The sequence below is a fragment of the Apteryx mantelli genome, chromosome Z (assembly GCF_036417845.1).
Source record: "Apteryx mantelli isolate bAptMan1 chromosome Z, bAptMan1.hap1, whole genome shotgun sequence".
NCBI classification, from domain to species: Eukaryota; Metazoa; Chordata; class Aves; order Apterygiformes; family Apterygidae; genus Apteryx; species Apteryx mantelli.
The window spans coordinates 57,376,598-57,520,776 of record NC_090020.1 but is presented as its reverse complement, the minus strand read 5'-3'; the positions used below and the strand labels follow the sequence as shown (position 1 = coordinate 57,520,776).

General features: G+C 38.6%; 3 protein-coding genes and 1 long non-coding RNA gene across 5 annotated transcripts; 2 read left to right on the top strand and 2 right to left on the bottom strand.

Moving 5' to 3' along the window:
- Window positions 1-36,971: 36,971 nt before the first annotated feature.
- Window positions 36,972-125,401, top strand: ATG10 (autophagy related 10). 2 transcript variants are annotated; one of them, XM_067316180.1, is made up of 8 exons: window positions 36,972-37,054; window positions 38,868-38,993; window positions 44,098-44,217; window positions 91,723-91,849; window positions 99,731-99,828; window positions 120,411-120,508; window positions 123,247-123,359; window positions 123,750-125,401. In XM_067316180.1, exons 2-7 carry the CDS (start codon window positions 38,868-38,870, stop codon window positions 123,350-123,352), a joined length of 675 nt encoding a protein of 224 aa, XP_067172281.1. In that variant the 5' UTR covers window positions 36,972-37,054; the 3' UTR covers window positions 123,353-123,359; window positions 123,750-125,401. The 2 variants fall into 2 exon arrangements, with proteins under 2 accessions (XP_067172281.1, XP_067172282.1); XM_067316181.1 differs by lacking the exon at window positions 36,972-37,054 and adding an exon at window positions 41,920-41,967 and having other exon boundaries at window positions 38,913-38,993.
- An 8,975-nt stretch (window positions 125,402-134,376) lies between these two features.
- Window positions 134,377-136,068, bottom strand: LOC106487292 (small ribosomal subunit protein uS12). Its single transcript, XM_067315975.1, has 4 exons — window positions 135,985-136,068; window positions 135,644-135,803; window positions 135,012-135,132; window positions 134,377-134,576 (listed from the first exon to the last, which is right to left on the bottom strand). The coding sequence occupies exons 1-4, from the start codon at window positions 135,986-135,988 to the stop codon at window positions 134,430-134,432; spliced, it is 432 nt and encodes a 143-aa protein (XP_067172076.1). The 5' UTR covers window positions 135,989-136,068; the 3' UTR covers window positions 134,377-134,429.
- Window positions 136,069-136,153: 85 nt separating this feature from the next.
- On the top strand, window positions 136,154-138,481 carry LOC136995357 (uncharacterized). The gene is made up of 2 exons (XR_010886940.1): window positions 136,154-136,307; window positions 138,333-138,481. It is a non-coding gene; the product is annotated as an uncharacterized lncRNA (long non-coding RNA).
- Window positions 138,247-140,939, bottom strand: LOC136995356 (small ribosomal subunit protein uS12). The gene is made up of 4 exons (XM_067315977.1): window positions 140,837-140,939; window positions 140,382-140,541; window positions 138,795-138,915; window positions 138,247-138,442 (listed from the first exon to the last, which is right to left on the bottom strand). Exons 1-4 carry the CDS (start codon window positions 140,838-140,840, stop codon window positions 138,296-138,298), a joined length of 432 nt encoding a protein of 143 aa, XP_067172078.1. The 5' UTR covers window positions 140,841-140,939; the 3' UTR covers window positions 138,247-138,295.
- Window positions 140,940-144,179: the final 3,240 nt, after the last annotated feature.

Genomic DNA, 144,179 nt, shown 5'->3' with positions numbered 1-144,179 from the left:
ACCAAAGGAAAATGACTGAAAAAATAGGCAGCTAAGGATAAATTGGATTAACTAACCCCACCTCTTCTGTAATACTTTAAAGTTGTTAAATCAGACAAATCATGAGAAATATCTGGAATATCTTCTAGTCCATGCCACTGCTTCAGTGCAGATTCAGTTCTAGGGACATCATTCTGCACAGATGTTTGTCTAATCTGATCTCAGAAAACTCCAGTGATGAGGATTTGGTCCTAAGCTATCTATTCCAGTGTTTCACTAGCCTTACTGTTAGAAAGATTTCCTAATATCTAAACAGTCTCTCCCTAACTGCAGTTTAATCTGCTAGTAAACATGGAAGAGAATGCATTGCCTTTCTTTTGCAGCTACTTTTTAAGGCTTTTTAAGCCTCTTATAATGTTTCTCTCCACCTTCTCCTACATAGACTATGCAGCCCCATTTCCTTCACTCTTCCCTCATAGATGATGTTTGCTAGACCTTATTCTTGTTGCTCTTTTCTAATTAGTTCTTGAATTGTGAGTAAACGCCTATATAGAATATACCAGTAGAGGCTCTATCAGCAGAAAAGGTAAAGCAAGATTACTTCTCAAGTCTTATAGATGGTGATCCCAAATAAACGTCTCTGAATAATGTCTATCTTTTTTGTGAGAGCCTGATGCGGACCCTTGTTAAACTTTTAAACTATTTATTATTTACTATTATTATTATTATTATTTACTATTATTTACTATTTATTTACTATTATTTACTATTATTTACTGTTATTATGTTATTTACTATAACTCTGGTATTTCTTTCTGCTGTATAAAGCCTGTCCTTCCTATCCTGTATTTGCACAACTGATTACTACCACCCAAATGTGAAACTTTACAGTTGTCCTTGTTGAGTTTCATCCTGTTTTTCAGATTATTTTTCTAATTTGTCAAAAATGTTTGAATTCTAACCCTGTCCTTGAACATGACTGCCGCCCCCCTATACCTGCTGTTATCTTCAGATTTAAGAAATATTTTCTTTTCTGTTATCTAAGTCATTACTAAAATTGTTAAATAGTATTTGACCAGAACAGACCCATGTTTGAAATCACAGAAACATTTGATATGTACCTCTAATTTGAAAATGAACCTCTGATACCTGTTTTCTCTCAGTTGTTTACCACATAATAGTAGTTTCATGTAACTGTGTTTCTCTACCTTGTGTATGAGTATTACATGATATAGTGCCAAAAACCTACTGAAGTCAAATATGTATGATGCCTATTGCCTTCTCCTATTCTTAATGCCCATTACTCTGTCATAGAAGAAAATTAGATTGGTTTGACATGATTTGCTCTTGACAAATTCATGTTGGCTGCTACTTATCTCGTTGTTGTCTTTTAGAGGCATGTAAATAGTTTAATTAATTGGTCCAGGATTGACATTAAGATGACAGATCTTTTAAGTTTCTCTTCTCTCATTTATAAATATAGGTAATATGTTTGCCCCTTTTCAGTGTTCTGGAACCTCAGCCATCTTTCATGCTCTTTAAGAAATAACCAGTAATAATTCTGCGACTGCCACTGCTGGATCCCAAAATACCCCAGGCTGAATTTCACCAGACTCATTTGGATACATCTAAAGCTATTCAGGTATCCAAGATTTTTTCTCTCCCAATTTTAATCTCAGTTCTTACCCCTTTATCTTTGGTATTGATTATTTTTCTTGTCTGATCATGGGTTTTGGTGTTGTTGGTAAGATGGAAACAAAAAAGCATCGGCCTTTTCAGTATCAGAATCTTTCTCTTCCTTTTGAGAAGTAGACCAACTCTTTCCATGGCTTTCTTCTTCAGGCTAAAACACTTTTAGAATACTTTCCTGTTATCCTTTATATTTATTTTTAGTTGTATTTCATTTTTTGTCTCAACCTTTCGGATTCATCCCCATGTTTTTATACTTATTTTTTGTAATCTGGCCAAGTTTCCAACTTCCTGTACTCTTCCTTTTTGTGTTTTAAGTCATTGAAAAGCTCATGATTTAGCTACATTGGTTTTTTAACATGCTTCTGCATTAGAAGAGTTTACACTTCTGCCTTTAATATAATTTTTATAAGGAACTATCAAATCTACTGAATCTCTTAGATTTATTTCCCAGAAAATTTATCTTTACAATTCTGTGAATTTATTGAATAATTAGTTCTTGAGGTCCACTGTTTTTACTTTTCCTTCCTTGCTTAAGGATTAGGAACTCTGACATTTAATGCCCAAGCTGCTTTACACCTTCTCATTCTCAACTAGTTTCATCTAGTTGGCTTGAATCAAATCTAGAAGAGCCACCTCTTTTTCCAAAATTCTAAGAATTTATTCCCAACACACTCTTAGAATTTGCTGGTTTGTCTCCTATTTCTCTGGTTTCCTAATAGATGTCCTGAGCAGATAAATTCCTGCATTTCACCAAATCTGGAGCTTTCACATGATTCTCTCAGTTTACAAAAACATCATTCTTTTCATCTTCCTGGTTCAGTGGCCTACAAAAACCTATACTGTCATGGCATCCTCATTTTTCTCCTATTACTTTCACCCATGAATTTACAACCCATCTATCTTCTTTAACACCCTGGACATTAGAAAAATTGTATATTCTTGGTATGCAAGAAAACACCACCCTTCCATATTCCTTCCACAAGTTATACCCTTCCATATTAATATTCTTGTCATGTAAATTAGTCAAACAAGTGTCTGTTATGCCAATTAAGTTATAATTTTGATTGTGTACTAAGACTATCAGCTCTTCCTGTTAATCCCCATACTTTTTGCTATACAGAATTGTAAGAAATTGAGTAGATAGATTGCCTCGTACTCCTTCTTGTCCCTCTTATAACCCTATTATGTATATGTCTACCTATCCTACTTTTAGGCTTTTGACCTGATCTGCATTTTTTTCTAACACATGTGGACTCTTGTCACAAATTATCATTGTATCTAATTTAATGTCCTCCTAACCATGGTTGCAAACCTATGCCATCACAATTAACAATGATAAACCAGGACAATGAATTTTAAAGACTGTTCCTTCTCTTCGGCTAACCTATAAGTGGTTTGAAGCAAGAAAGGAAAGTGCTGGCTAAAACAGATCAAATAATAACCTTTGGCAGGCTTAAAAAAGAGCCTTCACATGGAGGAAGGTACTTGTTTGAGGGAACCAGACTGAGACATGGGGGAACATCTGGCTTACAGTCAGAAAGGATAGAGGTTTGGATAAGATAAATACGTATGTAAAATACTTTTTTTGGAGGCCTTTCTTCCCCCAATACTTTATTCCACTGCTAAGTAAGCAATTCTTGACTGACTCATGCATATTATTATGGCAGAAGGAAAAGATTTAAGTACCTGTTTGGTTGAAGTACAAGTACTGACCATGACAGAAAGAAGGAGGTGTGGGATTTCCCTGAAGATGGGTTGAAGCACTAGGCCTGAAATCTGAGGGCTGCACTGTCGGTTACTATCTTGCCTTGCATAGTCATGCTTGACTTTGGGCTTAAGTCTCACAGCCATGCAGTTCATGTCATGCCTCAGCACTCACCGTAGAATCAGAGTTTAAGCGTGAGCCATTTTGCACCTGTACCTGAGTTCCTCAGCATACAGAGCCATCTGGCTTTTTCAAGACTAGAGGCATAGCAGGAAGCTGAAGTTCAGGCTTCAAAAAGGATCAGGACTTAAGAGTATGCTTAAACCCCAGACTAATACAGACCTAGACCAAGTATGGAAAATAGTACAGGTGTAGGCTGAAACCAGGAAGAAGATAAAAATGCACTTGAACTCTGGTATAACTGAAACCTGGGTAACTCTTGGATAACTCATTTAGACCTCTGAAGGCAGTCCACATCATTGACTCAAAACGGCAAGTCAGCGGCTGTATTCTGACCTGACCAAAATTATCATCAAGCATGTAAAAAAACATATATTCCAACACTGAGTTTTCTGTACTTTTTAAAAAGATGGCTAAGGCTTTTTTCTTTCATTTTTCTGATATTTGCAAAGGCAGATAATCAAAAAGACTCCCTTAACATAATGTAATTTTACCAGAAGTCATCAAGAACTCTACTGAAAAAACCTGTAGAACAGGAGGATGACCTTGGTGCTAACTTGAAAGGGGGGTTTTGAAATGCTTGTTAAAATAAGGCCCAGTTTTGAGGAAATAATTAAAAATGTGAAAATTTCTGCAATTTAATAGTATCAAAATTTCCTGAGTTACTGAAGCTCCACAGATACTTACAGAAGCTATTAGAAAGAATTTGGGGGGATTTAAGAAAGCCTTTCAGCATCTTGTGAAAGCAGATTTTCTACCAGATGTTTTTAAAGAAAGAAAAAAAAGCATATTTTGATTCTATTGAATCATCAGCTGCACGAGAATCGTTGTCTTCTGAAAAGCCCCTTAAGCACTTTCTCTGGACCAAATATTAAGAGGAACTTTTATTAATTAATTTATTTTCTTCCTTTAGATGATAGAGACTGGCTTGGAAGCTTCTCAGGAAATTTTCTAACAATTTGGAGGAAAGGGAATTTTTCCAGAACATTACTATCTAGGGTATGACAGTGCTTTTCAGATTAGCAGAAGATGTTTTTAATGCAGAATCCTCACTGTCACAGAATTATGTGAAAAATACCAAAATAATATATTTTAATGCCACTGATAATTGCCATCATTTAGTAAAGTAAACCAAATTCATGTAGAAGAATTTGCTTTCTCTCCGCTCAGGCTTTATTGAGGCAAAATTTTGAAACTCTCTGTGATGATCACATGCATAATTGCTGCTGTTGCTGTTTTTCTATGCTTCCAGTTTATGTTACATTTCTAATGAAAACTGATACAGAACAGTCACCATGAATAAGACAACATTTACCAACAATTAGCATACAATGGCGTCTGAAATACTACAGTTACTGCCTACCTAATGTACAAAAAAATACTGGAGTAATTCAGCTGAGATCTGAAAACTGAATGGCCTAGCCTTCTAAGCAACTTCAGGGGATCTTAGGCCATGGTTACACATTTGACGCCAGAGCTGCTTAAGCCGGTGTAAGCAGCTCTCCCACCCCTCCAGCTGCTTCTTCCCACCCCTGGGCCGCCCACAGCCAAACAGCTGTGCCAGCACAATGCAGTGGGTGGTACAGGAACAAGGGCTGGGAATGAGGAGGGCTGCTTAAATCACTGAAGAAATACATGTGATAGTGTCACAAAGTGCTTAAGTTCCTTAGGTGCTTTTTAAAAATTTTCATCTCCATTCAATCAGTGGACACAATTAATCTGCATCACTTAAATATCAGTTATGCCTATCTTTACTTGGGGGCAACCCTAGGATAATGGAGGGAATAAATATCGTATGTCAGCTGTGACTTCCTTGCTGTATCAGTCAATGCTGAAGACTGAGTCCACTAATTTGTGTCCTAATACACTAATGAAACTTCAGATCACTGGATGAAACTGCAGAACCAAAGCTAGTGGGAGACAAATCTCCTATGAGTATTAGAGTAAGTTTTGATTTGGTGAAGATTTACTGCAGCATTTGGCACACAGCATTAGTTTAGCATACTGATAAAAGGTGTAACCCCAACTTTCATAATCACAGCAAAAATCTCAGTAATGACTAAATGGATATGATAACAACCTTGTGCCCTGTAACAGTCATCTACACAGGCTGAATTTGGAAGTGTCCTAAAATGCGTATTTCTGCTGCCTACATTGGGGCAAATCTGAGCAGCACAGTGAGATATACTGAAAAATGCATTGTCAAGTTTAGTGATTATCATTTCTCTATTTTTGTTTTTTTGCTTGGTAAAAACATGGATAGAAATTAGAAAGATACTCTCACCTGTTCCATAACAGCAGTTCAGGCTACCACAGCTTTGTTTGCCCAGTTCAATGGGTTGACTTCCCTGGCTACCTACTTTGTCCTTCAGCAGGAGGAATCAATGCAGGTCATTCATAGCCTGTTCTCTCCAGCAGCCTTAAGCAAAGTGTGGTAGGTGTCTGCATCTACAACACCTCAGTAGGGTGGAAGAACCTTGTCCTGACCCTGAACACAGGGTAAAGTGAAACTGTGAATTTAGTGGATTACCTGCTCCACGGTAACAGCCTGTGTGCACACCTTCACTCAGGGATAACAGTGAAGAAATCTAAGGTAGTTTACCCCTCATATTATGCACACACAGAGGCAGTTCCACCACAGGAGTTGTAAATTCACACCCTAACTTACCGTGCGGTAACTTCTTCATGTGCCTACATCCTAAGGTAATCATGCTTAACCAAGTGTCACAGGGGAAGTGAGAATGTTATACACTGGCCACATGGCCACACATTGCTTGAAACAACTCATTAATCTGCAATCTCTTCTTAGTTCAGAACAAACATAGGTGTATCATTTAGTGAGAAGATCTATTCTCTTCAGCTCTTTAATCTGTCTCAGTAGGAGCTAGAATCAGATGTTTCAAGTAAAAGTTCAAGGAATCCTCAGTAAAGATGTGTCATAATCTGCCTAGTATCTATCTTTATCTCATGTGCTTATTTTCAGATTGACTAAGGATCTGGAACCTCAAGTTTTGTATCTCCTTCTGTACATACTTGTTTTAGTTTAGCTGTTACAGATTTGAACATTCTTGTTACCCATGTAAAAGGTAGGAGCTTTTTTCTTTGCATCTTGGGAAGTTCTCGACCTTGATTATCTATAGTGGCAATGAGTTCCTTTGTCTAAAATCATGCGGTTTGATCTAGTATTTTCTTTTATTGGTAGTGAATTTGTAAACTTTCATTTCCATTGACCGTTCCACTGTTCTTATGCATCAGACATTGGGAACAGAAGCTCCCAATCTTTTTTCAGCAACAAACAATGGAATCAGCTTTGGCATACCAAGTGAGGACTGAACTGCACTAAGCAATCTTTATGAAGACATAACTGTCCAAAATGCTGCCTGGCTCCTGCCAGTGCATCAAAAAGATCATATACTTTTTGGAAATAATATCTTAAAATGACTGATTTTTAGTTATGAATAACTTATAAGGCTCAGACAAGCATTAAAATAAGGACCCCAAAAGGCAAAGATTCACTTTTCAGTTACATTGTGCAAGTCTCTAAAGGTGTAACATGAAAAAATTATTTGGCTTCAGGCGTTAGGATTGTATACAAGAAGTCCACCGATTCCTCATAAATTCCCTTCTTTCCTTCCCCTGCAAATGGAGATGCTTGCACAGACTCCTCTGCAGGCTTCTGTAGGACAACTGGCTTCTTCCAGGATTATCAAAAAGACTCTACAAACAGCTCCTCCAAATGTAAAATTAAAACACTACATGTCACAGCTTGTCTCTCCTCTGCCTGAGGATGAAAACACTCTTTCTCTCCTACTCCCATTTGACTTAGAAGCAAACTCCCCAAATCAGGTTTTTGATGTGCTAAATCACTGTGCTGTCCCACTACGTCTTAGAAGTGGATGATTTCTCTTCATGACCTTCATGACATTTGGAGATGATAGTTTAGAGCTTCATGGAGCTTCTAGACCGAATTCCTCCTTGATTTACCCTTTACCTATTGTTCCAAGTTCCATGTTATTTAAACCTGAGAAAAATTTGGACATATAGTGGCTAATACTTGGAAGCTACTTGCATGAAAAAGGAAGACTGCAGCAAAACTCAAGAAGCTAACTGTCATGAACTGCTACTTGAGTGTTTGAAATAAAAATCTCTAAATAGCAAGATCAAAAGGTGTTAATTCTTCTGAGATTGTAGAAAAACTTGAAAAAAGAAAGAATGAAAATTCAGTTTTGTATAGGTTGCAGTAGCAAGGATTTGGCTGAGAAAACCCCTCAGAGGAAATGAAATATGTAGAGCTGTTTCATCAGAATTATGGAATTAAATAGGAAGGGTAAATTAGGATAAATAGAAATTACTGTTTGATGGGCGAATGTTAAAGGTACAAAGCTCTGGGTACCCCATGTGAAATCTTGATCTCACTGAAGTCAATGGGAATTTTCTAACTGATCTTTCAGCATCTGGATTTCATGTCATTTATTTTTCAGAAACAGAAGAGTTAATGTTGGTATATGTGCATGTGTGTATATCTAATCAGAGTGTTATCTTTTTTCAATAGCAAAAAACTTGGGCATTAATTAGCAGCAAGTAGTCGAGTTGGGCACAGAGCTGTGTGGAGAATACAGCTGAAAGAGCAAAGTGGACCAGTCTGGAAAAAGCAGCAGACGGAGCGGAGTTCACAGAATGATATAATGCAATAGGCTGGAATAGTGAACTATCTTGGACAGGGAATTAGGGAAGAAATGAAATAGGCCAGCTAGCCAGGAGGCAGCAGGGCTTTCTGGACAGCTCTGATTTTAATGAGTCTCTCACAAGCTATGTTTGCAGGGATGTCAATAGTACTCATGATGTATTTATTTCATTTATGAATAGATATCTTTGTGGCAATGGTGAATAAATAAATATTCTAAAGATCTATGAGAGTCAATGCAACATCACATGATGAAGCTGTGTCACAACAGTAAAATGTGTCATGACATTAAGCAATGGCTGATGCGATGATGAAGTATCAGAATACTACAGTTAACGGCAACCATAACTCTGTAGATAGCAGGACTGATCTGACATGCATAAAATATGAGTGGAGGGGCTGTCTAGTCTTTAGTGGGAAAAACAGAATGACTCAATGTTACTATTCTCTGACATGAAATACTGCCCAACATTTAAAAAAATGAGTGCTCAAAGATAGGTTCTTATGTACTTATCTAGGAGACTGGTTTTCAGAAGTGGTGAGCAGCTGAGCCAGTGGCCATTGCTAAACACTGAACATTTTTTAGAATTCAAATAACCTCTGAGTATGTATTTAAAAAATTATTTTTGAAACCTGAGCTACTGTGCCTTCAAGGAGGACCAGCCCAGCAGTACATCTAAACCCAAACCGCCTTCAGGTCCACCCAAATTCGGAGAAGCTCTGAACTGACTTACTTACTTGGGGCTAGGATCAGGCCCCCGGTGCGGGAGCAAAGCTCACACCACTTGCTCTCCAGGCCCTGGTGAGCTGGGCCTCTGAGCAGGACGGGCTTTGGGCCTTAGGGGTAGTGATGCGTGTGAGAGGGGCCCTCTGCGTGGCACCGGAGAGAAGCTCAGCGCGTGCCGAGGCCTCGCGGGGCGCCCGCGACCTCACGAAGTCCCTGGGGACAAACCCTCGACGGCCCCTCACGGGAAGAGCCCCGTTGCTTTCCTCCCGCAGCCCGCCTGGGAGTGGCGAGCCTGAAGCGGCCTCGCCGGGAGGGAGCATCGCTGGCACCGCTCCCACCGCGACGCGGGCAGCGGCACAGCGGGGGGCAGCGCCGCTGCGGCCCGCGGCGGCGGCGGCGGGGGGCGCGCGCGAAACCGTTGCGGCCCGCGGGGCGGCCGCGGCCGGGCGCCGGCGGGGGAGGAATGTCCGCGCCAGGCCGGGGTCAGCGCAGGGGCCGCCGCCGGCCGCCCCCAAAGCCTGGACCCGGCCGCCCCAAACTTCGCGGCGGCGCGGATCCGGATTTGGGCAGCAACTTCGCGGCTTGGGCCAGTCGCTAGCGAACAAGGTTTTTGGCAGCCCTTGCTGAATAACGATCCGCAGTGTGAATCAGCCCTTGCAAACAAATGCAATTTTTTCCTATGCCTGTCAGATTTTTGGAGGCGAGCGGGAGAGGGGAGGAAAAGATACCCTCAGACATAGCGACTGGCAACGTCCCCGCGTGCCCGCCGCCCCGGCCCCCGGCTGGGCCCAGGCCTCGCCCGCGCGCGCTCCGCGGCCGCCTGGAGCGGGCTACGCGGAGGCCCGGCCGGCGCCCGCACGCAGAAGGCGGGAGCGCGCTCCCCCTCTCACTTTGTCTTGGCAGGGCACCGCCATCAGACGAAGTGGGAGGAAGAAACATTAACTCCAGCAGCTGTTTCTTGACCCCAGCTGTCAGTCTGCCCGAGAATACATTTTTTTGGAGAGCCCTACCGGGGAACAAAGAGGGAGTTTTCGGGTGCGGGCAAGTTGGGGGCCCGCGGGGGCCGCCCCTGCCCCCACCCGCCGGCGCCCGGCGCGGCGCCCCCGCCCGCGGCCTCCGCGCTGCGCAGGGCCCCGGCGCGGCCGCTCGCGGGCTGCCGCTCGGCTCCCCCGCCCGCCGGGGCGCGCACCCGCGCACGCACACGCACACACACACGCACGCGCGCGCGCACACACGCACGCACGCACACACACACACACACACACAGAGCCAGCGCTAAGAGCCGTAGCTAGACTACAGTAATTCCCCAGCATGGGCGGCTTGAAACTGCTCGGGCTGAATAGCATTTGCTGTTCCGTCCCCGCGGCCGCCTCCCGCCGCCTGCGAGGAGCTGCTCTCTCATCCTCCTGGAAGTTGTGCTGACACAGTCTCGCTGCCACAAGAAGTTTGTCAACATCAAACTTGCCCTGTGCGCGCTGCGCGCACCTCCCTCCGCCGCTGGCGCCCGTGAACAGCCGCCAGCCGCACGGCGGACACGCCGCGGCCTGCCCGCGCCGGCCCGGCCCGGCCCCGGGGGGCGGCTGTGCAGGGGAGCCCCGGGGCCCTGTGGGGGCCGCGGCCGGGGGCGCTGAGCGGGGCGGCGCGGGGGGCACCGCGGGCAGCGCAGCAGCGCGGGCCTGCGGCGCCCCGGCCTTCCCCGGGAGTTGGTCGTGTTGGCTTTCGTCCTCTTTCCTCTGCGGGGAAAGTGGCAGTGCTCTGCCGGCTCCCCGGGGGCGGCATGGCAAAGGCAGGGTGTTGTTCACACAGAGGCATCCGCTTCTGCGGTGGCCGTCCTTCGAGCAAAGAGGGATGCCCAAAATGTCCTTCCTTGCCTCTTGAAACCGAGCAAAATTGAGGAATACTGAGTGGAATTTTTATGTATAAGCACATACATACACACATATATATGAACAGTCAGTTTGACACCTTTACTGTCATATATCTGAAAACTGTAGTTGATTCCTTACCCTAATCTTACATTGGACCAAGGCTGCTTGAAGTTGCTTCTACATAATTTTTAGGGTTTGGAGGTTTCGGGGAGGGGGAGAGGTTGGTTTTACTGGCTTCATGCCATTTGAGTTCTCTGAAGGCTTCTTGAAAGGGGAATTAACTCTTTGTATGGCTTACAAGGCACGATATGCATGCACAAATCTTTGCAGTGCTGTCCTCTTAAAAATAATGGGCCTATTTAGCAAAGCCATAACCTGGACGTACACAAGGGTCATGACAGAAGGGAGGAAGCAAGACAGAACACACAAAACTGTACCACTTAAAACTACTGGCAACTGCTCTTTTCCCCCTCTCATTCACTTTATATTTTATATTTTACAGCATCAGAACATTTGTGACCAGCACGCAAGCAAGCATGCCTATTCCAGTGGCCTCATACATACTGAGAAATCTAAGAACTGGAAAGCTTTGCCCTGTAAAGTGCTGATTGTTAGTGCAGCTCTTGCTAAGGAAGTGCTCGAAGGACACATGTGCCTTTTACCAAGTGCGCAGTCCCAGTTGCTGGGGAAGGGCTCAGTGCCTGGCAGGATATGGCCCTGAAAGAATTACAGTATTTTCTGTGCAATAACCATGTTAATCTTAGCATGCTAGTGCCCCAAACATGTCTTACATTTTCAGCCTAAACTGAGAATCTGTCTACAGCAATCTCTTGGTATCTAATAAGGATGCAGCAGTGGCTCAGTCCTCCCCAGCATCCCTAATAAGGGAAAAGGAGAAGATGAATATTGAAATGAATGTGCCAGTGTGTGTGTATGTGTGTGTGTGTTGGGGAAGAAGGTGTGAGGAGGAGTATTATGAGGACTGTGAGGGCAACTAGTTCATGAGAGACAAAGCAAGACGATCAGCTTCACTTGCTGTGCTATAGACAGCAAACTGTCTGTCCTGATCAACTTTTTGAACGAAACAGTATTTATATATAATTTCTTCTATATTAACCATAAAAAATCCTGAACACATATGTTAGAGTTGATCAAGGGGTATTTGTCTTACACTAGTGAAGAATATTTTTGCCTTTTGTTGGAGTGAATGTGAATACTAGCCCTTGACCCCTCAGATTTATATAAAGCTTCCTTATTTTGGGGGTGATCAAAGAGATACATTTTAAGTGCCTCTGAGCCTAATTTGATTAGAACTGATGAATGAATGTTCTTGCTTTGTTTAAATAAAAATTATGATTATACAAATGAAAGATCACTGAGATAATTTTGAATGTCTGGAAGCTGCCTAAAAAGAAATCAGAGATGCTGCCACTGCTCTTTAAGAAAAATCTCACTGTCCCCTTGTGAAGTTTCTGGAAAATACCCCCTATTACAAGCTTAGATGATCACGCTGACCTATTTCTCTTTCTTTCCTTTTTTTGTCTTTTTAGTTAATACAATTATGTTTAGGAGAATGGAGTGAGAGTTCCTACAATAATTTACCTGGCACACGCTTCTGACCATGCCAGTTGTGGGACACAGATGAGACAGAAGCAATGGTCTTTCAGGGCAAGTTTTCAGGTATACAGCCAAGACATTTTCACCAGTCCTAATTTATAACTATAATGAACTATAGCAGTGATCAGAACACTACCTAATTTTTAAAAGCTTCAAAAATTGCTGACTGACTCAGGAAAATAATGAATTATTATATGGCTGTACACATTTGAATATGCAAAATTTGATACTTTTTGTGATAATTTTATCTTGTTACTTGCATTTTTCTCCAACATTAATTGCCCAGACCTTAAATGGAAGGTATTAGCATATGTGAACACTGAGTGCTGTACTCATTTGGATTCAAGTACTTGCAAGTTAAATAATAAGTTAATTTGAAAATGCCATCATCAGAAGCCTCAGTCAGTGTAGGGCTAAACTAGCGTATCTTCCCAAGCAGGGTTTTCCTGAGAGGACATCCAAGTATAAAATACATGTAGGACTGGGTGGTGAGGATGATAATTAAATACTTTCTTGGAACTTTTTATCTCAAAGTCACAATAATTACATGTTGTGATTACATGATTTTTCTTCAAAAGGTTTTTATTTTCATTTAAATATTCATTTTAAAGCTTATTTTAAAATGACATATGGATACAAACCATGGTTCTCAGAACTGATAGGAAATTCATCTGGTTTTAGGATCCTAATATGTACCTTCCTATACTGGAAGCACATTATTCCCATGAACTGTTAACTAAGGGACCATTCACTGTAGTCCTTCAGATGTGTAAAATTATATTATTTTAATAGGACTACTTATTTATTTAAATACATAACCTTGTAAGTTTTTCAGGCACTCTGGAAGACAGATAATATTTTCAGTCCCTTTGACTTCTGTTGGAACCAGTGGTGCTCTTTGCACATGAGGTGGTTGGCACCTTGATGGATTGGGCCCTGGGCTCTCTTAAGTCTGTTGTCTCAATTGACTGCAGTAGGTCTGCCATTAAAAAATCTGTGGATAATATAATGCTTTAACAGTACAGATAAATAATGACTTTTTGTGCGTTTGACTTTTTAAATCTTCTTGGAGAGGCACAAATTATTCAATCAAACTGTTTATCAAAGCTCTTTCTGAATGAGGTCCCAAGATACACATTCGTCATTGTGAGAAACTTCTTTCAGAGACTTTTGCAGGGGTTCCTTCTCTAATCTGTATCTATAGAAACATTTTTGTAACTGCAAATGAATGACTAAACAATTTCATGGTTTCATGTATGCACTTACAGTATATAATGTTAGCAATTACTAAGATGACCCATTCATTCGTCTAAATTTGCTGAGGCATATTGGAGGCTGCCTACACAAATTTCTTTGAAAACGACAAATGAATGCCTGAGCTCTAACTCCACCTACTCACCACCATTTTGTTTGCAGGGCACATAAACAGGAGTGCAGAGTTTGCTCTTCACGCACACAAGTAGGCATCAGTAGTGCTTGCGCACAGGACGCTCTGAACTAGCAAGCATTCTAATTTTCTTGTCATTAGTCACACAGATCCCATGACAAATTTTTGTAAATTTAGTCCAACATAAGGTAAACAGGAAAGATAACAGTATAGAGAATAAAAGGTAACCTCAGTTGGATAGTTTGTCTTCTGTACACTTAGTTTGTAAATTACAGTCTAAACTCACTCGAACAAACTGTGTTTTTAAAATATCTCCATTTATAACAGTCTTAACAGCAAGAACTTTTAAACTGGTCATCAGCTCCAATTAACAGTAAATTCACACAAGGTTGACCAGACTACAGTCATCCTGTTTTTCTTGTTTTTCTCAATAGTTAGCCTGTAAGTACACATCTTTCCATTTATTTAGTATTTCTTTTAAAACTACTGTTTAAATGTTGAAATAATCTCTGGAATACAATATATATTAATATTCATTCACTGTTCTTTATTCTCATGCATTAACTTTTTAATTCCTCTTATAACAAACACTCTAATATAGTGAATATTTAACCAAGTCCTCCAGGGTTGGATTTATGCATATTTAATAGTAAGGCAGGTACAGAGAACATATTATTGCATGAGACTGAAGACACAAACATGGTGCAGCATTGTTTTGTACAGAAGAAATGTGATGGGGCATTAGATGCAGCTAAGATAAACAGAGCGCAGTACAGTCATAGTCCACAGATAGTTGGTGTACAGATTTTATACACAGATAAAATGAAAGTATCTGGAACAAAATGGTTATATCTATTTAAGTTATAATGCAAATGCTGCATATTCAGTGAAGGCCAAATCCTAAAGTCCTAACTCAATACAAACTATGTAAAAGCCTCAGAATGCATTCCATTGTAAATAATAGTCTAGTTTTAAAAAACACTTCAAAATAGCAGATAAAACTTATCTTCCTTGCATATTACCTTGTGGTAACTGGGTAGTATCCAAAACTTCTCAAATTAGTTTGAGGATCATTCTGAATCTAATTTGAGCTATGATCTGTTTCATATTTTACACAAAATTGCTTTTGTTTTAACTGTCTTGTAACTGTAAATACATCTTGTGTAGGTTTTTAATCAAAGTGCAATGTTTTCCATTAATAAAAAAGGTAATACAATATCGCTAGAGAGTAGTCATAGTCAAAATCTAAAAACATAATGCATCTTTGCAGGGCACTATTACTGCTTCCACCAGAGTCAGGGACAAAACTCCCAGAGCTCTCACTGGTATAGGATCAGTTTTCTAAAAATATTATACATACAAATAAACATACATATTATAATACAAATAAACAAATAATAAAAGAGGAGAAGAGTAAACAATTGAGAAAAACAAACTGTTCCATGATACACGGAGATGAAATTCGTGTTTTTTTAAAATTTTCTTGCTTTTTGTTTTTCTTCTTCACTGCAGTTGATAACCATCTCCGTGATGTTTTGTTTAAGAATAATTTTATGTTAGTGTTGATGCCAGTTTTAACCCGAGAATACCTTGCCTGAAGTTGGAATCTGATGCTGTTTTATAATGTGTATCATGTTTTTACATGTTTAGCAGTAGTGCTAATGAAAGTATGATATGTAGAGGGTGTGATATTTTTATGTTTGGCTAAAATGTGTCCAATGCTTACATTTGACAAAGAAGGTAAAGATGAGTAGATTTTTGAGATCTGGATACATAGTTAACAATGGATTAAATTATAATAAATATTCAAAGTATATTTTTTCTTGAAAAAAATTATGTTGTCTAATTGTTAAAGAAATCTCTTAGCCTAGAAGGATGAAATGCTGAAGAAAATTTGATAACTTACAGTTATTACCTTTGGAAGTATCTTAAGTTAGGGCAGCAGTTTATTCATTGGTTTAGTGGCTACCAGTCTCCTAGTCATGAATCATGTCAGAGCATTTAAAAGTTACCCTGTGGACAAAATTTTAAATGTTTCCTTCTTATAGCAGAACTTATAAAATGTTTTGGCTCACTGCATATTAGGAAATTATGTAAATAATGCACCAGATGCCCATTTAGCATGTGGCTTGCTTAATGGATATACACAAGAAAAAAGAATAAACATCTGAAGTGTGGATTTAACATTTCAGTGGCTCTCTAAAACGTGAATATGGTCTGCAAATGAACTCAGTAAAAACTGAATTTTATATTTATATACCACTAATGATACAGGTCTAAATTACAGTGTAAATTGCAGTATAAAGGCTGCTGATAGTGCCAGCACAATCCTCTATCTGAAAGTCCTTCTGTAGGATAAGCCTTTTTGCTCAGTACCTCATAAAGCTATGCAGAGAACTCACCAAGACCCAGCTTGTCCTGTTCTTGCTTTATGCACTTCCTCTGCTTCCATTTCTTTTACCTCCACAAGTTAATAGTAGTCTTAAGCTTAGTTTTTGTTTACAGTAAGCTAAATTAACAAAAGACGAGAAGGAGGCAAATACTACCAAGCTGCAGGTCCTGTCAAGTAAGTTTTCTGATTATTTGGAACATTTGAATAGGTAACATATGTCAGAAAATTTTATTCTGACTCCTTGATTGACTACTGTTGAGTTAGGGTAACATTTCAAAAATGCTTGTTTCCTCTCATCAGTCATTAAAGGCCAAATCTTGATACAAGTGCCCTGTGATTTCAGAGCCTTTGTACACCTTTGGTACTCACATATACTCTGTGCCTGAGAACTGTTAAATTGATGCTGAGAAAGAGAGTTTCTTTCCTGCAGAAAAAAGGGTCACAGTCTACACATAGCTGATCAAGGGAAGGTGAACGAGCTAGTTAAAGGTCTGCTCTGGATCACCTCCTGGATGATTCCAGGTGGTGCAGAGCTGCCTGTCACAGGAGGAAGGAATCAGCATAATACAATACGAAAATGGACTGTATAACCAAGAGCGTTAGTCACTGTGTGGTAATACCACCCTATGCTAATGCATAGGAAAGTAACATAATAGGAACCATTCTTTATTTAAGGAGGAGTGAACATGGCTCTCCCTAGAGCAGGTTGGAAAAGGTTATTTTAGAGTAGGGCAAAATGACTGTTTTCATTTACCTGTGTGTGCTAATGCGACTCCCACAAACTGTAGCTGGAGTTACACTGTAATACACCAGGGATGGACAGCATGCCACTTGCACAATGGTCTCAACTTTTTGCCTGTATGTTTTTTGAAGGAGTACTGTGATGCTCTCAGATTGGATAATAAATGCGTCCCAAAATTAAAAGTGTTTTTGCCTGATAATGATAAAGATCGAATCTGTCATCAGATAGCTGAGTTTGATTAAATACAGGTATGGAACTCAGCTAACAAGCAAATTTAGTATTGTGGTTTAGTTACAAAAATGTATCCACAATTTATGATGTCCAGATATTGCTTACAAAAGTCTCATGAGATCTAACCAGTTCCCCTTAGCCTTGCAAACATTCATCATTGGCTGCCATCACGCTAACCCTTAACTTTAACCTACTGTTTTGTTCTGTGGTAGTTCTGTGGTAGTCTGTTTATTTTGTATACCATATGTTAGACATAGCAAAGATGTAAAAAGAAACACCACTCCAAGGTATATTAAGGTACATCAGCTTAACTTGTAGATGCACTCCTGCTGGGATTAGTGCAGTAAAGAAATTTTCTTCATGAACAGAACTGCATTGATTGATCTGCTTGGTACTAGGAAACGTGTTGATTATATGATTATGTAACTATGTAAATATGTAGACTATCATGTCTGTATTTTTAACTATTCTGTGTTATCACTGTAATTTGTGTGGATTGCTTTGTTTTGTGTGGGCTTAATTTTTTTCTTTTGGGGGGAAAATGGTTACTGTTATTGTTGTACTGGCATTTCTAGATATTAGCATTTTTGGCTGGAGAGTATAAATGGCTATAGCATCATCAGACTTGCATAGATCTATGCAAGTATTCTAAAAATACTTGCATAGATCTTGCATACATGGTGTAAACTGTGTGGGAATAATATGAGGATGAAAGATTACATAGCCAGTGTGCAAGAAAGCAGATTACTCAGTTATACAGTGAAAGCTGTATTTCTTCCCTGGAAAAAAAATTAGCTGAGCGGGGTGCAATAATCACAGACTCATTTCTGAAAGTTGAGGAGAAAGAAGCAAAACCAAAGCAAAGCTAACACTGCTATTTTTTAAGACAGAGCATGTGAGGAATTTGGAGAAAGAGAATGTTGGGGCTATTTACTGTTTTTAAGAAAGAGAGAAAAACAAGTAAATCAGTTCCTTTAAGATTTTTTAAAAGGGGAGTAGTTAGAACTGCTGCAGATTTTCCTAGAAGGAAAAATCCTCTTGATGGGATACTAGGAAGCTGTTTCTTGCACATTCAGGAGGACAGCAACAAAAGAGGGATTCCCAAGGATCCCAGAAGTCACCCACGCTCTGCTAGCTCTGACTTCTGTTACGGGTTTGTGGAAGAGTGATAATAGAGCAAGCACCAGAACAGCAATTCCAGATTTTCACCTACTGAAGTCTTCATGCAAGTGTAAGCTACAGGACACATTCCTCAGACGGCCAAGCAGAGACACACTGTGGGTGATACAGAGAGGTCAGAAATGACAAAATAGCTTCCAAAGAGTTCCTGGGCTGGAGCTCAGCTGGGCTGAATGTGCCACTGAATCCTCGGATGGCATGGAGATGTTCTCTGAGGGGACAGCTGGATTGCTCCCTCCAAATCAGGGGTTCAGGTTACCCACCAGCCCAGGTCCTACCACGGCCCTTCTCCTCGTCTTATCACAAAGCTCTGGCACTTGAACTGTCAAGGAGATGCTGCAATTCAGAGTCAAAGGATGGTTATCTCTAATTTTTACCTGAAGTCTTTGTCCTTGTTTCCTTGGAGAAGGTTTCAAGTCCATGCCTTTCTGTGATTACAGAATTCATAATCTGTGAGAACCAACTCAGCTGTGTGCCCCTGCTATCCTATCCCTGGTCTATGCCTTCAAGTCTCTGCTCCTTGGGCTTTGTATTCTGATATATTCTGTCCCTGCAGTATTTCCCCCAAATCCAGGACCATTCCCATAGATTTGGTTCATATATTCTGGTAATCCTGAAGTGAGTACTTGGCCATTTATTTCATCAATATTTATGTTATTAAAAGTTTAGTGTAAGTGGGCTTGATAGTACCTTCCTGTTACTGAGACTAACATTTCCTGTTAAAGCGAGTATATTCAGTTGGTAGTAATTTTCCCATTCTTCTGGATGAAATTTTCTGGTCCAGGTGTCCACATCCAACTTAGGCACATATACACTGTCTTATATATATAGAAGTTACATCACCATGGAGTGTTTTTCATAGGCACTCTCCCCACCTAAGTGCTGTGTGGATCTGCTTATAGATGAATTGGGGGTTGAAAGGGGGATATTTTTTGTAGGACCTCTAAGTCACTTGGTCCAGAAGTTAGAAAGTATTTGGTTGGTCAGTCAGGAAACTGCTAACACAGAAAGGATGTTTTCATGATTAAAACAGCTGAATGCTACTCTGGAAAATTGGATTCTGTCCCTGCCACAGAATTCACATGTAATACAAAGCAAGTCCTTTAACCATTTTTTTCACAGGTGGTCATTAAATGTGTCCTTCTCTTCTTCTAGGTTCCTGACTTGAGACTCTGGGATCTAATTTGTGGAAGTTCTGAGGGCTCATGGTTGCAGTTCTCTGACAGAAATGAAGTCCTAGGCATCCCAAATTAACAAATACTTCTGATTTCCCTTTGGGCACCTCAGTTCTCTTCTATAAAACAGCATACTGTCATAAGGAATACTACCCCATCTCACAGGGTACTGAGAAGACTCCTCTGATGAAGCTCCATGCTTTTCTTATGAGTGGCTCCAAAAACTAATTAATAATTCTGTCTTCCAAACTGGGTTTAAATACAGTACAGTAAATAAGGCCTGCAAAAGCATATTATTGAATGAGGGAAAACATGAAAAATGTATAGCTGCTCATTAAGGGCCCATCATCTATTCTGTGCACTAAAAAGGTGAACAAATACTGTACAGTTCAGTCACTAATTGCTATATCAGAATGCCTATGCATAGGGGAGACAAATTAAGCTTAATTCTGTGTTTTATAACTTCTGATACTTGACTTTGCAAATGTAATGATACTCTTTTAACATAGGTCTTTTGTGTACAATATGTATAAATGCTGATAATATTGCTAATTTAAATGTTGCTCTTTAGAGGCCCACTTTGCTTGTGGGAGGGTCACTTAAAGTCCTGGATAAATCTCCCTTTTATAAAATTGAAGAAATAATAAACATAGAAGTATACTAAGAAATAAATCTGTATATATAGTTTTCCCTCAGCAATCTTCTTAAAATACTAAAGGGCACTTCTCCGTAATGAGGCCAGCACAACAAAAATTGAAGCAAAGATTCCAGAGAAATGTTGAGCACCCCCCCCCCCAAAAAAAAAAGGAATTTTAAGTATGTTTGCAAAACAGTGTAATTCAGAATCTTACTTTATATATTTTACCTAGATCTGTTTTAAAAGCATCTCTGGACATGATAAAGGATACCAAATTTTAGGGAGAATTGTTTGATTTTACAGAAGCTAAAAGACAAGGGGAGAAAATGCTTAAAAACATGATTATATTAAAAAAAAATCCTTACCTTATTTGGAGAATAGCTTTTGTGACTTTATAAGGAGCATATCTTAATGCAAGATCATCACAAATAAGAAGATATAGATAATGTAAAGATTATGAGGCTGGTTTTGTGGTTAGATGGCTGGTTTTGGTAAGACATGCATTGATTTCATATATGATTGAAAATTGGGGCTTTTTTGAGGAAGTACGTTTTAACTGCCTAACATATAACTGCACAGAAAACTTTAGTTCTGTTTGTGACAAAAGCCTTAAGATGTCCAACTGTTCTGGTAGTTCAGTCAGAACTGTAATACATGCATGCTCTCAGAACTGACATACACACTGTTGACAGCCATTTCCAATAACCAAAATAAGTAACAGGCTCATAGGATAATTTGGATTGGAAGGGACCTAGAAGGTCTTTAGTCCAACCGCCTGCTCAAAGCAGGACCAGCTATGAGATCAGACCCGGCTGCACAGAGCTTTCCCAGTCAGGTCTTGAAAACCTCCAAGGCTGGAGAATGCAAAACCTTGACTGTTCTCATGATGAAAAAGTTTTTCCTGATATCTATTCAGAACCTCTCTTGTTTCAGCTTATGCCCAATGTATTTCAAAAAAAAAGTATATTTTAATTGGATTCCAAATAATTGTTTCTGACTCCTTAATGATAACTTTTTAAATATGAAATTTCAGGTGTAACTGAGGCTGATTGAGATTAAAAGTGATTTTAGTATGGAGTAATAACTTTGTATGATCAGAAGGCTCTGACTTCCAGACAAAATAGTAACAATGAAATAGGTGAAAAATCACTGTATGATAAAATGTTTGTTAGCATCATAAATGTAAATGATGAACAATGCAGGTATTCCCCAGAGAGGATAAAACTCAGCAGAACAAAATGTAACTAAATAAACACTGAACAAGCTCAGATTTGTAGGAACTTGTCCTGCACACACCTTCAAGAAATACTATATACTGCTGCAATCAGAAGGATCATCTGCAGTTTCCATGTGATACCATCATTTTATGACTGGCATTTATTGTTATAGCTCATGGATATAAACTTTGAAGAATATTAATAATATCCCATCTAATGACCCTGTGCTTTTTTATATTCTGTGTCTTGGCATGTCTACTTAATGAGAAGCTTTCTTCTTTCTAATCATCTTTTCCCAATACCATTCAAAAGGTTTGTGACAGTACAATTCCCTGTCATAGAAGACACACCTGGCACTGATGTACTGAGTAAATAAATTGGGAAAGACAGCACCAAATGACTAGGAAGGAGGCATTTGCTCATACTACCTAACTTTCCTTGCTCATCCATCCCACTAGCCAGCAGGTCAGGGCTTGAGTACAGCACATGTGTGCACCAGGTCAAAGGACAGAAAAGTTCCCTTGATAGAGTATATCCTTCTTCCAACATGCATTTCCCTGAATAAAATCTGTCTGAGTCATAACATTCCAGTGTTTCAGGCTATTTCTTTATAAAGCTTCAGGGAAAATAATGCCTAAACCATGCAGTAGGATTTGACTATCTATAACCAGCTGCTATAGATTCTATAAACCTGTCTTAAAAAGACTATGTACAAATAAAAAAGCACAAAGGGGCATGTGTTTATGAGATGGAAATATGCTCCAGAGGTAAGACCAGGTGCCCATACAGTCATGAAGTTTATGTTAAGCACTGCACTGTAACCACATGCCCTGGAATGAATTACAGAGCTTCTTAAACCGTCATGCTGATGTTTTTGCTTATGAGTTCTTACCTGCAGAGGTATGGCCTCATAATTACTGTAATTACAAGGCATATGAGTCTCATCACTCAAATCACCTTGCTCCCTCAAGACATTCTCAAAATTGCTATCTGTCTGATTCTCACACACTAAAAAGGTAATTTTGAAGTAAAGTTTCCGTACTGAAAAAACAACCCAAACAGTCAAAACAAAGAAATATGCAGCTATGTCATGCAAAGCCACATACGCTCATCGGTTTCCTTTCTCAACCTCTGCCACGTCTTTCCCACTACCCATGGCTGACATATCGCACCCCCCCATCTTGAGCAACCGTGAGCTGTAGCTTTGACCACAGCATGTGTATAGGTTGTAGGATTGGGTTTTGATGATTAGCGAACAGTTAATGTAGATTGCATGCATTTCACAGTGAAAATGACTGCATAGTTTTCTTAACTGTTTGAGTTAATGTCAGATAACAAATGCTGATGAAGAAATATTGGTCTGTAATGCTTAGGAAACCTGTGTGACTCCAGATATTTCTAATAGCATCAGCTACAATACTGAAACCTGCATGTAGGGCTGCACTGGCAAATATACTCTGGATTAAGGTTCTTGAATATTTCTTGGGCTTTTTTTCTTTAAAATTTCAGTCTGACTCTAGTTAAGCATCAAATAGAGCTAAGCAGTTCCCCTGGCTAATCGTGACAGAATTTATTTAGAATGCAAAAGAAATCCTCTATCCTACAGGGAATAACTGTATGCTTAATTTTGAAAGTTCAGAATTGCCTTATGGCTAAATGTGTGTATGTGTGAAATCTCAAATTTGTGGAGATGGTGGCTGTTTAGCCCCAAAATACAAAAAAATAAAAGAAAAACAGGGAAATATTTAAAAGAGAAACATTTAGAAAGCTATCTGCTTTCACAGTCCCAAAGAATTATAAAAACGATCATCTTCTCAAGAATACTGGGTAAATTTTGTATTTAAATTCAGTTATTAAAGAGATCTTAATTCTGCTTTAAGGGTCTAATTATTGCCTCATTGAAAATAATGTGGAGGGGCATCCAATGAAGGGAGAGTATGCTATAAATAGAAATCACAACTAGAGTTGCTGCTGGAACGTTCATGATACTGTGTAATCCAAACAAGCAGATAAATTAAAGAAAGTTCAACAAATGAAACGCAGGATAATATAACTTCCACTCTCTTAGTGTTATATCTCATTTATGTCTGACTTTACATCATTCGTAGTACAGTTGTAGTTAAATCTGATTTGTGGCAACCTGAGCTTTATAAATGTCATCCCTTTAGCCTTTCCTGGATTGAGTTGTAGATACTCCATCTCATGAAGTACTAAATATTCTCTGAAAAAGGCCATTAGTTACAGAAGGAACATTGGCTTAGGAGCAGCCAAGGGACTTGATGGCAACATGGATTAGTTTAGACCTTGGATCTAATAAATAAAAATATAGTAATTCTGGGGTTACATAATTCTTAAAAAAGCCTTGCAATTATAATAAACTAATATTGTCTCCAATAGACCTTTATCTAATGATATAATCAATAATATTAAAACAATAGAGGTCTAAGTCTGGACTTACTTTGTTAATATTGTTGTTGTTGATAAATTCACTGGGATTGTTTATGGTTATGGTTACAAAGTTGGGCCCTTAAAAATAGTCTATTACAACTTCCTTTTTCCAGTCATATTACAACATCTTATATCTTGTCTCAGACACCAGTATGAAAAAAATTATGAAGGAAATGAACATTGCTTGCTAGGAAAATCCTCTGTAAGCTCAATTAAATGTTCTGATTTTTACTTATTTAATATCATGTCTCAAAATCCTTCAGTTCCAGTGGTCTGATTATCTCATCATCCTGTCTTCGATTCCCTTTTACTCTAAACAATAATGTGCATTTTCATAATAATTATACTTTGATTTTCTATACACCCATGTTTTCATCTGAGTATCTGAAAGGGCCTTAAGTACTATTGAGTTAATCTTCAAAACACCTATTACATTATCATCATCATCCTCATTTTGCAGATAGATGAAAATAACAGCAAGAAGCAAGTAACCTGTCAAAAGTAATAGAGAGAGTTAGTGGCAGAGATTAAACCAGATGTGAACGGAAAAAAGATGACACCACCCTTGCCATTAGCCCCCAGTAATCCTCTGGTTTGATAAAATAGAATACAGCAGCTGTTCCTAAACTGCTGGATACCTACAAAAAGCTGTAATCTCCCAGTGTGCTAACCACTGCTTTTAGCTGCTTCTGTGTCTAAACCCTTTCTCCCCAAAAGGGAAAACATTTACCAGACAGACAGCATTCATAAGTGCTATTGAAGACATACATAAAAATGTTTTCTACATAAACAGGATGCATTCATCAATAAAACAATATTGTTTGACTGTAAACAGGTGAGATGACAGGAATAGTTACAGAGTATTGGGGTAAAGGGGATTAAGCAGAAAGTGACCTGGCTTTGGATAAACTTTCTGGATGTCGGACAAAGGAAACAGGGCTGGGAAAACACAGCACTCCCATTGACTTGTATTGGGTGGGTCTCATTTGAATTTGTGCTTGGGGGTACATTCCAGTATTGTTACATATGAAATTACTACCTCTGTGGCCTTTAAAATACAAATCACATACAATATGTATACATTGTACATTAGGGATCTACAATTTAAATTTGCATTGTATTTTGGCTTTGCTATTTGAATTTGGCTGTTTTCATGAAAATTCCTAGGAAAAGAAATCTGTCTATTACACATGATTTAGTTTGAATCTCATCCAGTTAACTCCCAATTATCTGTGGACAGTATGTGCCAGATGTAGCCTATTTTGGTATAGAGCTTAAGCTAAAAAACCCTCTGGACCAAAGTCAGCTCTGTGCAGGTCTAGCTTCATTGTCTCAGCGCTGTCCTCCAACTTCGGGAAAACTGAGGTGCACTGATTCTGCATGGACTTATCTGGCTGACACTGAAATGGAGCTAATAAATCCAGCTGCACCGAACCCGATTCTTGTATTTGGTTTTCTTTGCACTATGCTTCTCTGTGTTCTAGGAGGACTCACTAGCTCTGCAACATTTGTTTGACCCAGACCATGTTGGAGCACCTGGAGTACAAAGATGCCAGAGCTGTTCTGCAGAAGTCATTTCATGTCCAGCTCTAGGCCTGTGCTGGCTAAGCAGAAACGTGGTTAGTTCCCTGCCAAGTCACTGCAATGCTTTCAACCATGCTCCATAATACCTGTATTGTCTGGGTTTTTCCATTAGTCAGGTATTTCAGCACCGCCATTATTCCAGATAATGGAGAGTAATTGTAGGACTAAATTAATTCTGACATACCTTCATTGACTTCGACAGAGTTACACAGGAGGCGAATTTGGCCCATGGATTTCATTGTTATGTTAAGAAGCTGTCAGTGCCGTGTACAGATTAGGGGAGCTGACACTGATGAGCTGGTGAAGCTAAAGTGTGCTATTTCACAGTGTTATTAAATAAATCATTCTAATTTCAGTGACAGTCTGCTCTTCATCCTCCTCTTGTCTTCCTGACTTTCTTGAACTCTTACTGTATTATTTACCACGTAAAAATGCTGCACGTGACTAAAGTATGATGACTGAACTTCAAGATTCACTGAACTTCAGGGTTTGGATAACCTCTATGCTTTCCCTGTGTGAAATATTCCAATGAAATGCAACTTTATTATAGGTAATATAAACTTCAGTGAAAGAAGTGGACTTACAGCCTCTTATGCTGAGGGCAAATTTGGTCATTTGGGTCAAAGCATTTAGGAATAATAAACAAGAACTAAAAAATTACAAGGTGTTTATTAGAGGGAAGAGGGGGACTGAGACCTCAAGACAATGCGTTTGGAATTTCTACTGACCTATTATACATATAGACAGAAGTTTGGAAAATTGGACTCCTCTTAAGTCCTTCTTTGCACTGATTTCTTTGGTGGCAATCATCATCAGTTTCTGGATCAGGAAGGTAATCCAGCATGGGTCAAAGTATCATTCTACTTGATATACTTAATGCTAGAAGTTAATTGTTGTGTGAATGTGTCTGAATAAACGTGCAATTTTACTGGAAAAAAATTACAAACTGTATTTGAGAATATGTCAGGAATTTAGCAGCTGATTTGAATTCTGAAGGTCTGACAAATTTCTGGAGTGTAGTTCAAGTGAATGAAAAAAGCCTTTGCCTTGTCAAAGTTAGGAGAAACACAGCATCATTATCTTATATTATCTAATATTAGTTAACTGAGAATTTTGTTAAATCTAGTTTAGATAAGATATTCTAGAACATGTTAAACTGCCCAATTTAAAGCTGAGGGAGGAGACTGGGTTTTATTTTACTCTGTTTAGCACATTTTTAAAGTGAGGCTTCTTGTCTGCACTCAGCTTTTGTAAGTATATTATTTCCGTATTATCCAACATCTTGTTTTAACATTTTCCTCTAAACTAGTTTTTTTTTTTTTTTCCTCTGACTGTGCAGTCATCAGAACAGGTAATACTGAGCTCAGATCTGCAAAGCCACAGAGCTTAACTAAAGTTTCCCTGTGTTCAGTTATGTATCCGGCCTCTTATCTGTATCATTTATATTTTAATCTTTAGACATGGACCTGAGAGAAATTCAACAGCTCAGCTGATGAGCATGGGTATGCACATAGTATAGGCCCAGTTTTGAACCATCTTTATTCACCAATATTATATACATACGCAGTACAGAGTCTTTCAGAGGTATTCTCTGTACTCTTTATCTTCCAGGTCTATGCACTCTCTTCTGACTTCTCTTACTCTTTTTCCCTACAAGCTTTATAGCACTCTCTATCATTGCACTCAATGTTTAACCCATCATTCTCCTTCTAGATTGCTTTGTTGAGCCACGGATGACTTCCCAATATGCAGCTCCCAGGAGTATTATATTTCTTTCAGAGAACTGAATTTCCAACATTAAGTCAGGGTTCCTTAGACTCCATTTTCCTGCTGAGGATCTTGGAGACAGAAGATGCTCTTGAAATGGGATCCTGGGAGCAGACTGTGGGAAACCCAGATCAACCCATGGTTAACCAGGAACAACCTGCTAAGTAAGATGTTCCAGCTAATGTCCTGCTTAGCCCAAACTTGTCCCAGCCAAGTCTGGTTTACCAAGCACCTACATGAGGTTGAAACCAAAAGTAGTCTGAAAAGGCAGAACATAAAAATAAAGTGCATGATGTTTATTTCACAGTCCTTCTCTGTTCTTTCTATAAGGAATTTTTTCATTATTAAACGGTTTGGGGAGGCTGCCTGCCTTATTCACTAATATGTTTAGTTTCTGTTCTGGGCAGACAACAGATCATTAATTTCCAGAAATCACTTTCCAGCTCTTCTGCAGCCCTCTTTTTAGCAATACATGATAAAAAATGCCACACACAGAAATGTAAATTCATAAGCACAGTTGGTTTCATGGCATTACTTTAGCAGTTTTGACCATGATATATTTTAAGAATGTTTACTTATTTTTTTTTACTCCTTGGGTAATTGGGCTTTTTTAATGTACTCCTGTTCATTTGTATTTTTACCCTAAAAGCACAAATCATGGATTACAGCGCTGTGGCCTGTTTAATATGCAACAGTCTCCATGCATCAGCGTGCTCTCTGCTCAATCTGTCAAGAAAACACATTAAAAGACATGAAATTTCTGCAAGGTTGCTGACCACTTGCTACATCTGTATGAATTAGAAGCCATCAGTGGTATTTCTCCAACTTTAGTTCTTGCAGTCTTGTCCATTTGAGAATGCTTCAGGTGCTTTGATGGTGAATGATACTGCATTGCTGCCAATCACCCACTGCTCACTTCAACATTTTATCAGGATTGTTCCTGATACTTTCCAGCCCTGGCAGGTGATACCTGTATATTTTTCAGGCAACAAGAATTTTCTCTGTCAGTCCAGTTGGTAGGAAAAACTCCACAGATTCACTTTTCCAACTTACTAGACTCTCCATTTATGGATATGCTGTTCTTCCACTGGGCTTCTAAAAATCTCATTTGCATACAGTGATGAAAACCCCATCACTGGCCTGAAATGCCATTTCTGCCTTACATTCTGAAACATTCAGTACATTTAAAATTTTGGTGGCAAACTTGAAAAACAGATAGCACTGATGACAATAACAGAGGAGTGTTAAGAATCAACCTTATTCTCAACTTATGACACACACGATAATGATATAATAAATGTAATTTTAGAAAGGATTTTAACATTCTTATCATGCTGAGGCTATCCACTTCCTAGATTTCTCACAAATGGGAAACAAAGGTAAACCAGTAAGTCACAGGCTATGACTTTATGTTGATGAAGATAATAAAGTAGTGGGCTTTCTTTCAGTTTTATATCAAACTAGATAAATACACTCTTTTTTTTCATTGCTTTGACAGACACTTCCAGATAAGAACAGGCCACTAACCCATCCAGAAGGCTAAATAAGTGAACAGTCCAGTATAGTCATGGAGTATCTCCACAGTAGATCTCAACAAGTTACAGATCTATAGGTGGTCATGCAAGTGCTGTACAAGTGCACACCTCTCCAGTTCCTTGCTGCATACTTACATACTGCATGGGATTTGGAAATCTTGGGAAACGGACACTTTCAGAATTGGCATGGAAAGAGGCCAATATACTTGACCCTCTGCTTGAACCAATACAAAACATGCTGAATGAAGTATCAGGAAAGATAGACAAGAGGCACACCAGCCAGCAAACAGAATTACTACTGAATCTGGTTGCAGTTTTATTTATTGCTTTCTCTGTTGCACATTAACTTCAAATTCCTTGTTTTAGGTTGTATTTTTTCTGCAGCCATTTAGCTTACATTTCAAGAAGTGCACTTTGAACTGGTAACAGGAAGCTAATCACCTCATGACATGCACTAGCACTCCTGAAATATTTAATATTTTTTCCAAGTGACCTGCTTTTTCTTACACATGTATCTCCAATCCACTATTTATAAACCTGCACTAATGTTAACAGGTATATTTTCTGACAGCATAAACCAGTTTAGCTTCAGTATTGTGGGTCCATGTCCTTAGCCCTACAAATGTTTTGTAGGGTGCAGAAGTCCACAGTCGTATCCACAGCTTTCACCTAACTGACATTCAGAAATAATCTTGACAGCATCAGCTTGTCTCAAGTCAGTCAAATGGACACTCCAGTACTGGTTTTCAGATGCTAGCTATGTACCTAAGTTTTCTCCTGGGACCTATGCAGTTAGAGAAGGATTTCATGAACTTTAGTAAGGGAAGTTAGTTGTTACTAAAATAAGTGAGCAGTAATACTCTTTGGGTAACAGTATTATTGGGAAAGATCTCATTCTGTCTACGAGCATAAACGTTAGCTTCACTACTTTGGTGTTGCAGACCTTGCTATACTTCCCACACTGGTGTTCAAAACACTGTCTTCATCCTCTACCAAGCCTTTCTTGAATCAGAGCATATCACTCTTGGCTGACAACTGTTCCAGGAGGACAGAGTAGGGGCATCTATGGTCCCTTAGTACCTCCAGAAATATTTGGGACCATGCTCAGCTACAAAAGCATTTTTCTCTGAAAGTCATTTATTTCCCCTTTTGGGACCATAAAGGGAAAGACAGGTTTTTCAAAAATCAAAACCAAAAAAGCAAGCTAATTCCTGAAAGGACACCTAGGATGATCTCTAGAAATCCTAAAATCAAACATATAGATCAAATACATCCCTGGTGTGTAGGATGCTGTGTGTATACAATGTTGTAACATGCATAACGTACCTAAGTCAAACTTGCTGGGATACAACATGCACTGAACTACATATAGATATAGAAAGATACACTTTAAGTCAGACTTTTCTCAAGGGGTTCCTCGAGTGAGGTAGTCAGCTGTATGTTAAATGATTAGATGGTGTTTAAGGCAGGAAAAGGGTTTGATACAGATTGGAAAACAGCCTTGAAGGGATTACTTCAGTCAGCATAACTTAAAAAAAACTGTGAGGGGAAATTTTTCTCCTAGAGAGCCTGAAATGAGGAAAGGTGGCTTAGTCCCTCCTGTGTTTTCTTTCACTTAGCTGCACTGTCAGTACAGGTAAGGCTAATGTCCTGGTTCATCATGCATTTTGTGTCACAGGTAGGATTTGGAGTATGTTTTGGTTTGTACCTCAACTAAATTTATTAAGAATGCAGTACAAAAAGGTTAATGATGTAAACATTCCTGGATGAGGGTGTGTATCTGCAGTCTGCAATTTGTTATGACAGACAGATGATCTCTTGATGTCCTTTCCAACATCACAATTCTCTAATGGCTGCATATTAGTCAGATTGGTCCAAAAGAGATGCCAAAACAGAATATATTAATAAATAAGATTGGGTGTTATATTTTGATATATTACAATACTTCTACTACTGTTTTATTGAAAAACACCATTTGTTTAAAGTAAGGTATTGTTAATGGATTTGTTAAAGTAATGTCCCATTTTGGTGGAATTTGAATTCTAGTTACTATTCATTTGTTCAGAAGTACCAACCTTGTAATCATAGAAATTTATCTGCATTTTTTGATCAATGGTCAGTAGCATTATATGATGCCTGCTACTACTTGTATTACTTTTAATTTGGCTTTCAAATGGACAATTTCTTCACATATCTTTCTCTGCAGAAAGTGACAGTGGAAGGTGTAAGCTTTTTTTTTAGTTTAGGACAGCATCTTCTGTTGAATTATTTTACAAAAAAATGCCTGCTGTTCTTCATGCTTCAGTTATGAAGAGATTCCCTCCTATACTTTAATTCTGTCAGTCTCAAATAATAGTTTTTAACTTCTACAGTAAACCTTCTAGTAAAGCTCAGTGTCTTCCTCTAGATGACGTAGCTGATAATTGGTCTGCTCTAGCCTGACATTTCCTATCCAGCCAGCTTCACTCTTGACCTTTGTATCTATCCTTTGAGGAAAATGTTCTCAAAAAATATCTTTGCATGTTACACCATATCATTTTGGGTTCATAATATTTTGTAAGAATCAGGAATAAAAATCTCTTTTCTCAGCATCAATAGCTGTCATTCTTGACTCACTTCACTGTTAACTTTGAGATGAGATTTTTATACGTGGACCTGCAGAGCTGCACCAGATAAACTAGGTCTTTGGAATAATTTAATCTGGAGTTTTAACATTGGGTTAGAATTTATAATAACCAAGTTATATTTACCTTATGTATGTAAAATGACTCATAGTTCTCATCTAGCTAGCATCTTGAAATGTCAGATATTGTTGTACTTTGAGCTAATTTCTGATTTGCTGATTTTAGTAAAACTGATGGTGATAGCATAGTTCTGCTTGTTAAATAAAACAGACAGGTGGTATCTTGTTTATTTATGACTAACATACGTATTTACTATAAAGCCTAACAGTATTCTTTTATGGTACTTTCATATAATCCTCCATTGTAATGACCTTTGCTCCATTGTCTACAGATATTTTAATGCTGATTTTCCAATGAAGTTGCAAGCAGATTAATCAAAATTAATTTAGAAAATTATACTCTGTGTATTTATCTTTCTCCATCACTTAGTCCTCTTCATTATTCTCAAAGTCCACCAAATCCAATTTCCCTGCCTAGCAGCATCACTTTTGAGGCCTTCAGCTGCTATTATCTTATATTAATGACATGAGTATTTCACAAACAGCCTGTCTCAAATTGTTTTCAATACATGTTGGTGTAATAGGAAAAAATGAAATAAAACAAGAATGGAACATGAAGAATGGTGACAAAAAGAGAACGTGAAACAAATGGAAAAAATCTGAAAGCTGAAAGAATGATTAAAATTTTAGAGTAAAATAAATAGAAAAAAGTAGAAAAATTGCCCAAAACAGAAGAATGCAAGAATTGCTGCATTATACTAATACTTTCTTCAGTGCTGGTTGGTAGCTGCTGCAGTGGGATAAAAATACCCATGAAAAATGTATGCTGTTAATATGCCTCTCAGTTTGTTTCCTTTGAATTTTCTCTCAGAACAATCACAGTAGCCAAAAGCCTTCAACCACATGTTGAAGGAAGAGACCATGGATCTAGAAAATTTAATTCCATTCGCCATCCTAACACTGAGTCATCACAGCCTTCAACAAGTTACTTAATTCCTCTTTTTCTACTATCAGAAGGAAAATAACACTACAGGTCTACTTCATAAGAGCACTGTATGAATGAGTGTTGTTATTTTTGGAAAATAAGGTTTGCGTCTCCATTAACAATTTTGAAACAGTAACCCTCTATCCACCAAGCTCTATCAGAGAGAATTTCAACTATGAAGTCTGATGAACAAACTAAACAGAAGAATGTAGAATATACTATTTTAAATTCTTGTTATGTATTATTGGTACAAAATCTCTGCAAGCTCTATTAATTTAATGACAATCAATGAAGAGATTTAAATTGAGCAATCAGCCATGATGGGTGTTTGCTAATACCAGTTTCAACTAGAATGAAGTCCAGCATTTCATTGTTGCAGATATTGCCCATATATGTAATCCCTCTTAAATTGTAAATATGGTACATTTGCTCCTGTGAGCACATTACTACAGCAAATGAAGAAAGAATTTGCTATAGCACAAATGATACGTTGGTTTTAAGTATGCTGTCTGATAGCCTCATGAGACATAAGCAAGAGCATTTTGCTTTGGCTATTCCATTAGTTTTTATTTGGCTTGACTAGCAATATTCCTTTGTTGTAACACTTTGAAACACTCTGGTACTCTTCCTCTGAGTCAGGTACTAGCAATAATAGATTATTCTCTCTTCTTATTTTGCAACATTGTGCAGCATCAGAAATCAAAAGTAATCAGAAACCCGAAGTGGAAGAAATAGCATTAGAAACACTGTGAATTGCTCAGGATCTGCATCATATTAAGGAGGATTTGTGAAACTGAATTTACGTCATGTTAATTCCATCAGTTCCAGAACTGCAATGTTACCTTTTTTCTTCAGAGAGCGTTATAGTAGAGTGTTGCCTGAATTGCTTGACAGATCAGTGGGTTTTGAAAGAAGTTGTTTTTCTTGGGAGTGAATAATAGGAAGAAGAGATGAAAAAAACCTTTTAGAGATCATTCAGTCCACCTCCTGGCTGATGAAGGATTGTTCTCCATGATCTTTGTTCAATTTAATTCTGAAAGTCACAACTAACAAAGCTCCTATTATGACTGCATTTTACTCTCAAGAATTATCATTATTTTAGAACAAAATGTCTGATGTGCTATTATCTGTATTTGTTGCAAGTATATCAACATCTATGTAGTGACACAAGGAACAGGATTATTAATGCTTTTGTAGGGCAGAGACAAGATAGGAACCCGGGGCATTTATTCAGACAGAGCACAGACAAGAGAAGGAAAGGAAAGAGAAAAACACCCATGTTGGGGCCTGTTTTTAAGTAATTTTAAACTAGGTCAAAGGTCTTTCCCTTCATAAAGAGACACTCACTACACCTTACTGAAATGCCCTGGCTAGAATACTGCAGGTGACCCAACTGGTACCAGATGCTGTAAGAATACGCCATGAGTCAGATCTGCTCTGAAAACTGACAAAAAGGGAAATGGGCAGAGAGGCATGAAACTAACAGCCCAAATTTGTCAATAGCTTCAAGATTGAATCTACCTCTAGTAGGTACAGTATCTTGTCTACTTGAAGGTATATAGTACTGCACTGATACTGTTTGCAATAATGTATGGATAGTAACAGCTTTTCAGAATTAAGCATCTTAGACCTTCACTTCTGTAACATGAATAGTTAGTTATGTTTGTCATGAGGAAGCCAGCAAGTCCTGAAAGGTCAACTGTTTAATATTTTTAACAATACATAATTAGTTACCATTGTGTATGTTCGGTGTAAGGTACATATATAATATTGCCTGTTTTTTATAGATTGAGATACAGAAATGGTATGGCTAAAGCCTGTGTTCACAAAAATATGACAACTGGTGTTCACTTGCCAGTTACTGGATGTCCTTGATTTTTACAGGGCTGTATACTCACAACTTAAATAATGTAAGTGGATCTGAATATATGGAAACTATGGCTTAGTCTTCTGCAATCATCTATTCATGGCAACACGTTTACTAACTTTAATGCAAAATCAGGATTCTATCAGCCATTTTTAAAATCAGTTATGTCTTAAATATATGATTCTTGCTTAAGAAAATCCAAAAAGACAGTAGCAAAGCTAAAATTAGAATTCAGCTCTAGCTTCCAAGGCAATGCATATTATGCTACATCTTTTCAATAACACAGGCATTTTCTATTAGCAAAAATGGCTTACAGAATATATTCTACAAAGTAAAATCTTCCTTCAAAATTCAGTGTTGGATGACAACATTGTGTTTTCTTACCAAATTTCCCAAACCCAACAATTAAAAGAAACAGTCAAGAACAATGTAAATAATTCTCATGAAAATTAAATGACTATAGCATCACAATTGTAAGTTGTGCTATACCCAAACTATGCTACAGCTTTCCAAAATAATATATAGAGTCAAAATAATAATATATGGAGTTACAGTAATCTGCTCAAAGCTTATCACACAATCATTCTCTAGAATAATACTTTTCTGAAACAAAACTGCTTGTATAAAGCTAATGTTGAAAATGAGCGATTTATATGGAACATTTCATTTTTCATGAATACCTGTGAAGATAATATAAATATGAATAATGGTCTGTGTTTGAAGAACAAGACTATCAACAAACAAAATCTAGAAAATGGAATTTTAAGAACATGACGAATGGTTTACCTCAAGAATATTCCAGCAAAAATCTTTGGCCCTTGTGAGGTCTCCACACCCAGCAAATTACAAGCAAATGAGGAACTGCACAGTTGGAGAACTTTATAATATAACTAGCAAGAGCAAAGAATCATTTGCATATGCAGGCTTTACACTGAACAGTATGGTTTCCAAAGCTGATGGGACAACTTGTTTACTTTTTCTGTAATAGTTATAAAACTCTGTAAAATGATACTGTTTTCAGCTAAATTTGTAAAGCCAACACTTTACATTCTGCTTATGTCTATTAAAATACTGTGCATTCTGTATGTACTACTGTTTGGATAGCTTAGTTATGCTGGACAAGAACTTACTACAGAGAAATGTTTGGTTTAATAGACTTGTAATTTTAAAAATAATTTCTCTAGCATTTGCCTAGCACAAAGGCTCTGTGCACCTAGCAAATACACATAACTAAAAGCAATTTAAAACAGACAACACAGCTAAGTACCAAAATGAATACTGAAATCTACATAAGGTATCTCCTGGAAATAGCTCAGGATTCCAGTTTGGGTGAGATCCCACATTTCTTTAAAAACAAAAACAAAAACAAAAAATGGTTATCTTCATCCAGAAAACTGTATAACCATTTCCTACTTAACCACCATGTTATGTTATACAATAGCGCTCAGGTGATCTGGCCATTTTAATTCCATGTTCGCCCCTCCTTGTTTTCATCAGAGAAAAGTCATAATATATCATTATATATTTATATTGTAGGGAGAGAACAGAGATTAAGTCTGCAAAACTAATTAGAAACATTCAGATAAAACTGGCATTGTTGAGCTTCTGGAATAAGGCCAACCTGAACTAAATTTATCTAGCTCTAGCATCTCTTCTTTTTTCAGGGTGGAGGGAGCAGAGAGAGGAGATAGAGGAGAGAAAGGAAGGCCGTCCAGAGGCCTGTTGGGTACTAAAGTGTCTGCCGAAAACTCTAATGTCTGTTATATAGTCTCATACACCAAAGCCCCATAAATATGAAGGGCTGGAGGATGGAGCGGATTGGTAATCAAATACACAACATTTCACCTCTAGGTCACTGTTTCCTGTCTATGGTGCCTGGTAGCAGCTTGAAAGTTATAACCTGATGTGGGGGAGCTTGAACTTCCTCTGTGGAGTCTGCAGACTGAAAAAGGTATTCAGATTCCACACCTGCCTTTTAAAAAGCTCTTTTCTTTAAAAATAATGCAATTAAGAAGTATTTCAGTGCCTTCCTCACATGGACTTGAGCATTAGGCCCACAGACCCTCTGAGGTGCCCAGGCAGGATATGAGAGTGAGGACCAGAGAGCAGCACCACCACTTACTGAGACCAAGGGGCTCAGAAGCTGCAGAGGAGGTATCAGGAGTAAATCTCTCCTTCCTGCTCTTATGGCAGCTTGCCTCAAACCAGACCAGCCTTTCAGGGCAGCACAACCAGGCAAACTGTCTCCTTTGCCCCCCGGGGCCATGCCAGCACCGCAGGGGCAGAGCCTGCGCCCAGGCTGCCACGGCCACGAACTCATGGCCCAGGGCCGGCAGTCCAGCGCCCCACGGCTGCCCGCGGCGAGCACCGGCCCGGGTGTGGAGGGGAGGCACCGGCCGCCAGGCACTGGTAAGCCCTCTCTGAAAGGGGGGTGGGAAGGTGGGACTGCCACCGGGGAGACGGTAACAGGCCAGCCTGGAGCCTCTCCGCCACGGCCTTGCGGGCGGCTGCGAACCCCCTCAGCACGACGGTTACCGCGCTGGGACCGTTACGTTGCGGGAAGCCCCCCGCCCCCCCGCCGCCCGCGCATGCGCGCGCATCCTCCTCGCCCTTCCCCCGCTTTCCGCGGGGCGCGGCGGCTCTCCGCAGCGCGCGCAGGCGCAGCAGGCGGCCCGCGGCCCTGGCGCCTCCCGGCGAGCGGGAGGGGTGGGGACGGCCGGGTGCCCCCACCTGGAGCCGGCGGGAGGAGGAGGAGGAGGAGGAGGGCAGCACGGTATGTGGCTGGCCGGCACTGCGGGGCACTCCCTCCCGCTCCCCCCCACGCCGCGCTCGCCCGTTGCCGCCTCGCCGCCCCGGGGCGGCCGTTGCTCTGGGGCCCCCGCGGCGCCCCGGAGCCCTGGGGCCGCGTCGGGCGCCCGGCACAGTGGGCCGGGCCGTGCGGGGCCGCGCTGGCCGCGGGGAGGCCGGCGGGCGAGGAGGAGGCGAGCCCCCCACCCTCGCCTCCGGGCCCGGCCGGGAAGACGGGGGCTGTGCGCTTGTCCCCCCGCGCCGACGCCTGTGCGCTCACCCATGACACCCATGATGTCCGGGTGCCTCCGAGCCCATTAGCTCAGTGGCACCGATCTGTTTGTTTCTGCTATTTATTCTTTCCATGACGGTTTAAGAGAGGGAGGGAGGCACACTGCTCGGTTGCCAGCAGTCTGCTATCTCTTTACATCTGCTAATTTCCTAAAACACATAGCTCTATTTAAAACATATGTGAGAACTACAGTGTCTTTGCATGTGCTATACTTATTGCAGTTTTGCAATTCATCATCTGGACTGGGAAATTCAGGAATTGCAGACATATTTATGGTGTCTGTTTTCCATAATTCCTCATTCTCGACACCCAGGTAACAGATTAACAGGGGCTTGGGTTAACAGTAGTTGAAATAATGTATTTTGAAGTGCTATATAGATAATTTATGTCATGGGCATACAGGAAGATGTTGCAATTTAGGGCCAAATACTGAAAAGTAATGAACACTGCATAAGGTGTTGTGGCCCTCTGATTTCTTGCTAAAACAAGGTGTGGAGTGGTTGTAATTCCTGCTAAATATTTCTCTATGGTGCTGCAATAATACCTGGTGTCTATAAAAGAATCGAAACAGCCACATTTGTAATACATCCTCTTTGAAAGGAGAGAGAAAAAAAAAAGGGGGAAATGGGGCAGGTTTTCTGAGGTAGTTTTTAAATGATCCTTAAGGCCAGAGCTGAGAAGCATACAAGGGGTGAGGAAGGGGCTCATTTGAAGCACACTATCCTATAGCCCCCTAAAGCCACAATGTTGGGCCGTCAGGACCTGTACTGCTTGTATAAGCAGGAAGAGTTGCTTCAGTGGGACTCTCGCTGCCCTTGCGTGGACTCAGACACCAGAGATGTTAGGCCTCCGCATGTTCTTTGTGGAGCCATTCTGATCCCCAGGGAAGAGATGGCAGGCCACACATGGACTTAGCCCACGAGCTGGATTCAGCTTTTCTGTTTGCTAGTTGGACCAGACTCATAAGGGAATGTAGACCACATCTGGAGTACTGTGTCCAGTTCGGGGCTCCCCAGTGCAAGAAAGACATGGACATACTGGAGTGAGTCCAGTGAAGGGCTATGAAGACGATTAAGGGACTGGAGCATCTGATTGATGTATAAGGAGAGGCTGAGAGTTGAGATCGTTCAGCCTGGATAAGAAAAGGCTCAGGAGGATGTTATCAGTGTGTTAGACAGGAAAGAACTTCTTTATGGTGAAGATGATTGAACATTGGAAGAGGTTGTCCATGGAGGCTGTGGGGTCTCCATCCTTGGAGATACCAAGACCCGACTGGACATGGTCTTGAGAAACCTGCTCTAGGTGATCCTACTTTAAGCGGGGCAGTTTGGACTAGACAGTCTCAAGAGGTCCCTGCCCTACTGTAGTTGAAGAAACACACCTTTGTTTTAGTTTAAGAAACACAGTTTTTCCATTGTTTTGTTATTTTATTATTCAATTGCTATGAATCAGTGAATTTTTAGTGTTTATTTCATCTGTCAATACTAACACTTAGTTTGTTCTGCAGATGTCCTTTAGTGTGGCTGGTGAAGAGGACTTCTTTTTGGAAGAAAAAAAATTCAAGCAGTACTGTGAAGAATTTATTAAACATTCACAGAAAATAGGAGATGGTTGGGAGTGGAGAACTAGCAAGGTAAAATAATCAAAGTATCGGTAGATAGTTCCTACCTAATCCTCTTCTTAATTTTTAGTTACACTTGCTGGCCTTTTTGAGCTGTTGGCAACCTTCACAAATTAGAACATCCTTTAGGGTGGTTTACATCACATGAAAAAAATGGCATTTTACACAGCTGGTCCAAGAACAAGAAACTGCAAAGGTGATTTAGCTGAGGACGTAGGCCACTACATCTATTAAATAGATTAATAGTTCATGAATCCAGAAACAACTGCTGTGATGGTGTGGTGCAACTTTTTACATAATGAAGGGGTAGAATTATCCTGAAGAATTTCTGTTCTGATCAGAACTTACCTTTTAAGGAATATTTATTAGAGGACAAATAACAGAAGCATTCAAAGTAGAAAAAGCACTCAAAACTCCCAGTGATGGGGAAACAATCACACAACTCTTAGCAAGCCATTCTAATGGTTGACTATGTTTACAATTAAAAAAAAAGCTACTTCTGATCTGAACTGTCTAGCTTCAACTTCCAGCCATCAGAACTTGTACATTGTCTGCTAGGCTGAGGACCCTTCTTTTATCAGAGTTCTCCTTGTTTCAGTACTTTTAGATTGGAATCAATTCACCCCTTAACCTTGTTAAGCAAAACATATTGAGCTCCTTGACTATTTGGCATGTTTTCCAATCCTTTAATCATTCTTGTGGATCTCTTTTGAATCCTTTCCAGTATATCAACATCCTTCTTCAACTCTGGACAGAACGAGACAGTGGATGTTGTATCACTGCTAAATTCAGATATTACAACCTTCCTATTCCTACCAAGTTTCTTTGGTTATATACCTAAGGATCACTTTAACCCTTTAAGCTTAAATAGCATATGGTGAGCTCCTATATAGCCAATTACCCATAAACCTTTGCAGGGGTTTGTGCCTAAGGACTGAATCCTTCATCCTACAGTCTTTGTTCTAGATGTGTGACTTTGTATTTTGTATTAAAATGCATGTTATTTGCTTACTTACAGCACCCAGTAAAATCTCTCTGTATTAGTGATCAATCCTCATTATTTACTGCTTCCCCATCATTTTCAAACCTCACCAATAATAATTACATATTGTTTCTAGGTCATTAATCAAAATTTTAAATAGCGTGGGGCCAAACTAATCCCACAGGACCCCATTAGAATCACTTCTTTTATGATGATTCTCCATTTTTAAGTTACATTTGAGATCTGTGAATTAACCATTTTTTCATCTTTTTAGTGTGTGTCACGTTAGTTTTGGATTGTTTTAATTTTTTAATTTCTGCTTGTGGAATCTACAGTTGCCTTATGGAATTCTATGCATATACTGTCACCGCTTTTATCTTTATCAACCAAACATGTCTTTTTACCTTGACAAGATCTATTTTTATTAAAAATAATTACATTTACTGGCTTCAGTTTTTCATTTACTGAATTCTATATCAAATCTTCTGTTATTTTGCTTGGGATGATGTCAAGCTAATATGCATATAGTCACTCAACATATCCAGTATGTATGTTTTAAAGATATAAGATATATTGGTACATGCTGGCATTCTTCCAAGTTCTCTGAAACTTCCACAGTGCTCAAAGACTTAAAAGAAAATCAGCGTTTTTATGTGCTGATTTAAGAATATCTAATGATAGCCACTTCATGTTACTGCCCTGCTTAACCACTCCTGAAATGAAAATTTCATAATAATTGTAGAATATGGCTACATCATTTATATTTTTTCTCTAGCAAGTGTTCAAAATATTTCTGTTGTTACTTTTTCTATTTTGAATGCTTCTGTTATTTGCTATCTGTTTTAGGATTTCTTTTTCCCAAACTTTTTTTTTGCTGGGTGGGCAACATAGTTTTTCTTATATTCTCTTGCCTCTCATATCAGTTTTCAACAATGAATGGTTTGGGATATATACTCATTATTTACTTTTTATTTCTTCCATTTACAGAATTCATGTTGCTAAATTTTTTTTATTTTAATGGCTCAATTCCCATTCTTTCATGAATTTTGGGGAGAAAAATCATCCTTGTAACATTTAGAAATGCAAGAAGTCCCAGAGAAAATATATGATATCACTTTTACATAAGTAATTATACATTGGTATTTGTAACCCTTTCATCACAGATAAAACTGAATTTCAGTAAGAAGTAGGAGCTTGATTGTAGATAAATTCTGTTTAGAACACATCTGGATTTTTAAAACACTGAAAATATTAGCCAAGTGTTACAATGCACCCTTTCTTACAGGCAACCATTTGAAACTTTAGATTTCAGTCCAAGGCTATATTTATGAGGGATTTATTCAGCAAAGAAAGATGCTATGAGCCTCTATTGGGAGTTCAATACATGGGTCAAAGCTTGAACTTTCTGTGAAGTAGGAAGCTTTGCTGGAAATAGCAAAATGAGGTAGATTTTTGTTCTCTCTATAAGAAATATTGAGAGGTTTTTTTTAGTGGGCCAAGTTGGCAACTCTGTGATTTCAGTGTGTGATTAAAAACCTGGCCATTGAGAACATCCATTTATGCTATATAATCTGGGAAGAGAACTTTTCTTTAACAAGATATCTCATTTTTTTTTTCTTTTTTTTTAACAATATGTGTGCTATGAGTAGTTTAGGGCACTCTTAATTTTCCTGATGTAATTCACTTGGATCCCATTCCTCATTCCATACTCACATGAATAGACCCATTGATAGCAGTAAGACCACACAAGTAAACTAGACTTGTAGGACTGTATTCTTATGTTTTCTGTAGAAATTAAACTTAAATGATGAAATGATACTTTTTTTTTTTTTTTTTTTGCTGAGCTGGCTCTTGTGGCATAAGCTCACATGGCCCAAGCAGAACCCTGTATTCATAGCTTTAAGTGAAATGTTCTAAACTATGTTATTTTTATAACCTGTTTTTTTTTTCCCAAAGAGAGCTGTAAAAAAGCCAAAAGCACCTCAGCTGTAGGACCTGATGAAGGTGAATTTGGGTATTAACACTGACTGTTACTTGGGTTGGATTGTTAAATCTCATCAGTGAATGCTGTCCCTCCACTTGCTTTCTGGTTTATGTTTGTTTCATGTTTAGTTAGGTTAATCTAGCTAATCATATCAAAGACTATGTTGCTTCACTTCTGTTTGTGATGCTCACTTATAAGGCAACTGGAGTAGAAAGGAACTCCCTTTACCCATTTTGAGGATCAAAGTCCATGCTAAAGTATTGATTTGTTTATAGGGAAGGAAGTATACAAAATATGTACACTATAGAGAGGGTAACAGGAGGGATGCTTCTCTTTCCTGCCACCTCTTCACTGACCTCTGATGTATAACTATCAAATGCAGAGACTGCTCACTCCACATGTTTCCAGTTGTCCATAGATATTTTTCATGACATTCAAATGCTATAGAATGTAAAAGTTATAGAGCTTTGGCTTCTTTCCCCTCTCAGGAAAAACTGGTTCAGGGAGGTGAATGTTATATCCAACCCTTCTCTGGCAAAGCTCATTGTGCCTTGGGGCAGTTCACCTCTGTGGGCGGCAGCAGTACTTTCTCTGCTGCTCTCAGGGGGATAAATACCAATGTAGGTAGCTTTACTCTTGTTGACACTCACAGGAAGCTCCACAGGGAGGAGAGACTTCAGAAAGCTTTAAATAAGTGACTTTTGTATCGCCAAGTTAGGCCTAATTTTTCTGTCACTGTTGTCCTATTGCATGCTTGGCTTTTCATAGCAGAGGATGCTGTTGGTTCTACATTAGGACATCCAGCAAAGTTTGGAGGATTCATGCTCTTGATGATATTCAGTGGAAAAATAAAGCACAGCAGTAAGAGAAATTATGAGCAAGATAATACCATAATACCAAGCTCATAATACTGTCCATGCTTAAAAATTCATGGACAAAAATGCAAACTAATAACATTATCATTTTGTTTCAGGTATGAAATTGATAAGAACAAGCACACAAATAGCCCATAACAGATGCTGGAATTATATATATTCTACAATATCACTGAAAAGACAGAACTAATGTGTCAGAATAGAACACGTTGATTTAAAAGTCAAAATACATGAAATAAACTGTCGGAAATGATAGATTAACCAGAGAGTTAAGTTATATTTAAATTTGCAGCCTTGTTAAGCAATTTAATGCTATATTAATGAATTTTGTAGAGAGACTGTTTTGAATAGAATCCTTTTACATCAGATGTTGCACATATGCTTTCTGTATTTGTTTGTCTAAAATAAAATGTAATGAAACAGCTAATAAAACCCCAATTTATTTGTTTCCTTTGAGAAATAAATCCTTAACATGCAACTACTGTTCTTTGTGTTCTGTATGCTCTTTCTCCCTTTCAGAGTGTGCACAGTGATCTGTTATTAAACTTTTTTCTCTTCTCTTATTTCTAATTGACAAAATAATCTTTAAATATGTGGGCAGATAGTCAGGTCAGCAAGGGGGGAAAGCCCTTAAAAGCTTGTTCTGCCACTGTGAAATTGCACAGGGGCCTTTTACAACAGCAGACCATGTGACCGGGAAAGCAGAATGATAAAAAGTGAGCTGGGGAAACATATGGATATAGCTTTGTCTGTTTTCTCTTACATTTGACCCTCAGAGCTGATCAAGAGAAAGGAACAAATTGTGACTCTGCACACACAATTCTGAAATTTTTTTAGGACTTTATGAAAGTTAGTGGGGGGAGCAGAACTAATATAAACCAAAGTACCAAGAATTGGGAAGTTTATACTGGTATGAATGCATTGCTTGAAATAGGTATGTCCAAATCATTGTCAGCTACTTATTTCTGCATGACCTTAATACACTGTCTTCCAACTCTTTGGCACTAATCCTGGTCCCCACATATCAGTTGACTCATTCAATTAATAGCTTTATTAAATTTTATTTTCACTGTTCAGATCTTTTACTTCCTTAACACTGAGAACTTGTCCAAACTACCTGTGAGGATATGCTGAAAAGCAATGCAATCATTGGTGCCTACAAAAAGACTTAGAGCTTATGCCTAATTATCATGCTGTGTTTATTTTCTAGAACAGTGATAGCATTTAGCATTTTGGTTACAGAAAATATTTTTCTTTTCTGTTTTCTGAACACAGGACTTTGCTGATGGTTATCTTAGTAAAACACACTTCCAAGTAACGAATAGAAATGTCCCACCAGATCTCAAGGAGAAAAACAAGGATAACATTGAACAAATGTTATTTATGCATGTTGAAGTAAGTACAGATTTTTGTATTTATAGACTTTTGGGTTTATATAATAAATCATGAACAGTTGGTTTTTTTTTTATATTATACTATTAAATACTTGAATACCTAGTCCCTCCAGAAGGATTTCAGGTCTTAAGTTATCAGTGGCTTTTAATAATTCTTTGTACAGTTCTTATTCATGTATGCAGATAAATTGGAGATGAAAATTGGGACAAAGTGAAAAGGTTACAGCATCTTATATATGTGATAGTTTCATCATGGAAGGATGTTTGTTTGCATATTAATTCACTAACACTAAGCTTTTTGAAAAAGATTAAGCACCAAGATTTAGTTATGTTAAAGGTAAATATTAATTAAAGCAAATTTTGAGGTTAATATTAATTTGAAGTGATATTTACTGAAGAAATAAGTCACGTATAGGAGTTTTATACTCATAGGGCTATTAATATGAGAAGTAGTTGGACACTTTTCTACTGTGGCACTAATTCTTATAAATATTGAGCAATTATTTTAACCAGTGATGGAAAGAGAAGATAGATTTGGAGTTCTTGAAGAAAAATAAACTTCTTTCTTCCAGAAAACAAATAGTGTTCATTAAACTCAAGATGAATTGATTTGAATAATTATTTGCTTGTTTGACTCTGCATTAGACATCCAGATTATGACTAATCAAGATACAAACAGGAGAAATTTACTCCCTTGTTATGTTATTATCATATATGTGAAAAGAAATCTTGGATTTTAACTGACTGAAAACAGTGAATTCTATATATTATAAACTGTTCAATTGAGTGACGTGGTATATTTTTCAGTTACTTTTTTCTGTGACAATTCCTTCTCTTTTTTCATCAGCACACTGATTTTCTTTTTCCCAGAGAACTCTGCTACAGGGTCTGAAATGAGTATTCTTTCGGCTTGATTCCTGAAGGAAACACTTATAAAATCATGCTGTCTGTTAGTCTGTGATATCGTCCTTTCTACTGATTTTTGAGTTCACTGACTAATTTCAGCCAAATTTTAAAGAGGGGTTAGATATCTCAAAAAGAATTAAATTACAAGTTTTCTGAAAGCTGATGGCTAGATGAAAGATGACTCTTACTAGCAGGCAAAACTCTGCTCTTCACCTTCTGTTTGGCTAGTCAGTATGAGTGTAGGACTGGCACCTCGGTCCCTCAGAGTATGATGGACAGCAGACGGGTGTTGGAATTGTGTTGTTTGAAGGCTAGGGTTCAAACAACACAAGCAGGCAGGAAACATGACTTAGTTCCATTGCCGATAGAACAACTTGTTTAATACATCAAAAAAAAAAAAGATTTAGAAAATTTTACAAGCCCATTGCTGATATACCAGTTTTTCTACAAATTGGAATCCATGTCATCTTTAGAATCATTACCTGATATTTCTTTGATAGGGACCAATTATAAGCATGATATGCAAGTCATCTGAAAGGTACTGAAGCATTTTAAATTTTCCTTTAATTTAAATTCTAGTATTTCTTAAAATGAAGGTTAGTATGAGTGCATCAAAGGTTTTTACTTAGTTGTCTTTATCACTCTGTTTGTATACTTCAATCTTGACTTGTAAGAACAGATTACTGTTTGTGTTCAGAATTGCTTTTGATGATTGTGACCTTTTTTATAATAAATCAAGTCTTCATTGCAGGGTGTATTTTAAACAAACATCTTGTAAAGCTGTTGAGCCCTTCTTACAGAAAGAAGTATCAGCTGTAGAAAAAGTGTCACAAAAAAAAGGGCTTCAGAGGTCTAGTCTTTAATATACAGAAACATGGTTTCAGGTCAAACCCTATGGTTTATCAAGGTACTAATACTAATAATTACCTTGTGAAATATTGTAAAAGATTTCTGTGTTTAGAATCACAGAAATGTCTAGTTTGGAAGGAACCCTTGAATATCCTCTTTGGAAGGAGTCTTTGCTCATGTTGCACGGTAGCAATGAAGATGAAGAGTGAAGCAGGAGAAAGGTCTTAGAATATGACATAGGTTGTAAGACATAAGCATATGTGTAAGAAAAAATTGAGTTTCCTCCCCAAAATATTCACTGCCCAGTAGAGATTATATCAAATTTATATTCTTCATTGAACTGAAGGGGAACCAGGCCATTGAAAGCATAACTATTTAACCTAGAAAAAACCTAGAAGAAACACACAGGTAAGTTAGAAAATCAAATTTGCTATGGACATGTAAAGCTGTATATTCAACAATAAGGAGAAAGATGGAAGTAATGACTGTAGAGGGGACATATCTGCCCAAGTAAACTAATTCATGTGTTGGAAGCGTGTTCTTTTCCACCTATGTAGAATGTGGAAGTCCTTGTTGTGCTGTTCTTGAACAGTCTGTTATTTAAATAGGTCTTGTTTTTATAAAAACACATTTTACATCCATGAATTAAATGGTGTTAAATAGTTACTACAATCTCTTTCTAAATTTTATTGATGCATATTCTAATAAAATAGGGTTCAACCAAAAATGCTGGTTTGGGGGAAGCTTGGAAACTCCACCACTGGTTATGTGTGATCAATATTTAGCATATTTTCTTAGAAAATTTTAGAAATTTTATTTGTATGTTTTTGAAAGCTAAAGGAGCTCAGGAGAAGAATATAAATTTCTTTTGTAAAATCTGTGCCCATTGTCAGATAGTTTTATGTCTTTAGAATTACTATTGTGATCTAGATCTTGGTTGTACTGTATCTTTACTACATATTTCATTGAGATATATTCATCTGTGTTCGTTAGTCTGATCTTCTCCTTCAATGTGTGGTAGGAGATACAAAACACAGTTATATATAAGATAGCTAATTAGTAAGAGCCGTAAAGAAAATATTAGGAAATTGAAGTCCATATAATCAATAAACAAAAATATGTTATCCATTTTTTGGAAGAACAAGCATTGACAAAAAGACAGGGGAAAAAACCTTCTGTGGTATCTGTCATGGCATAAGAGGCCACAAGATTTTCTTCTAGAGTGTTCCTGGGAATGCAGTTTGGAAATTACTATTAGAACAGAACTTTAGTTTTGGCAGGCAAGGTGAAAATTAGGAAAAAAAATTGAAGACAAATTTTTGAAGCTGGAGCGAAATAGAGTGAAATTGTCCATGATGAGACTGTAACTCCTACTTAAGTAATTGAACCAAAGAACATATCAGAAAAGAGGTGCTGTTGAGTAAATCAGAAGGCATATTCTGTTGTAGCAAAGAATACAAATAGGATGTTGAAGCAGCACAGAAGCAAAATTACTACTTTTCTGTTTGTTTTTAGTCTGTCAACTGTATGAAGATACAGTGCAGAAAAGATACAGAATAGTTAAAATAACCTTATTAAAATAGAAAATTGTTTATCAGGTATCACAGTATCAAAAAATGCACTAATCTTATGTCATCCATATGGAAACTGATCAAATTATTTGAAATTTATTTCAGCTCATTGCTCACGCAGACAGTTAACTTTCCAACTTTGCCAGCTCACTCTGTGGTTCCTAATATTTGGAGTCTTCCTGATGAGGGAGTGATAAATAACTGTCTACTCTGGTCTCTTCTACAGGGCAGTCAGTATTATATGCTATGTTTTGCTCCATTTATGCAACTTTGTTTTAATGAAGAGAAGAAAAAGTATCTGCAAACCAAGAATAAAGTTCCATGTGGGTTTCTTTTTGCTTATTTTAGGTATCTGCAGTATAGAGCTGGTCACTTAAATCTTTGTTTACAGCCTGAGGAGGGGGGAAAAAAAGCATTTTTTGGTACAATTCAGTCAACCTATTTTTGATGTCTTCTCTAGGACAAGATGAATCTAGAAATGTCTGGATTTTTTTCATTCACAATTAAGAGGAGCTAGATGGTTAACTCAGATGAAGATGTCTGCATTTTGTCACAAGAATCTCATGCAACCAAATATGGATGTGATCCCTTTAAAAGCAATAGTAATTTTTGTTGCTGACCTCACTGAGGCCAAGATATCACTTTGACAGTGAAGCTTGAACTTGGCTGAGGACTGTATTTTGTAAAGCAGTGACTCAAAAAAAGGATTTAAGGACAAGCCATTGGAACAACTGACATTGGCTTAAACTTTGAAATCTTTACATTGAGACTGGCATGCCTGACTTCATCTGGCAATTTCAGGTTTTGTGCACTGGAATGCTGTGGCCTTTGTCATACTAGGGGTCAGAATAGGTGGTCACAGACAGTGCATGTAATGGAGCTGTACATGCTAGTACACCAAAGCACCACTTTTTTCTTTTTTGAACGGCACAATATCACCATTTTCTTGACAAATTGCTGTATTCCAGCTCCTGTTGGAACTTCTGGCTTGCACAGTGATTCCTGAATTGCAGGTATTGCAAGTTACTAATGATCAGCTGATTGACAGTAAGTTGCTGTAGTGTGAGGCAGCTCACTCTATAGCTCTGGAAGGATGCTAAGAACAGACTTAGGAACCGCTGTGCTATTCTGGAACAAGTTGGCATGTTGCCTAGTATAAAGCGGGTTCTCTGTTTTCTGTAACTGAAGGTTTCTGCCATGCACATAAGTTAATTGATGGTTGCTTCAGTTCATGGGCAAGTCTTCAGAATTCACACTGTCTTCTTATTGTATTTTCACACGTCAGTAAACCTTTGACATCTACTAGTTTCCAGACACACTCTTGCTAAGTCCTAAACTGTCCTAGGCAGTAGAGGAATTATCTTATGAACTCACGTGAGAAAGGCGTAGGATGCAGGGAACTGTTGAGAGGATCCAATACCCTACTTTTAAGTGGGTACAATATAAGAATCATGAGTTGGATTTTATTATCTGTATTGAACTCTCCCTTAATACAAACTTAGGTTAAGGTAAATATAAAGAAGGACTTATGTCTGCGTAGTTGCATTGACATTATAAGGGCAAAGGATTTGCAGACAGGTATGCTTAAATACTAATAACTACTTAGAGCAGTTTCAGAAAGTTTCTCTTTGTACTTGTCAGTTACTGAGCTGTCAAGCCATTTCTTCAACCACGTGTCTGGGATCCTGTTTTATGCAGACCCTATCTCTTTCCATTTGTCTTCTTAGTAGAAAAAGATTGAGAAAGTTCCTCTGAGATACCATTCTCTGATTTCTGTTGATTTAGTTTAATTGAGTTGTATGTTTTAACATGAAAAAGTTATGTTTGTCCTTTTTCTTGAGGAATTGTTTCCTGCTTCCTCATGGTAATATACCTATCCAGATGGTAAACAGAAGCTACTAATGACATTGTGACTAACCCTAAACAAACCTTTGACTGAGTCTGTAGAGGACACTCCTTTTTAGCTAGTGAGATAGGATTCAATCCTTAGAATATGAGCTGAAGAGATCATACATCTGTTTTAGGGTATCTTCCAATATATTAAAAATAGCATGAGATGCAAAGCAAGGAACTGGTACAAACACACTGCCATTTTAAAGTTTTCAAATTGCAGTTCTGTTCTGGTTAAATTTTTATTGAATCAGTTGTTACCTGTCTGTGCTGCCCTGAAATTATGCCAGGTGAATATCATCTATACTTTTCCACATAAACCTTGTTTAACTTCCATATTGTGTTCTGGCTGATTCAACAGCACTCTCAGTGTGTGTTCTTGCTTGATCTAGATCAAATCTGTCGTATCAGGAGGTCAGTCAGGGTCTGTATTAATGAGTATGGGATCATATCTTCTTTTGTATGACTTTTTTATATGTGGAAACATACATTTCAAATAACTATTTCTTTATTGACAACCTTTATTACCCAGGTTTATAAACATGATTCATATAAGTTGTTCATCACAAGCTCTTCACGGAGACTAGATATGATGATGAAGAGGTGTGCAGGGGAGGTAATAAGGTTGATGAACTTAACCCAGACTTGGTTTTGAGGGATACTGTGCCAGTGGTATCTTGACTCTGTATGAGACAGTAACTTTCACTTCCTTTGAAATTGGAATCTTATCCTTCTATATTTGTGCTCTTTTTCCCTTTTCAATCATCCTTTTTTTCTTCCAGTCTAAGTAAATCACAATGAACAGAATGTTTTTTTCTCCCTATGGCTGAAACTATTCAAATGCTATAAAGTCATATTTCACTTATTTTATTATGAGCCTTGGGTAGTCCATTGCACTTAAACAGTGCCTTTCATTGTAGACTTTAGTATTTACCATCAACTGAATCCAACTCTAGCTTTTGTTAAGTGCTATGTGGACACCTTTTAAGCAAGGACAGAACAATTATTATCATATATTATGTTAATTTTTTACAAGGTGAAATAAGCACTGTACAAAATTGAGAATGAAGACAGTCCTGCCTTGAAGAGCTTAAATTCTGAGAGTAAAATAGAAAAATCTGGATTCACTTTATGCATTCTTTTTGTTTATTATTCAAATAGCTCAAGGGAAGCAATAACTTGGAGTAATAATTCTCTGTGTGTGGTTTGTCTCAGCTCTTTTGGGTATTGCAGAAAAGTGAGTCAGCGTGGAACCATTTCTGAAGCTACAACCATTGCTACTTTATGAGGGAGTGGGCAGATTGGGAATGTTGAATGTCTGTTAGTACCTGATGCTGCCTTTGGAAAACGAGCACTGAGCTTTGCAAATGTGTAGATTAAGTTATGTATTTATTTTTATGTTGACTCCACCTTTGCTGGCAGATATTCATTAGCGTTAGTGAAGATCTGCCTGATGGAGGGTGTGGGAATGAGTCTGACATCTTTCTCATACTTCAGAAATACCATGTGATTTGCTGTTCAGCTGTGCTGTTCAGTTTATAACAACTAGAAAATTCCAATTCTCAGTAATTATTAATCATTTTTTCTTTAAACAAACCCAGTATTTTTAGAATTAAGAACAACTCCTTTTTTGTGCAAGAGTAAATAAGACAAACTCAGTGTAAACATTTGCATAACCACAGTATTTGCTGGATAGTTGAAAAATGCGAAGCAAAAACCCAGTAAACAGTACTTAAAGGGAAAAATGTAAATACACTTAATGGGATCCAGTGCTCACTGGAGATATAATAAATGGACCTTAGTAAAGGGGAAAAATCAAGTATTACATACTCACCTAAAACATCAGTTTGTCATGAATGATCACAGCTTAACAACAATGCAGCTGCTTCAGAAACAGGTGAGTTTATGCCTAGTCTTTCCCATAATTTCCCTGTTGCTCTGAGGAGGGAGTAAATGATGCTGCATCTGTACTGAACCCAAAATATGTTCCAGAAAAGTTGACATAGGAAGCTTTGGTAGCTTTGATAGGAAGAAAGAAAGAATTCTGATTTCAGCCAGTCTCAGATCTACTCGGACACTCTTCAGTGTGCTTGGCTTAGAAGCGTTCCGTTTGGTCTCCCTGGAACCAGATCTTCCTGTGGTGCTACTGCCCAAGATACCACCAGTCAGCCTGAAATGGGCCACAGGATACGTCTGTGCCCCATAATTCTGTGTTAGCCAGGCCAGTGATTGGCCCCATCTTCCAAATTTACTAAATGTTTCATTTTCTAGCATGTGTACCACAAACTTCTTGAAATGCCAGGTCACAGAAAGGAAGCCCAAATGGAAACCTGTAAAAAAAAAATCAAGAAAACACTTATTCTAAAGAGATCTAAATTGTGTTGCAAAATGCAGCAAAGATGCTTGTGATTTTGCTTAAAAATATTTTAATTGGAAAATGGAATAAACCTTTATCAAACCACAAGAAAAAATTCTGGTGTGGATTTTAACAACTGTGTTTTACATGAAAAGGCTTGGCAGAAGAATGACATTGTTTAGAAATATCAAGGCTGGAAGAAACTTCAGTATAGACATTACACCCTTTCCTTGAGCTGGAGAAACCTCAATAAAGGAAGAATGCTGTGGTGACAGAAGTAATTTGAATCCCAGATACATCCTGATTCTGGATCCTTCACTGATGGGATGTCTTAATCCTAATGGAAGGGCCTAAATGCTTCTGCTGTTATAAAGATCTAGAGGCATAGGAAGTTTCTCTCTCCCACACACAGACCTCTAGATCACTTTCTGTGTGTCACTTTGGTATCCCTAGCAAATTGTGTTAACAGTAGTTACATTTAGTCTTCAACAGCTTTGATGACATGCTGTTGGCTTGACTGTCATTGTGGGTGGTGGGACTCTGATCTTCATACTCTGTCTTAAAGAGTCTTTGATTTCTACTCTGTTTTACCCAGTAGAATATGGTTAATAAGTTTTCACAAACCTTAGAAATGATATCAAAGCAAATATATAAACTACTTATGAAGCTTTTGGGAGAACTGAAGAAGCACATTGTATGACCTCCAAAAATGATTTCTTTCTAGTTTAGATGCTAGTTAGATTGATTTCAATTTTTTATCTGCTATTTTAGCATTCAGAGTTGTAACTTAGTATTAGCAAATAAATGCTACATCAAACACAAGAAAAAATATTCTAATTCAGATTTTCTAACTGAATATGACAGTTCAGTTAGAGTTACAGTGGTTGAAGACATGGCATGTCTTCCTTGACTTCTGTAATAAATAAACCTCCGTTTCCTGTGAAGTGCACATTGAGACTGTGGTAAGCGAAGACAGTTTTCCCAGAGTCTGAACTTTGAAAGCCTAGTAATGCCACTGACAAAACAAAATTATTTATAAGTTCCCTCATGTGGCCCAGTGATCCTGTCTTATAGATATTAAAAAGAAATATTATTTTGTTTCCATTTAGTGCATTGTTTCATGACATCTAGAGTGTTTTTTTGAAAAAACTGGGTGGTTTTATCGAATTTAGACAAGAAAAATCCAGACTGAGGTCTTAAAAAATTGTTTTTTTAAAATTCAAGTTACACTTAAATTTTTTTAAAGTATGATTTGATTACATTAATATACAGTTTTTTTAATGTGTGCCTTTTTAATAAATCATTATTGTGAGGTGGCAAATAATATTTTTTCAAGATGGTGCCAAATGACACTTTGACAACAGTTGTCTTTGCCCCATGAATTATATGGGTTAATTGGCCTTAACGTTGCATGTAATAGCATGTATAACAAGAGTCTCAGAGACCGGAGGTTTAGATTGATACCTAGCTGACCTTTCTGTTCCCCCCTCATTTTACTAGGTTAATATCTTTTTACACAAGTTTTGGTGACTTTTGCATCAAATGTTTTAATAGCTGCATGCTTGTCATGCCTTCATATCTGGGCAAAATGTCCAGAGATTCCAACCTATGTAGTTTTATCAGTGGAAGAGCTTGAGAGAAATTAAAATCTGTTTTTCCATTTTCAATACTAAGATGTTACTGTAGTAGGCTTATTGAAAAAACTGTTATAAAAGTAGATATTTCTTGTCTGTCAGTGTTACAATGTTTTAAAAAAATTATCCTCAAAATACAATGGTTTGTCATTCCAGTCTAGGGTTCGCTTTCTTTCTCCGCCCCCCCCCAAAAAAAAAAAAAAAAAGCAAAGGTTAAATTGAGCTGCCATAGTTGGAAGAGTTACTGAAGTGATGGGTATATCAACAGTGCTTATGGTAAGCACCATGGCATCGTATTGTATTATTTAAAGTATTAAAACTGATGTGTGTTGTAACACACTGTGGCATTTCCTAAGCACTGCTACACTTGGGGGTAATAGCAATGAAGAAGCTGAGGGGGAGTATTATCAGTAGGATACAATAATTCTTTGTCTTGTATGAGCAGATACCTTTTACTAAATAGCCTGGTATGTGTGTATTTGATTAAAACACTGCCCAGCTACCATACCAAACACTTCCCCAGTTAGGCCTCCAAAACTGGATTATCAGGAGCTAAAAGAGGCTGTACACTGTAGAAGCTGAGCAGTGTTTTTATTCAATACAACTCATCAGTGAGAACAGGCACAGGGCTAAAAGCTCAACAGAATGCATAAAACACCCATATCTGTTACTCTGAATTTTACTCTTAACTTTGCTTTATCTCTAAATTCTATAAGCCTAGAATGTTTATTTGTTTGAACGCTCGTTGCTCTATGTGCTACTTCCTATACTTTCAACATTGCTTTAGGTTATTACTAATAGTTTCAGTATTAGTAGCATATTTCAACAATGCATTTTAAGACTCAGTAGAATACATGAAATATGGGTGGTAGTTGTTCAGAATTGATCAATCATTGGGATATTCACAGCACAGAAGGAATATGCTCCAAACATACATTGAAACTGACAGTGATGTTAAATATAATAAAAAAGAATATTCATGTTAAAATCTGCATTCCTGAAAACAATTCTGTCATATGTATTTAGAATAATCTAGCCTTACAAAAGGAAAGATAAGGGGTTTTGAGTATTTTATTTAGCAACAGAAATGCTTTTGAAAATAATTGATACAGGGTTATATTTTGGATTGGCTAATACAGGGCACAGAGATATAGGAGAGCTGTCCATATCATGAGTAGCATTCTGGAAGCCTGGATTTTAAAGTGTCCTTCTGTTTTATGCCCATACACATGTCATAAGTTAGTGATGGTGGCAAGTGGGGCTGGACAGAGTGCAGAAGCATGAGCCCTGCTCCCAGCGCTGCAGGTGGCATTGCTGCACCAGCAACGCTGCACCAGCCTGTTAGGCGGTATGTCCTGCGCCAGATGTAGATTAGTTTGCTCCCTCCCAGAGCAGCAAGGGAGTCCAGAGGGGGATTGCAACACTAATCATAATTTCAATATTTGGCTGCTCCATGGACAGTCTGATGATGTGCTGCCCTAACTCAGGGCAGATCATTGTCTTTCTGTCCAGACTCTATTTGTCAAATGTTTATGATATGAGCTCACAAACAAGAAACATGACACTGTAGTATTTGTCAATACTGTTTTACCACAAGGGAAACAAAATCACAATCTAGTCAAAAGCTAACATTTTGCTTTTTATGGTGAACCTCAAAATACTTCATATTGCCAGTATTGAACATATCCCTTCCTTTGTTTCTTTTAAATTAAATTGTACCTGTACAGTGTTATCCTCTTAATGTTCTAGGGACAGTGCTCATCTCTACTGGAGCAATACTGTTATTTTGGCTAAGTGCCTGTGTTCTGTAGCAGCATTACATGATACCTTTCACATCAGTGTATTTGCATTATTCACCCGTAATACCTACAGATCATGTTGGCTTGGAGTGAGTATTGAAGGTTTAGGGCCTTGCAGTGAGTAGTGTTTTCCTGGGTAACAGGCAAAATGGCCAGACCTCCACATGTTGCTGCTTGGTAGAAACTTTTAAAGTTTGAAAGCTCATAGATTGCTTATTCTGTTTGTTTCTTGAAATAATTTTACTTCTCCTAAAAAAGATTCATCATTTAAGTTATGGTCCCTTTTGTTTTGTTTGAGTTATGTTAATACAGACCACGATCCAGCAGACAATTTAGAGGACTCTGCTTTGGGAGGTGGGGAGCAGGAGAATGCAAAACCTGATTCCATCCCCTGTTGTTGCTGAGGTTAGACCACCCTGAGTCATACCACTAAAACATTAAATATATCAGAAGCAGCAAATTATCGTAAAAGTTAAAAAGAGTATGCTATTCTAAACAGATTTGTTGTTGCTGTTGTTGCTAAAGTTAGGCCACACAATTGCAATCCTAGTTTCCTGTGAGTTTATCCACCTTCAGATTTGCTAATCATTGTTACTGTCCTTTTAGCTGTGAGGTATTTGTTTTTTTGGCCCCCCCATCTCACCATCATTGTCTCTGGATGGATCTGTAAGGTTGATATGGATCACTCTCAAGATACATGAAACAATTCTTTTCTCCCTTTTGGTACAAAGGACAGTTATTACTCCTATATCATTCTGGGAAAAGGTGGAATCCCATACTCTTCTTCTGTGTGCTAGATTTTTCTATACTGCTAATTTCCTTTGTTAATCCAACCCCCCCCCCCCCCAAAAAAATGCATCCACTGCTGCTTTAATGTTAATATTGTCACTGCGGCTATTTAGCTGTCTTCTCAAGATAAGAATGCAAAATACTTCTCAGATACATTGTAGGGTTTTTTGAGTAGTTTGTGTGTGATTCTGAGCCTAGTCCTTCCTGGATATAACTAAATAGCATTAAAGTTAATTGAGATTTAGGAACTTGTGATATAGGAAAATATGTTCCATAGTTAATAAATACTTAGGTGTCAGTACTAATAGTAACTTACTTTGCTTCATATGGACATTCACACTGTAAGGATAGACTGCTTTCTTATTTTGTAAGGGTTGAGTCTCAGTGTGTGTCCTCTAAAAATGAAGCTATTAAAATATGCCTTTTCCATACTGGACTGGTACTCAATATGATACTACCAAAGCACAATGTTAAAATTTGGTATTAGTGTGATTATGAACATCCCCGACCTCAAAATTATTACTCTAGTTTACAGCAGCAATGAATTTGATTCTGTGAATTTATGTGCGATACAGGTGTTTTCCTGAATGAATAAGACAGTGTATCTTTAATACATAGCAGGTATTTTTTTTTTAACTTGAATTCAGCTTGTTAGTGTTATGTAATCTTCCTGCCCTGGTTTGCCAGGGACTAGTTCAGACATTGCTGAGACCTGTTTATTGACAATTTAAATGAAACCCTCACACTTGTACTACTCACAAGATACTGGAAGCAGATTTCAAGGAAAGGGAACGTTGTTTAAATGATCATATATGTTTGGGGACAGGAAAATATACTACTTAGCATAAACTGATATCTGTAACTGGGGGTGTTTCATGTTGTTCAGTGACAGATTTCCTATGGTGATCTGTGGTGGTAGCAAAGAAAATAAGTAATCTGAATTGAACTCAAACAGCATTTACCACTTTCCTCTGAATTCTGGAGAATGACTTAATGTCATACACTGAATAAGATTTAAGTTTTGCTTTCTGTGAAAGAAAACAGTAAGGGATAAGAGCCCTCCTCGGGATTGAAGAGGTAGCTATTTCTATAGAATAAGTGATAAACTAAGATGCAGAAAGACAGACAGTTTTAGCACAGAAGAGAGAGACAGATATGGCTTGTAAGAGCCAAAAGACTTGTGTTGTGCTGTAAATAACAGGTCATACTTTATAACATAAGCTTTGTGTCCATCTAGTGATTTTTGTAATGCAATTGTAAGTATTTATTTCCATTTATATTTTGTATTTTTTCCTATTTGATAGCTTGCCAATAAAATTTCTTTCCAAGGCAGCTGAACCTAGCATGCAGACTGACAGTGAACAAAAAAAATCTTCAAAGGAAAGCACATTAAAAAGCTTAGGAATCACCAGAAAGCATTAACGGCTCTGTTGGCTGTTGCACAATGGGATGCAGGAATTGCAATAATGTTCTTCTTCCATCTGGTGCCTACAAACTTGCTGTTTTTGGAGGCATTCATTACTGTAGCAAACTGTTCACTTACTCATTCATGTGTAGCTGCCTGTTATTCTTTGGAAAAGTCTTGGGTTGAAATCGGCACAGTTCTTTGTTGCAGAAGTGATCAGTGTCAAACATACTACAAGATGTCAGTCCAAATGCAAATATCATCAACTTTTAAAGTATCTCTGCATGTTGTGTATTTGGAATGTACTGTGAAGGTGTAGTACCAGGAGTGAGGATCTTGACTGACAATACTCAAAGGAAAATCATGCAATATCTATGCCAACATGTCTGTCTTAGACTGAAATTTCAATTTCCGCTTTAAATTTCCTGGCTTATGTTAGCTAACATCACAGCCTTAAAATTCCTTTATCTCCTAGAATTTCTGTAGCTAATTTCTCTGTTACATCTGGACTAGTTAATTTTCAGGATTGAGAGATAGCTACTGGAAGGTGTCATTCGGAGAGGGAAGAAAGGTTTTATGAACTAAAAGATGGGAAAGAACTGGAGCTGGCTTTTTCACTCCCAGTAACAAAAGGGAACAGCTTTATTTCAGAACTTGCCTTCTTATTTTTCCAGCATGTGGGTTGCCAGTCTTGTCACTTTACTGCAGAATGAGGACCGTCTCAGGTCCTCATGAGGATCATCTAGAGGAAACGTGGATCAGGAAAGAAAAGTGTGCATATTGACAGAAAGAGATAGACCAGAGCGTGTGGTGCAATGAGCAGAGCATGACTTCTCAGCTTGATGGCAGGGTCAGTATTTACAATTTTCATAACAAAAGTTGCAAGTTCTGTTAGGAGGAAAGAGATTAAAGATAAGTGCAGAGAAAGGATGCTAAACCAGGAGACAAAGAGAGATGCAGCACAAACCTGTTAAAAATGCCCAAACATTGGTCCTCCCTGAATCTCTGAATTAATTATATTCATATGATAACAGTCTTTGATGATAGGTTCACAGCAACATAGGCTTGCTAGGTTACCTCTCACCTATCTTCCATTTTCTTCTTTCAGAAAAGAAACTAGTCCTTTCAGTCCTGCAATAATGAGCAAGTAAATACACTTATTAATAGTTTTCCTGAAAATATTATAGGAATTCCTATAATTGTAATTCAGTGTTATAACGTTATTAACGTTATAATTAAAGGTCATATAATAATATGCATTTATGTAAATGTTATTGTCTTGCTTTCAGAAAGCATGAACAAGGGGCTGAACTGAGAGTGCATGGGGAGCATTCATTTTGGCATGTAGAGGGTTTTAGATACTTAACTATGCAACTTTAACTGTCTTTTTTACTCTTTTCTTGAGGATTTGGTATTCTTTGCAATGATATACCTATGCTAGTTTGTTTATGATGTTTGTCACTCTATGTTGTACTACCACTGTAGTGATTGAAATCCTAACAGGCAGTTATTGGACTGGAGAATGCTTCTGAAAGAGGACCATTTTATGGCTGCTGGAACATCACTGATGTTCTTTTAACTACTAATATGTTACTTTTGAGGGAAAAATCAATATTTCATGGAAAGCAAAAGAGACTCAATTAGGTGAAACACATTTAGTCTTGCAGCTAATGAGAGAAGTTTGAAAAAACAAGCTGTAGCTGGTAGGCTGGCAGTACTGCAGAAGAACTTTGGAAAGATATAAACATATAGATATATAGCATTGTAGTTTGTGCAGTAAATGTCCTTATAAAAGTGTCTTTAAAAAATGTACTGTGTACTCTCAGTACACAGTTTTAAAATGTTCATACCTTGGCCACTTTTTATCATTCATTATTATAATATGCTAATATTATATATTTATTATTATAATATGCTAATAGTTTCCACATTTCCATTTCAAACAACCAGCTCTTGTATTTTAAAATTTAAAACTAATTTAAATTCATGTGAAACTTTGTATATAGTGAAGTTTATGCTAAAATCTTCTTTTAAGAGTTTCAATATCAAGGACACTAGGATGGACGCGTAGCTCCTATAGTCAGTAATTTGAGAAAGCCAGTGGCTGTGATCATTAACCATTTTCTTGACTGATTTCCTAAGGAAATGGGTCTAATGAGGTCATACCAGCAGGTCACTCCACCATAATGTACTTTAAAAGCTGTTGGCCAATTTTAGTCACATTTGGCAGAACATCTTCATATTTCAAAGATGCTAAGTTTCTAACAAGTTTTGCAAAACTAGTCAGTGAGATAGAGAAGAAAGGCCCTGGTATTAATTCCAATGACTGATTTCCACCTGGGAGAGAAGATAAGGGAGAAGAATGAATGGAAACCATATGGGATCATTAGATTTATTTAGGCTGTGTCTGCATTAGTAGTTCAGTACTGCATTAGTACTGTGGTTCAGGTGTAATTTTGGAGCAGATCCTCCAACTATCCCTACTTGGTTGGTTTGGTTCACAGAGCAGTTTCAGTGCATGGGAACTAGAGTCCTTTTGGAGGAAACTGAACTAGATACTCTGTTCCAGGTACACACCAAATGGCCACCAAATCTTAGTGGGGATATAAGTGTCCAAACCAATGACTGATTTTTTTGCACAGCTTAAAACCCATGTGTCATGAGTTTTTCAGTTTGGAGAATCAGACTAAGACCAGTCTGAAGTAAAATCCAGGATCTGCGTATGCTGTAGATGTAGGGGTCTCTGCACCAACTACTTTGGTGTTACTATTGTGCTGGATTACTTACTGATACAGGCATAGCCTTGAGCACCTAATGCGTACCAATATTTGTGCCTAATAGAGTAGTCTTTCTAAAGTAAGGGTCCAAGTTCCTGTATAGTAAGTGGAGCATGGTAAGTGCTTTTAAGTATTTCCAAACAGAGATTTTGACTGTCTCAGTTTAGGCAGTAGTCATGCAGACATGGTCTGCTTTTGGAGACCTTCAAAACCAGTTATTTCTCCACTGACCAAGTCAGAACTTAAGCCCTTTAGGAACACTGTTCCATTAAATGTAAAACAAACATGTAGATTAAGGTCTAGCTTAAGCAAACAGAATTCCATCTCCAGCTTCATTAGTTCTTCTGCATGGCTCATTCAAATGGTCACTTTGGGGATGTTAGCAAATGATACTGTGGGAAGTGAGGGGTCTGAGAAGAATTAGTTAAACATGACTAAAGATCATCCCATTTTTGGCATCTGGGCCATAAGATTTTCAGTAATTCCTAGAAACTAACTAATAGGTTTCTGAACTGTCCTGGTATTTAGCAGTGCTGAGTCCTTGGGCTGTGTATTGTGGAAGTTTCTGAGTACATAATGCTTTGGAAAATCAGGCCACATAGGCACTAAAATAGAAGTCTGCTAATCTAAATGGAAGTTTCTGATTTTGAGAAATCTTGCCCAAGATTTAGAAGCTAAGCTCAGGTTAGTTGTCTTGGATAATTATGGTTCACAAGAATGAGCACAAGAGCAAGAAGAAACTTTCTGCCTGGGATTCAAGAATTTGTACAGGATTTTTTTTCTTGCACTTGTGCTCCAGTTCTGTTACAGCATCAGTTTTAATCTATATAGAAATAAGTTTTAACCAGTTCAGTGACATTGATTAAGATTTAGAAATACAGTTAAAGAACAACTAAAGAGAGCATGCAGTTAAAATTCTGATCGTGTGGTCTGGTGTTAGCTAGAATTATTTTGCTTTCCAAAGGTTAAATATTACAACTGCAGCCATGTAAATATGAATGTAAATGGAAGAAACTATCATGAGTTTCTAATTTTTAATATTTGTATTAAAAAATGTGATCTTTTTTTGTGTTTCTGTCTCTGCCTTAGCCTCTACTCAGTAATTCTTCCATCAGTGGAATGATTTTCACCACCTTTGAGCAAGTTAGAGTTTTTTAAAGATAATTAAGCACCTAAAAGTTTCATGAAATTAAATGGCTGAGTAGATGACAGGGACGATGAAAGTTCTCTGCATGCAGAAAAACTTGCAGCATGATCTGATAACTTAGTATGTGGCAGAGAATCCACATGAGAAAGACCTTATAAATGTCCCAGCTGTAGAAAGAGCCTTGTGCTTCCTTGGTCCTGAAACTCAATTGACCACAAAACCCAAATGTGAAAGAAAAAAAAATCAAGCAGACAAAACGTTTCAAAATAGTTCAAGGTAATTCTGAGTGTATAATATTTAACAAACAACTTGATGAGCAATTTCAAAATGTTTTGTCACGTGAGTTTGATGCAATATGGAAAAACAAACATGAGTTGATTAAAGAACTATGCTTACATAAATAAATGGTTGCTTTTTACTATTGAGATTTTTTTCCTCTTTCTTCAAACACCTGTGCTGTGGGAACACAGAGAGTGCATTTGACTAACTGTAAGTAAAGCCATATACCTGATGAGCCTGTGGCCTTTTCAGAATATGTTGGGTATATGGATGTTAAGACATTGCATTCTTCAGCAAAGCCCAGCATCCCTTTAGCAGATACGACTCTGTGCCCATGAATGGAAGATTTGTATGTGTGCGAATAGTAGAACTGTGCCAAAATTTTCTTATTGTCAGATGTTAAGGTCAACATATAAACTGTCATCATTTTATACCGGTATGAATTTTTGAGCCTATGTTTTATAGGCATTCAGGACTTGATAAATTTGTCCTTAACTTCTGGACATACGTGTTCATATCCATAGCTATTGTGCATGTGTGTTGTACTAAATATACATGCAAAATAAATCCAGAACCTATACAGAAAGTCCAGTGATTCCACCAAGCTTTATTACCCAGTTCTTCATCTGTGCGAAAAGTTCCCACTTCTTGGGAAAACATTGGACTTACAGGCATGGTATAATGCTAGGCATCCCTCATAGTTATGGTGAATTGCTGTCTTTTAAAGGAAAATATAATGAGAATACTCATATTTAATTCAGTATGAGAAATACTTTCCTTTATGGATGGCTTTAACAGTCTTTTTGCATATTTGAAGATTTTTTTTTTCTTCTGGTGGTTTTTGTAATTATATAACTATATTATTGCCTGGGCATTGGTAGCTTTAGCGGATTCCAGAGCAAGGGTATGTTAAATAACCTATTCAGCTTTCACTAAAGTTCATAAAAGGATTTGCTCTGTCTGCACTGTGAACTGTATGTGATCCTGCTTTACAGATAACAGACTTAGTTGCCAGACATGCAAGGCTCTCTTATATCCAAGTTTTTGAATCAAACTGAATCATATCTTACTGATGAAGTAAAAGTATTTCTAAGCCTTATTTTCAAGCATTTTAGCCAGTCTAAATATTTTTTTACGCAGCACTTCCTGGACATCCAGAATAATCTGGCCATCACTGATCTAGATACCGTATTTTTTGCCGTTGTTGATCAGTTTTGTTGTATTAGACTTTATTTATGCTCCATGTAGTTTTCTAGGTTTTTCACTTCTTGTACTAACATTATGTATTTTCTTTGTCTCTGCATCAGAAGGGCATTCTGCTGCCACAGTAGAGTCTAATTAGTGAATTTTATTTCAAACTCATCTCTAAAATTACCTCTTACAATATCAAACTTTAATGCCCCTTTTTAAAGTCTTCATTCTGAAAACAGCTCAGAGACCACTATGATGGAAATATTGGTAAAGGGGATGGAATAGAAAAATACCACAGGAGAGAGTTGTTATTGATGTCTTTCAGTTAATGCAGTTTATTATCTTCAATTGAAATCCCTGTTGTAATCTGATATGCTTTTTTTTCTGGGAGGTGTCTTTGCAATATTTTATATAGCTGGTGCTTTTAGGTTTTGCTCATTGGTATTATTTTAAGCTGTATCTTTGAAAATTAACTTCTGCCTATTGCTTTTCAAAGGCAGCCCTCTATCATAGATCTCCTAACAACCTGTAAACACCAGTTTTATAAGAGTCTACAGTTTTGACAGCTGGTTATGTGGTAGGTGTTCCAGTGAATGGTATCTCATTTTTCAAAAAAGACTAGAAATCTTGCTGTGGTGAGTTGTTCCCTAATATGTGTGAAGTTCTTCGTAAAGGACAGCACTCTTTAAAGATATAAATAATATGTGATTAAAAAACATAATCGTTTTTCTTTAGTGATTGAAGAACATTTAATAACCATACATGAGAAATACAACAACAAAGCGCTTAGGCAAATCAAATCAAAATCAAGTGTCTAGGAAATTTAAAAATAATAATTATTAAGAACTGAACACTTACACCTTGAACTGAACTTACTAATAATATGTAGACATACTTACAAGAAGTGGATGAGTGAACAGAAATGAGTGTTATGAGTAGGTGGGGATTGAGCTGGAGCTGATGCAATACTTTGGTAGAGAAGCAGATGAACCCATTCTAGTCAGAGACTAATTTTAGAGCAGTTTGCAGGATGCCATAAGTTAGATTAAAGATAGTTTCACTTTCAAGATCAGGAGAGTGGAAAGGAGAACAGAATGGTGCTTTTTCCCCCTTTTCTTTTTTTGGTCTCTCTTCTAAGTTCTCCCCTACCAGCACCTAACTCCTGGAAAGTAAAGGAAAATCTCTAGAAATTCTAAGTGTTAATTAAGTTTTATAAAAATTATTGAGTTAGCCAATAGCATGCCAGTTGGAGGGGAGAGAACCCTTGCAAATACCTTCTACTACACTTACACATTTTGTATTTACATATTGTTTGTTACAAATAACAGAAGAGAGATAAAAAGTAAAAACATTTTTCAGATGTTTCAAGCATGTAGCTAAAACCAGGAAATAACTTATGTTGTAAACTGTTTTTTTCATGGACCTTGTTTTTCTTCTGTTTTTTCTGAAGTAGTTATAAGTGCTAATTCATGGAAACAGAGTAGCTATATCGATTCATTACTTTGTTAGATGTAATTAACCTTGTAGAGAAGTAGGGTATTATGTTAACCCAAGCAGAGTATCATGCTAATATGGCTATGTTGTTTCTGATACCTGAGCCATATATTTCTAGAAGTTGTACATAAGCTTTTGTTAATACAGATGATTAATACTGATAATGTCAAGAAACCAGTTCAAACAAAAGAATAAAATGACTGCTTACACTGAATATTTTCCATCTACACCTTCCATATTTGTATTCAATTGTGTGTTATACTCTGAGTCCTACTGTAAAATAAAAAGGAGTACATGTAATCCTCTTCCTCTCCTTATTTTCCTTCTTTCCTTTTGATGCAGTTTATAGATAATATTTCTTCTTAAGTATTTTTAGTAATGGTAGATAAATAGCAATCATATCTGTAGTATTTGGAAGAATACAGAAAACTTCCACAACTCATCCATCCAAAAATAGGTTAAGAAAAATATTTGTCATGGAACTAGAAATCAGTTCTGGAGTATTTACAGCTTTTAGGTTAAAATAACAGTTGAAACAAGAAGTTTTCACCATGTCAATAATAGCATTTGAAGGCAAGCTTGTAAAATTACACTCCCCCACTAGTCTATTGCAAGTAATTTGTTGATAAGTATGGTATTACTAAATTTAATTATTATTCATTTATTATTACTAAAGTAAGACTCTTTTGGATGTAACAGCCAGTGCATTTTTTTCACAGTTCGGTTTCTCAGTCAACAGAAAAGGAAACTTAGATTTGGCTTTAGCAAATCTAAATGTAATGAGAATTACAGAATAGCTGACCTTGGAAAACAGGCTTGAATGGATGTGTCGTGAGTTCATTGGTTTAAAATAAGTGGTTGAACAACTAAAATCTTTAAGTTTCTTAATTGCAAAAGGAAAACTTTGTTTTCTTAAATTTATTTAATGATGTTGGTTGAAAACTTAAGTATTTGAATGTAGAAAATACTTGGATTTTGTTTGAATTGAATGCACAGAATAGTCTGAAATGCAAACATTGTCAGAAGATTATTAGGAAAATAAAGCATCTTCAAGGAATGGAGGAAAGATGCAGCTTAAAATTTTCGATATAAAGTAAGAATTGCCAAAAAGTTAATTTGCCTTAGATCTTGAAAATAGGTCTGAAAAGATCCTAAGACAAATGACAAAATGTTCTTTAACCCTACACATAAAAAGTTTAAAAGAAGAGAAGCAAGTGTAGGCAAAAGATTGCAGACAAATGTTTTTTACCTTCTCCTTCAAGTAAATGAAAATGAATTATTTTCAGTAAAGACAGTTTCAGAAAAGGCAAGATGGCTAATGAGAATGGGTATATGTAAACAAATCAGTCAAGAAGGAAGCAAAATTTGAGGAGATAACTTTAAAGTAGAAAGTAACAGATAGTTTTCATTCCAGAGTTCTTCTCAGGCATCTCTTCTGGGGTGATAATGTTGGAATGCAAAAAAGAAACTTGTTTTTTCTATTTAAACAGGCAAAAGCTGTAGGTTTATTAACCTGACATTGATAGTATTCAAGGTTTTTGAACAAATTCTTAAAGAAGAAATGATTAAAGGTTGAAAATGGAAATAGGATAGAATGCAAGATGAGTTTATGAAAGGTAGGGAGGGTATTGATTGAATCATGACCAATATTATTTGGCAAAATAACTGATTTGTGGGAAAAGGAAAATTTCTTGATTAGAAGCAGTTTATAATAGTCAATAGCACATAGGAAAATAAGAATGGTTCTATCTCAAAAATGGTCTTTGGACAAATCTTATATTTTAACTGTTAGCTATAGTACAAGAAGTAGGAGAGAGTTAATTAAATTTGCTGATGGCAGAAAATTCGGAGGCACTGTCAATACAGCAGAAGATAAGAAATTCCTACAGAAATAACCAGAGGACCTTGAGGACTGGCATAACATAAATGGGATGAAATTTATTGTGCAAAGTATAAGGTCAGGTACTTAGGGAGTAAGGATAAGGTAATTCTGTTTCAGAAGTTAGTGGCTCATTAGTGGGAAATGATGGAGGAGAAGTAAGAAATGGGTGTTTTAGTTGATCATAGGATGACTGTGAGTTACAGGTGTGAAGTGGTCACGAATGAAATACAGACAGTTTGGTATTCTGTCTGCTGAGATGTTCCCACCTGAAATAGTTACTAATGCCATTATACAGTCACTACTGAGGCCTCATCTGGAACACTTTGGGTAGAGTTTCAGGCTCTCCCACTCAGGAAAAAAGGAAATTCAAACAAAATAGTATAGAAAATTGTTACGGTCGTTGGGCAAAAGAAAAGCCTATCTTATGAGAAAAGACCAGAAGAATTTAGCTTGTTTAGCCTAGAAAAGTAAAAAAACCTGAAAGGGAATATGATTTCTCTCTGTTAATACGTTAGGGAAAAGAGGTTTTAAATGCCAGGGAATGAAAGAGCTGTTTAAGCTAAACTAAAATGTTGGCACTAGAAATAAAGGTTATAAACTGACCAATTTAACCAGTAGAGACTCTGAAATAACTTTCCAAAAAGAACAGTAGTATCCTGAAGCCAATTAGTTTTCAGATAAAACTATATGATTTAGTGAAAGATATTATATAATCCGTGATACCTGTGATAATGAGAGACTGAACTTAATGACTTAGGAGGTCCCTTCCTCTCCTGTGTTCCTGCATTACTATTAATCATTTTGTGTTATCCAGAGACACGTATTTAGAGTTAATGCCTTTGTTGATATATACTGCATTTTGCAAAGCTGCTTTAAGGGTCAGAATATTAGAGCAAGGGTTGCACAAAAATGCTTATTTGCCCCTGTAAAATAGGGCCCTCATCTTTACAATATCTGTGTGAGAGAGATTTTCACTTTTGCTCTAGATAAAGGGTCTTAAAAATATGTGATCTAATCTTGAGAAAATGTTATCCTGAAAATTCCTCAGATCTTATTTTTTGAAAATCTGGCTCCTAACTTCTATTTTCATGTGAACCTGTGTAGGAATTCTTCCTCCTTTTCTGTCCTTCCCCAAACAGATTAAATACACACTTTGCTGCAAAGGAAACAGAGAGAGAAGAAAATAAGGAACGTTTATCAAGAACTATGCTAACAATTCACTGTTCCAGCGTTTTCCCCTTAATGTTTGGAGTCCTGCTTCATTACTGAGACTTCAATGTAGCATGGGGAATAAGTATTTTAGCAAAAGCCATAATGATTTTGGATGACATTTGGCTAAACAAATACCAGCCTTTCTTTGTGCCTATGGAGTCTGCTCTAGGGCACAAAGCAATGGAACTTTCTCCTTTGCTGAAGCCTTGTAGGGGGATTGAAGGCTCCTTTTTTTCCCCCTCCCTCTACTGAGTTTTGTTACCTGTGTTCTTTTTTTGAGTTTTAGGTACCAAAATCTTTTCAAGACTATTGTAAATGAAATGCTTCTTACAACCTATGATTTTTTACACAACTACACTTCTGCAGTGATAAACAGTGGCAGAGGCAGATAAACTAAAGAACATATAAGAGAAAATGTTTAACATTTTAAATTGCAATTAGACATGCAGTGACTGTTCTGTGTTTTGAGATGATACAAAAATGTTCTGGGAAACTGAGTAAGAGTTTTCTTCCTCACATCAGCAGTGCTATGCTGGGTTGAAGTCTATGTGGGCAGTTAGGTTTACGGTAAATGAACAAGAGGGGAAGGATAAATGTTGAGGGGTGTGTGGAGTAAGTTGAAAGAAGTCCGTGGAGCAGGACTAAACAGGATGAGCCTGTGACTGCTCTGTTAAACCCAAACAGTGCTGCTGCTGCTGCTAGCTAACTTCCCAGAAGTTAGCCAGTATCTGGTGTCAGTATCAGTGATTAGTTCTTGCTGATCTTACCTCTTGCTGCTCAGGCTTGCATGGAAAAGTTCCTAACACCACCTTTCTTGGCCCTGCTCAAAACCAGTTTATATTCTTTGGGAGCATGTTTGCATCATGCAGGTTTTCCAAAGAAAATGAGGAAAGAACTTGATTTAGTTAAAGTGGGCTGAGAATTTGAGGGTGAGATCACGTGATTGCACTTCCATACCTGTAAGAAAGAGGGTAGGAATATTTTCTACAGTTGGACTCTGAAGAGGAAGGCCATGAAAGGAACACAGAGAGAAAGTTTGGGATAAGCAGATGGTCATTGGTATGGACTAATATTGTTCCCTGCTAAAGTTTGCTTAAGTTTGATACTCATTGCATTTTTTTTTTCCAGAGGCTGAACTGGAAACTTTTGTGCTTCCACAGTTCAGAACTGATACTAAAGTATCATTATTAGTAATGCTAAGCAGTGCCTATAGGCCTCAGATAACTTGTGTCCACTTTGTAATCAGCATTTAGACATTTAGTAATTGCAATGGGATGAGAAAAAAATTATTAAATCCACATGGCTACTTTGTTTTTTTTTCCTTGGATTTGAAATGGGAGTTGTCATAGCCGTTTTTAGATTATCAGTCTAAAAACTGCATTCTTATTAGATAAAAAGAACCAGGAAGTGATTAAAAAGTCAGGAGGGAGATGTGATGGGAGATCCCATCCTGAGCACCAAGCAGAGAGAGAGAGCAGAGGGAGCTGCTGCTCTCTCAGAGCAGCTGCAGAGGGTGAAAGCTTGGTCCCTGGTCTTGCAACTTAGCTTGAGAGCTCAGCTCTGAGAGATGGCGTTAGAGAAGGAGGATGCTGCCAAGTTAGACATTTACTTCGCTGCTGTAGCTGAGCTTTGCCTTGGAGCAGAGAACCACTCTGGTAGTTAAGAATACTATTTTTAATGAAATGCAATTTTAGATTATACATAGTTAACCTTTTTATTTTTTTGTTTTCTTTATAATCTTGTTTCCAACTTTATAGCCAAGAAAGTAATCTTTTGCTTTGGTAGATGAAATGTTTTCATTTGTAAGTCATCTACAGACCTGACAAACATACTTTTCCAGAGAAGATGTATCCTAGGAAAGCAGGGTGTAAAACTGTCAAGCAGCAGCGATCTACAACCTGAGAGAAGGCTGGGATTTTCTGGAGCTGCACATGCCTCCTGCCAACTGGAGGGGTCAGTGTGCCCCTGGCATCAGCTGCTGACTGGTCTAGCAAAAAGTCTTGGCAGGTGAGGAACAGGGGGAGTAAAGCAGAGCCCTGGGTAATCCCCCAGATCATTGTATTCTTCTAGCTTCCAGCTTCAGAAAAGCACTTTTTAACCAATCATTACAAATGGCTGGTACTAAGGAATAATTCTACAAGGTGATGCATATGTGCTATTAAATGGTCCATATTACTTACCTTCCCCTGGCTGAAGGTGCAGTCATTTGGAAGAAGAATAAATGTTTTTGAAAGTGCCATTTTATACATCTGTGCTGAAAACTTGCCCTAGTGAAATAGATGAGATTTGAATATTAACATTGTTCTTAACTTCACTTGCTCTTGCTCTCAGCCCCATGCATCTGCATGAACTTGGTTCAAGCTTATTATTTTACTTTCATGATGGAAAAATGAGCCAATATGAGGTAAAGGGATTGAGGTGAATACTTTTTTGATAATGATAAAATGAAGACCGAATAAAAGTCATCCGCAAATGTGTTGAATTTTCATTTCCTTTTTCTAAACTAGAGGAGCGTTCTCTATTTTTTCAGAAATACTGTCTTTGCTTCTATTTCATTTTTAATACCCAGCTGCTCAGCAGCCTTTATCTCCATATTAGGAGTACAGACAGTAGTTCTGGTTTTTGTATAGGCACTGATCTATTGGCTCTCTCCCTAATGTGCCTCTAAGCCTCAAAAGGATCCCCAAAAACCAAAGCTGTAGCACATAAAAAGATTAGTGCATACTCCGTATGGGTTGGTAGAAGCCTATCCTTTGTCTGGTCAGGTGTGCTTGGTAAAGAGTGTCCGTACTGTCAGAAGTGGGGCAGAGGATATACCATCTGTATAGTCAGTGTCTTAGTAGAGATTTGTACTGGGAAAAAAATATTAACCTTGATTACCGAATTATGGTTTTATACCAGAAAATCTAATATTAATGTGCTCTTTTTAGGTTAATTTTGTCTGAGTGACTCAGACAGTTCCCAATTGTGATTAGCAATCAATAGCAATAATATGAGCACTAAGTCATGTTTCTTCATCAAAATGACAAGCCTTAGAGCAGACAGTATAATTGTTTGCTTTTCTGCACAGATAGAGACATGATTGCTATGCTTTTTCCTAAAGAATGAGTTCATGGGGGCTGAAAGAATTAATGTGTAAAGTACCAGAGACAAAGACTTATGTAAAAATAAGAAAGCGTAGATGTAAAACAGAACAGACTTTAAAAAAGTCAGGCTAACCATTCACAGCCATAGCTAATGACAGATATTTTCTAAATATTTCTTCAGAAATTTGGAACAGCATGGAACGCTTTAATGCATAGCTTCTCAGAGAGACTCGTTACAGAAAACAAAAACAATATTAGGTACATACATACATTGTCTTTTAGGGAGAGAAACAAGGATTTTAGAGTTTATACAAGTAAAATAACTTATGCAACTGCTAATTCTCAACAGAATCTAGCCTTAAAACCAAAATAAAATCTGTAATCAATTTCTTAACTTCCCAACAGGGCATATGATTTTTCCTGTTTTCTTGAGTCTTATCTCCATAATGAAGGATTAGGTATTACTGTTTCCTTTTATTTTTAGTTAGCAGGTTATATATTTCTATCTAGCATCTGATTTTTGTGTGTGTTCCAAATGGCATATATCTGTTGGCTCAGTAATATGTATATTACTTAATATCTGTAATACCAACAGTTCCCTCAATACCAGTGTGATTAATAGACAAGCCAGAAAAAGTTAGCTATTTCTAGGGCAGCTGATATTAGAGTGATGAAAACTACAGAAATTTTATTGAAAATTAAATGTTTTTTTCACTATGAAATTTCAAGGCTGTCTGTCAGGAGGAGAAGTGGGGCAAGGCTTAATGGTTTCAAGATGGAGCTGGCATCTGAAAGGGAATGTATGATATGATTGCTGTGTAAGACAGGGACTAGCCTTGATGCCTCATGCTGTTCCTGTGTTCACAATCATCTGACTTAACACTGAGTATTTCAGTTAATGTGTGGACATGACTTTTATTTAACACACATTCAGCTTGGAAAACCTGGACGTCAGTAAAGCCCGACATGGAATCTGCCAGGCTAACATGACTCAGGTGTTCCACATTTACTTTTATGTCTTTTCCTTTTTATTCCAAATCAAATGGCTTTGTGTAAAACTTTGTCATGTGTCAAGGAGATTGCTCGTGTACAACTACCATCAGCCACAGCAAAATGAAACAAACCAAATCACCTGGAGAATCAGCAGTTATGTCAAGCACATAGCCTGTAGCCAGTCAGTCAGTTTTGGAAAGCTCAGACCAGCCCTATTTGACACACACATCATTCATTATATCTGTTAGTAAATATGGATATAGTTAGTTTTTCTTATAAAATTCATGTTTCTTTTTTCTTTCCCCATTTCTGCTTTCCTCCAAAGATTACATTAAGATTTGGGATTTTCTACTACTGTTTTATGTTAAAAATTAAGATCCTCTACTATGAGAAAAACTATGACTGAAGAGCTAACAGGAATGCTTACACAGGAAAAGGTGGGAAAAGAATTTTCAGTCAGAATGTGAAAAACTGTGTTTTAAGTGTGCTTTCAGCACCTACTTCTCTGATTAATCCTTATTTGAACAGAAGAGAGAGATTTGTGAAGGAGCTAACCCTCTCAGTGTTCCCGTTAGAGTTCTAAGCTAAAGATACAAACATACCTTGCATCTACTGCAGCTTCTCAGGTATCAAATTCTGTGACTGGGTTCACAGTAGAAATTATTTATTAGCATGATAATATTAGTTGCAGGCACAGGGATATTGTTCTCCTTAGTTATAACTAGTAATAGTCTTGTGCCAACCAAAGTAATTCACCAATCTTGGTGAATCCAGGTTGAGGTATTTTTGCATTTAGTTCTTCACTGTTCCTGAAAAGTAAATTTTACTTCTGCTGACACAGGGGCATCCAGCTTTCAAAAGCACATTGTCTCACAGTTCATAGAACAATTTGGCAGTCTTTTTGGTTCTTAAACTTAGGTATTTAATACAGAGAATCATTATTCCTCTTCAGATTATTTGTTTTCTTTTTTTTCGAAGCACAGTTTCGACAGTGGCTAAAGCTGTGAAGGTTCTAAGAGCTATTTTAAGGTCCTCTGAGACATGGTTATATTAATATGGTCCTGTGATTAAAGATGGTACAGACCTTTTGATAAACCATTAAGCATGGTTAGTACTGATTGCAGTTTTAAATTTAAACAGTTATGAAAAGGACTTTCTAAACACATTGATATTTTACCACTGAGTGATCACAGCTTGATAATATTTGATCTTCATTCTGGAATGTTTGGTTTTGAAAACAAAAGTGTGTCTTTAAAGTGTATTTTACTGTCATCTGTTGGTTTAAAGGTTGCTGATGTTTGTAAATGCTTTACCTACTGAAGCTTCAGAACTGTTTTTAAAGTTATTTTTCTAAAAAATAAATAGAACTGTAAGGTAGCTAATTATTGTTTTGAATGCTTGGAAATACACAGCGTTGTAGTGCAAGGAGTCAGAAAAATTAAATTCTGCCCTCAGTTCTGTTGTTAATTTAACACATATACTTGATCAAAACACTTCGCCTTCCTATCTTAGGTTTCACAGACCAACTTTTGTTTGTAGGGGTAGAAGCTGACAAAATAAAACATTTCCTGAACAGTAATCTTGATACAGAATAAACAGTAAACCTTGTAATGTCACTTTATAAGGAAAACCTGCTTTATACTATCCCATAAAACTGCTAAGTCAAGACCTTTACCTTGAATTAATCCCTCATTGCACTGTGTTTACTTTCCTGTCAGCTATTCCCAGCTTAAACAATGAATATTTAGGATCTTGCCTTCCCTCCCTGTTACCTCTTGGCCCTCCCAGGCTCCTTACTAAAAATTTTGCCTATTTTTTTTTTATCTGGAACCAAAAGATAGGCAAACATGGTAACACTAAAAAAAATGATGTACGTAAGGACTATTTGTGAGGAAAAATTCTCAAAATGGAGCTGTTTGGTAATTATGTTACAGATAATGAACCTAAACTTTAAAGTTAGAACAAACTGTATTCACAGTGAAACTGTATATGACCAGTATTTAGTACAACAGTCTACATTCATCTTCCATGTGACACACTGAAACATATAGAATTAAGCAAGGGATAAATTTGACCCCATTTTTTTGTTGTTTTTATTGTCATCCAGTTTTTAACTTCACAGTTTTCCCTGAACAGTGAAGAGGGGAAACATTAGACTGTCCAAATGAAACACAGCGTATGAGCTGAGGAATTCCTGCTGCATGTTCTATAGTAATGAGAGCATGTATATCATTATAGATTCCCCTGCTGCAGGTTGTTTATTCGGCTTGAGTAACAACCACATTTTCTATTTGAGTATTAACATATTGTATTGTAAGTGGTTACATATTTCTCTGGTGACCCATATCTCTGAGCAATTGGAGGACAAATCAAAAACAACAAAAAAGAAATGACATTTGAACAAAACAGGAGGGCTAGCTTAACCCCCTCTGCCCTAGAATTTAGTTTGAAATACAACTTCCTGTTGGAGTCTGGGTCTCTAATGGGCAGTGGGAGAAGATACTATTTTTTCTTACCAGATATGTTCTAGTTGCTAGGAAGGGTGGAATGGGTAAATGCAATTGTTTGTACTTGAGGGAGAAAACAGGAGCATCATTTTTAATTCCACTGAAATATAGATATTTTTAAAAATATCTAGAAACTTAGAAAAATATAAGGAACTACTTGAAAGTCTCTCAATAGTAAGCCAAGTCTGCCCTAAGTATGCTCTGCCAGCAAGCCATACCAGCAGTGTGCTGGTACTGTGGACGTAGTTAAACTGCCAAAGTTATGATTTGTGTTGTGGTAGTAGAACCATCCCTTGTCCCAGATGAGACAAACTAGGCTGATAAAACCATAGGTTTGTTCTTCTAACTGCACCCGCGCTATACTACAGGCTACTGCTATCCCACTTCTTCGCATTATTGAGCACCTTAGCTGTATTAGATATTTGGCAGATCCATAGAGATTGTAGGTGCTCTAACTCTAGACCTTGGAGATTGGACTGTTTTGAAGTTACACCTTTGATTTCATTTTAATTCAGATTTGTGTATTGTCAGTTGTTTTCAGAGACAGAGAACAAAACTGATGTAAAAGTAGCCTTGTACATGGTGAGCTGTAATAAATTGATTTTGGTTTTACAGTCTATCATGTAAATGTGTGCTTTGGCTCATGAAGTACTTTGTTAGTATGCTCGATATGTTCCCACAGTAAAACCCTTATAAAATGATTTGAGAAGTCCCTTGTATCAATATGCAATAGATGAATTTTCTGTGACTAGCAAGTGGCCTTATTTTTCATTTTCCAGTCAGTCCAGTTTATAATTCCAGTCAGACTTATACACATGCAATTCCCTTTTGCTTAGTGCTGTTTAAATGAACACTGTGGAAGAGGTAAAGCTCTTAGAGATTTTTTTTATGGAAAATTCATTTTCTATGAAGTCAATTTTTTCTCTGGGAATTTATTTTTCTAATTAGACAAATGAAACCAAAGTAGTTTACTTAGGATCAGTTTAATCCTGCTGGAAGTGTGACAATGTATTAAACTTCTGAAAGTTTTCTTTAGCAACAGTTCAACAATAAACTGCATTGCCCAGCAGAGCTGTGTTTTTTAGCTCTTTCCCAATGTTCTGGTGTAGAAAACTGCATTATAGTTTCAATGGTACAGTACAGTATTTTCTTTGTGTGGCCATTAGAGTAGTCAGGTATCTATGAACGTGTCACGGTGGACATAGGCTGGCTAGAGACCCTGTTTTATGAGTGAGAATCAGACTTGAGTGACAGCATCTGTTAGGTTATGCACACTACTAGGGTAATAGAGTCGAATGTGCAGCTGATTAATGAATTAACTAAATGAGTCAGTTCAGCAAACTGATATGGCATGTTTTAATTTGGAAATACTGATGTATGTTTCTTTTTCAACATTTCACCATTTCCAACCACAAAGTTTTCGTTGTGTGAAAATGTTCCTATTTCACTTTTATGTTGTTTAAAGAGAAAGAGAAATGTTAAAATACTGGAATATTTATGGAATGAAAATTGTGATAATTTGCTTGGATCTCAGCATTCGGAGTCTTCCTTTTTGCTTGTAAAGCACGGTTGAGCAACTGAGATTTGTAAAATGTAAGGAGCATCCATGGCTTCAATATAAGAATAAGGAGTATTCATCTTTTTATTTGCTGATATTGCCAGTACTTTTCTGAGGGTAGAGTTCAGATTAGCTTGTGCAAAATCTTGAAGTGGCAACTCTTGTGTTATAAATTCAATTCCTTTGCTCTCCGGGCCCTTGTATTATATCACCTATTCTTATATCAATCTTAAAACTGGAGAGATTTTTTTGTTCTTACTAACTTCTATTGGCAGGCTATGTCAGCCCTTCAGTACTCTTAAAATTAAATCATTTTCGAATTTCTCCATAAATTGAGTGAATAAAAATTATAAAGAGTATTTGAAATGAGGCTGGGTGAGTGCTTTGTGTGATGGCATTAGTACTTCTTTATATCAGCGGAAGGCATCTCCACTGGTAAACTACCCTAAAACTTCCTGCACCTTAGTAACGGCCATGTCATGTTGCCACTCACAGTCATCCTTTGACCTAGAAACATGTCCAGATCTTTCTCCTTTTGGGTCATGTCTGGCTAGTAAGACCACAGTTTGTACCTTACTTTTGTCTTACAACCTGTCCCAAAATGCGTGTCATTATACTTGGTACTAGCCAATTTACCCCACAAAGTCCTCCAGATCTTCCTGTGAGAATTTCTGTCTCCTGCACCATAGACAGGGCTTCCCAACTTTGTATCATCAGCAAAATTTGTCAGCAACCTCTTGCTTTTGTGCTAAGGTTTTTAATGAAAAAATGAAGTGAGATTGTTTTACAGACCAGTTTTTGAGGTACTCAGCTAATCAACTGTTTCCAGGTCAAGAATTCTCTTTCCAGCACATCCCGTTATTATCTCCCCTTTTTCCAGTTTCTTATACATTTTTTAATGTAATATCCATCTTTTCCAGTTTAAATAATAATTTCCCATTTGGCACAGTATCAAATGATTTACTGAATCTAGATAGATTGAATCTACTGCATTTCCTTGTCCACTAATTTAGTTATCTTATCAGAGAAAGATATCAGGTTAGTCTGGCATGCTCTTCCTTTGGTAAACCAATGTTACATTTTATCTCATTTTCAATATAGCTCTGTATGTTTAATTATTCTTTCCTTCAAAAGTTGTTCTAACCACTGTATACTACTGAGGTCAGACAGCCGTTACCTAGATAATTCTTTTCCTTTTCTTGAATGCAGATACTTTGCTTGCTATTTTTCATTCAGGTATTACCTCTCCAGCATGATTCAACTGATGCCTACTACTGGATCTGTAATCTCATGTAATCTCATGTAATCCATTCTTTCAGCCTTTTAGACTGGCGATTGTTCTGGTCCCCTGCCTTGGCTCTTACCAGTGACAGAGATGTGTCTTGGTCATGTGTCATGAGACAAATGTGCCCTCCTCCTCATTAACCACTATACAGTGTTCCTATGTTCGAATTTATTTATATTGTGTACTGAGATGAAATTTGAATTTAGGTTTGGGGCTGTTGCTTTATTTTCCATTGAACCTCAGCCTTATTACATCTTTGCGTTACTTTTTTTCCTTGTTCTTTTATTTATGTCTAGTGAGTCTTTTGCCATTTTTAAGTGTAAATTCAGCTTGGATTTTGGCAGTTCTCACTTTCTCCCTCTAACTTAGATTTCAAGATGTAGCTTTTTTTGCTTGTCATTCCTCTTTTCTATTCTCTGTAGGGTTTTTTGCATGCTCTTGCTATTCTTTCTGAGGTGGTTATTCACTGAGTTAAGTCTGGACTCTTATCCTACAGTGTTTTTTCAGTGGCTCAGGATGCAAATTATAGGCAGTTTTTGCATCTCTGATTTAAATAAATTTGAGCCTTTTCCAAATTCCAGTCCTTTGTCTTTTTAGTTCAACTGCCTTAACTCATTAGCTCCTTTAATTTTTCAAATGTTTTTAAAAATCATAACATTCAGGCTTTAGGAAAGCTCATCATGACCAGTTTCTCTCGACAAATACACATTACAGGAAGATCCGTAAATACTTCTTTTGTGAGCATCTGCATACTACAGGCCTAAACACATTTCTCAATGCATTATATAAACATTGTAAAATACTAAAAGTTACTTCTTTAATTTATAAAATTCCTAGCTGATCCTAGAAAGCAGAGCACACACGGTACCACTGTCCAAGGTAATAAAATTTTAGTGATCTCTGCCAATCTGACCTTGGGGATTTTCCCACATGATTTGAAATCTTGCAATTGGTTGTTCTTGAGTGTTTGAGCAAGACACAGCAGTCAAGTGCCCTTAATGTATATATAGACTGATATTTTTATATTTGTTTTTACTTATATTTATTTGAAATCTTTGAGTCAGGCTTGTTTTGCATAGGCAGCTGTCCTGTAATACTCTTGCAACTTTGTGAATCTGTGTAAAAATAATTTGTTGTTAATTCAATGACTTTTTGGTGAAGAAATAATTTAAGTGTCACATCTAAGAAAAAAACAGGTCTTGCCAATATTTGAAACAGTTATTCTGAGATCTACAGCTACAAAGTTTGTCTCCTGCAGCTCCTGGCAGTCCTAATCTCTCTATTTGAGAGGTTTCTATCCAAATACAATCCTGTATGTCCTATTTGTATTAGTATAAACCCTTTTTTTATAATTTTTCTCTCGGATGATTTTGACCGAAGCTGAGTTATCTTCATCTGTGTTAACTCATATTTCTTTACATTATTCACAGCTGGAATATAGGCACTGAAAGTGTTGTCTCTCAGACTTGCACTCTCATAGATTGCACTACTCTAATATCTAAACTTAGTCTTTCACCAGAAGTTCGCCAGAAGTCCCTGTTTCTTCCCTTGTGGCCAGAATTCCTGAATCAGTATAATCACATAGTAAATATTTTCCTTTGACCTCTCAGAGTTTCCCATATAAGTCAAATACAATCCTAACTGTGATCATTACTTTCAAGGATAGTACTTTCTCTCTGCTGTTTACAGCTTTTGTTTTACTCTTTTGTTATTCATAACTTATTGTTTCTTCATTTACAGTTTTATTGTCTGTTTAGGTAAAAGACAAATGTTTCACAACTTTTTTCTCCCAATTTCTTATTTTAAAGCGCTTACTAACTATGCTAGACTTGACTGTGAACAGTAGTGTCACATGCTCAAATGATGTCTTTTTGTTGAGAGAAGTCAGTTTTCTGTGATGAAAGCCTAGCAATGACTATATATCCCAAACCTTCCAAACAAAGTTAATCAATGAATCATCTGTCAGTCAACACAATGACATTATGCCTTTGTCTTCCCTCTCTTGAAAAGATAAATCCCAATGAATCACAAATTTTCCACTGAAAGTTCCATTAAATCTTTGTTTCTTTGAGCATTTTCTTCTGGCTGGTGTAGTTGTCTGTGAATCATTTCTGTAGAAGTATGGCTGTGTCATTCGTCTCAATATGAAGGACACGAAGCAGAGTTTCCCACACTTCCGTCTGGATCTGTGACTTGGAAGTTGCATATTGAATGACAAGAATAAAAAAGTATTGTACTGCTGCTAACTCTTTGTCCTGTGTACTGCGTGGGGTAAAGAGTCCTTTGGGAAAAAGATTATGAAATCGTATAACTAGATGCTGCATTCAAGGGAACTGAATTGCTTAGGCAACTTTAATTCTTTTATCTCCTAGCATTTAAGTGCTTCAACTTACTGTCTGTTAAAAAAAACCCTATCTATATGCCTCCACTCATAGTGTACACACTATGTACATGTGTTCATACATGTGCAAGCATGATATAAAAAGCCAACTTTCGCCTTTTTTTCTGTTACCTGCACACAGTTCTATAGAATTCAATATATGAAATGTGCTGGTAATCAGGAATTGATTCCTACAGCTGTAAATTCTTGATCTGCTCACATATTATTTCCAGACTCAGCAAAGTCATTTGTGCTCTCTGCAAACATGCAGAGGTCATCTTGTAGCTGACACATGACAGAATAGGAACTTCAGCAGTAATGTTTAAAATATCATATGGACACCAGGCCTTTATTCTAAAATTATTCCTACAGGGGTTGTAGTTGAGCTACAGAAACCTATAAACAGAAGTTAAGAAAAAACAGTTAAATTGTGTCTTTGATTTTGCTGCAGCACAATGATTCATAGCCTCTGTCTTATGAATAAAGTTATAGTCCAGGCTGTTAAAAATATATTTCATGTATTTTTAGTTGTGTTTTCTTCCTCTACATTCTTTGTTTTGCAAATGCTTGAAGTTTAATATTTAGGAAAGCATGCTCTTAGTTGATTCTATATTGATTCCTTTACATAACTCGAAATGATTTAAGTAGTAAATATGTTGCAGTTTCTGTGGGACCCCATTCGGGGTACATGCAGCAGCATGCAGCACAATAAAAGGTTCTTTCAGCAAATGTTTAGGAAAATACTTTCCGAGAGATCTGCACAAGATTAGAATTACTGAGTGTTCTCCTCTTTGGCTTCCTGTTTTGGAATTAAATGCCTTCGGGACACTTGGAATATCTCAGTTTTGAAAAGCAAGAGCAATTTAACCAATTAAATACTCCATCCTCTTAGATATGATTTCAGTCAGTTGTAAATAGAGTCAAATATATAAAATAGTCCCTGAGATACCTTAATCAAATTTGAATGAATAAACTAACTCCAGTAGCCATAGAGTAGCTTTTGAGGGAAGTTAGAGGAGATAAAATGTAGCAAACAGTCAAAGCTACATTCTAGCTCTTTTGTGCACATGTCTACAATTACTAGTGGGTTTTTTACTTCTGGTACCCTGTGTTTCTGATCCCATGGGATAATGACTGAGACTCTTTCTGATAAAGTGGAAGGAAATTGGGGCTGTTGACGCCCTCACAGGTTGTGCCCTCTGAACGCAAGAATCACGTGCAAAGGTTCGCGTGGCATGGGATCACTCCCCTGGCACCTGCGTTGGTTCCCTGCGCCGGTCAGTGGCTCATCCCCAGCAGAACAGGAGCGCTGTCACCAGCAGTGCCTCATAGCGTGCTTTGAAGTACTTGTCTGAGAGCGCAGAAAAGTGCCTTCACGTTTCCCCAAGTGGAAGGAGGAACTGAACCTGAATCTTCCTCAGTCTGGACAAACGCACCATCCAGGGGTAGCGGGCAAAGATACCATCTCTCCTTTTCCTCCTCAAGTTTTCTGTTGCCACCAAAAAAACCCTCCTTAAACTCTATATTTTTTAGAATGTATTAATAGCCTAATTTTACATAGATTAGCTATAAAATTTGAAGGAAGGTATAGATATGCCTGTGGTATGATTGTGTATGGAACAATGTCCTCAAGTTCCTCCACCTACTGCTGAGCAATTGCTTCAACTAAAAAAAGAAGTTCATGAAATGAACATAGATTCACACATTTAATGGTTCACAGGTTGTCTGAATTTTAGTAATAATCTGATTTGTGTAAAATAGTCATAGCAACACTGTTAGCAGCTTGGTCAAGTGTCCATGTGTACAGTGTTTACCATTTCTTGATTTTTGTAATCCTTCAGCTACATTGTTGTTGGTTGCTCGTTGGATTCATATAGTATTGTTGACCATTGCAGGTATTTTCAACTGCAGACGGCAGCTGGACTATTTAAATGTTCCTAATTCCCTAATGGGTTTTCTAGTCAAATAAAACAAAATTTGCCTGAAGATGGAGACTTTTTGAAAGCTCATTCCAGTTAGGAACATTGTAAATAATTCATACAGATTTTCTACTTGGTTTTAAAGAATTGTAAAGCAAATGCTTATTTTTGGAGCATAGCAGGCTTCAAGGTGCAGTTGTATTGAGTTGTGTAAAACTGTCGATGGTGTATTGTTATAGTTGAGATTTTTTTCTACTTCATATATGTACTTTATTTATTTGCTTGTAGAAGTCTCCTGAATGTTATTCAGCCACAGTAATAAAGTATAGCTGTCCTTATTGTTAGATGATGCCTTAACAGTCTATTTTTAATTGTGAGAATGCACTGCATTATGTCTTCTCATTTGAATTTTGTGAATTTTAGCTACATTTTGTCAAACTACAATTACTTCCTTGTAAAGACTGCTAGCAGTTAAATTTGCATTGAGTTCTATTATGTACTGCATTCCTAGAAATAATAGTGTCACATAATACAACAAGGCAGTTTTACTTTGAGATCACATTAATAAAAGAAGTCATTCAGTATTTTCTTTCCATCCACTATAAATGTCTCCAAGTATACGTTTGGGATGGTTGTGATCAATGGTACTTGATAACATTATCTTTATTAATAGTTAGAATATATAGAGTGTTTCATTTGAAAATGAGCTGAAAGGCTTTCAACCTGTCCAAATCTGAATCCAGATCTTTGTATTTTTTATGTAACAGTGATTGAAGAGTAGGAACTAAGTACATCTGTATTACATTGTATATTAATAAAATCAACAGTTTTAAGAGCAAGCAAAAGCTAAACTCTTTTGACTTGCCCCATGGAAAAAAACATGGATTTTCCCTGTAGGAAATTTTCCTCATAGGAAGCAGTTTTAGGGCCTCAGTAGGAATGAAGGAAAAGTACTCTTTGTGCATTTCTTTTAGATAGTTGGAATGTGAAAAATATATACTAATCATCTTTGTATTCAGCTTTAATGGAGGAAAAATAAGATTGACTGAATTCTGTGAAAAATTATAGGAATTCATTTGAGTGATAAACAGTAGTCTAGCAGAGAAAACTCATACCTTTCTTATCCAAAAATAAAAAAATTGCTGGATCCTGATATGTGAATATTTTTTATATAACATCCAAAAAAATCAGACTTTTTTGAGAATTTATGAGTAAATTCATCACTATTTTGAATTATTTTAAAATTTTTTGAATTAAGATCATTTTGAATTTAAAATGGATAATTATATTTTAATTTTATCTCCCTATTATCTTAATAAGGGAATAATATATGTGCTTCAGTCTTAATGTATAGTTAATTTAATTGGAGCTCCCATATTCGAATAAGTTAGTTGTGATTAAGCTACATTGTTAATGATTATTGTTTCTAATTGTTGTGATTATATAATATAGGCTATGGACAAGCTTAGATTAGCATCTCAGGTAACTTATAAATTGCATCATTTTGACAGAGATTAACTTAATGAGATGCTCTCCTCTTTTTGCCACTAAGTAGCATGCAACTACTATACCGATTGCAATAAGTGGTATGAAGGAAGATATTAATCATTGGTAGTTTGACTGCTGCAATTGTCACTGGGCCCAGGACACTGCATTTCTGTTACACTATGCTAGCGGGGCATCAGTACCGACAAAGCCTCCCTGAAACACTTGCTCCTGTCCTGGTGCAGCTGCCAGGCGCACAGCATAGTGCAAGACTTTAGAATTGCACTATCCTTGTTTTCCCTTGAGCTGCTTTTAATTGTAACCTTTAACTTTAAATTTTTTGTTTTTATAATGTCAGATTTTATGACATTTGATCATTTCTGTATATAACTTTTTCACTTGAATTGCTTCTAAACACTGTCAGTCTTAGCATTATTTTCATATAGTTTCCCATCTGAGAAATTAATGAGGATTTAAGTTTGTCTTCATTAAGGGGTTGTAGGAATTTACCATCAGTCTCCCCATTGAATTGAGTGTGGCCAAAACTGGGTTGCTGCTGAGATTCTCAATGCAAAAGTAATAATCCTTGTTCTAAAAAGATAAAATTGACCTAAAATACAGCTAAGCTATTACCTTTGTATTATAACATAGCAATTTTTTTTCTTTTTGCAAATTATAAAGCATAGAGTCTGAGAAGCACTCAGGTCTGAAAAAGCAGTAATCTCATTTAGTAGTAATTAGCCTTGTAACAGTAACTTTTTGCAATTTGTAAAAATGCAAGGTAGTAATAAAAACAGTGGGAAATATTACAATTTGGTTTATGTTTGAAGGAAATTCAGTGATAGAAAATTTTGTTCATACTCTGTGTTTTATTTTTTTTTACTTCTGTCATTATGTCAAACTAACTGTGAAACAATGTGTAGTTATACCTATTTCATTTGTTTTTTGTGAACCTTAAATAACTGTGTGCACCTCTGTGTAAATGCGTTGTTTGTTCTCATACACCAACACTATTGAGAACTGGCATGATTTGCAAGTATTATTTATAAAGTAGCGTGAATGAAATTCCACAACTTACTATTAAATATAATTTTCTTGTTATAATCCTAGAACAGAAAAGTTCACATGTCTAAATCACTTGAGGTTGTATCCACCAGAGAACATGCCCTTGGCAGCTCTGGCCAAAATTTAGACCCACAGTAGGCTTTCTCACCTGCCAGCTTAGCCTGGGATATGCCCGGAGGCCCTAGGAGCCTAACTGCCTGTTTGATTGTGCCATGGACTTGCAGTGTCTGTCTTGCCTCTGAGGTCGGATCTAACAAGGATTCTGAGAACACAAGTGCCAGAACGTGCTCTGCAAGAGATGCCCAGAGGAGATGACGGTTATCCTATATTGCCCCATAGCATAAGGGAAGTTATGGGCAATCCTGATTCAGTTTTCTCCTTTGGCAGAGGAACTTGAAGCTGCTTTGGAAGAATGCCTTACTCATTGGGGGCTTTAAGGTATTCTGGAATGTCACTCTTACTTTCTCCTATTCAAGTTGTTCTACATTACATGAAACAATTAAGTACATATTGGATGAGATGAAGGAAAAGACTAGGATTTTTTGGCCTGATGTTTAGAGTACTCATCTGAAAGGAGAGACTGCAGTTCCTGCCCCTACATCCATAAAAGTATCGTATATGTATACAGAGTGGTCTATGTACCTTATCTATCCTGGATGAATTTTCTTACAAATGGGCTGATGGCAAAGAGAACCACCACCTCTAATTGCTTCTTGTCTCACCATACCTCCTTAGTAAGGACAACTGCTATAAATGCCTAATTGCAAGGAAGAATTATGACAATGAATATTAGCTGCAGATAGTGGAAGTAAAAGCATCCCTACAGCTTACAAGTGAGGTTGCTCAGGTCTTCTGAGAGGCATATAGCTTAGGATGTGCCCTTCTTTTGGGAATTTCACATTGTCTAGGTTAGTTGGTTCCTCCCTTGGCAGATGAGCTTTGTCGGTGCCGCTCTTTTGATTCCTTGCTCACTTTCCCAGCTCTGCTAGGTGTTAACTGTAGAGTCCATCAGAAGAGGTTTTCTAACGTTCTGTGTTTCAGTGCTTAAGTCCTGCTCAAAATGGAGTCTTGTACTTACTACATTACAAAAAGGATAAGAAAATGTTTCTTTTGGGGGAGGGATGAAACCACCAAATTCTGCATTTTATATGCAACAACACAGGAAGAATGAGGAGGATTTTGAAGGAATTCTTCACTTTTATATGAAGAACAAATTCACAACCGTTCTGTTTTCATGGTCCATTGCTTCTTTCGCTTGAATAGATTTTGCTTTCACTTGTGATAACAGTTTTAAAGCAATCAAAAGTCAAATCTAATTTCTAACCATTAGAAATGATTGTTAATGCATGAGAGACTACTACAGTTTCGTGTGCTGCATCTTTTTGGATTGGAAGTCTTGGTTTTGGGCTCTTGGTATGCTTTGAATGATAAAAGGCTGTGTTTTTTGTTTACTAACCTGTATTTTTCTGGGAAAAAAAAATCATTCTAATAATGACTAGATTCTTTAACAGTATCATAGTCAGAGTGCTGATTGCAGTTAAAAGATTTTCCTTTGGGAAATGAAATATGTAAGGAATCCATGGGCCCGTAGGAATCCATTGCCTCTTCACCTTACCTCACTTTCGAATTGTTCCCTTCATGGCTTAATAATTTTTCAAGAAAACCATAGTGAAGGTTCTTTGGACTTAGTGTTTGGTAACATCACTGATTTATTTAAGGGCCTTTTTTCTTTTTTGGTTATTGAAGGGCAGTATTTAACCAGGTTCTTCACCTGGCTAATTGAACCTGAAGAATTTTACGAGAGATAGTAGGGAGGGTTTTGTAGCCACAGGCAGAAGATAAAACCTTAAGATAACTTCGTTCTTCTTCAGGTCTCTCTTCATATCCTCATCTCGCCTCATCTGTAGCTAATGATAGCCACCCTGGAAAACACATGGAGATTGTTGTATTCCCCATATATATTTAAGATAAAAGAGCAATTTAGTAATGTATATAAAAATTTTTGAAACTGGTGGTAAAGACATTTGTATACCATTCATCTTATGCTTAAGTTATTCAGGAAGATGTCCATACTTTTCTGCATTTTCACAGGCCAGTGGGGTGAGTTTGATTAGAGCCTATACATTTTGGCATAGTGTGAATATTTAATAGTGAAAGCAAAATACTGACAATCACTTAATGCAAACTGAAGTTCTCTCACTATATTAAAATAAAAAACGTGCTAACATGGTTTTGAGATTCTTGCAAGTCTTATTTTGCTTTTTTTCCTCAGATGTTTATTTTTGTGAGGAGATTTTTTAAAAAATTTTTGTAGGCCTCCTTATAATTTTCAAATAATAGTTTAGTTCAGAACTAGAATCCAGGCATTGGCTTCTTTGCAGTCCAGCCTTCACTCTCTCTGCCAGGCTCCTGTCTCCTGCCATCACCCAGTTTATCCTGACTATCTGAAGTGGGTGATGAGGGCATGACGTGGACTGTGGCCAAGAGGTCTGATTCTCTTCTCGAGCCAGGGTTACTTCACTGATTGCTGTGATTTTACACTGGATTTTCAGTGTAGTAGGGGAAGGGAGAATCCGATCCAAAGATCTAAGGCCTGTGAAAATGTGGGGAAGGACTTGAGCTCCTGCATTAGAGGGACCAAAACCAACTGCAAAATGACCTGCAGAGACTAGAACAGTGGGGGCTGCAGGCAAAAAAGTGAGACACAGTCCAAATAAATGTGGTGAACACCCAAGAGGAAGAATAAAGAGCACAGATATAATCTCACCATGCTGCCGCACCCACCACATTAAGCTCAGTTTTAATTCTATCTGATGAACACTGTCCTACCATTCATTTTTCATGTTCAGATCTCTGAATTTGCCAAAGGGAAAGTGTTGAATTGGGAGGGGAGCTGCTCCATGAAAGCTCATGTTTCACATGGTAGCTCACAGTCATTTTTGAAAAAAGAGGACCACCACACAGGAGAAATAGTTAAAGAAGTACAAGCATGGGACATTTGTTTTCAGGTTTAAAGGTTGAAATGAAATTAAGTGTAAATGTATTCTAAGCAGTGAAATCAAATTTGCTTACTAATCTGGTTGCATCTCCTTTTTTCCCCTCTTATGACTAAACTAGCAGTACCAGTAACTGCGCCTGCATCACTTCTTCCTCTCTTTCCTGCTTGCAGACCAATCCTGCCAGGCTCGTGCAGGAGAGTTTCCTAGGAGGCTTGCCTGAAGCAGGAGGAAATTGAGGTCAAAGCACCAAAAAAAGAGATGAGAAACCTGGGAATTGGGAGAAAGGCAACAGTGACTTGATATCCAGGAGAAATGTGCCAGCCCTTGGTTAAAGCACTTCTCTTCCCCTTTTCCCCCCCGCAAAGACATTAGGGCCTGCTTCTGTATTTCAAAGGGAATTTGGGCTGGGTAAGGAGCCTTGGCGCAGCCTGCCTCTCTGTGGGTGAGGAGGAGGGAGGGGGATGTTTGGTGTCAGCAGAGAAAAATCTCCTTTTATCAGGTAGTTCTGTCTTCTTCCCAGCTTACACAGTCTGTCACTTCCCTGGCCCTTTCCTTTCCATGGGAGCCCTCTCTCCAGAAGCAACCTGCCTTAATCCACACCTTGCTGCTGCTGTTCAGCCTGTCAAACACAGTTCCAGCTAAAGAGTAGCAAGACAATCTGCCTCTCTTCAGCTATCAAATTCACTTGTTACCAATGGTTTTCAACTTGTCTTCTTCATCAGAAGGAATAAAAATAGTAACTTTTGATAAGAGTACAAATATGTTGTTTTGTCTTCAGAATGACATGCAATGAAATTTCTTATCTATTGATTTAAATAATTCAGCATTTTAAAAGGAACAAATCAACTCAATTAGTTTAGGGGATACTTAAATGTTGAGAACAACTTTACATCAATTAAAATTAGTGATAATTCATTTATGAAGGAACTAATATAATTAATTAGATGGTAACTGTGTATCTCTTTTATAATACATACATTTCTGTGGATATAGTGCTTTTAAACATCTGCTCAATACCCTGTTATGATAGCACAAGAATGCTTTTACGTGAAAGTAATAGAGTAGCAGATGCTTCCTGATGACAGCTTCCCAGTTTGTTTAGGAAACAGTCAGTGTGTCCTGGATTTGCAGTTTTAACTTGAAGTATGGCAGCCATGTAAGCAAATTGTAATGCAGAAACAAAAAATAGAGAAATTAAATTCTTTTGTATCATTTTTAAGGATTGCAATTTAGTCAAAAACCCTTCATTGTTAATGTTTTAATAAATTTTTTTCTTTAGGCATGTTTATTTTATCTTAGCAAGGATTTAAACAAAATTATGAATTTGTTAACAAACCCTCTTGTTTTGTTGTGCATGTATGTATGTGAATCTTTTTGCACCAGTTATGCAATCTTCCCATGCTAAAATTGATGTCACTGTTGTCTATTAAAATAAATAAAATACAGTATTAGCTCAAAAGAGATATAACAATAGTTTACATAAAAAGGGAAAGCAGAACAATTACATTAAAAATGTTTAAAGAGGCTATCATGACATTTATGACAAAAATAAAATTCTGTGACTTTTTTTGAAAAATTACATCTGCTTTTTGTGTTTATGGCTTTATCAGTAATTGTGTGGAAAGGAAAGCCATTTGGTTAAAGAGCAGAAAATAAACCTTGCCTTTTGAGTTGGTGTAATACTCTCTCAGGCTCCATGGCTTTGTTCAGCCATACACAGATTTTTAGATATTCTAAAGATCATCCTAAAATGACTGTACTCATTTTAGTCATCTCATCAGCAAAGTTCATCTCATCAGCTAGAGAGATACCATCAAAACTTTTAGGCTCCAAAATGTACTTTCCCTACATAAATTCTCTGCGTCATACTTACAGAGACTGTAAAGTACAGGATTACATGTCGATGCTGTATCTTTATGTAAGAAGTCTTGCCACTGCTGTTTACCAAAAGGAAAAGGGATTAGAAATGGCTTTAAGAAGGATTCAAGTATCTGTCTATGTATGCAGATCACAAATACAATGCGCCCACTTGTCACTAGAAGTGCAACAGAAAAAAAAAAGAGATCTGATTGTCAGAAACTATTTTGAGTAAGCATAGAAACTTCATACTAGACCAAAGTCCATCTTGTTACAGAGCAGAAGAGTGTGACTTTCAAATCTTCTTTGAGCTTTGCATTCAGCTGAATGCTTGATTTCAGACACTGCCTAAACTGGCGCTCCAGAAGAACCACAGGAGGATGCAATAAGAATGTGTCTGCAAATATTCTGCTCTCTGGAACAGTAGTTCGTTCAGTGCAAAGCTGCTTCTTTCCTTGTTCACTGAATTTCTTACTATCAAACTCTACAGATCTTTTGGAAAGGCCACTTCTGGATAAAACCACCCTTTCTCTGGAAATGATAGGATGTTTTGGGAAGTAACTCCGAGTATCATGTCCTTCTGGTAATGGCAGGAATTCTCAATAGAGTTTCCTCACTGGCCATCTGAGGGAACAGTGAAATTAGAAAGACTGACTGGCCCCTTCGCTTTCCTTTTCCTAATCCAGAAAATGAAGATAGAAGTTGCTTACTAGCTGCAATCCTTGCTAACCCAGCAAGCTGAATTCTTAAGGACAGAGTTGTTCCTAGCTTAACTTATGACTTTTTGAGATACTAGGGTATTTATAAAGCATGTTTTCCCTAAGGGTATAGAGCTTTGAGTAAAATTATTTCTTTTCCTAAGTGTTAGGAGGTAAAAAAAGAATATGACTTCTTTTTCATTTAGTCTGAAATCATCATAAATTAGGTATTAATTTATATTGTTACAGATTAGAGTCGTTCTTATTTTATGCTTGTATGCAGAGTAAGCAGAAGAGAGAAGTATGCGTATAAATGCAGTTTTTTTGATAGAACAATAGTATTTAATACATCAGCTGTAGGCAGGTAGTCTTGTTACTTCCAGGAGAACCAGAGAATGGAAGTAGCTTGGCAAGCATATTATAACATATTGTACATATTCAGTTTTATTTTAGGGCAAGGTAAGCTAGTGACTAAGTAATAAGCAAGGCCATAATATCCAATGAAACATTAATGTCTGTACCACGTGATGATTTTGTTTCAAGGAGGCTAGTCGAAGGGACTTTGTAAATTTTAATCTAGGTTCAGTTCTGAATATGGACTCCTTCCCTTCCCCATCCCTACAAACTTGAAAACCAATCTCTAGGGTTTTCTTTTCATTTTTTTTACCACCTTCTTAAGTAATTAGGTAATCTGCTGCTGTTCCTTCCTTTACTGTACTCCTCACTGAAGCATTGAAAATTTATCCAGTTTAAAGCAAGTTAAGTCTACTAAAGAGAAGAGATAGTATTCTCTTTTCCTCAAGAGATTTTTTTAATAGCATTAGCTCTATATTTCACATCTGATCATAGGGACTGACATGTGGAAGAGGAAAAGAATTTGCTTTCTTAGTCTGTTACACGTTTTTATGGGAACTGGGTAGAGTATACAGAATTTTACCTGGCCTGTGAAGTCAGATACAGGAATCACCATTGTCCATTCTGGCATGTTGTCTGTAATATCCCTTCACATACAGTTTTTAAAGCTAGGTTAACACAGGGAGGATTTTCTTTAATGTTCCATTTCTGTGCTTTAGATATCTGTTTCCTGATAAGCTAAAATCAAGCATTCCTGTAGCTGTCCAGAATTTCCCAGAATATTTCTGTTCTTTGAGCACCTGCAATTTTCTCATTTAGTGTGTAAAATTGTATTTACAATACCTAGGTCTGTAGCTTCCCACAGTCTGGGCTCTCTGTTTATGATCTATCCATGTGCCTCAGCAGCATCTGTTTGTCTAATATGCCTACTTTGGATTAAATCACTTTTACTTGGGCTATTGAAAAAGTTTAAAGGATTCTGTTTGTGATTACTGTTATAGTTTATCAGTTCTTGTATCTCTTCATAGATTGATTCCTGACTGAGGAATAAGTAAGGTGAGTTGAGGATGAGAGATAAAAATACAAAATAGCTTTAAATTTCTTGTGTGTTAAACCAACATGCCGTTCAAAGGATGTTGGTTTTTCTTTTCTGTTCAACCTTATTCATTTTGGTTGGTCATGGAATAGTGTGTCAATATTCGCAGTTGGTTGGCAAAAGCAAACTTGTGAAATGCGCACCCAACCTGTGGGGCATTATGGTTGCTTACTTCATGCATGTGAATTTGGGGATTTGAAAACTGAACAAGTCCACACCCGTAGCGTCTTCTTGGAAGGTTTGTTCTAAAATATTTAATCTTAACGGGTTTATTAAGTTTATGGCTCCATTTTCAGAGATGTTGAGTATCAGCAGTTTCTAGAAAAGACAAAACAACCGGGTGCTTAGCACCATTTGAATATTAATTCAAAACTAATAAATTGCTAAAGATGTTGAGAGATTTACGTCATGACTGGGGTGTATCTCAATGCTCTGATTACGATTTATTTCAAATCTACAATAAACGTTGCTTACTTTACATGTGAAACATACAGTGAGAGGAGAAAATTGACTCACCTTGAGAAATGTTATAGCAAAAGCAAAATTTTGCAAAAAGCCTTTAAATGCAGAGGAATTTTTGTGGATACAGTTGATCTGTATTTTGGCAAGCAAAAACAGGTTATTTAAGGATATGCTTTTAAAATGGTCTATACTAATGGTAATGAGGAGAGATACAGCTGTAGCCACCTTACTGTAAAAGTATTCTGCCATAAAGAGTTTAGAGAGATTTTTGTCTTTTTCTTTTACCTACAAAAGCACCTGCGGTTATAAAGACCTCAGTTCTGCAAATTCTTGTACACAGTTCACAGTTTGAAATTTTGGTAGGTTTGCAAGAAGTTTTTGCAGGTTTTGGACTTCAGTGTTTTTCTTGCTAGTATCAAGAAATGTCTTCAGGAATTCAAATGAGTAGTGCTATGAAAGGGGTGATCCCTATTATGTCTGCTCTTTATGTTTATTAAATTAATTACAGTAGTGGTAATTAATTTCCCCTTGTTGCAAATACACAAACTGATGGATGATTTTGTTCATGTTTGTTGTTTTAGGAATCTTTGGATGATTCTCAAGTAGATGGAGTTTGTGCAACAGCAGAAGTGATTCGCTATGAGTATCATGTCTTGTACTCCAACAGCTACCAAGTACCTGTGCTTTATTTTAGGGCATGCTTTTTAGGTAAGACCAGTTTTCTATGAGATAAAGAGAAGACAAAAAATATGTAGGATGTAATAGATGTTAAAAACACAGATTTTGTATTAAAGTGGTGAACAAAGTCATGGTCATATGTAATAAGAAAATAAGACATGAGGCTGTTCACCAGTAAATTTTCTAATACTCCAGACACTGAGCTTCAGAACCTTGGAGTAGATGATATCATCTCAGCCTGAAAGAGGCTGATCTTTGGCTCCTGGCATCTTGCCTGTAGTTGACTAAAACTGCTGGTCATTTTTCTTGTTCTTTTCTTTAAATGAATACAAAAACCCTTAAAGCTGCAGGTCTGAATTTGGCTATGAAATAAGTGGACATAATTACAGTGGCTTCAGCAGAATTGTGCCTGTTAATGTGAGTCTGAATTTGAGCTACAAGGCTAGGGTCTAAATGTATCTTTAAAACTGTATGCTGTTTTTCACTTAAATTTGCTGCTTAGAAAAAAATAACACCAATATGGTGTTGTCTTTAGTCATTTTCTATGTATTAAAACTGGTTCTTGAAACACAAACCAATTTTCTTTCCTCCCTAATATGTACATCTTGCTACTCATTACTGAATTGCTACAGCCACTGTGATTTCATTCACCATCCTGTCAGGAAGGAAGGAGGAACACACAGCCTCCCTCCAAGGCCACTGTTAGTGTCACTTATTTAATCAGCAAACATAGAGTGATCACACTGCAGCACTGTCTGTGCTCAGTTCCTCTCTGTCCAAAGACTGTGTACCCAGGGCTAGGGGACTGAAATCTTCAAGTCTTTTCATTCAGTCTCCTGCATGGTAGCATCAGCATCTTTTGTGTTTTGAATAATCTCCTAACTTTATCCAGATGAAGATGTCTGAATGTTGCCAGTGATATCTTTTTCTTTTTAATTAAAAAGTAGCTTAAGCTGCTTTGAATGTGTTTGGTAGATTTAATCACTCTCTGCCTTATATTGTTTAATGATTTCTAATTTTGCAGTGTTAGCATTTTAAAAGGCACTTTAAATTTAAAATTGAAGAACAAATTCTCATAGACTCCCTGGTGAAAAGATTTTAGTCTGAGGTGCAGTTTCAGGGAATGGATGATTTGGGGTAAATTTTCAAACTGGGACATGGGGAATTGGGGACATTGCTCTGCCTTTACCACCAACAGAACACTCATTTGCACACATCCTGCTGTAAATTTTTTTCTGGACTTATTACAGGCATTTACAAGTGTGCAGTATATTGCATTTAAACTTACTGTGCAGACAGAAGGATAAAGAAAGTTTTGCTGTAAGAGGCAGATTAACCTATTTGTGGTACTGAAAAATGTCATCATCTTGGGTTTAGCTGAACTAACAGTACATTGTCTCTACACAAGAGGATGGAGATGCTGCAGGTAGAGGAAATAGGACACTATTTCTACTGTACTGTACTTTCATATAATTAGTATTCACCATAAGCAGTTAATCACCAGAGAAGAGCTCCCAGAGACAAAACAAGTTGTTTAGCTTGTCAGCATCAGGGAATCGGAGGTGTTGAAACATGACTCCTTATAGCTGGAAGTGGATATTACAGAAGCTAGTGGATAATCTAATGCATAATCTTAGTATTACGTGCCAACAGCTCCCCTCACAGCACAAAACTGTAATTGTTCCTACAAGTATAATTATGTTTTAAAACATTTCTTGGGAACCTTTCACAATGGAAAGCAAGGATATATTTTTTTTCATAATTCCTATAATCATCCGAGTTCTCTTTAACATTTAACATTCTCTGACTCTTAAAGAGAGAAGGATACAAAATACTGACAGTAAGTACTTTTCCAATAAGGTATTCAGGTAGTATTCTTTCATTTTAATTCTAGGTAGTTTACTTTTGCAAATGAAAAATTCTGTCATCACTGCAAATTATTTGCCTAGTGTCAATGCAATACTATTTGAAGATCCCAACATGAGGTTTTCAGGAACATACAGATCACGGTCACTCACAATCGCTTGAGACATCTGAGCAAAGAATCTTTTGTCTTGCCTTGGATCTAATATGAAGAAGACATGAGACTTTTGTCTTTTCATTAGAAAGCTAATGGTCTTCCTGTGATAACTCCCTCACCTGTTTCGTGGACATCTAGTAATATTCATGGCATCCCTTATCTGAAGTAGTTGGAGAAAAATCCTCCTCTGAGACCTACATCAGTTTTACAGTCTAAATTCCTACTATTGTTTTCAGCTTAAGTTCACAGAATCGATTCTTTCCAACCTTCTTGTAAGCTGTTCATGGTTTCCCTTGAATCCTGTCCATACTGCTCGTCATGCTAATTAAGAGCATGTTGCGAGAGGTGAAGGTGAGCTATAATCCTTCCCATGTTTCCACAGCCCTGCCCTGTCTTGTCTTCCCCAGCAGCAGGGCACAGAGTTTGAATTCCAAACTCTGCTTCCTCTCTGGCACTACGTTAAGTGGCCACAACACCTCGAGGCCAGCCTAGGAAATAATAATTCTTCTGTTCAACCTGACTAAATAGTTTTGCATGTTTTGCAGTATTCACTTCCTCACTTTGTATGTTATAATAGCAACTGGTGCCGGCCTGTCCAAATCTGCAGTCTTCCAAATAGACTGTTTTAGAAATATTAAAACCTTCCTTTCTCGCCTGGTATTTGAGTCAGTTTTCACAGACTATTTTGTATCTGGCAGTCTCTCCTAGAAAAAAAGTCTTCCAAAATAGTTGCTGTGGAGTTTTTCCTGTGATCTGCTCCTGTATTAGCATGACTGGCATCTTTAGAAGCCTGTGTCAGTGAGGACATACAGGTTTCCCTCCAGTCTGCTAGTGATTGTGCTCAAACATTACAGATCAGTCCTTCCTATCAAAAGACAGTTGTATAGTGTCCATATCCCTGCTTCTTTCTAACTTGGATGAAATAGCTTCTTTTCTGTAATTCATCTTTAAACTTCTTTTTTTTCAGAGGAAGTTTGATATGTAAGGTAGTGCAAGGTAAAGGTTTGAAATTTGAATTGCAGTAGAACCAGAACATTTAAAATGGCATCTAAACTTTTGGGTAGTCTCTGGGGAGTGATTTACAGGGAAGACCTTGTTCTATGCAAGGAAAAAATACTTCAGCTAAAATAATGATTAAATATGATGCCTCTGTCTGAAAAAATGTTTGGGAACATTTTAGGATACAAGAAGGTATTTTTAGAGCACATATACACATGTAAAAGACATTTTTCAGTAACTCATGATACTTCTCATGAGCATATATTCCTAAGGGGGAACTTACTGTAGTCCCAGTCAGTCAGGAGCTCAAGACAGTGGTCTTCAGTGTCTCAGAGCAGGTCTAACTTCTCCAAAGTCAGTCTCATGTGTGACTTGCCTTTCAGTAACGGGAGACCTTTCTTTCTCTGGCTTCTGAGATAACCAAATAGGTAGTTGAAGAAATGCATGAACCCCTGCTGAGATCTGATGCCAGCAATTAGCCTTCTTGGAGACAGATGGTATAGGCAATTAGCCTTCCCCTTAGATGCTGGCATCAGGCAGACGGGCTGGGCTAGGTCCGGTAAGCTTTCTTTAATCAGTAGAGTAATTTTCCCCTTTTTGTAGCTGCTAAGATGTCAAGGAACTTTGGTCTTTTCTGAATCGTCATCAGCTAAAGCCATCCATTCCAACACCCCTTGCACTGACAATGAGCTGGCACAACACAACCATAGGTAGATGTGGGCGTCATTCAGGAAGCATCCTGCATGTCAGGAAGAGAATAGTTTAACTGACACTTCTTCCTCTTTTTCCTACAAAAGTAGAGGAAGAATCATGAATGCTGGCTAAACAGGAAAGAAAGAGCAGGACTAGTGGGAGTCACTAAAGACGGCAGCCTCACTCCCCTAGAAGAGAAAGAAGGAATAGGATTTTTGAGCTGACCTGCAATAGTCTAGCTCTCTGATATATAGGTCCCTGCCAGTAAAAGCCATGCTAAAAAGTAGTTAGAAAAAGAAAGCCTAAGGTAATGTAACTTCCTCCAATCCTGAAAGAATGACTTTCTGCCTCTATTCATAACAGTAGTGGGCCTGACTGATGCACTTTTCCAGAAATCAGACTTACTCTCTGAACTCAAACGCATGTAAACATTATGTCCTTTCTCAGAAAAAGTAGCTACTCCTAAGGCCATGATGCTGTCTGTAACTGTCCCATGTTAACTGGTTTTATAATGGCTCCAGACATAAAAAGATTAAATAATTTGTATCATCACATACTCTCCTAAGCTGTGAAGGGTGTTTTTTCTTGTGTGGCAATGGTTTCTTAAGAGTAGAAAATACTAGTATTTCTTTGGAAAATATGCTAGAATGAAGCCTCAAATGGATTTGTGCACCATTTCACCAAAAGTCTCAAAAGTCCTTTTTTAAGGTTTGGATTCTAAAAGAAACTTGATACTGGCTGTAATCTAAGTGGAGGTCAAACTGTGCAATAATGTGAAAAAAAAAAAAAAGGACAAACCCACAAACTTTAATCAGAAATCTAATAAATTATTAAAGCCCATCAGTAAACAACAAGAAAATATAATACAGCAACTTGGGAAGCCTGCAGTGAAGTTCTGTGAAAATGTAGTTGAAATTTGTATGCCTGGAGAATTTCTGCTGTCTACAGAAATGAAGATGCCAAGTCAGTTGGGACTGTGCAACTCATATGTAGTCTTAATGCCATGCATTGCTGCTGTGATGGGGCACTCAGCCATTCGCTTATTAACTATTTCTTATTCATGGTGGTATAACTGAGTTAACTCCAAGTGAAGTATCAAGAAGTTTTTCCCAGAACAGTTTGTTAAATTCAAGAAAGTTTAAATAATGAAAATCTGAGTCTCTGATAGAAAAACCATAGTTATTCTTGCCTGGCTATTGAGGCAGATGACCTGATTGATTCAAGCCCACATAGTGAGCTTGAGACAGAACTGATGTTTAGGAGTTCTTGACTCCCATCTTTCAGCTCATTTCTCTTAAAAAAGAAAAAAAAAAAGAAAAAAGTTATTTCCCAGGCTCTTTTGGCCTTTTTTTGCTTGGTGGATGTCAAGTTTATTTCATCGGAGTCTACATTTTGTAGAGGCTGAGTTAGTAGTGAACTGAGGAGGTGTCATGTGCCAGCTTTGTGGCTTTAGAGGCGTGGAATTTCAGACAAAGGTACAGTAAATCAGGCACAACCTACAAGCAGTTATTGCTGGGTGGCATACAATTCATTTTACTCTATGTGGCAATCTGTAAATTAATTCATGGGTTGAATTATGCAAAACATACATATAACCACAAAGTTTCTCTTATGTCAACACACCTGTTCCCAGCTATACCCAGGACAAGACATGGAGCTTTAAACATCTCAGCAGCTGTGTTATTGTGGATAGATGATAAGTAAATATGCTGTTGGGTGAATCTGAAGCCTGCACCTTCCCCTTCTGCCACTTCTCTTTGCTTGATGCTGCTATTGCCTTCTTTTTCTGGCTGTACTGTTTGAGTTCAACTCCATCACTGGAAGCAATGAGACAAGAAGCAGAGAGGCTGCTTGGCTCAGCAGGTGCCACAGTGGCCCCTTGTTGCTAGCAGCAACAATTACAAACTACTGTGTCAGCTCAGCTGGATATCTGAGGTCTCAGTGGGCTGCAAGAATGCGTAAGAGTGCTGCTAAACACGTGAATTTTGGCAGCCCTGAGAAAAGGGGGCCTCAAAGTGCCCAGAGAATATAGAAGTGTGTTTTGTGCAAAGTTGGGAGCTTGTGAATTTCTTAGGGTGTGTAAAATGTCTTCAGTTATATCATCCTAAACAGATACAGATGACCTAATTCACACGAACCAATGAGTTTTAAAAACATAAAATATTTTTATTTTTTTAAGAGAAAAACTATCAGACTTTCAGGTCTTTATGCCATAGAAGAGGATGGAGAAAGTGTCCATCCATCCCCTTTCTTTTTGCAAGGGTCTTGCAGTTCTCAGCCATGTAGCTGACCCTCATGTCCATTTTAAGTATTGGTCACTTACTCTTTCCTGCTGCAGCTGTCCTTACATCTTCCAGGAAACTGAGCTGGTCAGTTTAGCAAGAATTTACAGGAACACAATACTTGGGAACATGTATGACACCTTACTCAGTTTTAAAAAACAGATGACTTTAAACTGATTTTAAGTTTAGTGAAGTATTTTGAAAATAGTGCAGAAAATTCAAATCTTAGGGAAATATAAATCCAAACATGTTTCAATATAGAAGTGCTTAATCCGAGTGCCTGAATCACTTTTATTTTTTCCTGAGTGAAACTTTGCAATTACTGTATATTAACAATTGAAGTATTTTACTGACTGTGATCTCACTCTTATGCGAAAGTGTTTCCACACTTTGAGTTTGGATTTATTTCTGCTTTCTCTGAAATGAAAGTAATTTTATACTGAGATATGATGGAAGATGTACTACTTTTCATACACGAAGTATTAAAATCCATGAGGTAAAGACAAAATTCAGGTAATTTTTAACTATAATGCAACTAATGTTTCAAATGTATATGATCATTTCTATAAATGAGATGGTTAGGGTCAGAGTAATCCATCCAGTGTGTATGATCTCAGTTGGCTCAAGTAACACTGTAAAAATTCACAGATACAAAGAAAGATGTACAGAATAAAATCAGAATGTTATACATCTGTGTTGTTCTAGATTTTGCATTTGGATTTGCATTGAATTGCCTTTGCAGGTTGACTAGAAAACATGGAAAACTGCAAGTATCCATGCCATCTTGTACTAGGTGCATATGGAAGATGATCTGAGCATAAATAAATCCTTCCAGAGTTAACTTATGCTCTAAGAATTGTTACAGCAAAATTCTTAGTAAATTTTAGACCATCCCCAGCATAGCTTTGATATCTGCCATCATAAGATGGAGAGAGCATGCATGTCTTAACAAGTCTCATGTTCTTGAGGATGGCAAAGTATAGCTATTTAATGTTGTTTGTCTTTCAGATGCTTAATTTGCCACACATCTTAGTGTTTCTGCTATATGGTGCTTAAGTAAGGGCAGAACTTGATGCTGTTTTATAAATGTGTGCAGAAAATAAGATAAAACAGAGGCTGTAGGCAGCTGGTTTCAACTTATATCTAAGCATGGCATTCAGATGTTAATTGGATGAATAAATCTTGTTCATTTTACAGACATGAAAATGTCAGTAGAATAAAATTATTTATCACAGGATAATGGTCTCTGACACCTGATAAATGCCAAAAGAAGCTACTTATTGAAAATGTATCAAAATGTTCTATTGCTGTTTGTCAAAAACAAATATTGAGGCAAAATTGACATGCTTATTTGCAGTGGTTGACACTAGTATCTTGGCATAATTCTAACATGACAGATAAAAACCTGATTCAACAATGCTATATAAATGCAGCTCAAGAAAAAAAATTATAGGCAGGCATCTAGATTACCAAGGGACACTAAACTTTTGTCCGCAGAAATTTGTTCTTTGTATTTTTTCCATTCTCTGACAATGAATTATGTGTATTTACATGAAACAACTGATCATGATATTATTTTGTGTTTTTTAATCTCTCTTATCCAAGAACTGTTTTACAAAATTAGTTTAACCTCACAATTTACAACCAGAAAAGTAAGTTGTTGTTCTCATATGACAGAGAAGAAAGCTGAACAGAGAGTTTAGGATAGTTTTGTATGCACATGCGGTCAGGATTTGAGCAATGCTGTTGGGAAGTTATGGGGCCAGAAGTGACTCAACCATGTTTTGCTCTTTTTTTCTTTTCGTCTGCCTCCAGAAAATCAATATTTTCAGGTTTACATTTGGTATTCTGTATTAAAGACATATCCTGCTTGAGAGTTTTGAATGTGCGTGGTTGTTCTCCTCTCCCCCCCGCCAGATGGTAGACCTTTAACTCTGGATGAAATATGGAAAAGCGTTCATGCATGCTACCAGGCTCGGCTACTGGAGGGGCCCTGGGACACTATTACACAGCAGGTGAGAAGCCACTCGTCCTTTACAAAATTGATGAATGAAATATATGCTGGAATCCTCAATGGTCTTGTTTCCCTCCTGGACACAACTAAAATATATAAAAGTCCAACTGAGGCTGTGTTGAGCCAGTTACCAACAGTAGTTTTAAGCCTAGGTTTTAAAGATGTATTGGTGTTCACCTTATAAGACTAAATATAGCAATCTTGCTCATTTAAAGTACTTTTCCTAAGCTAACCCTGGAAACTTCTGGTGATCTCTGAATAATCTTTGGTTTGGGTAAATATGGGTATAATAGTAGACTTGCATATTACTAATATAATAACATTTCATGGACTGTCTATGAATCAAATTACCAAAAAGACTGTAATTTTCGATTTTAAATAGGCCTGCAATAATCTTTAGGATTGAAGGAAAGAAAATTACTTTGTCAAATAATTATTGCTGACTAATGTGCTTAAGAATAAGAAGTTAATGAGCACAAGAAAAAGCAGATGAGTAAAGTTTGTGATATCACTGCCTTCTTTTATAGTTAATTGAATCACTTTTATTTAAAGTGATTTTAAAGTAATATATGTACCGTTCCCAGAGTCATGATGGTAGCTGTCTTCAAAACAGTTGTATTCGCTCATAGAAAGAGTGGGGTATGGCTCAGAGCTGAGTTGGTTGCTCTGAGGTCCTCACTGAGCTTCAAGCCTCCAGTGCAACTTTGGGCAAAGAACAGAGAGTCTCCAGGTCCGCATTTTCCATTGTCAGATGGAGATAAGGATGTCTCCTTTCTTCCTACCCTTTCCTTCCTTGGCTTCTCGATGTTAGCTGTTTTCAGGCACCTGGTCTCTTACAATAGCAACTTACAATGGCACAACAGGGAAGTAACCTCAGCTGAGGTCTATAGGTGTACTACAATTTAATTACAGGGTGACTATTTGTAAATGGTACTCAATCATGAGAACACAAGCAGCATTCATGTTTTTGCAGCCACAAACTATTGCTTGTATTACGATAGCTTCTTGAGAACCTAATAGGCATTGGTGGTCTGATGTTTGCTGTGCATTTCTAAGCTTAACTGTGAGTTTGCAGATTCTTTCTTAATACATGCCTTTAAATAAACTATTAATTATCTATCTTGCCTTCTGCAGAATGAAGATGAGCAAATTAGATTTTAATAAAATAATACAATTTGGGAGTGGATAAATAACTTTCTTCACAAGAAGATATTGCAGTTTAGATTTAAAGTTTTATGGCTGAAATTGATAATTTATAACTAAAACTTGCATAGAAACTAATATATATATAATATATAGCTAAAACTGCATAGAGAGACAGAGCATTCAATTAACTTTGCCCTCACTACATCCACCTTCTTGCATTCCTAGTACATAGAGACCAGTAACCTTGCTATCAGATGCTAGGAATACTTTAGGGCTAACATCTCTGGTGTTTTCAGCTGAGCTGTTCTGGCTTGTGGATAGATTATACTCCCACCTGCAAAAATGTATAGGAGAATCTGCTGTGTGCACTCCAGAAGCATCATGCCTTCTCTGTGCTCTCCCATGTTCTCCTGTGGCCTGAAGCCACACTGAAGCCACACTGAAGCTGAAGCCACACTGAAGCCACACTCTTTCTGTCTGTCTGCAAAGCACTGTAAGAACCTATGGTTTGGTGTAGGTAATAAATCATAATACAATACTACTGAGAATAAAGCATAAAGAATATGTGTGGAGTGTATAAAATCAGAGTGATGGAAGCCAAAAGGAAAACCAGGTCACTCCCACCCAGAGATTATTTTTACCTCTTAAGGAACAGTAAAATAAAATTGTCCTGCATCTAATAATTAAAGATGTGTATGAGATACATGCATCCAAAGGCTTGCAGAAACAGGTTTTGTGGGTGGTGAAATGTGTGATATGCTGAAACTATTGTCTCTGTGGCACCTCTCCAGGGGCAGTTCAGCCCCTATGAGTATAGTAGCAAACAGAAACTAAGATATCAGGAAAAGCATTTTGTAGAAATTAATACAGTTATAGCAGTAAAATACTATTGAACGTAACATTAAGGTGACTTCCCATTAAAAAAGGAGATTACAGGCTAAGTTAAACTGTTTCTTCCAGAATAATAGACTATGCCTCAGACTGATGGCATAATGTTGGAACTGCTGGCAGGTAGAAGCTAGGGAAGTTAAGATCTTCCAGTAATTCCATTACATAATTTGGAATTATTTAACTTTATTTCTACATCTTTCATGCTGTCAATAGGTTTGTGTGTAGTTGCTTCTCCCTGAAGACCATCTACCTGTGGCTTAGGGCTGTTGAATTCCACCTACTTCAGTGGGATTAGCCTGCTTTACATCTGTATTGAACTTGATCCAAAGGCCCCAGCTGCATTCCTGTTTTGGAAATGTACTTTCCCACATGGCTGTGAGAGAGCCTCTGGGAAAGTAGCTTTAAGAGGTCTACAGTTTTAATTTTAGATGTAAGCAGAAAGGCAGCAGGCGATGAGGGTGCATTTGCTCATGGTCATTCAGTCAAGTGATAAGAAGACAAAGGGAGTGCATAGTTTGTGGAAGTGTACGTCTCTGGAGCTGAATCAGAGAGCAGGAAAAGCACCAGTACGATTAACAGTGCCAGTCATATTTTCAGTGCCAGCAACCACTGGTATAACAAACGCTTTCCCTTGTAAATTGAGAGATACATATGCCAGATCAAATATAAAACAGCAGGAAAAATCAGAGTATTCTCAAAGGAATTAGAAAAGATAATAAAAACATACTGTAAACAATAGCCTGCAAGGCTCAGATCAAAACAAGAGTTAGGTCCACAAGGTTTTTTTCTCCCCAAATAGATCAGAGTTCTGAACTGAAATATAGAGTCTTCTCTTCCCCTTCTGCTTTTCTGCTGACCCATTTTGTTATATGGGTTAGGCTTGGCCCCCAGAGACACAAATTGTGTTGTGGAAGTCACTGGGCAAACTTACCAAATCAGGCTTGAACTCTCAGTACACATGAACAGCAGTCAGATAAAGTTTAGGATACCCAAAATAGAGCAAAAAATTTAAATTCTTCAAAGATTTCACCACGGGAAAGAAATTTGAGCAAGCTGCAGTCAATACATAATGTCACTTAACTTTTAGGTAGGGCTGATTTTGTACTTTGATTCAACAGTTGGCAGATCATAAGGAAAATAAAGTCACATTGAGGTGCTGTTTTATCCCACAGGTTCAGTACCCTGCTCTAATCCTTTGGAAACTTAGGTTCCTGTGTTTTGTGAAATGTGGGTGCTCTGCTTATGCACATTTGTGATAAAACTATATTTTGGCTTATGCTCTGTACCATAAAACACGTCAGAGATCAGAAACTCCAAAGAGTTTAACATTAGTTGCCAAAATGATTTATAATATTTAGGTAATATTTTAACTTTTTTGTTACTTTTTATTATTGTGGAAAGTCATGCTCATTTTTAGAGGCAGTGTCTTCAAATATATTCTTCAAATATTTTTATTGACTAGATTATTTTTATTACAATAAGCAGAAGTCAGCTAGTTACCTTTTCATAAATAAATTAATATGATAAGGTTGCATAGTATTTTATAATGATAGTTGATAAATGGTGATGATTTAATTGCACTTCCTCTAGCAATAATCTTAAAACGCTCAAATGAAGTTCTAGTGATTGGCTTTCTTCTGAGTTAAATCTCCCTGGAGTCTTCAGTCATCTCTTTTCTACATCCAGCAATAACTTGCTTTAGCTGTTTTAAATAATACAAATCAATTATAGCACACAGCTGTTTAACAAAACTTCTAAATGTTGCTACAGGTCTCTGTGGGTATTTCCTGATGGCTTATAATGACATCAATTTAGCACACCTGGTAAGATCTGTGTGAGCTGGAAGTAGCTTAATTCTGCATTGACAGGAAAATTAAGGAGTATTTATGGATTACTGTTGCTTTTCAGAACCGTTGCCAACTCTGATTTTAGCTTCTTTTACGAAGAGTTAGAAAGGGAGTCGAGATATTGCATGTCTGTGTCCTAAATAGTTTATTTGAAATGTGGTGAGTGCTTTCGAGGATATCCTGGATTAGTTATTTCTCACTACCTATTTCAGAAGAATGTCTCTTCCCCTTTTTGGATTAATGGATGCTAGAAATGCCCTCTTTACAAGAAGCTTCTTTCCAAGTCCCCGTTGTAACCTTTCTTGAACTGCAAACAAACGGAGCTTTCCTTGGTTGTCCCTCACTTGAATTCTCCCTTTCAGTTTAAATTAGACTGGAATCCCAGCCCCGCATCCAGTGTGGTAGTGCTCTGGATAACCTTCCGGGCTCCTCCAGCTGCTAGCCCTCACAGGGCACCATTCTTTTGTTCTCTGTTTTTTTTTCCAAACTGCATTGCTTTTTAAAAGTATTTATTGAGCCAATTGTGTATCTACCTTGATAGTAAATAAGAAATGGGAGAAGGGGGGGAAAAAAGATAGATACGGCAAACTGAGAGAGTTTGTGTTAGAGTGAATATAAAAATAATACTAAGGATCCTGGAGAGATTTAATTTACTAGTGGAAGATAAAAAAGGATTTTCCAAAAACTCAAGAAAATGTATCCAGCCAAAAGAAAATTATGGTAAATGGGAAGAAAAGTCTAGAAAAGTAAAAGATGAAGTAGGTCATTATGGGAATAGATGGCAGCAAGAGAGACACATATTTGATACTCTGATATTCAGCAGAGAAGTCCAGTACAGTTTTAGGTAAATACATAGTGGCATTGTGTAATACAGCTCAAATATAATGATATGTCTTTGTGTAACTGAACAGCAGATCCACCACATTAAATTCTAGGTTTGATGTTACTAGAGACACAGTAAGTTGGCAGCAGTCCAAAAGTGCCATGGTGAGATGCTAAATGACATGACAATTTAAAGGAAAAAAGGAAAAAACCCCCCACAAAAATAAGAAAAAGGTTCAAAAACGGAAAGGAGAGCAGAGAATAGATTTGAAATGTAGGGGAAGAAATCTTATTGATTGTAAAGGCAAACGTACTTTACCGCAGAGTAGTGCATAATTTAACAACTAGCAATGTAAAAAACAATGATTGCTAAAGTTTACTTCCTCTCTAAAGACTATATTTTATCTTTTATCGTTGTGGAAATCTTCCCCAGCATGAATGGAGATGTGCAGCAGTTGAAGGTGACTATATGGTTATAGCCATACCTTCTGACCTCAGACAACATGGTATTTGGTCCTAGTTGTAGAAGTTGAAAGTACGGAGACCTTAAGTACCTGAGATTGTCAGATTTTCTCCTCTAATTGTTAGATACCTGCTTTTCAAAATTTTTGCCTGACAATCATGAAGATTTAAGAGCATAATAACTAATTCATCAGGCACGTTAACTGTATACACACTTTCAAATAAGCTATATGTTTTATTGCATATAGTGGTAAAGCTGCCTTGAAAGTTTTAAAGTATATCTAATAGCTAAACTTTCAAATAATAATTGAACTATTCTAAAATGTAAATCAAAAAACTGAACAGAGATGCTCATATGTCTTAAGTGATTCATGTTTACATTTTTTCAAACTGTAAGATAACTGATTGTCTAGGGAAAGATGCTGAGATGACAGTCTTTAACATTGAAGCCCTTTTTGCTGCAAATGCATATAGAATATGTATCAGCAGTGCAAGAATTTTCATCTTAGACTGGCCAGGTGATTCAAACCTATTTTGGAGCAGCTGCATCAAAAGATGAAGACAATAATGTAGCCTCCACGTCCAGTTAAGTCATTGGTTTCTCCAGAGAGTGTGAACTGGCACCAGATTGGTGATGCAAACAGTTACCTATTAGAAAGATCCATTTATTTCACAAAGACCTTCTGAAGCTTGCTACAAAATATTAAAATATTTATCAGATTGGAAAATGGATTAAAGCAGTAGTCATTTTCATCCTCTTTTTGTCCTGATAGATATTTATAAAAATACATACTAAGTAGAACAACAGGGGAAAGCGAGAGACTCACCTCAGAATACCATGTAGGTCAATAGTGAGCTGCTCTCCTAGGAAGTTAAGAGATTTACTCTAAATCAGGCAGAAAAGAAATCTGAATCTAGGTCTCTTATGTCTCAGATGAGTTCTCTACTCTCTTGTAGAGTGTGGGGGGGAAGGTATAACTGCCATTTCATGTTTCTTTTTTATATGTTTTGTGCAAGACCTGATCTGGCTAGCACGCTGTGTGAATGCCTACACGGCTGCGACAGACGTACTCTGGGAGTTATGTCAGGGCATAGGCCATAAAGTGATCAGTCTTTTCAGGATTTAGTTGTTTATGCACATGCCCAGTGGCAGAAATGCAGGATTTTTCTGGGAGAGAATTAACACTCTGCAAAACAGACATTTCTATGGCCAGGAGGCAGCGGATTGAGAATTCTAAGGATTTTAGGCATAAGCCCATAAATATATGTGCCATGGTACATTTTTGATTCTTGTTGCTTCTGCCAGTCCATGTCTTGTTTATTTTTTCTCTCTTGAAGCAAACTAGTGAGAGAATTTTAAAAGCTGAAACTTTTAAAAGCTTGTTCATAGTCAATACCAAGTATCGCCCCAAATTTTGTTTTTAGGAGTATAATGTTGTCATAAACCCTGACCTCCTTCTGAGAAAACAAAGTCATAAGCACAATGAAGTACATGTGCTAAGGCTTAATCAATGTTTAGTGATGAGGGAATGTAAAATCAAACATCCAAGGATAGAAATCAAATTGTCGTATTATAGGAGGCTCAACAGTTGAAAAACTGCCTAATAAAACAAGAGTGAAAGCTTGGTGGCTTGAAGATCCTGCAGAAATAATCTAAAAAGCTAATCTGCGAGTCAGTACTCTGAAAGATTGTGGAAGCACAGAGCATGTTCTTCCTTTTTTTTTTTTTTAAACCTAAAACCTGTTCAGATCCAGTTACCTCTCTTACCAAAATGTGCATTAGAACTCTGTGTATGAGGCACTCCTGCCAACTACAGGAAGGATGTTTCATGTATGATACCTCAGTTCTGGTTTTGCCAGCCAGTATTTGATCAGTATTTTACTTGCTCTAGTGTTTTGCTGACACTCCAGAAATGACATTTGGAGCATTGTGACACTGACTGCAAATGCAGTAGTTTGTGAGGACACTGCAAATCTGATTCTCAAAATTATATAAATTCCAATCTTCTGCTAACCTGAAATTCTGCTTCCAAAAGGGTGCAAAAAACTTTGGGATTCTTTGAATGAGAAATTTCCTGTGGTTACATTGATTGTATTATTCTGTCACTCTCTCTTGTCATAAAATTTCTTTTTTATGAGCCTCTCTTTTCATGGCAGTGCAGAAAAGGTAAACCTAATGGTCTAACTTATGAATAGTGATCCCTGAAAAAACACCTTCCTTCAAAGTTCATTTCTCCTTTGGTGTGTTCCTGCCATTCTGCAAACTCTGTAATAGATTCTTAAATATGGGATATCATTGTTGTCTACATGGTGGTCTATTAAAAGATTCTCCACAATGCTTCAAGTCAGCTTAAAGGCTGACCTTGTATAACCCTTAAAATAAAAAGGTGTGGGCTGTTGATACTAATGCCAATCAAGTGAGGACTGAAGGTGATTATGCTATTTTCCTCTTGCATTGTTCATGCATCTTCAGGTTCAGATCATCTAATGGAAAAGTGATGAATTGCTCTGAAATATTAATGCATTTCTAAAAAGACACCATTCAGCCCCTTTTTGAGTCCTCACCTACAACTAATAAAGCTGCTTGCATTTACTAATAACATTTATGTTTCAAAAAGGGATTAAGTTAGCAACTCTGTCCCATGAATTACTGATCTTAAGCTTTCATAATAGTGATTAGGAATTCTCTAGTGTCTGATTTTTTTCCCAAAACTTATTTCTTGGTGTCATCAGGTGTTTTCCTTCTGCCATTTGGTACTTTGCAGGCAGTTGTAGTATTATCCCTGTTATATGTCCATTCTGTCATATAAAAAGTAGTCATCCAGATCTAAACTTCCCAAATAACAGCATAGAACTACACTATTTTTATATTAATCCAGAGTCTGCTCTTCTTCAATATGTAGTTAAGAATCTGAAAGACATACTCTTTATAGTACTTCAATAATCCTGTCCATTACATCACTTAATTTATAGCAGTGTTAACAGAAAAATCAATAAACATTATTTCTAAAATGTCAGGGATGTTAATGGTGTGATTTAAAAAAAAAAAGGGAAAGAGATTCAAAACTCTGAACAGAACACATTGATACAGTGTTGTCGAGGCACATCTTGCTGAAACTGTGGTAGAGAAGATTTAAATCATTATGGCTCAGTCATCTTGAAAAATGTGTGTAGGTAGCTATTCTTAGACATACAAATCTTTCTTGCCATATTGTGGGATTTTGCTAAGTGGGGGAGGCTGTATACAGTATATCTTAACAGAAGGTTGCCAAGATCGCTTTTAAATCATTTTGAGTCATATCAACAGTTGCTATGGATCCCCTACTAATATTTTTGGAAAATTATTAGTACAACTTCCTAAGGAAAGGGAGTCTTACCAGCATAGACTGGAAAGCTGTTTTGGAGGGAAAAATCTAAGAATGGGCAAGTTAGATGAAGATTTATTTCTAACTAAAATTTCCTGTGATATATTGAACTTCTATGTTTAAACCAAGCAATAGTATTGTACAACCTAGGAAATAGGTTTTATTATGAAACTAAGCACTAATTCACAGTGTGTAGCTGCCCTGCAGTTTAGTCACGCTTTTCTCAATAAGATGTTAAACACTTAATGGGCCTAAGCCTAGTCCCACTAATTTCATAGGAGGCAAAAGCTCAAACAGTGGACTCATACTAAACAATGCAGTATACACACCGAGGCTTAACAGCTAATTTGCATGTGGAGATAAAAAGGGATGGGATGATCCTTGCCAATTTCTTGGGCACAATTCAGGGTAGAGTTTCAAGTCCTAGTGTTAGTGTTACTTGAGTCGATCGGTATTCTGAAATGGAGATTTAACAATGTTTTCCACACAGATATGTAATTAACTGAATGAATTACAACATAATAGTATTGATTCTATTGATTCTTTTCTACTTCTGCAGAAAAATTGTTTCTATGTACGCATTCCATTTAGTCTGGGAGATAATTTCTCTAGCAGTGGTTTTGCTTCCATGGTAGTGTGCCACAGAGCTTCATTAGTAGAGGTTTTGCGGAAGAAATTCTGCTAATGGATTCCCTCCCTGTCCTGGCATTGCTCATTGTAGGCTGTGGTGGGTTGCTCTTCTGCCTCCCCCCAGCAGTGACTTCCGACAGACTTGTTAGAAGCTCTCTGGACCCCTGCAATTCACTATTGGAATGAAGCTTGTTACTGCACATTCCTCCTTATTGAATGTTTTTAGGAAAAATTATAAAAAACCCATATCATTAATTGCACAATTGAGGGAAGTGAAGATCATATAAATCACATACAACTCACAAGTCATTGAAAAATTTTTAACAATTTTCCTTTTTGTTTTCTGCAACAAGGGTTTTTAGTCAAGCCCTTTGGCAGATATTTTATTAAAAAAATAAGGATTTGAAAGTGCTATTTAAATGGAAGTTAGGTATCCACGTTAACAGAAAACAATTTATGCCTAAGCACCTGTCCTCTCAAATTGTGAAAGCAGATGGTATCAGCAGTTCAAAAGCATTTCAACAAATTCATGAGACTGCTTGTCCATAAATGGATACAAAGTTACCAGCCAGGAAGGTACCCTCCAACATCCCTAATACAGCATGCTGGAGCAATACAAGGGAAGTGAACCACAAAGTGGCCAGACTCATGTGCTTTCCCAAAATAGCCTTTCTTACTGTCCCTGTTGGAGACAAAATCCGTTGCTAGATGGACCACTGGTCTGATGCAGTAGGGCACTTCTATTTGTAAGGCTGAGATTCAAAAAAGAAAGTGAATTTGTTGAAGGAGACCAGTTTACTCTGTATAATCAGACTTGTATAGCTGTTCAGAATGCAATGAAGAAGAAGAGGTGTCGGTTTGGTAGTATCCCAGTTGTTGGAATACTCTCCTCACGTTCAAAGACCCTGTAGTTGTCTTGAAGAGACAGCCTCCAGGAGACTGGCCTATGCTGTTTCTTTGTTTTGCCTCTGCTGGGGAGAGGGGGGATATCCCGGGAGGAAAATATTTCCAAGCTTCCTACTGTGCAGCCACATATGCAAAATCAGTAGCTGCAGAAGGAGAGCAGGCAGGAAGAAGCCTAATTCTGTCCTGCTGGTTAGAGCAGTCATATGTGACAAGACAGGCCTGAGTTCTGGTGTCCACTGCCAAACTCCAAGCTCACAAAACCAGCTGAGCGTCCTTAAACTTGCAAAGGCAATCAAAGCTGCTTTTTGCCTCCTCTTTTGGTGTATTACATTTCTGACTGCCTGACAGCCTAATTCAAGAACAGGGAGAGAGACTACCCAAAATGCCCTGCAGCCTGGTAGATATGGCTCCTACAGGAACCGTGGGTTCAAGCCTCCTCAAGCTGTAGCTCTTCTGTACTCTCAAAAGAGAGCTCAGTATGTCAGTTCTTTGTGGGCAGAGACACTGATGTACTGCAAGTCTTTTTTAAACTCTGAATCCCAGTTTCATGAAAGCCTTAGCTGCAGTCCTGAGACAGGTACTTTAGTCTTGCAGGACATGGTTTCGGTGTCCCTTTGCATTTCCTGTTGTCCACCCTTGTTGTGCCAGCATTCACTGTGCTGGTTGTTACTAATCCCATTTGAAACCTATGACTCTTTACCATCTTGTGTATAGAGACCCTTAAGTGCCTAGGGAAAGCTTGTGATAGACTGATTTTTAGGTAGTACAATGTTTGTAGCCTTATTTTGAGTCTATCATTAGGAGAATTACCACTAATATTGACAGTCTTGCAGTGTCTGTGCAAGAACATAGGATTTTCAGTTTCAATAACAGTTCAGACTACTGGTCCAGCAAAATTTGTTTCAAGGAGGAGGAATTTGTTTCAATGGAGGAGGGGAACACAGCCACCTACCACTAAATGGGAGGGATAAGGGACAAAGAAAGTTTTCTCTTGGCCTAAACTCAAAACGAGGGCTCAATCACACCTCTGTGGACACTTCATTGCCTCCTTACATTTGATATAGTTAAATTAGTGTTCTATTGCTCTGCTGCAGCAGAAATCTGATTTCCATTCATTACCTTGTGGTTGTCTGTCTTACGACTCTGTTACAGCTATCAGATATATTACCTTCTTGATAAACTGTAAAGAGGACATAGGAATATTTCTCGTTTGCTGGTTACAACATTTCAAGCTCGAAAGTCTTGTGAGCACTCTTTTCCCAATATCTTTTTGTCCAGGAATTCCTTGGATCATAAAATAAACCCCTTTGGGGCATATTTGTCAAATGCCAATGTGGAAATTTTTTTTTTTTCTTAGCTCATCATTTCTTAATCCGAGTAGGAAATCTGGCTCCAGTCTCATCTTTCCCATACTTCCACAGCTTGTTGGATCTTTCAGTTTTGCACCTTACATGAATCTCTTAACTTAAGAACAGATTTTAAATAGTAATTAATTAAGACTATATGCTAGATAGCTAAAATGGTGACAACTGAATTAATCTTATTTTGGCAAGCATGGAAAAAGAATCATCTGGGTTTTTTTTTTGAGAAAATGGCTGAGTTGCCAATTGTGACAATATAATTACAGACCTGCCAGTTTTTTTTTTTTACACTATAGAGTTTTCTTAAATAATTCTAACTGCAAGTTACATGCTTCAGAGAGGTTTAGGCTTTTAGAATGTAGTTTTGTCTGAGCATCATCTAGTGCTTTGATTCTTCTCATTCTTAAATTTAATAATTCAAACCTAGTTCAATATATATATGAAAGACTTGCAGAAAAATCAGCAGCGTTGACTATTCTTGATAAATGTTGTACTTATCCTGCAGTAACTCTTAGGTTCACCTTTCAAGGATACTGTGTTAGATGTTAAATAAATTATAAAAAAAAATTAAATTGTAAAAAAGGATCACATTCCCCTCAAAACTGTAAATATTCTAGAATCATGCAGGTGAGCTGATTTTGGAGATGCAATATGAAATAGTTCTTGGTTTTCTGTTTATTAGCTGTTGTACAGTTTGTTTTCTATTGTATCAAAGTATTGCAATAATAAGTTAGATTTGCACAAAAGTGCATCTGCACATTAGATCTTACAGCATTCTGTTCTGTTATTATCAATTTCCTAGTTGCTATTTGGAAGAATATTATTGTTTTTTTAATCCATGTAAAATAGGAAGGACCTAAAGATGGTAAAACTTCTATTTTAAACCCAATTCTTTCAAGTGTGTCATCTGCCACTATTGAGAACACTTTATTTCCGGCATACAGGCTTCATCTGTGACTTTCTAAGTTGCACTGTGCATTACACAGGGGAAGCATAGCTGTCTTCAAAGATCAAGGATAGAGGTATTATTCTTGTTTTGGATGCACCCTGATACTTCTGATAGCTTTAAAAATAGAAAAGCAAGATTGATGCTCTTGTGTCATCCAACTGTAGATGTGTTCAAGTGCCACATTCGGCAGAAGCCACAGCTGTCAACATAAGTAGCAATAAGTTAGCAAAACAGAGTTGATGTGTGAGTGGAACATGGTGGTCAGAGCTCTGTCCAAAGGCAGAGACAAAGTTTTCTAGCAAGCTGTAGATAAAAGGCTGCATTCAGGCTGTGATCAGCCAGGCTTAATGACAGCTGGGTTTTAAGGTGTCCTTTATGAAAAGAACAGTGTCAATTTATGCGATGAAGTGGTTGTTCCTTCAGAACCTGCATCTCCATCTTCTTAGCTGTGGTGGGTTTGAAGCAGCAGGTATGAAGTGGTAGGTATGATTCATCTTACAGAAATTCTGGCTGCATTAAGCATCCTCTTATGTTTGTGTTGTAGAATCTGCCAAAGCAACCCCATTTTCCTCAGAAAAACTGCAGCAGTTTGATTAATTGCCTCTTCAACTTGGACTTCATACTTGATTATGCATGAAGAAAGAATAGTGTCCAGCTCACTTTTCTCTACCTTAGTTAGCTGTGTGGGGTTAGTAGTAGTAAATGTATTAATAAAACCTTACTTATCACTAAGCTTAGTTGATATGTCTTTGGCAATATGTAGGGAGCAGATATATGGAATAAAAAGGACAATTGTAACTGTTCCTCTGCAAAGAAAAACTTGAACATAAATCAAAATCTCTCTGCAGCCTTCTCCTCCAAAAAGTGGTTCAGTAATGACAGTTTTGCTTTTTTGAGTCTAGTTTTCCCTTCTCCGTCTCATCAGGGTCCCTTCAAGTTTTTCCCTTGCTCAGTACCATTGCAGATTCATTTTGATTATCTAAGAAAATGCAGAACAGCAGTAGTTGCACTTTCGTACTCATTCTTCAGTACCCATTACAGACAGAAGTAGGTTGTTACACCTTCAGAGGGTTCAGCAGTGGGAGTGCTTCTGTGAGTTTTACTGCAAAGTTCTAGAAACTTTGCTCAGTTATATCAGTAGGATGACTTGACTTCTGCTTGTAAATAGAAATCAAGACAAGTATATGTATATTTCCTGTTCCAGGTTATGTATTGTATCCCATACCTTCAAATGGAGCTTCTCGTAGGCTTTGTTAGAGTGGATGATCGTTACAGCAAGCTCATTTCTTTCACCAGCCATTTTGCCCTCTCTGAAGACTTTTTCAATTGTCATTCCCCTGTAACCAATACCAACCCTATTACTAAAACATTATTTTTATGAAATGGCTATTTCAATAGAAATGTTGCAACTTCTGTCAGTAGAATAAAAGAGCCTTATACAATTAGTATTCTAATAAATAGCTTTATTACTATGATCTCTACCATCTATCAGGATGATAGAAGTTCCCTGTGTAATTGCAGCTCCTTAAAAATGCTGCTTCTGCAACATAGTGATTCCATAGTAATGGAGTTTCTGTTGTAGTAATTCTATTATTGGAGAAACATTTTCTGTAAGAAGAAAGGAAGAGAGAGAGAAGGAGTTTTGAGTATTCTTCTTGTGCCTGCTGCTGCTATCCCATTGCCTCTCCAAGCAATGCTGCTGGGCCTTGTAAATGCAACATGCCTGTGCTCATCTGGCTTTACTGCACAGGCTTAGAGTCTCACTAGCCCTCATTCATAAAAATATTGCTCACTTTTTACATCCTAACTTTAGCACATGTGTAATTTAAGCATAAAGTAATCCCATTGACCTCAAGTTCAACATGCTTGTAGTTCCACAAACGCACAATTATTGTTTTGGTAGGGGGACATGCAGACAATCTGAAGAACAAAATTTTATGAGTTTCTCTCTGAATGAGAAGTGTTTGATTTTCCCAACAAAAAGTTATTACTGACATATATAAAAATAAAGAATGAAAAAGGAGATTGCCTGCAAATTCAATAACATAAAGTGCTTGTATTATCATAAGCTTGAGTGAAGGATTTTTACTTAAAAATGGGCATTAGTTTCAGTAAGCACGATTAAAAATTAGTGGCTTGATTTTAAACCTAACAGTTCTAAGATGGTGAAAAGAGGAAGGCATGCAACTTTATTTATTGCATCACTATTTCTGTTTCCTGAAATGGAAGAGATTGTGGGGAAGAAGTTTGATTAATCCTGCCTTCTTCTTTTGACCCGCTGAGTGGGATTGCAAACACTGCTGGAGGAATGTCTGTCAACAATTGGTGCTAGCTGTGGCATTCAGTAGTAAGTGTTCTGCATGAAAGTTTTGACATCCCTCCATGAATGATTTTTGTCAAAGCAACATCATGCAAACTGGATGAGGGCTGTGGTAGTTTTGGACACAAATCCCTTGCACTATCATAAATGGAGAGGCCGTAAATGTTATGATGGATGCTCTAAGGCAGTTTAATGTAGCACTGGAGAAAATAGAAGCCATTACTACTCGAAAAGCTCCAGTTATGACAGAGAAAATAAATGGTGCTGTTTCAAGAGATGTACTGGCAACAAAATACCTGCTGGCTGGGGAAGAGAAGAACAGAACACAGTACAGCTACCTACAGCCAATTACCCGTTACCTGAAGTAATGTTTATTTTTAATTTAAATCTGATGTGGATAATATTTCCTATATGCACTGCTAGATAAAATGACATAATCCAGTCTGATGGAAGTTTTGTACTTATTTATGCTTGTACTTAGGAACTACTCAATTTTTGCCATTGTTCAGATTCATGTCTAACATTTCACTGCATTATAGGCATTAGACAAGATAGGGGAGGAAGTTACGTTTTTACATTTTAAATCTTCATGACCTTGGAAGGAACAGTCCAGTTTCATTAAAAAATGATGATAGAATGGGTGAAAGACAGTTGATCAAGTCTTCACATCCCTGACAGACTTTATGAGAACTGGCCGCCTTACACCACATTGTTGTAAAGGAGTGATGCACTTCCCTCGTAAGAGGGAAGCAGCACTATGTTTGTTGCGGTAAGATAGCAACTTAACAAAGTTCAGTCATAAATAAGAATGATTTAACGAGGTTTGATTAGCAAGGTTCACTCAGTTATTTACTGCATGAAGGACAGGGTCAGATGCATGCGCAATGGAGACCCTCCCGTTGAGTCATGAGGTTCAGAAAAGACCCCTTTGCTTTCTAAACTCCTTCTGAGAGGAGCCTAGGTGCGCCTGGATCCAATCTTAGTCCCAGACTTGGTCAACAGTTCATGTCTAAAGGAGTATGTGCAAAGGGGACCCTCCCGTTGAGTCATGAGATTCAGACTGGACCCCTTTGCTTTCCAAACTCCCCCTCGGAGGAGCCTGAGTGCGGCTGGATCCAGTCCTAGTCCCAGACTTGGTCAACGGTTTATGTCTAAAGGAATGTGTGCAAAGGAGACCCTCCCGCTGAGTCACAAGATTTGGAAAGGACCCCTTTGCTTTCTAAACTCCTTCTGAGAGGAGCCTAGGTGCAGCTGGATTCGATCCTAGTCTCAGACTTGGTCAACAGTTTATGTCTAAGGGATTATGTGCGCAATTAATCAGAGATATAACTCAGCAAAGTTTTGCGAAGTTTGCAAAGTTTCAGCATGCGAGGATCACATACTGAAGATCTGTTGTGGGTAAGGAATCTCTCAACCTCGAGGAGTAACCTTGAGAGGCGTCCCTGCTCAAGGGGAGGTTCTGCAGTGCAGCCTGCTGCCAGCTCAATGGGCTCTGGGCTGCCCCCTATTTATGGGGGGAGGGGAGATGATTGACTCAGTCATATTTGCATGCTAGACGGGCCTTAGTTGGCGCATGCTGAACTAGCTCCTGCATATGTGCTGTTTACAGGGAGGTCAGGTTGAGGGGGAGAGAGCACATCAGAGGGGGAAAGGAGCACACCGTCACACACACAGAAAAAGGTGCTGCTAAACTGAAAAGTTTTTCAGTCCTCTGGGAGCCTATGGCTTGTATTTCTTTTTGCTGTAGCCAAGGGCTTAGGTGCACTGTCTAACATAAACCTCAGTGAAAGAGATTTAAGCTCACCAGTTTAACCTCACAACTGAGGCAGCTCAGAAGATATGCACGGATGGTTCTAGTTGCTCAGCTAACAAACAGTAAGCTGTTGTGCTGCCAGCACTCGGTCCCATTCAATCTTGTGTAGCATCCCTAAACAAAGTTGCATTCATTTTCAAACTACCCAATGAAACATTTCACATCTTTCATCCATCTGTCTTTTATATGGTTTTGTTTGAGAGAAGTTGAGGTAACAGCTACAGAAACGGGTACTGAACATCCTTACAAATCTTTCTTGTTGTCACCTAATAATAAAGAGGTCTTTCTACAGAAAGTAAATGAAGCAACATTTTGAGCTTACAAATTCACCGGAGCTCATTGCTGCCTGTGAAAATTCAATTTCCCATGAAAGTTGGGCCAGACTCAGAAGGGATATGCAGGTGTATGATGGATTCCAATGTATGGTGATGAACAGATAGTATGATGAATCAGTGAAGAAAATAATATTGTTGATTTCAAATAAACTATCTATCTCCGTCTGTCAGTCCGTTACTGTCCAGAAGAGTTGAGCAACCCATAGATGGGTTCTTTCTGTATACTGCCAGTGAGTAATTGTGATTATCGGCTTGAAACTCACATACATTGCTCTGAAAAATGTATTTCTACTTGACATACTGGAAAAAGATTAATTCTAAACCAAAATGTGAGAAGACTTGTTTATTATTTAGGTTGAATTTTTGCACGAAATCCCAGTATGACTTTGTGTTTTTCATGTAGCTGATGCACAGATCAGAGTAGCTGAAGGCTAGTATTGCTGCTGTGATATTTAGCTCAGGATACATTTTACTACACATGGAATATCATCATTCTGTCACATGACTGCAGTGGGTAGTTAATATGTTCATGAAACTGATGCAGCACAAACTTTCATTCGTTCTTGCAAGATACACTTTTGATAGTGTTTGAGAAAGATTTGGCATTCATCGTGTTGGAGATTTGCAGCCCTCTCTCAGGGCATATGGTGAGCAGTAAAAGTGCAATTCCTGATTTTCCCGTCAGGGTGCTGCGGTGCTGACCTACATGGACTGCCCCCTAGGGTGACAAGGTAAGCACTATCTTCAGTTCTGAACTCACCTGCAATGATACTGTGCTAAGTGGAAACCAAAACAACTCTGTCTTCCTGAATGTGAAAGTAGGCAACTCTAGGGCATCTGCCCTTCTCAGAGCCTGGCTGAGGAGCAGCATGAAGTTAACAAAACTCCTCAGTCATTTCTGGTTTACAATTTGTAGTTCTGTGGATTACAGTGAGATTTACATCACTGGCAGTGCTGTTGCTTCAGAAAGTATAGGAAGAAACCTATGATAATATTCAAAGGAGAACATGCAGGACTAGCTAGGAGGAGGGTTTGAGCAACTGAAACCAAATGTCCTCAGAGCCTTAATATCAACCCAGAAGCTGATGGCTTGGTCCTATAGCAAAAACCTCTCTCTTTATGTCTGCTGGATCAGGAAGGAAATAAAGCACCTTTCCACCTCCTAGAAGACTGGAGGAGAGACTGCAGGGAATGCGGAGTGTGAGCAGGTTTCACATCTGTCACATGCTCCTAAGCCATACGTTGATATCAGAGATGGTGGAACCAAAGACATTATCCTTTTGAAAAACTCAACAGTAATGCATTCTGCTTTTTCATATATATACCTGATTGTTAGGGTTTGAGATGTTTTTCAGGCTCACTCTGCCATGTTGTAAGGAGAGAAAGAACTAAAAGAAGAAAGATGTAGCATATAAAGTTAATAAGCTGTTTTATAAAAAGGATTCCTGGCCTCCATTCCTCACTCACTGGTGATTTGCTCAAGCAAGAAGCTCAGGATAGAATCAAAGATCATGTCACAGGACAATTGGGAATGACTTGTCTGAATGGTCAGCTTTGAAAATTGTTTTTATGGTATACATTTAAAGCTCAGATGATCTTTTGGGGAGTGTGTATTCTCTCTTTACACTCTTTCTTCATATAAGGAAGTTGGCTTAAATTGCTACTTGCTCTACTTAATTTTTTTCTTCCTGCTTAACAGTTTCGTAAAAATTGTTAACTATCTTTGTTGCTATCTTTAAGGAATACCATTGGCACCAGCTCTGTCTTTTCAAGCATTATTTAGAGACATAGGCTCGTTTAAGCCAGCAGATAATTAGAAAGGATTTTTAATGCAAACTGGCAGGTTTTCTCAATGGAAAACAGCATCAGTTCACTATTATGGACAGCAGATGGTAGCATTCTTGCATAAGTTATCTGTTTGCACTGAAATGTAAAACAAAGCTTTCTGAACATTATTTTTTATATGTTCTGAAGCTTCTGGGAGTTATTTAAAGTTCTCTTAGAGACAAAATGTTTTATCCTCATGAGTACATTTTCAGCATAAGAACCAAGTGTCCTTCGACTGTAAGAGATGCAATTTAATATTTAATAATATGGAACATGTCCTGGTCTCTGAAGATGACAGAAGAACATCTGGTAGGACAGGATTTGGTTTCTGTTTGTAGGCAAAGAGATGGAGAAAGAGTTTTTACTGCACAGCAGAAAGACTAAGTCTGTGAGGATCTTCTCTTTAGTGCAGGCAGTGTGCTAGATCTTCAGATAAAATGCAGTCACAAAACTTCTGGAGTCTGATTGCAACTATACCAACCTGGTCAAAGAAAGCCCCTCCAGGAGCATAAACTTAGTTTAGTTTCTTCTTTGCCATCCAAAGACAGAGCGAGCACAAAGAGAACAGCTAAAGAAAAGGGCCTTTACCCAGAATAAAACACCCATCACATCAATCCTCAGTCTCTGCTGTGGCTCTTGGGAGTAGCATAGCACAGTGGACCGACCTCTCACAGCTGAACAAGAAGCACCATATAGAGGTGGTGATCCTGCTACTCTTTTAGTCATGGTCCATACCCGATATTCCTCACCCCTCTGCCTTGTATCATGTGCCTTTCAGCTCTGGCACAGTCCTGGGCCTAGCAGCAGCTAAACACAGTCTGTGTTCAGTTGTAAGTAGGCTATCATGGTGTTTGGTATTTGACATCTTTCTTGTCTGGAATCACTTTCCAGCTGTTCCCTATGGTGCTGTATTAAATGCTTATGCCCCTTATTGAGTGTGGGGATGTGGTAGGATTTGTTTATTTTGGTGCAGCAGCAGTAGCAGTGACCTCAGCAGCATTAAAGGAAAATCACTTCCCTAGTGCAGAGAGTGTGAGATAGTCAGATGTGCTGCTCTGCTGGTGTCACCAGTGTAAGAGCAGATGAGATCACTGTTATGGTTTTGCATTGAGTGCAAGCTTGATTAAGTCAAGACATGTATTCTGTTTGAATGTCTTTTGGAGATGAAAGTGAAAGCTTTATGGAGCACTAGATTGAGTTTTCAGTAGCATTGTATGCAGTGTGAAGGTGGAAAGGAACATAGAAAGTCTTTCTTATCATGCTGTAGGGAGTCTGATTGTAAACTTAATTGTCACTGGGTGTATTTTTTTTCTTGTGGCTGATTTTAGCTGGGATTCTTGGAAGACAATGGCATTTTAGGACCTTTTCTACTAGTCTAGCCTAAAATGAGGACATCCCATCTAGTGGAAGTTAAAGCCATCCTGAGGGCTCTTCCTCCTTCCTTCTTGCTCTCCCTCACAGGCTACAGACTCTTAAATATTTATGTCCTGGCACCAGTTTGACAAGATCCAAGGATAAAGAATTAAAGCTGTTAAGAGCTTTTCGATGGAGCATCTTTGTTTTATGTATTACATTTGGTCAAACACTTGTTTACACAGTAGCTTTGCCTACTTGCATTCAGGTAGTGCTGATACAGGTAACTTGAGCTGCTCTGAAAACCTTTATATTTTAACTAACACTGTCGCATAACCTGACTGGTGGTTTTCTATCTCTTTTTAGATAAGAGAATATGCTCTCAAACGTTAATTTGTCAATGACTTTATCATTAGAAGAACAATGTGGGTTAAATTCTGAAACAAGAAAAATTACATCAAGGATTAAGTGGACCCTGCTTTGTCTTTTTCCAGTGCAAACTGTGTCTTTTCTGTTGCCCTTTTTGAATAATAAAACTACTGAATTTCCTTCTTAGGAGCACCCCTTACTTGGACAGCCATTTTTTGTCCTACACCCCTGCCGGACTAATGAGTTCATGTCTTCTGTACTGATCACTTCACAAAAAGAGAATAGGTGAGAAACACTAATGTGCTTTGTGAGGCTTTATGTGATGCGTGTAAAGTAAATCAGCTGGGAAATAGATATGGTCAAGACAACTCCCTTGGTCCAAGTGGAATAAAATTCTGGATTGTCACTTAAAAGCTGAAAAATAAAATCACAGAATCACAGAATCACTGAGGTTGGAAGGGACCTCTGGAGATCATCTAGTCCAACCCCCCTGCTCAAGCAGGGTCACCTAGAGCACATTGCACAGGATTGCATCCAGGCGCATTTTGAATATCTCCAGAGAAGGAGACTCCACCACCTCTCGGGGCAACCTGTTCCAGTGCTCTGTCACCCTCAAAGTGAAAAAGTTTTTCCTCATGTTAAGATGGAAGTGTCTGTGTTTCAGTTTGTGCCCATTGCCTCGCGTCCTGTCGCTCGGCACCACTGAAAAGAGTCTGGCCCCATCCTCTCGACACCCTCCCTTCAGATACTTGTACACGTTGATAAGATCTCCTCTCAGCCTTCTCTTCTCCAAGCTAAACAGGCCAAGCTCTCTCAGCCTTTCCTCATAAGAGAGATGCTCCAGTCCCCTAATCATCTTTGTGGCCCTTCGCTGGACTTGCTCCAGTAGTGCCACATCCCTCTTGTACTGGGGAGCCCAGAACTGGACGCAGTACTCCAGATGTGGCCTCAGCAGGGCTGAGTAGAGGGGGAGAATCACCTCCCTCGACCTGCTGGCAACACTCTTTCTGATGCAGCCCAGGATACCATTGGCCTTCTTGGCCACAAGGGCACATTGCTGCCTCATACTTAACTTGGTGTCCACCAGCACTCCCAGGTCCTTCTCAGCAGAGCTGCTTTCCAGCAGGTCAACCCCCAACCTGTACTGGTGCATGGGGTTATTCCTCCCCAGGTGCAGGACCCTGCACTTCCCTTTATTGAATTTCATGAGGTTCCTCTCTGCCCACCTCTCCAGCCTGTCCAAGTCTCTTTGAATGGCAGCACAGCCCTCTGGCGTATCGGCCACTCCTCCCAGTTTTGTATCGTCAGCAAACTTGCTGAGGGTGCACTCTGTGCCTTCATCCAGGTCATTGACGAAGAAGTTGAACAAGACTGGACCCAGGACTGACCCCTGGGGGACACCGCTAGCTACAGGCCTCCAACTAGACTCTGTGCCACTGAGCACAACTCTCTGAGCTCTGCCAATCAGCCAGTTCTCAATCCACCTCACTGTCCACTCATCTAACCCACACTTCCTGAGCTTGTCTATGAGGATGCTATGGGAGACAGTGTCAAAAGCCTTGCTGAAGTCTAGGTAGACAACATCCACTGCTCTCCCCTCATCTACCCAGCCAGTCATTCCATCATAGAAGGCTATCAGATTGGTTAGGCATGATTTCCCCTTGGTGAAGCCATGCTGACTACTCCTGATCACCTTCTTTTCCTCCACATGCGTGGAGATGGCTTCCAGGATGAGCTGCTCCATCACCTTTCCAGGGATGGAGGTGAGGCTGACTGGCCTGTAGTTCCCTGGGTCCTCCTTCTTGCCCTTTTTAAAGACTGGGGTGACATTGGCTTTCTTCCAGTCTTCAGGCACCTCTCCTGTTCTCCATGACCTTTCAAAGATGATGGAGAGTGGCTTAGCAATAATGTCCGCCAGCTCCCTCAGCACTCGTGGGTGCATCCCATCAGGGCCCATGGATTTGTGGGTGTCAAGTTTGCTTAAATGATCTCTAACCCACTCCTCCTCCACCAAGGGAAAGTCTTCCTCTCTCCAGACTTTCTCTCTTGCCTCCAGGGTCTGGGGTTCCTGAGGGCTGGCCTGACCAGTAAAGACTGAAGCAAAGAAGGCATTCAGTAACTCTGCCTTCTCTGCATCCTTTGTCACCAGGGCACCCACCCCATTCAGCAAAGGGCCCACATTTTCCCTAGTCTTCCTCTTGCTGCTGATGTATTTGAAGAAGCCCTTCTTGTTGTCCTTGACATCTCTAGCCAGATTTAATTCCAAACGGGCCTTAGCCTTCCTCGTCGCATCCCTGCATACTCTGACAACATTCCTATATTCATCCCAAGTGGCCTGTCCCCCTTTCCACATTCTGTAGACTTCCTTCTTCTGGTTGAGTTTTGCCAGGAGCTCCTTGCTCATCCATGCAGGTCTCCTACCTCCTTTGCTTGACTTCCTACTCATAGGGATGCACCGCTCTTGAGCCTGGAGGAAGTGATGTTTGAATATTAACCAACTCTCTTGAACACTCCTTCCTTCCAGGGCCCTCACCCATGGGATTCCTCCAAGTAGGTCCCTGAAGAGGACAAAGTTTGCTCTCCTGAAGTCCAGGGTTGCGATCCTACTTGGTGCCCTGCTGCCTCCTCGCAGGATCCTGAACTCCACCATCTCATGGTCACTGCAGCCAAGGCAGCCCCCAACCTTCACATCTTCCACCAGTCCTTCTTTGTTTGTTAGTACGAGGTCCAGCAGCACACCTCTCCTTGTTGGCTCCTCCACCACCTGTGTCAAGAAGTTGTCACCAATGCTCTGCAGGAACCTCCAGGACTGTTTGTGCCTAGCTGTGGTGTCTTTCCAGCAGATATCGGGGTGGTTGAAGTCCCCCATGAGAACCAGGGCCTGGGATCGTGAGGCTACTTAAGCTTGATGTAGACAAAGTGAAAGAATAACCTCATTTGAAATTACTTTATGACTGTCAGGTATATCTGCAATTCAGAAAAGTTTGGCGTAATATGTTTTTTTTGTTTGTTTGTTTTTCTAGATGCACAAATTACATTACATCATGGCTGAGTATTGTGGGCCCAGTTGTGGGTCTAAATCTATCTCTGAGTTATGCAAAACTAGCCTCTGAGCAGATGCTGATTTAATCGAAAGGTAAGAGATAATTAAATCACCCTTTTTTCTGTCCCCACCCCCCATTCAAGAAGAACATCAGATGGACAGCTGGCAAAAAATCACCTTCTCCTTTGGAGCTCTTGGTTCCATTCATTTAGGACTCATGTTTTGACAATTTGCTTACAGAGTTGCCTTATTGCCTTTTTTACTTTGCACTGAAAGGTTGCACTAGGAGATGTGCTTGGCACACTGTGATCACCCTTGCTGGCTGTCAGGAGGTCCCTGATGTACTGGGGTCTGTGTCAGCTATGTCAGAGCATTTTATGGTAGTCCCTCCAGCATATGGTTGATAGTGTGACCTAGCATAACTCTGCTGCAATGCTTTGAATTTCATTCTCTCTCCATTTTCTTTTGTTGTCCCCACTTCAGGCCTCTGTGCTGAAGGACAGATTATGGTTAGCTGAAGTAAAGCTACTGCAGATTTTCCTAGGAATCAAACACAGACCAAAGGAATCTTTCCTGAGTGGTAAGCAATACAACTTGAGAAGACAACTATTCGGGGCTCTTTCCTGACAAGAGCTTGCCTGGTTACAGTTAAAGACCTAAGAGCTGGCTGCAGTTGCAACAATGACTCTCAAGTGCCACCAAGACATGAACTCCCTTGTGACAGCATTGACCACTTAAAGTTACTCATTTCCTATCTCTGTTTTACTGGGGTTGTGGCCTTAACAAGACTGCACACAAATGCACAAGCCTGTGGTTCCTTGATATAGAATTGAAACGTTGGGTTTTGAATCTACTAGAGGTATCTACTAAAAATCATGTTTCTAGAAAAGTCTGCACCATGTGTGAGGACATGTACATCAAAACACTTTTAGGATGTGGTTTAAGCCTGTAGCAATCAGTGCATGGGCTGGGACTAATTCGCCTAAGGACCACCTTCTCTACCATACTTTAACACATGGGCCCTCCTGTGTGTTCCACATCAGGATGCACTTTGCTGCCTGCATCATACACACAATGTATCCTGTCCCACGGTGCTAATCCCAGGACTGAATAATACTTTGCTGAGAATATTTTGTGTATGTCATGCCTCAGGGAACAAACAATCATATTCTAGACAAATAGATTACTTATAGTCTACATCTGACTAAGCATCTAGAGTTCATGATGCCTCATGCTATGATATGAGAACATCTGGCTTTTCCCTTCTTCACTGCCTCCAAAGGAAGCTTTGCCATACCCTGAGGGAGTTACTGTTGTAGTCAATTAGTATTTCTCATTGTACTTGTAGTTGTTCACAAGTTTAGTCCCCATCCACAGGCCTTATGCAGGCCTCCCCTGTTAACTGTTGAATTTTGAATAAGTAGAAATTGCATAGTAGTACAATCAGTGAAAAACAGATTAGAAGTAACTTCATATAAGTCATCTTGGATTCCTTCCCAATCACATTTTATTTGTAGTATAAAACAGAACACAAGTCCCGAGCAGTTGAGATGGAATTACGGATTTTACTTTGTATGTTCAGCAATATGTCACTTGCATACTGACTCCAATGTGTGCCACATCAGAGCTGGAAATGTAAAATGCATAGAATTTCAAGTTCTGGGATTTCAGATATTTTGATTGGTTGCATATTTTTAACTTGTATCATATGTTATTGGTGGATTGAAATACAGTACAGTCTTTAAAATTCCATTGGTGCAGTTAAATTCTTTTGCCAGTCATTTGGAATTAATAATGAAAGCACATCATTTATCCCATTCTGGATCATAATCTGAAAAACCATTTTTCCATGTTAGATTCATGAAATATGGCCTTCTGTTCATGTAACAGGACAGCAGATATATTGCCTTTTTTAACACTTATGGTAACACATGCTTGATAATTGCATCCGTATCCCATTTTCATATTTAAGGAAGATTTATGCAGGAGGAGAAACAAAAAACAGATAATGGTTTTAGGAGCCACATTTAGAGGGTTAAATGTTCATGCCTGCTCCATGATCTTCATTTGTGCTGCAGTGAAATAAAGGAGTGAAAGCACTCAGCCATTCTCAGCTGCCCAGCATTTGTAGGCAGCTCTACGTCAGAATAAAATACCCAGAACTCCTCCCTCTATCCAGAATACTGGCACACTGTGCTGGCTAGCTCTTGACACCCTTACTCCCAATAAAACTTCAGACTGACCTCAGGTAGCTTTATTTACACTAAAGTCTGAATTAGCTTCTACTGTCCTTAGGATCAGGGATGTAGAAAGAATTGACAGAATTGTTCATATAAACCATCGACACTGAATGCTGCATCAGCATATCTGAGGATCAGTTATGCTCATTTTCCCATAGCATCACAGATGTTACCTGGCACTGTACTGTGGATCAAATATACAGAAGAAATTCCACTTCTAAAGAGCGTAAATAATAGAATGTAATCCTGAATGCAGAGTGGCTTTGCCTTTGGAATAATTTATAGCTGGACTGCTAGTTTCACTGTTTTAATATGCTGGACAAGAGAGGATCCTTGACAAAGAAAGAAATAATGACTCTTGAACACCTTTGAGTACTATTTTCAGTGCTAGTTTTTGGACTTTGAGAAGCTTCAGCTGCCAAGATGCTGCTGTGCAAAATGTATATTCATAGTTTCATAGATATTTCTTGGAGACAAGCTCTTCCTGTTTTTGTCTTGGAATCTGAAACTGTGGTATGGCAATACTATTCATAATAGGGTTTGACCAATGGGGTTTCTTCACTATAGACAAGACAGCTTATTGCAAGTCTGTGAAATATCACTGTCCTACTCTGAATGTCAGCATCTCATCCATGTCACACTGTGCATCAGACTATGTAACTTACTGCTTGTAATTAGAGACAAAAGAAAGCAGATATGAATGAGTCTGGGAGAATATACTCCAGTCACCTCCACTCTATCATCATTCCACTGCACCTTAATCTTTTCCTCTTTTATTCAAGAATTACAAGAAAAATGAAATTTCTACATAGATAAGAAATCAATAATTCTTTTTCTTTTAGGTGCAGGAATTCTCAATGCACCACACTGCTTTATACCTTAATTTATCATTTGTAAGCAAAATTGAGGATTATTTGGACAAGACATTGTGCATTGTACTAAACTTAAGATTTCCTCTGTCAGAGACAACCCTAGGCACTTGTCTAATGGATGGCTGCACACAGCGGGATACTGCTGTGTCAGTATCTTGACAGTCACACTCTAACTCATAGACATCCTCTGCCAGTAATCAATCTACCTCCTAGATATCTTACAACCACACATTCACTTGGCTAGAAACTCAAGTTGTTCCCAGTTTCTGAAGCTGTCTCTGCCTGGCTTCCTTCCTGCTGATAAAGCCCTTCCAAATTCGTCTGCAATGCCTTGACCTTGTTCCCACAGCTACTTAGATATGATGATAATTGATAGCATGAAATGGATGAGCAATGTGAAAATTCCCTCGCCCCACTACAATTCTTAACCTTTTAGTACCATAAATATCTAAGTAACAGAGCAGTATCATCATCAATGTCAGTGTTTTCCTGAAATTTGTCCAGGATGTCACTAAACAAAAATTCAGACAGTTAGAAATATCCTAAGCTTAGACTGAGAAACAAATAAGGGATAACATAAATATGAGGACCAAAGAGAGATACAATCCTGTTTAGGTAACTACTTTCTAATGACTTAAGTGGGAGGTAGGCATCTAATTCCTTGTTTAGATCTATGCCTTAATGACTTGTGGAACATTTAACATAAAAGGCTTACATTCAAAAATCTTATTTTATTTTCAAAATCAAGTTAACTGCAGCACTGTTTTGTAATTTTATTTAGCAAATCTTTAGAAGATTCTTAGATCTGAACTTTGGGTTTCAGCTACATACATTATCTGAAATATTGCACAATAGAAGAAAGAACATTTCTAGATCCAGAGTTTTGTGAGTTTGCTCAGCCGTTCATCCCTGCTAATCTGGGAAGACATATTGAGGACCATTGCTTTTGGGGACTTTTTCTTAAGAGAACTGACTCATACCTGCCCTCAGTTACAAGAATCAGCCAGAAAAACAAATCTTATGTGTTCAACTAAGCCAAAAATATGCTTTTCTTTGGAATGCAATTACTAACTACATAATCCCCCTTTTTGTCAGCACAATCAGGTTAGAATTTAACCCCCAGTCTGGTCTGCCAGAAGGTTTGTAGTTGGTTGGTTTTGGTTACTAAGAGAAACATTCCCTGGGTTAAATTAAATGCTTGTTTTTCACAACAGTAAATGCACTGAGCTAGTTAATTAGAGCTCAATATGGTGAAGTAATCAATATCAATTCCTGTTGCAACTCCATAAAGTTCAGCAAAACTTGTTCCAAGCACTTTTTTTTTGCCATTTACTATGACTGCAATTTAATAAGTTTGGACATTATATTTATATTGCATAGCATTTCAGCCCAGCACAAAAGAAAATGATTTATCTTTCCTCTGAACTGTGGAGTTACAACTAATTTCTCCAAAGCTCACTCTTCCAGAGGATACAGTGTACATGTATATCTGTGCACTTTTTAATAACATGTAGGCTTTCAAAAGTGTGTTGAAGAGGATCTGTTTAGAGCATCTCTCAGGAACAAATTCTTACCTCTAGAAGAAAAAGGTATAGATAAAGTTCATAGCTGCAAAACTGCCACATCAAGTAGCTGTAGCATTAATTCCTAAATTTCAAAAGCCAGATAGGACAGCCATACTAGGAGAGTAGTCCAGAAGAGAAGAACTGTATATTGAATGCTCAGGAAGAATTAGAAAGGTATTATGCCTATTATCTTTATGTCCTAGTTTTCATTAGCATCTTAAAGTGTCTTTTAAAAAACCCTACACCACAAGGAAACTTTCACTTAACCACTTGAGAGCTTGTAACTGTCACCTATTGAAGATGAATTTCTACTTAAAATGAGAGAACAGTTTATTGTTGTGTTTGAAAAGAGAATGATTTTACAGAACCTTGCCCCAAACACCTTCTTTTTCTCAAACCTGTTAGAAAAAAACATGTTTTTCTGTAATATTATTTTCAATAATGTTGTTAGTACCACACATTGGAAAAGGTAGCCCTGTCTAAAGAGATTAGGCTGTGTGCTTCTCTGTGGTTCTGCTAGCCTCAGCAGCAGAGCCCAGATGGAGGAAGATACTGTTCAGGTGCTTCATTTCCCCAGATTTGTTGCTGTCCAGGATTAGCCTATAGCTAGAGAAAGATCTCTGTGAGCAGATATTCACCAACAGTCATCTGCATCACCAAAACCAATCATCTCTGATGTTGGGTCTGTCTCTTCTGGAATACCATCCCCTTGAAATATGGAGGCTTGTCTTAATGATTGTTGCCTCTGCTGAGTAAAGTGCCGCATTTGATGCCTCTGGAAGCAGAGTGGCAGCTAGAGCCCACAACATGGTGCAACACTGGCTGAGCACATGTGGAAAAAGATTTGGCAGAGTGCAGAAATGAACAAATCCTTTTTTCCTTTGCACCTGATCCAGATCAAATCATGAATTGAATTTTGGTGGATTCCAGCCAGGCCTTGGCCAAGCATTGATAGCTTTTCCAGGCTTTACAAGGTTCATTCTCTTGTGTCTGGTAGTTATTCAGGTATAACTGGCTTCTTATGATTAGCCAAGTGCTTTAATATTTATACAAGTTCTTCTAATAAAGTGTGAAACGTGGACTGCCGTATCTATCAGACAAGTTCATCTCTGTTCTTGGAACTGTCTGGATTCCCTTCTGTTCTGGAGGATTTGGGTTGTATAACACGTAGTTGTAAGGCTTATTTATTAGGCTTAAAACCACTTTAATAGTGATCTGCTGATCAGGTTTGGTTTGGCTCATCCTCTTTTGACTTCTTGTCAGAGGCATCCAGATAACACAAGTTATTCCTAAGCTATGACAGAATCCACAGAAACATTCATTTGCTGGAAGAATCATGATGCCTAAATGTTGACTAGATCTGTGACCTCATGAACATGTTCATAAAGCAAATGATAAAATTCAGCTCAAAACATGCTACTAGCTTTAATAACTTTATGCTTTTCTTTTTCTGCTCCCAGTTCTGTGCATTCTCCCACTCCTTGTAGCTGTTATTATCCCTTCATCTTAATAATAGCTTAGTCTCACTTCTGCTGCATTGCAAGAAGTTAAAAGAAGCCCCTAATTTAACCAAATCTGTTAAAGGTACACATGCCTGATGCAGTAATAAGCATTTGTATTCTCTTCCATGCTTTGCAGTCTAACGTGGCTTCAGCTGAATTTACTTCATAAACTCTTGTGTTTGTATATGGTGGGTAGCTACCATTTAGGTGCCTGAAGGCAATAAGGAAACAGAAAGTATCCCATTCTCCTAACAGGAAACTCATTCAATCAGTAAAAAGCTAGATTTGCCAATTTGAAGGTTTCCTTTGTTAAAGTGCACATTAACAACTTTTTGGTTTGCACCTTTTATTTTTCAGCTTCCCCCCTCATTGTACTGACAGCAACATCTAGTGGCAAGATTACCTCACAACAATACCCTACATTTAGAAACTAATATAGATCCGTTTACCTCCCCAGTAAACCTTTGTATCTCTTCTTGTGCTTTGCTTTGCCAGACTGACTTTAGAATTTGAAAAGTTAAATCATCAGCAGTACTTTAATAGTACGTTTTGCTGTCTGCAGTAGAATCCTTTTCCAAAGGAGTATCACTGGAAACCATACTCGTAACTTTTGCTAAACTAGAAAAGCAAGTTAAAATAACAAAAACAGGCTCAATTTCCTGGAATAACAAAACTGAAGCTGGTGATTCTTTCAGTTGAAATAATGTAGCTCCTGTAGAATCTGACCTGGAATCCCAACACCAGCAGTTGTTTATGATAATATTTGCATACATAAGACCAAGATTTCTAGATTGAGCTAGCTGCCTAGGATCTGTCTCTACCACCAGGAATTGGGGTCAGACCAGCAAGCTTTGAACCATAGCCCTCAGTTCAATGGTCAGGTTTGCTAATCCAGTACCTTTCAATCTTACTATAATCAAGATTCACCTCAAAAAAACTGGCTAAGTTCTTCTTCTTATGCGTGTAATTGTGTAGCTGATTTTTCTTACGTGTGTCTACACTTGATTTGATGCAAATTATTCGTAAATACAGCTGTACTGTTGGCAGCCAATTCTTTCAAACCTGGCTGTCTCCTTACATTGTTCTTCTCCTAGATTAGGCTAGAATTCAGAGACTTTGTAGAATAGGTCTGCATCTCTGCTATAGCATATATGAGATTATTGCATCTGCATTCCGTGTTTCACAGAAGCATTAGACACAGCCACAGTAGGCATATGCTAAGGACATACCTGGGATTTCTGGGCATACAATAGCATGGTTGAAGTTACTGTGCATAAACAGTAGCTAAGATTCAGTGAAGCTGTTAGAAATACTGGGCAGATGTAGAAGATCCTCAAAATCCATCTGCATAACATCTTGGATGAAAAGAGAAAACATCCAGAACACACATGGAAAAAGTAATGTCAGTTAACCCTCTACTATATAAGAAAACAAGAGGGCTAGGACACCACAAATCACAGTAAAACACTAGTGATACTGGGTACTCGAGGGAGCAGGGGGGATAGTTGATGGCATGGTTAGTCCAACCTCTACTCTTGACTTATGCTCCAATGTGCTAGTTGACTGAAGTGCACCGCAGGTACTTGGATTTCAACCATATCCAAGTCTGGCAGAGGTTCAAAAAACCTCTTCATATTAGTTCCTCATGTAAACCATGCCTTGAATCATGTTGTCTCTTCCTCACCTTATCCCCAACTGTCTCGCAACAGCAGGAATTCTGCTGCTTCTTCCGCACTCTTCTTCCCATGGCTCTCACTGTCTCAACCCCTTTCTTCTCTACACCAAAGACCACTTTGCCTCTTTTCCTTCCCTTCTCCCCTAAGAGCATGCAATGTACCTACCTTCTTTATTCTTGCTTTCCTCTTCCCCTGCTACACAAAACCAAATTGTAAAACTTGGTTCAGAGGCACATTCTGTTGCCAGCACAGAGCCAGCACAAAGCCAGCAGAAATCTTCAAACTGCATTTCACCAGTTGGAAGTCTGTCCTAAGGAATGTACGTAAAAATCTTGATTGGCTTACTCTCAGATGCTTGAGAATGAGCAAACTGATCTGAAAAGCTGTCTAAAGCATCATGCAGGTAACACTAAAGAGGCACTGAGTTAAGGCCTCGCTCTGAAAGTTATTAAAGGGTATTAAAAGTCAGGTTACAATAGAGGGAGCCTTAATTCTGGAATCACAGATGGAATCTTTTCCAATGTTCCCCCACAAAGTTGAAAAGGAACTGCAACCAAACTTACATTCGTTTTGACAGTGGTTACAGCATTTACAAGGATAAAGTAAACCCAAGTTCAGTATTGCTTCTGTGCCTGATTTGAAGCAAGGATTTACACCCAGATCTCACAAATTCCCTGATGACTAAACTACAAAATATTCAGTGGTAGAGATTCTCAATCTGTTCTTGAATTTATTCTGTTTTCATATAAATTAGTTGAATACTATTTAGAGCAGAGCCTCTTAGATGAACACACAGATGAATCATGATTATAATGTGAGAATTGTTTACACTCTAACTTCAGCCAAATAAATATTTTGAGTATTTCATTGCATAAAATAGCTCTAACATGAAACAAAGAACCCAGCCCTCCACCGTAGAAGCTTTGTGCAAAATATATTTTCAATGGCCAAATTCAAGGTAAAAGGATATCAGCAGAATGGAGGACCTAACAACGATTTAAAAGCTAAATTAGGGAGAATTTGGCCTCTTTGTAGATGAGGCCAAATTATTATTCTATGTTATGTTAGATCCAGCATCCATGTTTTTAAGTTGAGGCTGAAAAACTGGACAATAGAGAAAAATCATTCAAGATATGAACAAAATATCTTGTACATCTTGATGAAAAACTTCAGTTTTTCAAGTAGCTTGATTAGGGTACAGAGATCTTTTAAAAGACACACACACAAGATACTATTCACAAGATTTTTTTCCATCTAGCAAAGATAAAGCCAAGAAGCCATACTCAAAATTAAAGATGCATTAAAGTCAGTAACACAACAGTTAAATGATGACAGGTAACACCTGCAATGATCTAAAAGAAATGGGTGTCTTCACATCAGGAAGATTTGCGTAAGTCAAGCTAGTTAGTTTTAATTTACACTTCATATGAAAGCAACTGGGTAAAGTTCTGTAGGCTGAGCAGGACAGGAGATCAGATTAGATTGTTTAATAATCTCCTCAAGCCCTAAACCTGAGGAACTGTGTGTCAGGTGTCATTGCCTGTCTTCACACTAGAAATTAGAATTGCTGTTATCATTTGAATACCATGAATACATGTTATTTTCAACATTTCCAGTGACCATTTTCAACTTGAGGAAGGCTGCTCTCCAAAAATATATGTAATTTCTCCTCATTCCAACTTTGCTGCTTGAAGGGATGTTCTGATCCCTAATGAATTAAATAGTCCCACAGAAACATCACGGTTTTGGGGGGCTAACCTAGCAGTAAGAAATTCATTTCTGTTCCTATAGGAACAGTTTTGTGACTGACAAGATGACTCAGGATAAAATTCCAGCTACACTAGATTGGTGCCTGTTTGTTCTAAAAGTCTGTAATTAAGTTCCAAATTATGTAGTACTACTTACAGTTAATACAGACATTTCTCAAGCAGTATCTATGCTCAACTGCTAAGCAGATCAGCAAAAACAAGGGAGCCATATATAGTACTTCAGGCTTTAAATAAACCCAGCATAGTTATCTGACAAAAGGAACTATTTAGTGTCCAAAAAATTATCCTCTACTCCAGAAAAATCAACTCATCTTTCTTTGCAGAGTTCAGTGATATTTTACAGAGCTGGAATTCATTGCCTCCCTTTAAAATAAAGTTAAATGACTCACAGTAGATATTTTCTGACAGAGACAGATCTGATCTTGCTGCCTCTCAGAGAAATTGCATTTTCTTTTAAATGTTAAGCATTTATATTCCATCTATCGGTGCTGGACTAATGCTAAGAGAGGAATATCCTCCCTCAAGTTTTTAAAATCTTGGTATAAGAAAAGAGAGGAAAACAAGGAAACTTGTAGAAGCCACCTCAAATGAGATACTTTAGAATCATAAGGATGGGACACCAAAGAGATCATTTAACCCGCCGCACATGTCATCATGCATATCTTGACACAGTGTCTCAAAACTTGCTAGTATCAGCTCTGACATCACTGCAAGTTTTAGCTGTTGCTAAGCTGTTATTATCACTGTTGGTGCATATAGCACCTGTCAGCTGTGTACTGGACCACATGATGTGTGCCAGGACCATACGATACCCTCCCTTTGATGCTCTTAGAGCAGTTCAGCCCTTGTAAGCTAGTAGGTAATGGAGCAAAAACTGGAGACATTTTCATAATGCTAAAATGTAGCCTACTTCCATCAGAGTCCCAATTAGTTCTGTGTTATACAGTGTCATACTTGGACCCCAGCTTCAAAATCTTTACAGTTCTACACAAGTGACAGCATAACTCATAAATTCAGTTTGATGGGGCCCTTTTCATGACAGCTTTTAGGAGGTAGGGTCTATGAAGGGCTAAAGGCCTCAGAGGGAGTTATCAATCCACCCTGATAGCAAGACAGTTACTCCTCTAGCTATTAGACAGAAGTAGTTAGCCTTCATGAAGATGCTGGCAATCATGGATGGCATACAAAGCACTAAAACACTCTTATTCTATGAAATAAGTCTTTGAAATTCCTGATGGTAGGTGTGTATTTCTGCCAAACACAAAGGTAAATTTGCAAAAGGCTTATTAAGCTCACCTACTGGTTATAAAGATGCTCTGGCTTTCTTCTGTCTACAGCAAAGCATTACTTACAGAAGAAAAAGCTAGCTGCAAACAAAGTGACAGTGTGCCCCAGCATTTGAGGTACGTTACTTGCGGATACCACATTAAAAAACAAAACAAAACAAAAAAGAAATCATCATAAGCCACCTTACATAACAAGCATAGGAGTTTTTCCAATCAAAAAGTTTATTGATATTCTTGACAGATCAATTTCAGTTCATGATCTTGGTCTCTCCTTCTTGCCCTTGTATAAGGCCAACAGAGAAACATTGGCTACTTTGACAACCTTGAAGCGAACTCCAGGAATGTCACCCACAGCATGACCCTTCCGACCAAAACCAGCAACCAGAACTTCGTCATTTTCCTAGGATGAAAGACAGTGCAGTTACAGAGCTATAAACATTAAACTTGTGTGCACTTCTGAATTAACTTACATTAAATTTGAGCCACACCACAGACTTCCCAAGGAAAGGGTGGAAGGACAGGAAATACTGAAGGCTGTTGATTGATATATGTAAGTTATGGAATATTTTCCCCTTCAGTATTTTGGAGAACGGAAGCATAAGCTGAGGTGTCATTTAACTTGCAGTAATGCTGCTGAGGGCTGGTTTAGCTTAGCAAGTGAAAAGTACAAAAATACCTCTGGCATTTTTTCATCTGCCTCAGCAGATACAGCATTAAGATACGCACAGTTCAAAATGCCATGAACCTCATCTGGTCATTGCCTGTCTCCATCAGTTATGTGTTTCTTTACTTTCATATACAACTTTCTATAGGCTGTTTCTTGAAAATTATTCACCTCAATGAAGTTTAGGCAACCATCATTGGGAACAAAAGCTGTTATTTTTTTGCCATTCTTGATCAGCTGGACTCTGACACATTTCCTGATAGCAGAATTGGGCTGCTTAGCTTCTACTCCACTAAAATGGAAGCACAGGAAAATACATTAGTGAAAATCTATTTGAATAATTAGCAGATATCCATTACAATACCATGAATTACTATATTATTTTATACTAACTCTAAGTTGTATACTAACTCTGTATTTCAACCCCCCAAATAGTGATCTACTTGAAGCTATACAATATCTAAAGACTTAATTAGTTGCTTAACAGAGTAAAATTGGAAGGTGAATGTCCTCAAGACAAATACCAACTCATTAAGTAAAAATTTGAAAAATAAACATCTTGGATCCCCCCTCCCTGTAAACTAAATTGAAGTGTTTAGTAAAATTCTTATTTCTCTTCATACAGAGGATAAAAACAATTTCAAAAACAACATTAAGGGTATAAGAACAGATACCTTTCAGCACTACCATTTAGAAAAATAAATTAGTACATAGCACCTACAAAATAATTAAAATTGGCATGCTACGGCGGCAGGCTCACCCGCCCCCCAGGCCGCGCACGGCACTGGGGGACCTTTACCCACACTTTCTCCAGGACGATGCCCTTGGCGTGGGAGGCGCCGCCGAAGGGGTTGGCCTTCAGCGCGGTGCCCAGGTGGGCCTTCTTGTACTGCTTGTCGTGCCACTTCTGGTCGCGGCGGTGGCTGCGCAGCTTGCGGGCGGTGCGGAGCCCGCGGCACTTCCCTGGAAAACACCCACCCAGACCGATGAGGCCGCCGCTGCACAGTTCGCGCCGTCCTCGTCCCCGGCGGCGGGGCAGCCCCAGGCCCACCCGCTCGCTCGCTTGCTTGCTCGCTCGCTTCCGGCCCCGGCCCCGGCCCCGGCCCCGGCCCCGGCCCCGGCCGCGCCGCAGCTCAGCGCTCACCCATGCTGCCGCCGAGGCTGCCCGAGCGAAAAGAGAGAGGCCCGGCGTGCACCGCGCCGCCTAGCTGCGCCGCGAGGCCCCGCAGCGGGCTGCCCGTGCCGCGCCTGACTGCAAACTCCCAGCTAGCGCCGGGGCGGCGGGGGCGTTGCCGCTGCACGCGGAGCCGAGCCGCCCCCTGCGCCGGGGGCTCGGGCGCGGCCTGCGCCGGCCGCTGTGCGCTGGCAGCCGTTACCCAGCGGCGCGGGCGCGGGCCGCCGCTCCCCGCGGCGCGAGGCGAGTGCCCGGAGCAGCGGTGACTCTCGTTCCCCTCCCGCAGCCTCAAAGTAGGTGATGGCACCTTTTTACGGTTTAATTGGTCTTTTTTCCTTTCTTCAGTCCCGTTTCTGCGGGAATTACAGACCTCGCTGGGGAGGGGAGGTGAAGGCGCTGCGCGTGGCCTGTCCTCACTTCTGAGGCGACACTGAAATGTTAAGCTGCTCTGTAGAAACTGCGCAAGAGCGAAACTCCTCGTTCCTGCCCCTTGTCACACACCCCGGGTCCCGCCGCGCCCTGCACGCTGGGGAGCCGCGGCCCTGAGCCCCCCCTCTGATTCTGCCTTTGTGAAACCCCCGTGTGCTGCTTCAGGCAACGCTTAGCGCTGCCGAGGGATGCGGTTCTCGTTTTCACGTAAAGGCCCGCTGCAGGGTAGCCTTAGCTCAGGCACTAGGAACCGGGGTTCAGTCTCCTCATTCAGCCTCGATCATGCCTGTAGCCAGTGACAAGAGACACCAAAATGCCAGCTGTAAAAGAGCCAGGAGCCCCGATTGCCTGAATCAAGGCTGCTCATGCTCCCCTTCTATTTCCCATGCATGCATGGTGGATGCTTGCAGCATTTTCCATAGGTAAAAGAAACAGAAAGTGACTCCCACACTATCAGTGTGGCAGTTGCAGCATTTTTAGGCGTGGAACGCTCTTGAAAGTGAAAGGTTTCTGACCCCATGAGCCTGAGGAAAGAAGTGCATGTTTGATGCGCTTCATTGGTTAGAAGGGTATGGTGGCATCACTTCCATTTTGAATAAAATGGCCTCCACTGGAGCTTGAAATGCCCCTCACTTCTGCCTTAATATTCTTAGAGTTCATCAAATCAAGCATGCAAGAAAACACTTAAGTTCTTCTACATTCTCAGCAGATTTATGCAGCAGACATGTGCCAAGCTGTTCACAACAGGAGCAAAAGCAGAAATCTCCAAGAATGGTATATTTAGAATGAGCTAGGAAGATACCCAAGGAATTTAAATAGTAGCTGAGCAAGAATTTCTTACTGTACTTTTTCACTTAAATGCTTACATTCCTCCTAAATTTTTATTGGATTTAGACCAGAGCAAAACTCTGTAACAGAAACAGGCGTTTATTAATTTTGAAAGCTACTTTGAGTCAATTCCGCCAAACTTTAGCAATCTGCAGATGCCAACTGAACAGGCACAGCTGCTTCATCAAGGAATCCACTCCCTAAAAAAAAAAAAGCCATGAACATTCATTTCCCTTTTTGGAATTACTGTGAAGGGGCAATAATTAGATCTAAATGTATCTTTATTAACATAGTGTATGTTTACAGCTTAAAGAGAAATACATACTTTGTGTGTTTATGCAGGGCTGTTTCTCTTTTTATATTCAATCTGGATAGAATAAATAATCAAGTCAGTAACAACAACAACAAAAAACAAAACCAGAAAGGCAAGCAACAGTTTCAGGAGCTAAAAGAATACTACAAGCAAGTATCTTCAGCAAATGCAATCCCAATTTGGTAATTTTAAGGACAGGGAAATTAAACTAGTAAAAATATTATAGTCTTGCTTTACAATTTTAAGAACATTAGGAACTTTTCATATTTAAAAGCTGACTAGGAAGGAAAAAAAATGAATATATTAAAATGGACTATGGCTTTCAGTGCACAAAGCAAACAAATATTCACTAATGTTTAAGATCTTCCAGGAACAGAGATTTGAGACGATGGTACTGTAGGTTTTGCTGTTTCTTGTTTTGATTTTTAAACTTACATAGGACTTTGTGAAAATTCTGATATGAGGCTTTTTTCCCCCTCTTTTGACCATATTCCTCAAAATAAGTCATGCTTGTCTGATCCAAAACCAGACTGCTGCTCAGGTTTAGTGTCATCCATAGCAAAAACACTCACTCAAACGTGTCACCCAATGTTTCATAATACACAGAGTATGTATTTGTATATACAAACCATTCATTTATGATATAGAAAGCCACACAAATATTTATCAGATTAAAATGTTTATTAGTACTCTAGCTGGCACAAAAGGAATTTATGATCTTGGTCTTTCTTTCTTGCCTTTATACAAGGCTAATAGAGAAACGTTGGCTACTTTGACAACCTTGAAGCGAACTCCAGGAATATCACCAACAGCATGACCCTTCCGACCAAAGCCAGCGACCAGAACTTCATCGTTCTCCTACAATTAAGCAGTTATCAGATTGTTAAAAACAAACAACCCCCCCCCCACAACTGTCAGATTTCATTCAAGTAACAACTCAAGAAGTTTAACGCTAAAGTCAAGACCTGTTTTCATAAATTTACATGCATATGTACAATGTAGTGTAACTAAACCAAGAGTTTGCTGAAGAAGTCTCAAGCTTCAAAATTCAAGCTCAATTATTTCACAGTCCACATTACTAAGCAGAAAAGCAAGGTAGTTTTCATATGATTAAGACCCCCCCAAAGCACAGGGCCAATAACATAACTACTTCTGAGCACAGTTACACTGGAACAGTTAATAGTACTAGTTTTAGATGCAAGTTGCTTACCTCAATGAAGTTCAAGCAACCGTCGTTGGGAACAAAGGCTGTTATTTTTTTGCCGTTCTTGATCAGCTGGACTCTAACGCATTTCCTGATAGCAGAATTGGGCTGCTTAGCTTCCACACCACTGAAATTACAAAGGAATTGCTTTAAAATCATCAATATAGTAATTCACAAAGCTGTAAAACTCAGACAGGTTTATTTGACATGGCAATAAAACTGTACATTAGCAACAATTTCTTCAGAGAGCTACAGAAAGTCCTAGTCATCACAAGTTTTGTACAACTGAACTGTTAGTCCCTGCAGGCTAGTTAGGCACTGTTTCATTTACTAAACAGGAAATTCCCAGGCACTGGAGCACCACTGTCTTTAATGCTGAACTGTCAGAATGGTCCCTAGCATGCTTTTGACCTCTCTCCACTAAAATTCTCCCAAACAATTCCTGGGCATAGCTTGTGAGTCCAAAAATTTCAGGGGCTACTTTCAAAAGGGGTCTGCACTAAGTGCCCTCTTGGGCCCTGGCAAAGAGAGTTTCCTAGCACAGCTGTGGCTGTTCAATGCCAGTTAGTCTCAGTGCCAAGAATCTCCCTGGGCAGTACATTACTCTATAAATGTAGCCACAACATACTAGTCTCCTCAGCCTACAGACACAGTTGCAATAATAAGGTAGAAGATGGATGCCGTAACCTATCTTTTGTTCTTGTGTTTCTGGCACCATCTAGGTTAGGTGTTTAGCAGTGAAACAAATAATAATTCTGCAGGGAAGCTGTCATCCATCCAGTGGTAGCTGGAGGGAAACAATTTTTTTTTTCTTTGGAGAGCTCTAGTAGTTACATAACCACTTCTAAATTTAAAATGTTTCAGTTAGCTTAGGAGACAAGTTCACCAACCCCCTCCAAAATCCCACAGTTTATTTTAAAACTCCCAGTATAATCTGATTTTTAATGTTCCTATGAAATCTGATTTCTGACATCTGATAAAACTGGTTTAGATTTAAAATAAAAACCTAAATATTAAAATTTCAGTAACCAACCTCTTAACATTTGTAATTCTTTCCATGTACCATTAAGTTTTCCCTCAGCAGCTTTCTTCTTGTACCAGTCTAAGATTATAACTACTTTCTAAAAATCATATACCCATGTTAAAGGTGTCACTTTCTTTCCAAAGAAAAGATACTTCTCGAGGATATAAATCAGTAGTTCTGAAGTAAAGGTACATTCAAAATAATCCTTGAGAACTACAGGAAGAGTTCATGAAAACATAAGGCAGCACCTATTTTTTTTCAGGGACAGGTTTAGGATTCAGTGAAGAGGACTAGCTCTTTTTACAGTACAATTTGAATTATGATATTTAGAAGTGACTGTAAACAGTAGAAACCAGCTAGAGAACTAATATTACTGTGCAGAATTCCCAGAGGCACAATCAGAAAGTCAAATTTATTTTGGAATGTTTTCAAAGAAGCAACCGATGGAGCCCACATCAGAAGACGATAACCAGTTATGGCAGCTAAACTGACACGGGTTGAGACGACGCACGTCAGTGGTGCAGCCCCAACCTCTCAGTGTCACAGCCGAGAGCTCAGATGTCACTTACACCTTCTCCAGGACGATGCCCTTGGCGTGGGAGGCGCCGCCGAAGGGGTTGGCCTTCAGCGCGGTGCCCAGGTGGGCCTTCTTGTACTGCTTGTCGTGCCACTTCTGGTCGCGGCGGTGGCTGCGCAGCTTGCGGGCGGTGCGGAGCCCGCGGCACTTCCCTGGAAAACGCGGGGCGGCCCCGGCACAGCCAGGGTTAACGCGGCGACGGGCCCGGGGGCGCTACGAAGCGGCTGGGCCGGCGAGGACGCTAACGAGCGGCCCGGGGCAGTTCCCCGCGCGGGGAGGCGGCTGCCGGCTGCCCCGGGCCCCGCGCGCCCAGGCTGGCGGGAGCCGGGGCCCGGTCCCGGCGCCGCCCCCCCCTCCCGGGGCGGCCGGCCCCGGCGCCCCCCCCCGCCGCGCCCGGGGGGGGGGGGGGCCGGCCCCGCCGCCCCGGCCCCGCCGCCGCGCACTCACCCATGGCGCTGCGTGCTGCTGCCGAGCCCGGGCGGGGAGCGCCCACAATGCACCGCCGCGCGGCTCCCGGCTGCCGGGCCCGCCCCCCGAGCTGCCCGCACGCTGCCCGCCCTGCCGAGCCCGCTGCTGCGCTGCGCTGCCCGCACCGGCGCCTCCAGAGCAACGCGAGCGGGCAGCCGCTCCGCCGCCGCTGCCGGTAGCTTGGAGGCCGCCAAGGCGGAGCCGCCTGCGACGCGGAGGGGGACTACAGATCCCAGGATGCCTCGCGCGGCACCCGCCATTTTGGCCCCATTCTGCCCCACTCTCCCTGTGAGGGCGGTGACGTCAGCTCCCCGAGGCAGGCGGTGCGACTGGAGTGCGAGGATACCAGCTTCCTCCCAACGGTCGCTTCAGCCGTCGTTTAGGAGCCCGTCCGCTTATAGGGGTGGGGGAGCCAAAGGGAACCGGGCTGCAGGCATCCGCCTTCCGAGAGCGATTCCTCTGTAAGCAGCCATGGTGGCAGATTTATCCGCATCCACCCCCACCTCCTTCTCCTGAGAGGAGAGAGCTGCCCCTGCCTGGTGTGCCGTCCTGGCTTTCTCACAGGCACCCTCCTTTAATTGCTAGAGGGAATGGGTGTCTTGTCACTACCTGTTTCATAATCCCAGAATTTTTCTAGCAATTGGTATGCAACATACCCTGTCTGGTAACGTGTAAAATCCTTTTGGTGTTTCCTTAAATTCCTCTTCCAGCTGACAGAACCAAAAAAAGAGAGAAAAGGAGCATTAGTGATGTGATTATGTTGGTTCATATCAAAAAGTGTGAGTCGCCATTTTAATGGCAAATACTTTTTTCAAATCACTGATGGGTGTTGTTATAGGTAAACGCGACAAATTGACAACCACTCGGGCCGGGTTGCATAAATTCCATTTTATAAAATAATTGAGCAAGTCACAAGTAAGCAAAACAGCGCTGGGCGGCCGGGGAGTCTCCTGCTCCATCAACGGCGCGCGCAACCCCCCCCCCCCCCCCCAGTCTCCTTATATGCGATTCCAGTTCCGGGTATACGGGGCACTTCCTGTAACTTCTGCGGTTGCGCCGGCTGTTGCTAGGGGGTCTTCTTCAGCCCTCTGGTGGTCGTGGGAATGAAGGCTGGAGTCTTCCTCTGCATTGTGCGCCATATTAGGCTATCTAAACTAACATTGCCGCTTCGCTAGCTCAACTCAATTTTCTCAGGCGAGGTACATGCCCCCCACCACAGGATGTTCCCACAGATGTTCCCAAGGCTGTTTCTCGCTGATGTAACAAATTAGTACATACCACAATACAAGATGTTCCCAAGGCTGTTTCTCACTTTAATGCAACAAATTAGCACATATCACAGGTGTGAAACAAATACAGCGGTCTGTGACTGCCACTGTTATATGTTCTGAGGGAGTGGAGAAACTCCAATGTTGGGACCTGCCTTTGCAGTGCTGTAATTTTTTTCCTCTAAAGGTAGGCCAAGAATCAGTAGCCTCCTTCTTTATAGGTTTGCTAGTCTCCATCCACACAGAGCAGTTTGCAATGAGGCCTGAGTGTGTATAGAGATTTCTCGGGATAGGATGGGATTCTTCGGGGTAATTAGGAAGGGAGGCAGGAAGGAGTCTGATTTATAACAGGATTAATTTCTGTAATATCCCAGACAGCATGATGGAAATGAAAGTTGAAAGGCCTGTGGGCAGATTAGTTGCCCAGACAGAGGGTTTTGCTGGAACTGAGACAAATTTTTGCTATATATTAAGACCCACTTTCTATCCATGCTTGCATTGTATTTCAGGGGTAAGTTCATTGTGTATATATCTGAACCAGATGAACATTGAGTGTCTTGAAGTATAAAAATAGTAATGGTATGTTAAGTGCTTATACCTAGTCCAGTGGTTGCCATCTACTTTGGTTGAGGCATGTTATTTTATAAGCTGCTCAGTTCACAGTGACCTGATGTGTCATCTGAAGGCAATGGTAAACAGTGTTGAAAATAAATCATGCCATTGTCTGCCTGAGGAGATGCTAGCCAAAGACATAAATTATCTGTGTTTAAAATTATGTCTGCAGTCTCATTCGTTGTATGCAAACTCAATGCGTGTATAATCATTGCAGCATCAGGCAGAAAAGCTGTCATCTCTAGGTCTCCATTAACATTTATGTAATTATTCTGTTTGACAGAGGGTTTGCTGGACTGTGGTGACACATTCGGGTGTTGGGGCCCTTGCGGTACTTCAGAACAATAATCTATATGAAATATAGAGTATGGAACTACACTGTTTAGGATTAGTTGCTTAGCACAACTTGCTTAGCATAAGTAGCTAAATTTGCTGAAGCCTTAGGCCTCAGACTGTAGCTGCTGCTATGTGCTTTGAAGTAGTTTACCAAGGACACTGGTGCAGCTGGGAGTGATACATCCTGAGAAAGTACAGATAAACTAGCAGAAGCCAGTGGGAACCAAGGTTAAGGGCTAGACAGCTTTGCCAAACAAGTAGCAAGGTACGAGGCATGACCGCTGTGTGCGTGATCGGTGCAATGATTGGCTACCTGTGACATAATCTGTATGAACCACAAATCAAGGGCCAGAGCGCCGAATACTTGTACTTATAAAATAGGCAAATTGCTGAATAAAGATGGAATTGAACCTGCATTCTGTGAATGCGTATGATTCATTCCCGTCACTCCCGCGGACCGCGACATCTGGCGACCCCGACGTGATACTGCGGAGGAGAAGCTGGCTTTGCTAAGAGTTCGAGTAACGGGAGTGGATACCGCCCGGGAGGCTCGTGCCCGGGGAAAACGAGCCTGGCCGTCTGAAAGAAGACGGGAAAAGAAAAGTCGTAGCTACGCAACTCTTCTGACCGGTGAGTCAGGCGCCCTTGTGAGGCGGCGGGCGGTATGGGAAACGCTGTATCAGCGGTAGAAAAGGCCACGTTAGAAAAATTGTTACAAGTGGCAGCACAAACAGAGCGCCAGGTGGAGCGCCAGGCGCTGGTGGACTTGCTGTTGTGGGGAAGGCGGCGCGGTTTGTTACGGGAGTCCAGCCAGGTCTTTAGCGCGGTAACCTGGAAGAAGGTCGGAAAAGAACTGTGGGAATCCATCCAGAACGGAGAAAAAGAGGCCAGGCGTCTGGCCAAAATATATCGAGACGTGCGGCTCATGATCGAACAGCTGCACGGGGAGGCACAGGCGACTGCTGCCATACGGAGGGCGCTGCAGGCGGAGCCCTCTGCGGCGGCACTTTCGCCGGGGAGTGAGTGCACGGAAGGAGCGGAGTGCGCGGTGCCCGGAGCGGAGTGCGCGGTGCCCGGAGCGGAGTGTGCGGTGCCTGTCTTTGATA

Excerpts from the sequence above, each read along its gene's own strand:
- ATG10 (XM_067316180.1), top strand. The coding sequence starts at position 38,868 with ATGTCCTTTAGTGTGGCTGGTGAAGAGGACTTCTTTTTGGAAGAAAAA. Across the intron at positions 91,850-99,730 it reads TTTTAGGGCATGCTTTTTAG|ATGGTAGACCTTTAACTCTG; the intron begins GTAAGACCAGTT and ends CCCCCCCGCCAG. Across the intron at positions 99,829-120,410 it reads GGGACACTATTACACAGCAG|GAGCACCCCTTACTTGGACA; the intron begins GTGAGAAGCCAC and ends TTTCCTTCTTAG.
- LOC106487292 (XM_067315975.1), bottom strand. Across the intron at positions 135,133-135,643 it reads GGCATCGTCCTGGAGAAAGT|TGGAGTAGAAGCTAAGCAGC; the intron begins GTGGGTAAAGGT and ends CTTCCATTTTAG. Across the intron at positions 134,577-135,011 it reads GTTGCCTAAACTTCATTGAG|GAAAATGACGAAGTTCTGGT; the intron begins GTGAATAATTTT and ends CTTTCATCCTAG.
- LOC136995356 (XM_067315977.1), bottom strand. Across the intron at positions 138,916-140,381 it reads GGCATCGTCCTGGAGAAGGT|TGGTGTGGAAGCTAAGCAGC; the intron begins GTAAGTGACATC and ends TTGTAATTTCAG. Across the intron at positions 138,443-138,794 it reads GTTGCTTGAACTTCATTGAG|GAGAACGATGAAGTTCTGGT; the intron begins GTAAGCAACTTG and ends GCTTAATTGTAG.